General features: G+C 46.1%; 2 long non-coding RNA genes and 1 other non-coding gene across 4 annotated transcripts; 1 reads left to right on the forward strand and 2 right to left on the reverse strand.

The window, feature by feature from the left end:
• Positions 1-358: 358 nt before the first annotated feature.
• LOC144480291 (uncharacterized) lies at positions 359-61,184 on the reverse strand. Its single transcript, XR_013495639.1, has 3 exons — positions 60,839-61,184; positions 47,487-47,579; positions 359-440 (listed from the first exon to the last, which is right to left on the reverse strand). It is a non-coding gene; the product is annotated as an uncharacterized LOC144480291 (long non-coding RNA).
• Positions 61,185-71,935: 10,751 nt separating this feature from the next.
• Positions 71,936-72,152, forward strand: LOC144480377 (small nucleolar RNA U3). The gene has a single exon (XR_013495658.1). It is a non-coding gene; the product is annotated as a small nucleolar RNA U3 (small nucleolar RNA).
• Positions 72,153-96,828: 24,676 nt separating this feature from the next.
• Positions 96,829-114,697, reverse strand: LOC144480290 (uncharacterized). Of its 2 annotated transcripts, none has more exons than XR_013495638.1 (3): positions 114,580-114,697; positions 111,670-111,812; positions 96,829-96,896 (listed from the first exon to the last, which is right to left on the reverse strand). It is a non-coding gene; the product is annotated as an uncharacterized LOC144480290 (long non-coding RNA). The 2 variants fall into 2 exon arrangements; XR_013495637.1 differs by lacking the exon at positions 96,829-96,896 and adding an exon at positions 100,181-100,697.
• Positions 114,698-144,179: the final 29,482 nt, after the last annotated feature.

Raw genomic sequence — 144,179 nt, forward strand, 5'->3', positions numbered from 1 at the left:
CTAGAACTGTTGGAAGCTTAGGGCCACACATGCAACATCTTAAATGGGAACAGCCTAAAACATTGCTTTAGATGTGCTTTATAGAAAATAATTGAACTTCTATACATTTAGGCAGATGGACACTGTATTGCATTCTTAATGAAATAATACCAAAACATTATTTTAGTAATATTTTAATGAAATTCATCCCAATTAGCATTTACATTATTGTATTGTTATTGCACATGACTATCCTTTGGCTTTGAGTATACCACTAATCTTAAGAAAGAGAAAATGCTGGAAAATCTCAGCAGGTCTGGCAGCATCTGTAAGGAGAGAAAAGAGCTGACGTTTCGAGTCCAGATGACCCTTTGTCGAAGCCCTTTTGGTTTCAGATTCCAGCATCCGCAGTAATTTGCTTTTAATCTTAGGAAAGGTCTCTGTGGAGTGTTCATTTCTTTCTTGAAATTAAGAATAAATAAATTAGTAGATTCCTAAAGTTCTTTGGTGGTTTAGCAGATTGCTGATTAAGGTGGAGATCTTAACCAAACTAACGAAATATACATCTTGTGACCATAGTCCCAGATTACCATAGGCTTCCCTTTGAGGTGGAGAGTTGACTGGTGGTGATTTAACCTGAGGCTCATCACACAAGATTGAGAAGGCAGGGCCTTCATGAATAACTTTTGCCAGTTCAGGAATTGAATCCACGCTGTTGGCAATGCTCTGCATCACAAACCAACTGTCCAACCAACTGAGCTAAACCAACCCAAATCTGAATTGTGCAGACACTCTTGCATCGAAACACACTCTTGTGAAGCCAACCAGCAGATGGGATAAAGACAAAATACTGCAGATGCTGGAATCTGAAACAAAAACAGAAAATGCTGGAGAAACTCAGCAGGTCTGACAGCATCTGTGGAGAGAGAATAGAGCCAACGTTTCGAGTCTGGATGAAGTCACCCTGACTCGAAACTTTGGCCCTATTCTCTCTCCACAGATGCTGTCAGACCTACTTGCTGGAATTTTACCGCCACGACTGCCTGAGGCTTGTAAGATCCCGTCCGAGGTCAATGGAGAATGCCGTTCTGTGAGCCTCATTTGCCCTGATTCTGGGGCGGGCGTGCCGGTGAAGTTCCGGCCATGACTTGCTCCTGCACTTTCTATTTTTGTAGAACTGCTGGGGTTAGGTTGTGACGCCTAGTCTAAGCTTTGAAACATTGAAACTTTTGTCTAATTTTCTGCAGGGCGGGTTCTGAACATGAGTAAACCATAGAGAGTCATGGAGGTTTACAGCATGGAAACAAGCTCTTCGGCCCAACTTGTCCATGCTGCCTTTTTTTTTAACCACTAAGCTAGTCCCAATTGGCCGCGTTTGGCCCATATCCCTCTACAGCCATTTTACCCATGTAACTGTCTAAATGCTTTTTAAAAGACAAAATTGTATCCGCCTCCACAGTTCGTTCCAGACACTCACCACCCTCCATGTGAAAAAATTGCCCCTCTGGACACTTTTGTATCTTAAACCTATGGCCCTCTAGTTTTAGACTCCCCTACCTTTGGGAAAAGATATTGACTATCCAGCTGATCTATGCCCCTCATTATTTTATAGATCTCTATAAGATCAGCCCTCAACCTCCTACACTCCAGAGAAAAAAGTCTCAGTTAACCAGCCTCTCCTTATAACTCAAACTACCAAGTCCCGGTAGCATCCTAGTAAATCTCTTCTGCACTCTTTCTAGTTTAATAATATCGTTTCTATAATAGGGTGACTAAAACTGTACACAATATTCCAAGTTGTGGCCTTACCAATGTCTTGTACAACTCACCAGAAACTAGGGCTTGGAATGGTTAAATTATGAAGACAAGTTGCATAAACATGGCTTGTTTTCTTTGCAGAAGATTAATAGATGGTGGCATAACGGTAATGTTGCTAGACTAGTAATTCAGAGGCTGATATTAGTGCTCTGGAGACATAGGTTCAAATCCCACCATGGCAGCTGGTGGAATTTAAATTTAATAAAATCTGGAATCAGTAATGGTGACCTTCAATTATCATCGATTTTGTCAAAACCCATCTGGTTCACTAATGTCCTTTAGGGAAGGAAATCTGCTGTCCTTATCTGGTCTGGCCTACACGTGACTCCAGATGTCCCAACTGACTTTAAGATGGAGATTGCACAGATAAATTCTCTTCTAAATATTTTGACTTGGCAAAACTACTAAAAATGGCAGGACGGTCTATTGCTGCTATCTTTGTTTACTTATGTCTATATTATGTGGTAATCATAGAATAGAATCGTAGAACCTCTACAGTGCGGAAGGAGGCCATTTGGCCCATCGAGTCTGCACCGTCCACAATCCCACCCAGGCCCCATCCCCTTAACCCCATCTATTTACCCTGCTAGTCCTCTTAACACTAAGGGGCAATTTGGCTTGGCCAATCAACCTTACCTGCACTTCTTTGGATCCATCAGCCACAAAGGAAATTATAGCCCAATTATGAGGGAGGACAGAAGGCGATTGAATGCTGTGTGGGATCCTTATTCCAGAAACTGTTCTGAACAACTGGAAATTGAGAATCGATCGCTCAGTTTTCCTAGTGCCCCTGCTTTCACTCAATAGACACTCAACCCAGAGATTGTTAAAGATTTTGCTCTTGCTCCCTGGACGATTTTCGATGACATACTGCGACCATTCTTGTGTTGCAGAACACACAAAACATCCTCATAAGGCAGACTTAGATATTGTTACAAAACGTCAGGGCGGGTGGGTAATTAGCCATTGGATCACTACTGCAGTCTATTAATCAACGTCTCCCATTCCTTTTATCCAAATACTCGAACATATGATCTAATCCTTGATAAATATGTTCCCGATTCTTAACTCGACTAAATGGAAATTTTGCACAATTGTGCATTAATTGCAAATCCAGAACAGCTTTCAATGTCAGCTCATTATTTTACCCAGTAATCTAATATCAGATAATACACATCATTTTTTTCCCTCTATGAATTGCCAATAAAGGAATTTTAAGCTAATATTTTACAAGACCTCTCATCTTGATTGAATAAGTTTCCTATTTCCCATCCATTTTCCAATGTAGATCTTTCCTGTGTACATGAGGCCATTACTGGAGGCTGCTGGAGTGGTATAATGGCCCCTCATTCACACATCACCAATTCAGGGCTAAAGTTCCAGTGCGCACAGTACTTGAAACACAAGCCTTCATTCATTACAAGCACAAAGGGGTTGAGAATGCATTTGCTATTTGGTGGAGAGGCAACTCCCATGGAAGCTCATGTCAATTTTTTAATATTCATTCGTGGGACATGGGCATCACTGGCTGGCCAGCATTCATTGCCCATCCCTACTTGCCCTTGTTCAGAGGGCTGTTGAGAGTCAACCACATTGCTGTGGAGTCACATGTAGGCCAGACCAGGTAAGGACGGCAGATTTCCTTCCCTAAAGGGCATTAGTGAACCAGATGGGTTTTTCCAACAATCGACGACGGTTTCATGGTCATCAGTAGATTCTTAATTCCAGATTTTTAAAATATATTGAATTCAAATTGCACCATTTGCCGTGGTGGGATTCGAATCCCGGTCCCCAGAACATTAGCTGAGTTTCTGGATTAATTGTCCAGCAATAAGGAAACCCATTGCCTGCCCTTCATAGAAATCATAGAAACCCTACAGTGCAGAAACAGGCCATTTGGCCCATCGAGTCTGCACCGACCACAATCCCACCCAGGCCCTAACCCCATATCCCTACATATTTACCCGCTAATCCCTCTAACCTATGCATCTCAAGACACTGAGGGGCAATTTTAGCACGGCCAAATCAACCTAACCCACACATCTTTGGACTGTGGGAGGAAACCGGAGCACCCGGAGGAAACCCACGCAGACACGAGGAGAATGTGCAGACTCTGCACAGACAATGACCCAAGCCGGGAATTGAACCCAGGTCCCTGGAGCTGTGAAGCAGCAGTGCTAACCACTGTGCTACCGTGCCGCCCTTGATGCAGTTGATCTCCCTCATTGGTTCCAATAGATGTCTGGAGGTTCTCACTAAGAGAGCTTTGGCGTGGAGGAGAATATAGAGCTGGATCAATTCAACTTTCACAGATTCATAGAATCCTACAGTGCAGATGGAGGTCATTCGGCCCATTGGGTCTGCACCGACCACAATCCCATTCAGGACCTATCCCCATAACCCCTTGCATTTACCATAGCTGGTCCCCCTGACACTAAGGGGTGATTTAGCATGGCCAATCCACCTAACCCGCACATCTTTAGAATATGGGAGGAAACCAGAGCACCCGGAGGAAACCCACGCAGTCACGGGGAAAACATGTAAACTCCACATGGACAGTGACCCAAGCCGGGAATCGAACCCGAGTCCCTGGCGCTGTGAGGCAGCAGTGCTAACCACTGTGCCACTTGTAGCAACTTTGCAGGTCTCCAACATTAGCAGAGTTTCTGGATTAATAGGCCATCTTTTTGTAGAAGTTTCAGCTACAGAGGTCCATGAAACATGAGTTTGGGAAGTCTTTTTGACAATTCATTCCAGGGGTGTAAGGGTCAGCGATATTGGTTGATATAAGCAAGCCTCTTTGAAACATTGAAACATTCAACCTTGCTGCCTGATGACGCTTCTATGCAACAGCCTTGACGATGCAAGTACAAGTGGTGAAGATATTGGCCCCTTGCTAACATGTGACTATACGGCATGGTTAGTATCCCCCTGGATGGCTTGGTTGGATCCAGTAGACTGAATACATGAAAGCTATGTAAAACCACTCTTCTGAAGAATTGCCCTGCATCAGTTGGTGCAACACTTTGCCTTGGTGATACGGAAGTGGCGATAACAAGTCTCCTCTGAGATGTCTAGGGAAATGTGGAAGGGATCACTTGGTGTTATGACAAAATATCTTTAGTGTCTTTGTACTTGGAATTGTTGGCTCCACTAGGGTCCACTTATCTTCATTATGGAACACTTATTCCAATAAGGAATACCTCTCAATCCTAAATAATTGCCCCCTTATCCGGAGATATGTTTGAGTTTCCCCAGCCCTGGGAAACAATTTCTCAGTGTCCTTCCTGTCAAGTCCCTTCGGAATCTTGTATGTTTCAGTCACATTACCTGTGTGGCGGCTATGGCATTTTCACAGTAATTTCACTGCGGTTTTAATGTAAGCCTACTTGTGACACTGATAAATAAACTTCAAGCTATACACAGCATACTTTCAGTTGTACCAAAGGGTACTTCTGGTGTGGCATGGTGGCACAGTGGTTAGCACTGCTGCCTCACAGCGCCAGGACTCGGGTTCGATTCCCGGCTTGGGTGACTGTCTGTGTGGGGTTTGCACGTTCTCCCCATGTCTGCATGGGTTCCCTCCGGGTGCTCCGGTTTCCTCCCACAGTCCAAAGATGTGCGGGTTAGGTTGATTGGCCATGCTAAATTGCCCCTTAGTTTCAAGAGGAACTAGAGTAAATATGTGGGGTTATGGAGAGAGGGCCTGGGTGGGATTGTTGTATTTGATTTATTATTGTCACATCTATTAGTGTCCAGTGAAAAGTATTGTTTCATGTGCGCTATACTGACAAAGCATACTTTTTATAGAGAAGGAAAGGAGAGAGTGCAGAATGTAGTGTTCCAGGCATAGGTAGGGTGTAGAGAAAGATCAACTTAGTGCGAGGTAGGTCCATTCAAAAGTCTGATGGCAGCAGGGAAGAAGCTGTTCTTTAGTCGGTTGGTACATGACCTCAGACTTTTGTATCTTTTTTCCAATGGAAGAAGGTGGAAGAGAGAATGTCCAGGGTGTGCTGGGTCCTTAATCAAGCTGGCTGCTTTTCTGAGGCAGCGGGAAGTGTAGACAGATTCAATGGATGGGAGGTTGGTTTGCGTGATGGACTGGGCTACATTTACGACCTTTTGTAGTTCCTTGCGGTCTTGGGCAGAGCAGGAGCCCCATACCAAGCTGTGATACAACCAGAAAGAATGCTTCTATGGTGCATCTGTAGAAGTTGGTGAGAATCGTAGTTGACATGTCAAATTTTCTTAGTCTTCTGAAAAAGGAGAGGGGTTGGTGGGCTTTCCCTTGATGGGACGAATGGCCTCTTTCTGCACTGAAGAGATTCTATGATTCGATCTGTCATTCTTCTGAATTCCAGAGAATATAAACCTAATTTACTCAGCCTCTTATCATTGGACAACACCATCCTCGTCCCAGGGACCAATCATGGAATTGTTATGTGACAAAAGGAGGCCATTTTGCCCTTCATGTCTAATGAATTCGAAGGACAATGGCTCCAGTAAAGTGATTGCCACAGGGTGAAAGATGATGGATACTCTACACTGAAGCAGCAAACTGTGACGCAAATCTAAACGGAATGTAGCCGGTGCTTCAGGAAGTGCACTGCACATTACTCTCTGGGCTTACTAATCGGAGCGCCTGTTTCACATTATTGGTTAAAACCACGCACATAACACATTTGACAGTGTACACTGATGAGGTTTTTCCATTAATTGATGGAATATTTGATTTTCTTTTCACCGCATATCCTCCATCTCATTTTACTAACCGTTTGGCATGCGCTCAAACTGCACAGTAATTCTAAAGGGCACTTGGCTTAATTACTGAAAATCCTCATGTCAGTACCCGCCAGTGAAAGAATGCCAGTAACTGCTGCGGTTTCATTCTTGGCCTCCACTGAAAGTGATTAAATGTGAATTACTGTTGAAGATCGTAAGAGATTTGGAATATGTGAGCAAAAGAATAGTGTGGTTGCAATGGAAGATCAGCAGTTATCATCTAAAACCGTAGTCAACCAGTGTAAATAGACTCATGGGGCAGGATTTTATGTCCTTGCTCGTCCCAAAGCTGTAAAATCCCGCCCAAGGTCAATGGACCTTCCCATTGTCCGCCCCTCACCCGCTCCGATTCCTGTAGCGGGCGGGGCTGTAACATTCCGGCCATGGAGTTACTACTGGTTCAATCAATGCTGCATTTAAAAATAGCATATTGTCGCTAGCATGAGGCAGCATCTCATAATGGTTATTATAATGTCCCTCTCTTTATCTACAGCCTCCTCCTACCCTACAACTCTCCGAGGCCTCCGCACCCTTCCGATTTGGCCTCCCCTTTGCCCTGGATTCTCATTGTTGCGCCCACTGGTGGCCGTGCCGAGAACTGCCAAGGCTCTGGAATCCTGTTACATCTCAAGCTGGCCTAGCCAGCGACGCCCGCATCCCACGAAAGAATAAATAAAAAGGAAAAGATCCTCTCTGCCGCTCATCTTCACTCGCCGACGCTACATCTTTGATCAACCAAGCATTTGGTCCCAGTATCTTCATACATAGAATCATAGAATCCTGCAGTGCAGAAGGAAGTCATTCGTCCCATTGAGTCTGCACCAACCACAATCCCACCGAGGCCCTTTCCCCAGAACTCCATGCATTTACCCTAGCTAGTCCCCCTGACACTAGGGTTAATTTAGCATGGCCAATCCACCTCACCCGCACATCTTTAGATTGTGGGAGGAAACCGGAGCATCCGGAGGAAACCCACGCAGACATAGAATCATAGAAACCCTACAGTACAGAAGGAGGCCATTCGGCCCATCGAGTCTGCACCGACCACAATCCCACCCAGGCCCTACCCCCACATATTTACCCGCTAATCCCTCTAACCTACACATCCCAGGACTCTAAGGGGCAATTTTTAACCTGGCCAATCAACCTAACCCGCACATCTTTGGACTGTGGGAGGAAACCGGAGCACCCGGAGGAAACCCACGCAGACACAAGGAGAATGTGCAAACTCCACACAGACAGTGACCCGAGCCAGGAATCGAACCCGGGACCCTGGAGCTGTGAAGCAGCAGTGCTAACCACTGTGCTACCGTGCCGTGCTTATCAGTATTTTAATCCCACCTTCCCACCTTGGTTTTGTAACCATTAATACTCTTGTCAGACAAATATCTAGCTACATGGGGAGAATGTGCAAACTCCACACAGACAGTGACCCAAAGCTGGAATTGAACCCGGGTCCCTGGCACCGTGAGGCAGCAATGCCTGTGCCACCGTGCACCCCATAAGCTTAAGTTTAAAGTATTAGTGTCACAAGTAGGCTTGCATTAACACTGCAATGAAGTTACTGTGAAAATCCCCCAGTCGCCGCACTCTGTTTGGGTACACTGAGGGAGCACGGCCAATGCACCTAACCAGCACGTCTTTCGGACTGTGGGAGGAAACCGGAGCACGCGGAGGAAACCCACGTAGACACGGGGAGAATGTGCAAACTCTGCACAGTGACGCAAGCAGGAATTGAACCGGGGTCCCTGGCGCTGTGAGGTTGCAATGCTAACCGCTGTGCCACCGTGCCATCTGCTCGGTGTCAAACCTTGTTTGATAATGGTGATGTGGAAAACCTCAGGGTCTTTCACCATGTTGCCGGTTTGATGGAAATGAAAGTTGTCTGGATGGTGCCGTTGTGCTTATTCAGTTGTACAGGCCTGGTCATCCCCAGCATTTCTGTTAGTTCAGTGCTTTTCCACACTTAGTATAAATCACAGTGACACCACCACACTTGACTCCACACAACAGGCTCAAACCACGAGCACACAAAGGAGAACACTGAACATTCAAAGTTTCTTCTGTTTTATGAGCAACTTAATTTTTCTTTTGGTTTGGATTTCATTCAGAAAAGAGGGGATAAGTAGGTCGACGGACAAAAAACAGATGTGAATTGGACACCAACTGGCAGATCAATCAGCAGGCCTGGGACATAAGACCATAAGACATAGGAGCAGAATTAGGCCACTCGGCCCATCGAGTCTGCTCCGCCATTCAATCATGGCTGATATTTTTCTCATCCCCATTCTCCTGCCTTTTCCCCATAACCCCTGACCCCCTTATTGATCAAGAACCTATCTATCTCTGTCTTAAAGACACTCAATGACTTGGCCTCCACAGCCTTCTGTGGCAAAGAGTTCCACAGATTCACCACTCTCTGGCTGAAAAAATAGTCTGGCTCATATCATGGTGGAAAACCGGTAGGCCTCAGGCTCAGCACCGTCAAGAGGAGCCATTCCATCACCCCATTGTGAATCAATAGCTTGGCTCTATTCTTCCCCTCTTGTCGAACTGTAGGTGGATGATGTTTAGGAACAGGAAAGGGGCCTTTCGCCCCTTGAGCCAGCTCAATTAGATCAGAGATGGGCAACCGAGGCTAGGGTCCTCCTTCATCTCAGTGGGCCGCAAGGTTGAAATCGGGTTTGTTCACTAACCGTGACCCCCAGAATAAGATTTAATACATTCAATACATGCCAAATATTTCATAACAAGTTATAGGAAAGGCTTAACCATTTTTATATTAACGTAATGATCAACAACTTCAAATGGCAAAAGCGAAATAAATATTTACGCTTTGGACACAGAGGGAGCGCACGGATCAATGTTGTGAGCTATCAGCACGCACCTCACTTCACTTGCCCTTGCTTTATGTATGAATCACTTCAGTTGTAATGGTAGCGGAATGTGGCAACCCCGCGTGTTGGGCAGAAACCAGATGGACCCCCGGGCCGCAGGTTCCCCACCACTGACTTAGATCTTGGCTTATCAGTATTTTAATCCCACCTTCCCACCTTGGTTTTGTAACCATTAATACTCTTGTCAGACAAATATCTAGCAATTTCAGTTTTGCAATTTTCAAGTGACCCCCCCTTTTACCAGCATTTAGCATGGTCAATCCTCCTAACCTACACATCTTTGAACACTAAGGGACAACTTGGCAAGGCCAATCCACCTAACCTACACATCTTTGGGCACTAAGGGGCAATTTAGCATGGCCAATCCACCTAACCTGCACGTCTTTGGGCACTAAGGGACAATTTAGCATGGCCAATCCACCTAACTTACACATCTTTGGACACTAAGGGGCAATTTAGCATGACCAATCTACCTAACCTACACATCTTTGGGCACTAAGGGACAATTTAGCATGGCCAATCCACTTAACCTACACATCTTTGGATGCTAAGGGACAATTTAGCATGGCCAATCCACTTAACCTACACATCTTTGGATACTAAGGGACAATTTAACATGGCCAATCCATCTAACCCACACATCATTGGACACTAAGAAGCAATTTAGCATGGTCAATCCACCTAAAAGGGCCTGAAATTTACCTGGCCTGTCGGTGTGCCAGTTTCCTGACCCTGTTCCTGTTGTTGGCTATTTTGGCTGGCGCATGTTCGGGTTTCGGTAGGGCGGGATTTTCAGTCAGCCTCTATTTTTCTGGGGGTGGGGGGGGGGATTATTTAATTGCCTGGATGTGAGCAGCCAGTGGTCATCTGGTGGACTGGCACTCCAGGCAGGCTTCCATACCCTGTCTTCCTGTCTGGCCAGAGGCCACCCTGTAGCGGGGGGAGGCGGGGGGGTGGGGGTGGGGGGGTGCCTGCCTCCACAGTGGTGGCCTGGCTACTTTCTGTGTTTTTAATGTCATTTCTTTAACAATTGCCAGAGAAGGTGGTTTCATATTGAAGCAACTTCTCAGTTACTTACTGCCGGGGGCTCCCGAATAGGCCTTGCACTGCCACACCCCTTGGAGGGCAAGCTTGCCCACCCTTGCTTGGCACAGGAGCCTGACTCCATGCCAGTTGAGGGAGCATCGCAGTCAGAATTCCAGGTTGGTGACTGTAACCTTTCTGAGGGTGGGTTCGGGACTCTGAAATTGGACTGCCTGTCACATGACCTGAAGACTCTGCCTGCCCCACTCAGCCGAATAGTCAGCCTTTTGAGCACATCTTTGACCAGAATTGCTCAGAGACATTGAAAGACGAAAAGAGAAAGCACTTATATTTTATCTTTCTGGTTTGCTTGCAATCATGTCCAAAAGATGATCATTAATTACTGGAGCATTGGCAACCTCCGTGATATATCAGCCAATGCAGTTGTGTTCCAGAGTCTGGCTCTGTACTGTCCAGGTTGTCGTGCGTAGCATCGATGCCCCAATGTGCCAGGAGAACATGTGCATCACGTTAGTGAGCTGAGAATGCATGCATAATGAATGTGTCTCTCGGAACAACTGAAGCTTAGCTCAGCAGCGTGTTCTCTGAATTTGATGCAAAGAAAAGTTACGCAATTCCTGCATTGCATAAGGAGCTTCTCAATGATCTAAAACTGGTGCTCCTCATTACTGAAGATGTTTCTCAGAGCGGTGTGCATAAAAACAACTCAATTTCTTAAATGGTGGGAGAGAGCTGTTGAGGCGGGAGAGGATTAGAACATAAGAACTAGGAGCAGGAGTAGGCCATGCGGCCCCTCGAGCCTGCTCCGCCATTCAATAAGATCATGGCTGATCTTTTTGTGGACTCAGCTCCACTTACCCGCCCGCTCACCATAATTTCTTTACTGTTCAAAAATTTATCTATCCTTGCCTTAAAAATATTCAATGAGGTAGCCTCAATTGCTTCACTGGGCAGGGAATTCCACAGATTCACAACCCTTTGTGTGAAGAAGTTCCTCCTCACCTCAGTCCTAAATCTGCTTCCCCTTATTTTGAGGCAATGCCCCCCAGTTCTAGTTTCACCCGCCAGTGGCAACAACTTACCTGCTTCTATCTTATCTATTCCCTTCATAATCTTATATGTTTCTATAAGATCTCCCCTCATTCTTGTGAATTCCAATGAGTATAGCACCAGTCTACTCAGTATCTCCTCATAAGCCAACCCTCTCAACTCCGGAATCAACCTAGTGAAACTCCTCTGCATCCCCTCCAGTGCCATTATATCCTTTCTCAAGTAAGGAGACCAAAAGTGTACACAGTACTTGAGGTTGGGGGGACCATAAGACCATAAGATATAGGAGCAGAATTAGACCATTTGGCCCATTGAGTCTACTCTGCTATTCGATCATGGCTGATATGATTCTCATCCCCATTCTTCTGCTCTTTCCCCATTACCCTTGATCCCCTTATTAACCAAAAACCTATCTATCTCTGTCTTAAAGACACTCAATGACCTGGCCTCCACAGCCCTCTGTGGCAAAGAGTTCCACAGATTCACCACCCTCTGGCTGAAGAAATTCCTCCTCATCTCTGTTTTAAAGGATCGTCCCTTCACTCTGAGGTTGTGCCCTCGAGTTCTAGTCTCTCCCACTAGTGGAAACATCCTCTCCACGTCCACTCTACCTAAGCCTCTCAGTATTCTGTAAGTTTCAAAGCACCACCTTAAAGTTCCCCTTCAAGCCACTCACCATCCTGATTTGGAAATATATCGCCGTTCCTTCACTGTCACTGGGTCAAAATCCTGGAATTTCCTCCCTAACGGTATTATGAGTCAACCCACAGCACGTGGAGTGCAGCGATTCAAGATGGCAGCTCACCACCACCTTCTCAAGGGCAACTAGGGATGGGCAATAAATGCTGGCCAGCCAGCGACGCCCACGTCCCATGAATGAATACAAAAATTTGATACAATATTGGATTTGACTCGCGAGTTGTTTTGACACAATCAGACAGCACAATGCTTGTTTACACGGTATTACAGAAGAGAGAACACACAAGATCCCCACAGCCTGTTTCAATGGGTGCCTGATAAAGACCCCTGTCCTGCAGCCCAGGTACAGTGGCTGGTGCCTTTCGCAGGCTCCTACTGCTCAGCTAAGTTTTGAAAGCCTCTCTCTAAGCACTGATAGAGACCGCAAGAGGTTTTCAATACCAATGTATGAAGTGGTGTTCTGAATAACAAGACATGGCTAAGCAAGTTTTCTGCTATTTCAGTCTGTGAGGTCAACTTTACATTTCACACTGTAAATATCACTCCTCACTCAACAAGGGGCTGTTATGGATGTTAACCCTTTTTAGGCCTCATTTTCATCAAAGGAAAACTCACCTTAACACAGTCCACATCCAGGACCTTTCCCTGGACAGAATACTCCAAGTATTGTGGTGCAGAGCAAGATCACAGAATCACAGAATTGTTACGGTGCAGAGGGAGGCCATTTGGCCCATCGTGTCTGCACTGGCTTTCCAAATAAGCATCATGACTCAGTGCCGTTCCCCTGCCTTTTCCCTGTACCCCTGCACATTGTTTTTGTTCAAATAATCATCCAAATCCCTCTTGAATGTCTCGATTGAACCTGCCTCCACCACACTTCTAGGCAGAACATTCCAGACCCCAACCACTCGCTGTGAGAGGAAGATTTTTCTCACAATCACATTTGTTTCTTTTGCAAATCACTTTCAATCTGTGCCCTCTCGTTCTCGAACCTGTTATGAGGGGATAAACGTTTCTTATTTTTGGACCCAATTCTATCCCCGGTGACCTGGCCAATATTTATCCCTCACACAGCATTACTAAGACGGATTGGCTGACCAGGATCGCATTGCTGTTTGTGGGATCTTTCTGTGCACATACCGTCTGTTGTGTTTCCCACATGACGACGGGTAACCACATTTCAAAATTACCTCACTGGCTGGAAAATGCTCTGGGATGTCCCAGAAGCCTTCAGCTGGACTGAAGCCACGGATTTGCACAGCTCCACAGCTGAACAAAATGGTGGACTTTTATAAAGTTTATCCAGCTCAAAGTTTTCATCTGAGTTGGAGATCTTCACTTTACTGTTGACATTTGGATCCAAGTAAGTCCTGATACTTGTCTATTTTTAATATCTCCCAAATATGCCCTTTGCAAATTCTGCACGTTCTCCCTGTGTCTGCGTGTGTTTCCTCCGGGTGCTCCGGTTTCCTCCCACAGTCCAAAAGATGTACTGGTTAGGTGCATTGGCCATGCTAAATGCTCCCTCAGTGTACCTGAACAGGTGTTGGAGTGTGGTGACTAGGGGATTTTCACAGTGGCTTCATTGCAGTGTTAATGTAAGCCTACTTATGACACCTGTGACATTTCAGAGGGCATTTCAGAGACAACCACATTGCTGTGGGTCTGGAGTCACATGTAGGCCAGACCTGGTAAACATGATGTGGAGATGCCGGCGTTGGACTGGGGTAAGCACAGTGAGAAGTCTCACAACACCAGGTTAAAGTCCACCAGGTTTATTTGGTAGCACTATCTTTCGGAGCGGTGTTCCTTCATCACACTCACCTGATGAAGGAGCAGCGCTCCAAAAGCTCGTGCTACCAAATAAACCTGTTGGACTTTAACCTGGTGTTGTGAGACTTCTTACTGCACTAGACCGGGTAAAGATGGCAGATTTCCGAAAGGACATTAAAGTTAAGGTTTATTTATGAGTGTCACAAGCAGACTTACATTAACACTGCAATGAAGTTACTGTGAAAATCCCCTAGTCGCCACACTCTAGTGCCTGTTCAGGTACACTGAGGGAGAATTTAACACGGCCAGTGCACCGAACCAGCACGTCCTTCCTGTGGGAGGAAACCGGAGCACCTGGAGGAAACCCACGCAGACACGGGGAGAATGTGCAAACTCCACACAGACAGTGGCCCAAGCCGGGAATCGAACCCGGGTCCCTGGTGCTATGAGGCAGCAGTGCTAACCACTGTGCCATTGTGCCACTAATAGGTAAACTTAAACATAAGAACCAGTGGTGGTTACTCTTTTCTTTGTATGCAGACCTGGCTAGCTGCAATCTGTTGTCAAACCTGACCTATGTACATGTAAACAATATCATTTTCACTCTTGCTTGATAGAAGAAGGATGATTGACAGCCCTGAGGTCAGTATAAGGGGGCAGGAAAGTCACTTAGAATGTTCAATATTCTTTCTCTCCCTGTAGGTTTATCGGAGAGAAATTGATTGGAGCTTCGCTGACTCGTTACAATGTTCTGTCTCCCTCCCCTCACAGCACTGAGGCTGGTTTTATCCTGTTAATGATGGTCCGCTTGCCTTGTTCACTGTTGCGGCCTGTCCATAGTTGACTGCCAAGCTGGCCCCTGATCTTTGACAGCTCTGACACTGATGCGACAGTGGGGGAAAGTGCGGGCTGCAGGACTGAGAGTGATCTACAACAGCCACCCCTGAGTAAAGACGGCATAAGACACGCATTTCCCCATCAAACAATCGAGCAGTCGTTTGGATATTCTCGGGTCAGGATTTGGATGTCAAGGATGGTGGAAGAGTGGATTTTCCAACCGTCTGGCCAGTAACCTATCAAACATCCATTAGCAATATTAATATGCATGAAAAGCCTTGAAGATGGATAAAATCACTAATATTTCAGCAGATCCCATTCACAGAGATTACCCAACAGATAAGAGCTGAGCAATATCTTTCCTATATCAATTACCAAATGTATTCCACTCTTAACCCTTGAGGGCTCAGCATCTGATATATTATTGCAAGCACTGGATGACAAATCAAAACACTACAAGAGATGTGAGCCACTTGCCTTGTTATAAAGATTACTTTATCTGAAAGCTAATATAGTCAGGCTGACGCGAGCATGAATGGAGAACTGCTCTGCAATAACTCCTCAGAGGCTGGTGTCCCCTTCACCAGATTCACTTTATTGACAAACTTATCTCCACTCCTCAGAGTGCTTCAGGTATAGAGTCAGAATCTGGAGTGTCAATAGCCCTGACACTCCTCAATATATATATATATACACACACAGGTGAGACTCCCTGGTTGGGCAGGCAATCATTATCTCAATCAGGGAGCTCATACTCCAAAAGACCAACCTCATTGGCACAGCGGTTAGCACTGCTTCCTCACAGCACCAAGGACCCGGGTTCGATTCCCGGCTTGTGTCACTGTCTGTGCAGAGTCTGCATGTTCATAGAATCATAGAAACCCTACAGTACAGAAAGAGGCCATTCGGCCCATCGGGTCTGCACCAACCACAATCCTACCCAGGCCCTACCCCCATATCCCTACATATTTACCCACTAATCCCTCTAACCTGCGCATCTCAGGACACTAAGGACAATTTTTTTTTTAGCATGGCCAATCAACCTAACCCGCACATCTTTTGGACTGTGGGAGGAAACCGGAGCACCCGAAGGAAACCCACGCAGACACGAGGAGAATGTGCAAATTCCACACAGACAGTGACCCAAGCCGGGAATCGAACCCAGGTCCCCGGAGCTGTGAAGCAGAAGTGTTAACCACTGTGCTACCGTGCCGCCCAACATTCTCCCCGTGTCTGCATGGGTTTCCTCCGGGAGCTCCGGTTTCCTCCCACAGTATGAAAGATGTGCTGAATAGGTGCATTGGCCATGCTAAATTCTCCCTCAGTGTTTCCGAACAGGCGCCGGAGTGTGGCGACTAGGGGAGTTTCACAGTAACTTCATTGCAGTGTTAATGTAAGCTACCTTGTGACTAATGAATAAACTCATGGGCCTCGTTGAGGTCATTGCATGTTCCAAGTCACTTTGCGTCAACTTCATTAGTTGTAACTCTTGGTCCAGCATGTTGGCTCTTACAGACTCCATAAGAGGAGGCAATGATGTCTGTGCCTCACAGTTGACTCCTGTTAGTGTTGCTGCTTCCAACACCACCAACACAACTGATTTGGCTAGAAAAATACGTAGGTCCAAAGGCTTTCATGTAAAATGTATTTCTCTTCCAAACCCATGACCTTTACCATATAGAAGAACAGCAGATGCATCATCAATACCTTAGGGTGACACAGTGGTTAGCACTGCTGCCTCACAGCGCCAGGGACCCAGGTCTGATTCCCGGCCTGGGTCACTGTCTGTGTGGAGTTTGCACGTTCTCCCCATTTCCACCGGGTGCTCTGGTTTCCTCCCACAGCCCGAAAGATGTGCTGGTTAGGTGCATCGACCTAAACAGGCACTGGAGTGTGGCAACTAGGGGAATTTCACAGTAACTTCATTGCAATGTTAATGCAAGGCTTACTTGTGACTAATAAATAAACTTCTTTAACTTTAACTTTCAGTTCCCCTCCAAGCCACACACCATCCTGACTTGGAAATATATCAGCCTTTCCTTCAGTCTCTCTCGGTCAAAAGCCTGGAACTCCCTCCCTAACAGCACTGTGGGCGTACCTACACCACATGGACTGCAGCATGGGAACGTCACTGGGCTAGTAATCCAGACGCACAGGCTAATGTTCTGGGGGCCATTGTGGTAGCTGGTGGACTTTGAATTCAGCAAATAAACCTGGAATGTAAAGTCGGTCTCAGTAATAGTAACCATAAAACCATTGTTGACTGTTTTAATAATGTCCTAACCCCTCTGGCCTCAAATGACTCCAAATCCACAGCAATGTGGTTGACTCTTAATTGCTTTCAGTTCAAGGGCAACAAATGTTGGCCTTGCCAATGATGCCTAGATGCATGAAGGGATAAAGGAACTGAATACAATTCTGAACCAGTCTACCCTAGAGAATTGCTTGTGAAACTCCCCACCCACTCCTCGGCCGGAACTTTCCCGCCTCGCCCACTCCGATTCTGCGGCAGGCGAGGTTCTCAGAACGGCATTCTCCGTTGGCCTCGGGTGGGATCTTACGAGCCTCAGGCGGGCAAGGCGGTAAAATTCCGGCATTCATCCCTATTCGTGCTCAATTACTGGTTATTCCAGTGAAAGTACAGATCGAGTATAAAATGACAACGGGAATGGTGATTCCTGTACAAATAGCTGATTAGCAAACCCTCATTGTTTTTTAAAGAAACACTCCACACAGCCATGTAAATGGCTTCAAAATAATCTGTGCAGATTGAGGTTTCAACTGACAGCTCCCACCTTCCCTCTTTACAAGCCCCCCACAGATTCCTCCCGAAATCCCCATAATCTTGACATTACTCATTGTAGATTGCAGCAGTGATAGGTAATTTACACCGAGCTTCCAGCCAGATTCTGAAACTCGCAACCTGTGCTCAGCATCGACACCTCTTGCTTTTTCTATAAAAGGCTATTGAGTTGGATAATCAGCCATGATGGTGATGAATGGCGGAGCAGGCTCGAAGGGCCGAATGGCCTCCTCCTGCTCCCATCTTCTATGTTTCTATGGCTCGTGTGCATCTTCACAACATAGCCTGTATCACCTGTTTGTTCCCTTGCACCCGGTTACATGGCGGCGATGAGTAAAACATCCATTGGTGGGATGAAACATCTAGACTGACCATGAACGTGAGCATACATGTCATAGCTGAAAAGGGAGGGGAGGAGGATGGGGTTGACCGATATGCCAAAACATGGGGCTGGAGAAATGTGATTGTCTTATATGCTGGGGTTGACTTATACGCTGCAATTTAGGGTATCCAATATTTTACACCAGTAGTAGCAATCAGCTGCTGTTCTACACCTCCCTGGCGTGTCCCTCGGTCCCCTGAGGTCAGTGAGGAGCAAGGGGTTTCAGAGTTTATAGTCACTGAAGGCTTTGATTCCAGTGATGGGTGCTGGAGGAAAGGGCAGTGAGAATGACGTACAAATTACTGCTTTATTTTTCATCGTGGTAATTGCATTAACCTGGAAGATGTTTTCATTGCGATCTCTGGCTTCCTTCCTAGAAAACATTATAGAAACATAGAAACATAAAAGATAGGAGCAAGAGGAGGCCATTCAGCCCTTCAAGCCTGCTCTGCCATTCAGTATGATCAAGGCTGATTGTCCAACTCAAAAGCCTCATCCTGCTTTCTCCCCATAACTTCTGATCCCTTTCACCCCAAATGCTATATCAAGCCACCTCTTTTGGCATCAACTACTTCCTGTGGTAATGAATTCCACAGGCGCGCCACTCTTTGGATGAAGAAATATCTCCTCACTTCCGTCCTAAATGGTCTATCCCGAATCCTCAGACTGTGATCCCTGGTTCATCCTTCTGGGATCTACCCTGTCCAGTCCTGTTAGAATTTTATAAGTCTCTATGAGGTCCCCCCTCATTTGTCTGAACTCCAGCGAAAACAATCCTAACCTAGTCAATCTCTCCTCGTACATCAGTCCCACCATCCCCAGAATCAGCCTGGTAAACCTAAAAGAGATTACGGGGAAGAATGCCGCATTTCTCCATCTCCCTGTCACATCAATGTCACTGGCCACTTAACTTGCCTCAAAGTTGCCTCCTGTTAGTGTTGCTGCTTCCAACAGCACCAACACAACAGATATGGCTAAAAAAATACTTAGCTCCAAAGGCTTTAATGTAAAATGTATTCCTCTTCCAAACCCATGACCTCTGCCACCTAGAAGAACAGCAGATGCACCACCACTATCTATATGTTCCCCTCCTAGTCACATACCATCCTGACTTGGAAATATATCAGCTGTTCCGTCATTATCGCTGGGTCAAAATCCTGGAACTCCCTCCCTAACAGCACTGTGGGCGCACCGATGCCACGTGGACTGCAGCAGTTCAAGAAGGCGGCTCACCACCTCCTTCTCAAGGGCATTGAGGAATGGGTAATAGATGCTGGCCTAGCCAGCGATGCCATATCCTGTGAAAGGATAGATTTACAAAATATATAATGAAGTTTGGGCTTTCCATGCCAGATTATCATCAAAATCCAATTGGTTCATTAATGTCCTTCAAGGAAGGAAACGTTACCTGGATTGGTCTAGATGTGACTCCAGCCCCACACCAAAGTGTCTGGCTTTTAATTGCACCCTGAGATTGTCAAGCAAGCCACTACCACCTCCTCAGGCAACTGGGGATGGGCATTAAATACCAGCTTTACCAGTCGCGCCCACATTGAGAATTGATGATCAAAAATGGGGTATTTGTCCTTTACTAAAAAGAACAAAGAACAGCTCAGCACAGGAACAGGCCCTTCGGCCCACCAAGTCTGTGCCAACACAGATGCCTCTCTAATCTAATATTGACTTGCCTCTATGCAGTCCATATCCCTCTATTCGCTGCCTATTCATGTATCTGTCCAGATGCCTCTTGAACGTTGTTATTGAATCTGCTTCCACCACTTCCTTCGGCAGCGCGTTCCAGGCATTCACCATCCTCTGTGTGAAAAACTTGCCCCTTACATCTCTTTTAAACTCTTTTCAACCCATGCCCCCGAGTAATTGACTTTCGACCCTGGGAAAAAGACACTGACTATCCACTCTGTCCAAGCCTGTCATAATCTTGTAAACCTCTATCAGGTCCCCCTTCATCCTCCGACGCACCAATGAAAACAATCCAAGTTTGTTCAACCTTTCTTCATAGTCCATATCCTCCAAACCAGGCAACATCCTGGTAAATCTCTTCCGCACCCTTTCCAATGCATCCTTCCGGTAGTGTGCCGACCAGAACTGTACACAATACTCCAAATGCAGCCGAACCAAAGTCTTATACAGCTGCAACATGATTTTCCAATTCCTATACTCAATGCCCCGACTTATCAAGGCCAGCATGCCATACGCCTTCTTGACCACCTTGTCCATCCGAGTTGCTACCTTCAGGGAACTGTGGATCTGTACGCCTAGATATCTCTCTATGTTAATATTTCTAAGGGCTCTACCATTTACTGTATACTTTCCTTCTGCAATAGACCTTCCAAATCACATCACCTCACATTTGTCTGGGTTAAATTCCATCTGCCAATAGTTTGGCTCAGGTCTCCAGCCGATTTATATCCTGCTGTATCCTCTGACAATCCTCCTCACTATCCATTACTCCCCCAATTTTTGTATCATCTGCAATTTTACTAATCAGACCACCTACATTTTCCTTCAAATCATTTATATATATTACAAACAACAGAGGCCCCAGCACTGATCCTTGTGGAACACTGGTTGTCACAGACCTCCAGTTAGTCAAGTACCCTTCCACAGCTACTCTCTGCTTTCCATGCCCAAGTCAGTTTTGTATCCAAGTTACCAGCTCACTGTGGATCCCATATGACTTCACCTTCTGTATCAGCCTGCCATGAGGAACCTGATCGAAGACTTTATTAAAGTCCATGTATACAACATCTACTGCCCTGCCCTGGTCAATTTTTCTTGTCACTTCCTCAAAGAGGTCAATCAATTTTGTGAGACACGACCTCCCCTTCACAAAACCACACTGCCTATCGCTAATAAGCCTATTCTCTTCCAGATGTGAGTACATCCTGTCCCAGAGAATCTCCAATAATTTCTCCACCACTGATGTAAGGCTCACAGGCCTGTAATTTCCCGCATTGTCTCTTCTGCCCTTCTTCAACAGAGGAACAATGTTAGCTACTCTCCAATCCTCTGGTACCTCGCCCGTGGCTAAAGAGGATTCAAAGATTTTGGCCAAGGTCTCAGCAATTTCTTCCCTCGCTTCTCTCAGTATTCTGGGATCGACCCTATCTGGGTCTGGTGACTTAATGTCCACCTTCATGATTTCCAAAACCTCCAATCCCTTTTTATCTCAACATGTCCTAGAATGTGAACATGCTCCTTCCTACACTCACCACATCCTTCTCTTTTGTGAATACTGATGCAAAGTACTCATTAAGGACCTCACCCACCTCATCTGACCCCACACACAAATTCCCTCCACTGTCTTTGAGTGGACCAACCCTTTCCTCAGCTACCCTCTCCCTCCTTATATACACATAAAAAGCCTTAATGCAATGTTAATGTAAATTAATGATCTACGGATCTGCTTGCATTTGGTTTTGCATGTTTAGCAACAAGAAAAAGGGATGGAACAGTGGCACAGCGGTTAGCACTGGTGCCTCACAGCACCAAGAACGGGGTTTGATTCTGGCTTTGGGTGACTGTCTGTGTGGAGTCTGCACGTCTGCCCCGTGTCTACGTGGGTTTCCTCCAGATGCTCCAGCTTCCTCCCACAGTTCAAAAGATGTGCAGGTCAGGTGGATTGACCATGTTAGACTGTCCCTTAGTATCCCAAGATGTGCAGTTAGGGGGATTGGCCAGGCTAAATTGCCCCTTAGTGTCCCAAGATGTGTAGGTTAGATGGATTGGCCATGCTACATTGCCCTTTAGTGTTCATGAATGTATATTTTAAGTGAATTGGCCGTGGTAAATGTGCAGGGTTATGGGAATAGGGTGGGGAAGTGGGCTTGGGTAAGATGTCTTTCGGAGAGTCGGTGCAGACTCAATGGGCCGAATGGCTTCTTTCAGCACTGTCAGGATTCTATGGAAGAACATCGGCAACAAAGTAATTGTGTGTCACAATGAATTCCACAGTTTTAATATCAGCATCTTCACATGGGCGGCGCGGTGGCACAGTGGTTAGCACTGCTGCCTCACAGCGCCAGGGACTCAGGTTCAATTCCTGGCTTGGGTCACTGTCTGTGTGGAGTCTGCACGTTCTCCCCGTGTCTGTGTGGGTTTCCTTCGGGTGCTCCGGTTTCCTCCCACAATCCGAAAGACGTGCTGGTTAGAGGCATTGGCCGTGCTAAATTCTCCCTCAGTGTACCCGAACAGGCACCGGAGTGTGGCAACTGGGGGATTTTCACAGTAACTTCATTACAGTGTAAGCCTCTTTGTGACACTAATAAATAAACTTTAAACTGCATGGAATAATATTTAAAATGATTTTGAAATGTGTGAGCTGAAACCATGTTGAGTGCCCTTCACATGACACTCGCGTTCTATTGTACTCAGGCTGCCTGGCCTACCTGCTGTCTTGGTCATGAAAGTCATGAAAGGCACTATATAAATGCAAGTCTTTGCTTCCTTTCCTCAGTTGTGTTAACTTGCAGAGTAAGCATAATGTTTGTTGTAGTGTGAAAAGGGATATTTCTTCATCGTTTTAAATAGTGTTTAAATTTGAGTTTATTTATTAGTATCACAAGTAGGCTTACATTAACACTGCAATGAAGTTACTGTGAAAATCTCCTAGTTGCCCCGCTCTGGTGCCTGTTCGGGTACACTGAGGGAGAATTTAGCATGATGAATGCAGCTAATCAGCACATCATTTGGACTGTGGGAGGAAACCGGAGCACCCGGCGGAAACCCACGCAGACACGGGGAGAATGTGCAAACTCCACACAGACAATGACCCAAGCTGGGAATCGAACCCAGGTCCCTGGAGCTGTGAGGGAGCAGTGCTAACCACTGTGCCAAGTGTTTTAAGATATTGCAGTGATGGAGATTGGAGGGGACTATTAGGTGAGCTGTGGCTTAGTTGGTAACATTCTCACCTTTGAATCAATGGGCTGGAAGTTCAATGCCACGGCAGTAGCTTAAAGACACCAAAGTAGGTGAATATTTTAGTGCGGTAATGAGGGCGTGTTAGTGTGCTCTTTTTGGACATGTGTTAAACCGAGGTTCTGCCTCTTCTTTAAGATGGACATAAATAATCAATGGCACCACTCAAAAGAGGAACAAGGGAGATATCCACAATGCCCTGGCCAATATTTATCTCTTAATCAATGTTACAGAATCAAATTATCTGGCCATTATCACATTCCCGTCTGTGAGAGCTTGCCGTGTGCAAACTGGCTGCTGCGTTTCCTACATTACTGCATTATGAAGATATGTTACCTAAAATACTCATTTATAATGTCATTGGCCGGAATTACATATGTATTGAACTTTTTGAAAAAAATACTTTTCCTGCTGCTTTTATGGAGACACCGAGGGCCGGATTTTCCGGCCCCGCTCGAATATCAGCTGATATTCCGCTCAAAACCGGAAATTCTTGCACCAAGTCGACAGATCTTTGCAATGTCCGCCCCCACACCCGCTCCGATTTCTGTGGCGGGTGAGACTGGAAAATTCCCCTGAGTCTATGAAGTGCTCAGAGGAAGCTCACATGGTCCAGATCATTGTTGGAAAGATACTAGATTCTGGAGTTAGAGAGATATCGTCACAGGAACAAGTGTCCATCCCTCTTTCTTCTGAAACCTCTTCCAGCAAAACTGAGCTCTTTGTGATTTGAAAAATAAAACACACCAGAAGGCCTCATTGCTGCAGACCAAAAGTTCTTGTAGGAAAATTACGAATCAACACCACTGTCTTCAGTGAGAAGACCCCAAGAACGAGCTGCTACTGTTGAACAGGACAATTCAGCTGTTAAAAAAGCACCTGGACACTTCCTGAATAACTGTTTTTCTGACTTTACTTGGCCAAGTTTTTTAACATTTGATACTCTGCAGAGTTTTACTTTTTGTATGCTTGGGGGAGTGGGCAGAGTGGCGGGGGAGGGGGAGTGGTGATGTGTGTATCTAGTTGGACACACTTGCATCTTTGAAACCTTTAGCCAATAATTTCTGCATCTTTATCCAAATGAACTTTGGCAATAGAACTATCTCTTAATTTATTAAGTTAATGAACCTGGCTGGCTTATTTCTTGCACCAAGCTATGCACAGTTAAATAGACATTAAATTGGCAACATCATCTCCCCTCTTAAATTTAAACCCTTGCAAGCAGCTCAGGAGTGGGACAAAGTGAGGAGACAGTTCACCCCTGTTAACCTGGTTGTAACACTACACTTCAGAAGTATCTAGTTGTCTTTGAAGTGATTTGCGACATCTAAGGTTGTAAAGGGTAGTCTATAATTGAGTCTTTTTTATCTGTTATTCCATTGCCACCTCCCAGTTAGTAAAAAAAGATCACGGAGGCGTCTGATATTTACAATTTAGTAGCAGGTCAAACATTGCTTGTTATCTTAGTAATGAGGTCTATGAGGTATATTTTGAACTTCCCTTATGTTATGTGGCAAGAGATAAAATGCAAATACTTCCTCTTACTTGCTTTTTACTTACTTTACCCTGTGATCTATGTGACTTGGATGTTTTAGCTTGCTTTTGAGTTATTGTGAGTTCTGTTCCAAGTTGTGATCAATCACACGTTGCTCTGGAAAGAATATTAAATACACCGTGCAAAGTATTCAGCGATCCTTACAAAACCGGTTCATCTTCAATCATCCAATTCCAACCATCCTTTTACTGGCTGCGGGCAGTTGTGCCTATTCACAACCACGGGACGATTTGGTAGAATACCTGATTTTGCGCATATGGCTTTTACTCTACTCAATTTAAATAAATTGACAGTTTTACAGTCGCACCTCCAGCCAACCCGCCCTGCTTACTGTTGTTCTGTAAAGACGGAGAGCTGACAAGTTGTCCACAACAAAATCCCCCAAACAGCGAATGAGTGAACTGACTGGATAATCTGTCATTAGTGCTCTTGTAGGGAACAATATTGTACACGACACCAGCACGTTTTATGCAAGAAAACTGCATGGTGAACAGTGTGGTGTTCCACGCTGAACCGAATCTCCAATCTAGATTACATGCTGAGGTCCTCAACTTGTTCTTATGACCCACAGCTTTCTAGCTCACAGGCAAGAATGTACTAACTGACACTCTGTAGTCTATTGGACACGGGGAAACGTGAGTGGGTGGCTTTTCTTTCCTTTATTCTTTCATGGGATGCTGTCGCTGGCAAGGCCAGCATTTGTTGCACATCCCTAATTGCCCTTGAACTGAATGGCTTGCTAAGCCATTTCGGCCATCGCGCAAACCAGCCTCCCATCCATTGACTCTGTCTACACTTCCTGCTGCCTTGGAAAAGCAGCCAGCATAATTAAGGATCTCACACACGCCGGGCATTCTCTCTTCCACCTTCTTCCGTCAGGAGAAAGATGCAAAAGTCTGAGGTCATGTACCAACCGACTTAAGAACAGCTTCTTCCCTGCTGCCATCAGACTTTTGAATAGACCTATATATTGAGCTGATCTTTCTCTACACCCTAGTTGTGACTGTAACACTACAATCTGCATCCTCTCCTTTCCTTCTCCCCATATGCTCTATGAATGGCATGTTTTGTCTGCACAGCGCACAAAACTTTTCACTGTTTTCCAATACATGTGACAGTAATAAATCAAATCAAACCAAATCAAATCAATCAAACCGAATCATATCAAATCAAATCAAATAAAATCAAACAAAATCAAATCAAATCAACCAAAATCAAATCAAATCAAATCAAATCAAACAAAATCAAATCAAATCAAATCAACCAAAATCAAATCAAATCAAATCAAATCAAACAAAATCAAATCAAATCAAATCAAACAAAATCAAATCAAATCAAATCAAATCAAACAAAATCAAATCAAATCAAACCAAATCAAATCAAATCAAACCAAATCAAATCAAGAGTCAACCACATTGCTGTGGCTCTGGAGTCACGTGTAGGCCAGACTGGATAAGGACGGCAGATTTCCTTCCCTAAAAGGACATTAGTAAACCAGATGGCTGTTTTTTACACCAATCATTGACTGTTGTCCTAGCCACCGTTTCTGAGACTAGCTTTATATTCCAGATTTATTCAGTTTAGATTCCGCCAGCTGCTATTGTGGAATCTATGTTCTCAGAGCATTAATCTGGGTGCTTAATTCTTGGATTATTACATGACGGCTGTGTCACTTTCTGAGCACGACGTAGCTATTGTTCATGTAGAGCAGAGGTCATAGTGTCACCCACTGAGCAGCATGGAGTTGGCCAATTTCTCCCAGAGAGGAAATCGGATCTGTCACGACAACAGGCATTTTAGACTCTACATTCGCACAACGCTGTTTAGTGAGGCTCAGACAATGGGGATAAACTTGCTGGGATTTCCAAAGGATCCTCTTTGTGAGGAACAACCGTGGAAATTTTACCAAAATGTTCTGCTGTGGCATCTTACCCACCTTTGCAAGGTCAGTAACACGGAACTCTCTCTAACAACTCTGTGGGTTTACTGTCACCGCCCGGACTGCAGCGGTTCAAGGAAATTGACGTACGTACAAGCATATGCGAAAGCAGCAGGAGTAGGCCACTCGGCCCTTTGCACCTGCTCTGCTATTCAATAAGATCTTGCAGCATGGTGGCACGGGGCGGCACAGTGGCACAGTGGTTGGCACTGCTGCCTCACAGCACCAGGGACCCGGGTTCGATTCCCGGCTTGGGTCACTGTCTGTGTGGAGTTTGCACATTCTCCCCATGTCTGCGTGGGTTTCCTCCGGGTGTTCCGGGTTCCTCCCACAGTCCAAAGATGTGCGGGTTAGGTGGATTGGCCATGCTAAATTGCCCTTTAGTGTCAGGGGGACTAGCTAGGGTAAATGCATGGGGTTATGGTGATAGGGCCTGGGTGGGATTGTGGTCGGTGCAGACTTGATGGGCCAAATGGCCTCCTTCTGCACTGTATGATTCTATGATCTATGATAATCTGACTGTAACCTCCCACCTATCCCCCATGACCTTTCACCCTCTTGTTTATCAAGAATCTATCTACTTTTGCCTTGAAAACATTCCATGCCTCTGCTTCCACTGCTTTTTGAGAAAGGGAGTTCCAAAGATTCACTACTCTCTTCGAGAAACAAATTTGATTCATGCACTAGGACACCCAGATCCCTCTGCATCTCAGAGCTCTGCAGTCTCTCACTGTTTGGATAATGTGCTTCTTTTTTATTTTTCCTGCCAAAATGAACAAATTCACATTTTCCCTCATTATATTCCACCTGTCAGATATTTGCCCGCTCACAATTTATCTCAGTCCCCTTGTAGCCTCCTTACAATTTACGTTCTTACCGACCTTTGAATCATCAGCAAATTTGGCAACCATCTTTTCTGTCCCTTCGTCCAAGTCACTTATATAAATTGTAAAAGGATGAGGCCCCAGGACTGATCTCTGTGGCACATTAATTGTAACATCCCACTAACCAGAAAAAGACACATTTATGGCTATCCTCTGTTAGTTAGCTAATTTTCTATCCATGCCAATATGTTACCCCCGACACCATGAGTTTTTATTTTTTGCAATAACCTTTGATGTGGCACCTTAACAAATGCTTTCTGGAAATCTAAGTATCGTACATCCATCAGTTCCCCTTCATCCATGGCACATGTGACTCCTACAAAGAAGTCCAATCAGTTGGTTAAATATGATTTCCCTTTCACTAAACCAGGTTGACTCTGCCTGATTGCCTGGGATTTTTCAACGTGCTCTGCTAAAAAATCTTTAATAATAGTTTCCAACATTTTCCCCATGACAGATGTTAAGCTAACTGGCCTATAGCTTCCTACTTTCCGTCTTCTCCCCTTTTTGCTATTTTCCAAAACTTCCCTAACTCATGGAATTTCAGAAAATTAAAATCAGTGCGTCAACTATCTCACTGGCCAATTCTTTTAAGACCTTAGGGTAAAGTCCATCAGGATCCAAGTGTTTGTCAGCCCGAAGCTCCAAAACAATTTGAACAGTAGCGCTTCCCTGGTGATTTTCTTTCATTAATTCGTGGGACATGGGCGTCGCTGGCTGGCCAGCATTTATTGCCTATCCCTAGTTGCCCTTGTTCAGAGGGCAGTTGAGAGTCAACCACATTGCTGTGGATCTGGAGTCACATGTAGGCCGGCCCAGGTAAGTGCGACAGATTTCCTTCCCTAAAGGACATTAGTGAACCAGATGGCTTTTTCCGACAATGGTTTCATGATCATCAGTAGATTCTTAATCCCAAATATTTTTCATCTGCTGTGGTGGGATTTGAACCCAGGTCCCCAGAACATTAGCTGAGTTTCTGGATTGTAATTTTCCTGAGCTCCTCCCTCCCTTCCAATTCCTAATTTGCAGCTATTTCTGTGATGCATCCTCTATAATGAAGATTAAAGCAAAATACCAGTACAATTCGCCTCCCATCTCTTTATTTTCCATTATTTGTTCCCCAAGCTTCTATAGGACAAATGTTCACTTTGTTAACTCTTTTCATATTTAAGTATCTCTCGAAACTCTTAATGTCTGTCTTTATATTTCTAGCTAGCTTTATGTTTTACTCTAATTCTTCCCTCTTTCTGATGTTCTTTGCTGTTCTTTATATTCTGTCCAATCTTCTGATCTGCATTTTCTGATGAGCATTAAGTGCTGGTCTGTTCCACAATCCCCATCTCCTGCAAACAAAATAAGAATTGCTTTTCATCGGAATTCAATTGTTTGCTCCCGATGAGTGAGGTTAACCAACTCTATAGGGTGTGTTTTCCTGGATTCCCGGTATAAATTCCTGGCAAGAGAGGTTTTGCAATCGGAAGAATGAATTAACAAAACTTCCAATTTCATGTCTCCAAGAAAAGATATAAAGCAAAACTATTCTCATGAAATGGGCGGCACGGTGGTACAGTGGTTAGCACTGCTGCCCCACAGTGCCAGGGACCCGGGTTCAATTCCAGCCTTGGGTCACTGTCTGTGTGGAGTTTGCACGTTCTCCCCGTGTCTGCGCGGGTTTCCTCCGGGTGCTCCGGTTTCCTTCTAGAGTCCAAAGATGTGCAGGTTAGGTCGATTGGCCATGCTAAATTGCCCCTTAGTATCCCAAGATGTGTAGGTTAGGGGGATTAGCGGGATAAATGTGTAAGGTTATGGGAAAAGGGTGAGGTGAGGAGCACCTGTGTAGGATACTGTGTTAGAGAGTAGGTACAGATTCGATGGACCGAATGGCTACCTTCTGCACTGTAAGGCTTCAATGATGATTCTATGATACAGGCTCAGCCTGTCCAATCTCTCCTCATGGGCTAACCCCCTCATTCCAGCTATCAGCCCAGTGAACCTTCTCTGAACTGCTCCTACAGCATTTATATCCTTTCTTAATAAGAAGACAGAGATGTGCAGATTAGGTGGATGGCCATGCTAAATTGCCCCTTCGTGTCCCAAGATGTGCAGATTAGGTGGATTGGCCATGCTAAATTGCCCCTTCGTGTCCCAAGATGTGTAGGCTAGATGGATTAGCCATGGGAAACATGTGGGTTTACATGGATAGGGCAGGGGAGAGCGCCTAGGTAAGATACTTTGTCAGCGAATCGGTGCAGATTTGATGGGCTGAATGGCCTCCTCTGCACTGTAGGGAATGTATGATTCCATGCTTCTATTCTATGAATTCTAACTCTAAAACCCTACAACAAAGGATGTCAGATGTTTCCAAAAAGCTCACCGCTGTGCAACAGGCAGGGAAACGTTTAACATTTTATGTTTTAAATGCATCTTTAGACTGGTTACAGTAGGTCTTGGAATGTTTAATATATCTTATAAAGTTGGGTTAACTCAATAACACTGGCATATGGAGAGGATGGATCTGATGCCAGAGTTAGCTTGCCCTGTCTTGCTATATATCACAGGGGGCTGCTCCTTGATCCACGTATGGCTTGCAATTCACTCCTTGCTGAGTTTCCCCGAAAGGCCAGCTCATGTCCCATCTGGTGCCGAATCCCCCAGGTGGCTAGTGTTTGATTCTCTGTTCGGCTGGCTGAACTGCCCTTCCCTGACGCTGCAGATGTCTGTATAAACCCACCACAGCTAGCAACTGCCCCTGCAAAGGTGCGGTAACACATGTATCTGAGAAAAACTGAATCCACGCCACAGTTACTGATATTCTCTTCCTGAAACCTGGAAGAAAATGATCATTTTGAATCATCTCACAGCGCAGTCAGGATCTTTGACTCTTTGTGAACGGGAGGCAAGTATTACACTGGGAAGAGAGGCAGGTATAGGCAGGCACATTTTGGATGACTTTGGATCCTTCGCACAGTGAGATTTGTATGAGGATCTGAATATTGGGCGGCACGGTGGCACAGTGGTTAGCACTGCTGCCTCAGAGCGCCAGGGACCCGGGTTCAATTCCCGGCTTGGGTCACTGTCTGTGTGAAGTTTGCACATTCTCCCCGTGTCTGCGTGGGTTTCCCTTGGATGCTCCGGTTTCCTCCCACAGTCCGAAAGACGTGCTGGTTAGGTGCATTGACCCGAACAGGCGTCGGAGTGTGGCGACTAGGAGAATTTCACAGTAACTTCATTGCAGTGTTAATGTAAGCCTTACTTGTAAATAATAAATAAACTTTACCTCTGACAGGCTCTAACCAATGAGACAAACCACAAAGGGCACACTAAGTCGCCTCAACAGATTCAAGAATGTGTTGTAATTAATTAAAACACGTTTTTAATTGCTTATCACTTCAAGCATAGATGTATATGCATTGAAGTTCCCCAGGAGCTTTTGTAAGTTTGTTCCCATCAAGATTTCCTCTCTTCCCCCCCCCCCCCCGGACTCACGCTGGGGTACCACTCCTTGGGGCACCAGTTCCCCACTATTCCTTTCCTCTGTGGCCCAGGCAAGGCAAGTCAGTCAACCCCTGTAGGGCTTCACAGTTCCTTCCTTGCCTCACCCACACATGCAGAGGCTTTTGGACAGAACCACAAACAGTGATGGGCATGGGCTGGTACTCACCTTCCTGTGCCACTGCTTACGGTGGTTAATTGGAATGCTCTCAGATATGAGATCACTGGAACCAGGTTCTCATAGCTGCTGGGTGCAGCTGCATCCTGAACCCTACGCATAAAGCCAATGGCTATTCCTATAGAGAGGGAGAAGGGCGGCAGGATTATATTTTATTGATGAAAACCCCTGGTGATGATGTTAATGCTGATTCACTTGTAAAGAAAATGACATTGACTTCAGCACAGGAACCAGGTCAAACTGATCTATGTGATATTTATACTCCAAACAAACCTCACCCACCCTATTTCATCTCGCCCGATCATCATATCTACTTTTGATCTACAAGGGTTATGGGACGGGGTGGACGAGCTGGGGGGGGGCGCTGGTGGAGGGAGAGGGGGTGTGGGGCAGGCAGGAAAGTGGAATTAAGGCCACAATCAGATCAGCCATGATCGTATTGGATGGCGGGACAGGCTTGAGGGGTTGAATGGCCTACTCCTGCTCCTAGTTCTTATGTTCTGGTTGTGATGAACAAAGCATCGTAGCTGTGAGGGACAGCTCGGTGGATAGGATATTAGGATGTAGATAGGCTGGAAAATTGGGCGGGGATCCTGGATTCAGGATTCAATCCTGGACCAGGGAGCGGCGCGGGCTTGGAGGGCCGAAGGGCCTGTTCCTGTGCTGTATTGTTCTTTGTTCTTTGTTCTTATTGTATGTGTTCATGTCCTTCTATTCCTATCTGGACTGTGTGCATATTGAGTTTCCCTTTAAACGTGTCTCTGCTATTTCCATAAGTTTCAGATCATAAGATATAGGAGCAGAATTAGGCCATTCAGCCCATTGAGTCTGCTCCACCATTCTATCTACCTGGTACCTAAAACTACTTCATTGGCTGTGAAGCATTTTGAGGCCTCCTGAGGTTGCAAAATTAGCAATAAAATTGCAAAGTCTTTCTCTGTTTTGCTGTTCGAATATGTTACTCAGTTCATCTTATACCTGGGCCTTATTCCACCTTATCTATTGTGTGGTCATTTTCATGACTTCACCCATTTACCCTGATAGTTCTGGGCTGCACGGTGGCACAGTGGTTAGCGATGCTGCCTCACAGCTCCAGGGACCTGGGTTCCATTCCCGGCTTGGGTCACTGTCTGTGTGGAGTCTGCATGTTCTCCTCGTGTCTGCATGGGTTTCCTCCGGGTGCTCCGGTTTCCTCCCACAGTCCGAAAGACAGGCTGGTTAGGTGCATTGGCCGTGCTAAATTCTCCCTCAGTGTACCCGAACAGGCGCTGGAGTGTGGCGACTAGGGGATTTTCACAGTAACTTCATTGCAGTGTTAATGTAAGCCTACTTGTGACACTAATAAATAAACTTAAAGCTTCTAGTTTTTGAAATTATTCAGAGTTTACAGATACTCATCGAAAACATTTCTTGTGCGGTTTATGTGATTTCCAGGAACTTTTGACCTCTACGTTGGCCTTTTTAAGTCACAGACAGAGGGAGTGAGGCTGCTTTGTCCCACGTTGTTCCTGCTTTCCAACTCTTCAGTACATCATCACAAGGTACATCACAGAAGTGATTGTGCTTTAAATAAAATTTAAAACAAATTTGAGAAAGCGTATTCCAACCACCGTACATAACCAGCGGAGAATTGCTACACTCATTCCGGAAAGAAAGAGAGACCCGAGTCTCTCTCTTCCACCCGAGGTGGAATAAGGCCCCTGCTTTAAGATGAACTGAGTGACATATTCAAACAGCAAAATAGAGAAAGACTTTGCATTTTTATCGCTAATTTTACAACCTCAGGGGGCCTCAAAATGCTTCACAGCCAATGAAGTACTTTTTCAAATGCAGTCGCTGTTGCAACACGGCAGCCAATTTGTGCACAGCAGGATCCCACAAACAGTAGATGATAATGAGCAGGTAATCTGCTTTAGTGAAGTTGTTTGAGGGATAATTGTTGACTACATCAGCAAAGATATTTCCCCTTATTCCCCTGGCCAGGCCAACATTTCTTACCCATCCCTAATTGCCCTTGAGCTGATTGGAGGATAGTTAAGAGTCAACCACATTGCTGTGAGTCTGGAGTCACATCTTGGTCTGACCAGCTAAGGACAGCAGATTTCCTTCCCTAAAGAACATCAGTGAAGCAGATGGGTTTTTACAACAATTGATAATGGTTTCACGGTCATTATTGAAACTAGCTTTCAATTCCAGATTGTATTAATTAATTCCACCTTCTGCAGTGGGACCTGAACCCCTGTCCCCAGAACATTAATCTGGGCCTCTGGATTAATAGCCCAGTGACATTACCACTATGACACCAACTTCCTCTAATATATTAGAGCTAAACAGGGTTCATCATCAACTGCATATGCTGGGGAAGTTACATCCAGGTTTGTAGAGCATCCTTTTTGATATCTCTTGATATCACAGCTTTGGATATATGAGTTTGGATCCAGCTCCAACTAGTCAATTGAGTTTGTGCTCTCTGTCAGTTGTGAAGGTTCAAACTCAAGGGTTTATCTCTGTGGCACGAAATGGCCAGCAATCTGACAGAAACTAGCACAGTGGTCAGCACTGCTGCCTCAGGGACCCGGGTTCGATTCCTGGCCTCGGGTCACTGTCTGTGTGGAGTCGGCACATTCTCCCCGTGTCTACGTGGGTTTCCTCCGGGTGTTCCGGTTTCCTCCCACACTCCAAAGATGTGCGGGTTAGGTGGATTGGCCATTGCTAAATTGTCCCTTAGTGTCAGGGTGACTAGCTAGGGTAAATGCATGGGGTTATGGGGATAGGGCCTGGGTGGGATTGTGGTCGGTGCAGACTCGATGGGCCAAATGGCCTCCTTCTGCACTTTTATGATAAATTAACAAGTTGTCTTGAGAGGAGAGTGGCACGATTCACCATGTTGTCTTGGCGGGGGGGGGGGGGGGGGGGGGGCGGGGGGGGGGGTTCCAGATGTGTGAAATTAAGGTACAGTGTGTGAGCAAAGCCAAAGGAGCTGCCTGTACTTCTTCTGACTTTGATGCTGAAAAGAAGAATGGGGAAAGAAAGAAAACGTCCATTTAGAGAGGAATATTGATGTCCCTGGGCAACTTGTTTCACAACCAGTGACATGTAGCTGTTGTTTGTGCAGCCAAATGTAGCGCCCAATTTGCACAGAGCAACATAAGCATGGGTGACAGTGAGAGGAACTCTGCTAACTGTATTTTGGGATGGTATGTTATGGGATCAGTCAGGAGACCAGGGGCACCTCCTGCTCCTCCTCAAGATGAATGGCATGGAATCGTTAACAGTGTTGTGAGGAAGAAGTGTTTTTTTATTCATTCGTGGGAGATGGGCGTTGCCGGTTGGCCAGCATTTATTGCCCATCCCTAGTTGCCCTTGAGAAGGCATGGCTTGTTCGGCCATTTCAGAGGGCAGTTAAGAGTCAACCACATTGCTGTGGCTCTGGAGTCACATGTAGACCAGGCCAGGTAAGGACAGCAGATTTCCTTCACTAAAGGCATTAATGAACCAGACTTTTTCCGACTATGGTTTCATGGTCATCAGTAGATTCTTAATTCCAGATTTTATTTGAATGAATTCAAATTCTACCATCTGCCGTGGCGGGATTCGAACCCGGGTCCCCAGAACATTAGCTGAGTTTCTGGATTAATAGTCTAGCGATGATACCACTAGGCCATTGCCTTCCCATAGCTGGTTGCTATTGGTAGGTCAGTAAATAATGGAAGCATTATGGAAGGGGAGGCAGTAGCATTGTCACTACACTAGTAATCCAGAGACCCGGGGCAAGATCTTGGGACCCAGGTTCAAATCCGGCAGATGGTGAAATTTGAATTCGATAAAAATCTGATGACTATGAAACCATTGTCAATTGTTGTAAAACTCATCTGGCTCGCTAATGTCCTTTAGGGAAGGAAATCTGCCGTCCTTACCCGGTCTGGCTTACATGTGACTCTGGACCCACAGCAATGTGGATGACTCTCAACTGCCCTCTGAAATGGAGGGCAGTTAGGGATGGGCAATAATTGCTGGCCCAGCCAGCGATGCCCACATCCCATAAATTAATTAAACAAAACTCATTCTTCCCAAGCCTGATACTTGTCTTCCTCCTCAGACCATTTCTCTCATCGTGTTCCACAGCTATTTGGCACCAACTGTTCATAAATATGACCTACCTGGAACCCATTGAAAGACCTGAAATAGAAGGGAAAGCAGCCTGGGAAATGGAGATCGTTGAATCCCCACAGCGCAGAAGGAGGCCATTCGGCCCATCAAGTTCGCACTGACCACAATCCCACTCAGGCCCTATCTCCAAAAACCCCACATTTTTACCCCACTAATCCCTCTAACGTATGCATCCCAGGACACTAAGGGGCAATTTAGAATGGCCAATGCTCCTAACCCGCACCTCTTTGGATTGTGGGAGGAAACCAGAGGAACCCCACACAGACACAGGGAGAATGTTCAAACTCCACACAGACAGTGACCCAGGCCGGGAATCGAACCCAGGTCCCTGGCGCTGTGAGGCAGCAGTGCTAACCACTGTGCCACTGTGCCGCTCTTGGTGCAGTAATGAACATTGGATAAGCTCCTTATTACATTGAGACTCAGTCACTTGGGACGATATTGCTTTGAGACTCCATAATATGTCACTTCCAGTATTCCGAATATTGCACAAGATTGTGGTATTTAATTGCGGTGGATGTTATTTTCTAACATTCCTGCTTGCTCAATAATCTTTCACAATGCTGTCTCCCGGATATTTTGTAATGGGATAAAATACGTGATGGGAAAATGAGGGCAATCGAAGCTTATTTGTGATAAACCGCATGAAAACAAGGAAACGTACAGCTGCTTAGGAAATAAATACAAACATGTGTTGGGAAAAGACACAGAGATTGAGGTTGTACCTACAGATGTGTTTGGAATTAACCATTTGCTTTGGAGGATTGTAGGTGAATCAAGCTCATCTGGAGATATTTTTTGGTCTTAATTTGGGATTTAGGTGTAACTATAACGAGGTGATCTATGCCTGTACATGTGGGCTGATCCAGAGGCCTTGGGTGCTGCTGGCAACTCATATGGGGAATGAAATCAGGAGGACAGAACTTGCACCATGTTTCTCTCTCTGGAGCTGCCATTCTGCACTGTTCTGCATTTAGTCCGCCTTTTTGGTGAGCCTGTCTTCTGGGAGAAGCAAGTTCAATCCAACCTGAACAAACATCACTAGAAACAGATTACCTGATGATCATCATCACTTGCTGATAATGGGATCTTGCTGTGTGCCAGTTGGTTGTGGCACTGCCGACATTACAACAGTGCCAACACTTCACAGAGTACTCCACAGGCTGTGAAATGCTTTGACACATCCTGAAGCTGTAAAAGAGGCTAAATGATCTGATTTGATTTATTATTGTCACATGTATTGGGATACAGTGAAAAGTATTGTTTCTTGCGCGCCAGACAGACAAAACATACCGTTCATAGAGAAGGAAAGGAGAGGGTGCAGAATGTAGTGTTACAGTCATGTATTATGCAGAGAAAGATCAGCATAATACATAATAGGTCCGTTCAAAAGTCTGATGGCAGCAGGGAAGAAGCTGTTCTTGAGTTGGTTGGTATGTGACCTCAGACTTTTGTATCTTTCTCCCGATGGAAGAGAGAATGTCCGGGGTGCGTGGGGTCCTTGATTATGCTGGCTGCTTTGTCGAGGCAGCGGGAAGTGTAGACAGAGTCAATGGATGGGAGGTTGGTTTGGGTGATGGACTGGGCTACATTCACGACCCTTTGTAGTTTCTTGTGGTCTTGGGCAGAGCAGGAACCATACCAAGCTGTGATACAACCAGAAAGGATGCTTTCTCTGGTGCATCTGTAGAAGCTGGTCAGAGTTGTATTTTTTCTTTGGTACATTTCATAACGGAATATGAAATAGTGAGAGAGAGTTTTTCCGATTAGTGGCGGGACATTAGTCATAGCGAGTGACAGGATGCATCTTGTCACACTTCTTGTTGCCTTAGTGTTGCTGTGTTCTTCAAAAATGGAACCTTCCAAAGGTCTTGGCTGCATGGCCCTCACTTTTCTGGCTTTTTATTGCATTTGAATTTTCTCCACGTTTCCAAGACTTACCAGTATAAATATATTTTAAAATCTGCCCAGTCTGGCCTTGAACAAATTCAATGGCCTGGCCTCCACGGCATTCAGAGAAAGAAATTCTCATCATTTCTGTCCCAAACGGTAGACCTCCTGTTCTTGACCTGTGTTCCCCTGGTTCTAGTTTCCTCCGCAAAGGGAAACATCCTCCCAGTGTCCGCCCAATCAAATCCCCTCACGTTTCAATAAGATCGCTACTCATTCTTCTAAATTCCAACAGGTGCAGGCCTAACCTCCTCATCCTCATATTTTTCTTCATAAAATAAGCTAAAACTAATTCTTAATAAATCCCACAGGGATACAAGAGGAATTTCTATACCCAGATGGAATGTGGAACTCGCTACCACATGGAGTAGCTAAGGCCAATAGCAGAGCCGCCATTAAGGAGAATGAGATAGGAACCTGAGGGAGAGAGAGATAGTTTAAAGTTTATGTATTAGTGTCACAAGTAAGCTTACATTAACACTGCAATGAAGTTATTGTGAAAATCCCCGAGTTGCCACACTCCGGCACCTGTTCGGGTAACACTGAGGGAGAATTTTGCATGGCCAATGCACCCCAACCAGCACGTCTTTTGGACTGTGGGAGGAAACCGCAGCACCTGGAGAAAACCCACGCAGACACGGGGAGAACGTGCAGACTCCACACAGACAGTGACCCAAGCCGGGAATCGAACCCAGGTTCCTGGTGCTGAGAGGCAGCAGTGCTAACCACTGTACCACTGTGCCGGATAGACAAGAGAATCAAACGTTATGGGGGAGAGAGACTGTAAAATGGAGTTGAGACCACAATCAGGTCAGCTAGAATCTCACTGGATGGCAGAGCAGGCTTGAAGGGCCGAGTGGCCTACTCCTCAGTCCTATATTCCTGCAACTTCACCTGAGCTCACTGGAGTCACAGCACAATGGTGATTTGCTAGCTGCATCTTTGTGACATTATTCTAGCTCCGCACTGCCTTATTTAAGGAGCTGGTATAGGAGGAGAGTGGGAGTATTTTCATACAGTGTATGAACAGTCATAGAATCCTACAGTGCAGAAGGAGGCCATTTGAGTCTGCACTGATCACAATCCCACCCCAGCCCTGTTCCCACAACCCTATGCAGTTACCCTAACTAGTCCCCCTGACACCTAGAAACATAGAAACCCTACAGTGCAGAAGGAGGCCATTCGGCCCATCGAGTCCGCACCGACCACAATCCCACCCAGGCCCTACCCCCACATATTTACCCGCTAATCCCTCTAACCTACACATCTCAGGACTCTAAGGGGCAATTTTTAACCTGGCCAATCAACCTAACCTGCACATCTTTGGACTGTGGGAGGAAACCAGAGCTCCCGGAGGAAACCCACGCAGACACGAGGAGAATGTGCAAACTCCACACAGACAGTGACCCGAGCCGGGAATCGAACCCAGGACCCTGGAGCTGTGAAGCAGCAGTGCTAACCACTGTGCTACCGTGCCACCTAACCCACACATCTTCAGACTGTGGGAGGAAACCGGGGCACCCGGAGGAAACCCATGCAGACACGAGGAGAACGTGCAAACTCTGCACAGACAGTGACCCAAGCCGGGAATCGAACCCCGGGTCTCTAGAGCTGTGAGGCAGCAGTGCTAACCACCGTGCCACCGTGGCGAGATGGAAACAAAATGCTGCTGTTATAGCAATGCGAAGTGGTCTTGCTGGAAAGATGCAGCAAGACAGCAAGTATCTGTAGAAATCACACAGGCTCCAAGAAAAATCGACACCCCCAATGTCAAACCCGCCTGTCCGCTCGACAGATCCGCAGACTGACCTGCTGTAAGTGATTACAGCATTTCCCATCTCATTCCGCTGCCTTGCACAAGGACTACAATTTTTCTTTCCCAAAGAGCTGATAATACAGAACCATAGCAACACATAGCACATTCCATTGAACACAATGGGCTCCATGAAGGTTGGGATTTTCCAGTCTCCTGGCCGTGTATGTACAGTTCAGATCACATTACACACCAGAAGGAGGAATTCCACTCACACAGCCGAGTCTCATGTCACCAGGGCAATCCCACCATCATCTGGAATAATCACCACGCACAACTGGAATTTTCCCGTTACCTAGAAACGCCCGGAGCATTCTGTCGTTGCGATTGGAACCCCCTCGGGTTTTTTTTCAATATTTCAGCCGACTTACATTCAAATTTTCATCCTTCCACTTTTCCAGAATTCCAAGCTTCTGCACACTGACATTTTCTGATTTGTGAGTTCTTTGGCCGTAAATCCTATTTGTAACCAAGTAAAGGAAATTGGGTTAAAAATCAGAATCTAATTGCTGGAACTGCTGGTCTACTCTCTCCAATTGTCAGCGAGCTGTGCTTAATCTTCAACAATTTCCCCTCTTCAGCTTGTTTCTGTGACTTTCTTCAACTCTTTATTTGCTCATCTGACTCCAGATGCTTCCACTGTCCCTCCCCAGAAACACCCTTCCAGTTTCATATCCTTGCAATAACATTTGGATGATAGTTTCAATTGGTTTTTTTATGAAAAAAATAACTCAAGCGACAGCAGTTAGGATCATTGTAAAATAATCCTTTCATCTCAGTCCCACCATCCATCGGTGGCACCCTGACAGTCGGGAAAGCTGGCAGCAGAAATTAACCCAATCCTTGGGAACTGACGCCAGGAACAAGGCAGTTAAAGGATAGAATGGAGTAAGAGGGTACAGGATGGAGAGTGCAGAGTAACAGTGTGTCGGATAGGGGCATGGGGAGTAACAGTGTACAGGATGGGGAGTAACAGTGTACAGGATGGGGAGTAACAGTGTACAGGATGGTGAGTAACAGTGTACAGGGTGGAGAGTAACAGTGGACAGCATGGAGTGTAACAGTGTACAGGATGGTGAGTAACAGTGTACAGGATGGAGAGTAACAGTGTACAGGGTGGGGAGTAACAGTGTACAGGATGGGGAGTAACAGTGCACAGAGTGGAGAGTAACAGTGTACAGGATGGAGAGTGACAGTGTACAGGATGGGGAGAAACAGTGAACAGAATGGGGAGTAACAGTGTACAGCATGGAGTGTAACAGTGTACAGGATGGACAGTAACAGTGTACAGGATGGACAGTAACAGTGTACAGGATGGGGAGTAACAGTGTACAGGATGGGGAGTAACAGTGTACAGGATGGAAAGTAACAGTGTACTGGATGGAGAGTAACAGTGTACAGGATGGTGAGTAACAGTGTACAGGATGGAGAGTAACAGTGTACAGGGTGGGGAGTAACAGTCTTCAGGATGGGGAGTAACAGTGCACAGAGTGGAGAGTAACAGTGTACAGGATAGAGAGTGACAGTGTACAGGATGGGGAGAAACAGTGAACAGAATGGGGAGTAACAGTGTACAGCATGGAGTGTAACAGTGTACAGGATGGACAGTAACAGTGTACAGGATGGACAGTAACAGTGTACAGGATGGGGAGTAACAGTGTACAGGATGGGGAGTAACAGTGTACGGGATGGAGAGTAACAGTGTACTGGATGGAGAGTAACAGTGTACAGAATGGAGAGTAACACAGTGTACAGGATGGGGAGTAACAGTGTACAGGATGGGGAGTAACAGTGTACAGGATAGAGAGTAACAGTGTACAGGATGGAGAGTAACAGTGTACAGGATGGGGAGTAACAGTGTACAGGATGGGGAGTAACAGTGTACAGAATGCAGAGTAACAGCGTACAGGATAGAGAGTAACAGTGTACAGGATGGGGAGTAACAGTGTACAGCATGGAGTGTAACAGTGTGCAGGATGGGGAGTAACAGTGGACAGGATGGAGAGTAACAGTGTACAGGATGGAGAGTAACAGTGTACAGGATGGAGAGTAACAGTGTACAGGATGGAGAGTAACAGTGTACAGGATGGTGAGTAACAGTGTACAGAATGGGGAGTAACAGTGTACAGAATGGAGAGTAACAGTGTACAGGATGGGGAGTAACAGTGTACAGGACGAAGAGTAACAGTGTACAGGATGGTGAGTAACAGTGTACAGAATGGGGAGTAACAGTGTACAGAATGGAGAGTAACAGTGTACAGGATGGGGAGTAACAGTGTACAGGATGGGGAGTAACAGTGTACAGGATGGAGAGTAACAGAGTACAGCATGGAGAGTAACAGTGGACAGGATGGAGAGTAACAGTGTACAGAATGGAGAGTAACAGTGTACAGAATGGGGAGTAACAGTGGACAGGATGGAGAGTAACAGAGGACAGGATGGAGAGTAACAGTGTACAGCATGGAGAGTAACAGTGTACAGAATGGAGAGTAACAGTGTACAGAATGGGGAGTAACAGTGGACAGGATGGAGAGTAACAGTGTACAGCATGGAGAGTAACAGTGTACAGAATGGAGAGTAACAGTGTACAGAATGGAGAGTAACAGTGGACAGGATGGAGAGTAACAGAGGACAGGATGGAGAGTAACAGTGTACAGAATGGGGAGTAACAGTGTACAGCATGGAGTGTAACAGTGTACAGGATGGAGAGTAACAGTGTACAGGATAGAGAGTAACAGTGTACAGGATGGGGAGTAACAGTGTACAGGATGGGGAGTAACAGTGTACAGGATGGGGAGTAACAGTGTACAGGATGGGGAGTAACAGTGTATAGAATGGAGAGTAACAGTGGACAGCATGGAGAGTAACAGTGTACAGAATGGAGAGTAACAGTGTACAGCATGGAGAGTAACAGTGTACAGGATGGAGAGTAACAGTGGACAGGGGGATGGAGAGTAACAGTGTACAGGATAGAGAGTAACAGTGTACAGGATGGGGAGTAACAGTGTACAGCATGGAGTGTAACAGTGTGCAGGATGGGGAGTAACAGTGTACAGGATGGAGAGTAACAGTGTACAGAATGGAGAGTAACAGTGTACAGGATGGAGAGTAACAGTGTACAGGATGGAGAGTAACAGTGTACAGGATGGTGAGTAACAGTGTACAGAATGGGGAGTAACAGTGTACAGAATGGAGAGTAACAGTGTACAGGATGGGGAGTAACAGTGTACAGGACGAAGAGTAACAGTGTACAGGATGGTGAGTAACAGTGTACAGAATGGGGAGTAACAGTGTACAGAATGGAGAGTAACAGTGTACAGGATGGAGAGTAACAGTGTACAGGATGGTGAGTAACAGTGTACAGAATGGGGAGTAACAGTGTACAGAATGGAGAGTAACAGTGTACAGGATGGGGAGTAACGGTGTACAGGATGGGGAGTAACAGTGTACAGAATGGGGAGTAACAGTGTACAGAATGGAGAGTAACAGTGTACAGAATGGAGAGTAACAGTGGACAGCATGGAGAGTAACAGTGGACAGGATGGAGAGTAACAGAGGACAGGATGGAGAGTAACAGTGTACAGAATGGAGAGTAACAGTGTACAGCATGGAGAGTAACAGTGGACAGGATGGAGAGTAACAGTGTACAGAATGGAGAGTAACAGTGTACAGCATGGAGAGTAACAGTGTACAGAATGGAGAGTAACAGTGTACAGAATGGAGAGTAACAGTGTACAGGATGGGGAGTAACAGTGTACAGGATGGAGAGTAACAGTGTACAGCATGGAGAGTAACAGTGGACAGGATGGAGAGTAACAGTGTACAGAATGGAGAGTAACAGTGTACAGAATGGGGAGTAACAGTGGACAGGATGGAGAGTAACAGAGGACAGGATGGAGAGTAACAGTGTACAGAATGGGGAGTAACAGTGTACAGGATAGAGACTAACAGTGTACAGGATGGGGAGTAACAGTGTACAGGATGGGGAGTAACAGTGTACAGGATGGGGAGTAACAGTGTACAGGATGGGGAGTAACAGTGTATAGAATGGAGAGTAACAGTGGACAGCATGGAGAGTAACAGTGTACAGAATGGAGAGTAACAGTGTACAGCATGGAGAGTAACAGTGTACAGGATGGAGAGTAACAGTGGACAGGGGGATGGAGAGTAACAGTGTACAGGATGGAGAGTAACAGTGGACAGGGGCATGGAGAGTAACAGTGTACAGGATGGAGAGTAACAGTGGACAGGATGGAGAATAACAGTGTGCAGGATGGCGAGTAACAGTGTACAGGATGCAGAGTAACAGCGTACAGGGTGGAGAGTAACAGCGTACAGGATGGGGAGTAACAGTGTACAGGATGGGGAGTAACAGTGTACAGGGTGGAGAGTAACAGTGTACAGGATGGAGAGTAACAGTGTACAGGGTGGAGAGTAACAGTGTACAGGGTAGAGAATAACAGTGTACAGGGTGGAGAGTAACAGTGTACAGGGTAGAGAGTAACAGTGTACAGGGTGGAGAGTAACAGTGTACAGGGTAGAGAATAACAGTGTACAGGGTGGAGAGTAACAGTGTACAGGGTAGAGAGTAACAGTGTACAGGGTGGAGAGTAACAGTGTACAGGGTAGAGAGTAACAGTGTACAGGGTAGAGAGTAACAGTGTACAGGGTGGAGAGTAACAGTGTACAGGGTAGAGAGTAACAGTGTACAGGGTGGAGAGTAACAGTGTACAGGGTAGAGAGTAACAGTGTACAGGGTGGAGAGTAACAGTGTACAGGGTAGAGAGTAACAGTGTACAGGGTAGAGAGTAACAGTGTACAGGGTGGAGAGTAACAGTGTACAGGGTAGAGAGTAACAGTGTACAGGGTGGAGAGTAACAGTGTACAGGGTAGAGAGTAACAGTGTACAGGGTAGAGAGTAACAGTGTACAGGGTAGAGAATAACAGTGTACAGGGTGGAGAGTAACAGTGTACAGGGTAGAGAGTAACAGTGTACAGGGTGGAGAGTAACAGTGTACAGGGTGGAGAGTAACAGTGTACAGGGTAGAGAGTAACAGTGTACAGGGTGGAGAGTAACAGTGTACAGGATGGGGAATATTGTTATGATGTGCAGTTCTGTGAGTCTGCAATTTTAACTCATCTGATGGGTTTAGATGAAGCAGACAGAACATTGAAAAAGCTCTGAAATAATTGTACAAAGCTTACCGAAACAATAATTATTCCATCCCATAATTACACCACAGTACAGCCTGTTCTGACAACCTTTATCCCAAATATGTAGAAACATGACCAATTGTTGATGAGCTTTTGTCAAAGGCCTGATTGTTAAAGAGTACAATGGTTTAGCGCAGAAAATGTAATGTTTTCAATTGTTAGACTAAACAACAGAGAAGAGTGCCACAAACATACACAGGATGAGAGCTAATGTGTCTCACTGCTGTCCAGCCTGTAGCAATATCTTGGCACTGAGTTATATGTTGCTACGTGGGTGTTTCTGGAGTAAAACAGATCACTCTTCTATTCATTGGTGCTGATAATATTTTTTTTATTCATTCGTGGGGCATGGACATTGCTGGCTGGCTTGAGGGCAGATGAGAGTCATTGTTGTGGCCCTAGAGTCACATGTAGGCCAAGTAAGGATGACAGATTTCCTTCCCTGAAGGACATTGGTGAATCAGATGGGTTTTTCTGACAATTGACAATGGTTGCATGGGTCATCAGTAGATTCTCAATTTCAGACATTTTTTATCGAGTGCAAATTCCACCAGTTGCCGTGGCAGGATTTGAACGCGGGTCCCCAGAACATTAGCTGAGTTTCTGGATTAATAGTCTAGCAATAATACCACTCGGCCATCGCCTCCCCAATGCTATTCGAGGGATAAAATAAACGAGAGTTAAGAAAGCTCACCAATGCCTCTACTAAAAACAAAGAACAAAGAACAGTACAGCACAGGAAACAGGCCCTTCGGCCCTCCAAGCCTGTGCCGCTCCTTGGTCCAACTAGACCAATCGTTTGTATCCCTCCATTCCCAGGCTGCTCAGGTGACTATCCAGGTAAGTCTTAAACGATGTCAGCGTGCCTGCCTCCACCACCCTACTTGGCAGCGCATTCCAGGCCCCCACCACCCTCTGTGTAAAAAACGTCCCTCTGATGTCTGAGTTATACTTCGCCCCTCTCAGCTTGAGCCTGTGACCCCTCGTGATCGTCACCTCCGACCTGGGAAAAAGCTTCCCACTGTTCACCCTATCTATACCCTTCATAATCTTGTACACCTCTATTAGATCTCCCCTCATTCTCCGTCTTTCTCAGAAGACGAAGGAATTTTGGCATATCAGCTACGACTCTCACTAATTTTCACAGGTGCACCATAGAAAGCATTCTTTCTGGTTGTATCACAGCTTGGTATGGCTCCTGTTCTGCCCAAGACCACAAGGAACTACAAAAGGTCGTGAATGTAGCCCAATCCATCACGCGAACCAGCCTCCCATCCATTGACTCTGTCTACACTTCCCGTCACCTCGGAAAAGCAGCCAGCATAATCAAGGACCCCATGCACCCCGGACATTCTCTCTTCCACCTTCTTCCGTCGGGAAAAAGATACAAAAGTCCGAGGTCACGTACCAACCGACTCAAGAACAGCTTCTTCCCTGCTGCCATCAGACTTTTGAATGGGCCTACCTTGCATTAAGTTGATCTTTCTCTACACCCTAGCTATGACTGAAACACTACATTCTGCACTCTCTCGTTTCCTTCTCTGTGAACGGTATGCTTTGTATAGCGCGCAAGAAACAATACTTTTCACTGTATGTTAATACATGTGACAATAATAAATCAAAAATCAAATCAAAATCAAAATGGAGTGTCTTCGTTCTCCTCCTGCCTACACAGTTCCTATTTTGTAACACCCTCATATCTCAATCACAAGGTTGTGTGTTCAGGTCTCAGTCCAAAAGTTTACCTCTGGTACTCAGGGAGTGCTGCACTGTTGTAGATGCTGTCCTTCACACAGCACCTTGAGCTGAGGTTTTGTTTGCCGCCTACATTGCTGTTCATGGTACATTGATGTGTGCAAACGACTGCTGTGTCCACTGGAGATTTCAAGAACACTTTATTGTCTTTAAAGTGCTTTGCGACACCCCGAGATTGTGACAGATGCTAAAAATGTACAAGCTTTTGTTTTCATTTTGGATCAGGTGGTCACATATTTTTGGAAGCAAATGCAGATGAGACAAGGGGATTATTTTACTAATGGTTTTTTTAATTTCACAGGATGTGGGCGTCGCTGGCAAGGCCAATATTTGTTGCCCTTCAACTGAGTGGAAAGAAAGCACCGAGAACAATGCAACACTCCCTGAGTACTAGTGTGAGCCATTTCAGAAGGCAATCAACATTGTCTGGAATCACCATTCAGCCAGACCAGGTAAGGATGGCAGATTTATTATTCTAAAGGGCATTTGTGAACCAGAAAGGTTTTTTTTGCAACAATGGTCGCTTTCAATCCCAGATTTTATTCACTGAATTTAAGTTCCGCTAGGTGACATTGTGGGATTTGAACCAATGTCCCCTTAGCATTAGCCTGGGCCTCTGGATTACTATTTCACTATGCCACCATCTTTCTCACATAGAGCTGACCGTACAATTCCAAGCAGCACAAATTTCTCAGTGGGAGTGAAGGACTCGGGGTTAATAGAAATTGGGCTGCTAGACCATCTCGCTGACAACATGTGGTGTTCATGATGTGGAGATGCCGGCGTTGGACTGGGGTGAACACAGTAAGAGTTTTAACAACACCAGGTTAAAGTCCAACAGGTTTATTTGGTAGCAAACAAGACAAGCGCTCCGAAAGCTAATGGTATTTGCTACCAAATAAACCTGTTGGACTTTAACCTGGTGTTGTTAAAACTCTTAACATGTGGTGGCACAGTGGTTAGCACTGCTGCCTCACAGCGCCAAGGACCTGGGTTCGATTCCGGCCTCGGGTGCCTTTCCGTGTGGAGTTTGCACGTTCTCCCTGTGGGTTTCCTCCGGGTGCTCCTCCCAAACTCCAAAGATATGCGGGTTAGGTTGATTGGCCATGGTAAATTGCCCCTTAGTATCAGGGGGGGGCTAGCGAGGGTAAATATGGGGATAGGGGCTAGGTGAGATTGTTATCACTGCAGACTCGATGGACCGAATGGCCTCTTTCTGCACTCTATGTAGGGAAGCAGCTTCTGATGTAGCATAATCCTATCCTGCTTCAAGGGGGACCTGAAACCTCCCCTAAACTCGAGTGAAGTTAATTGAGTGATTCTTGCTTGGAAAATACTAAGCAGGATGGAATAAGCAGTGGGGAATGGGGGAAGAAAACGCGCATAATTTCCTCGCAATTGGAAATAATTATTGCAGGGACCATTTTATTTTTCTGTTCGCAAATCAGCGTTATCGCTAAGTGTTTAATTGATTACGTCCTGCAAAAGAAACAGTCGATGCCAGGGTACATTCCCAGCTGGGAGCACTTACCCGGGCTCTCATGAATAGCTTTTCTTTAAGAACTGATGCATTTACATCCTATCCCCAGGAGTGCGACAGTGCTTAGTGAGACAAACCAGGAAGCTGTTAAGGAAAGCAGAATGCCAGACAACTAATGAGATCAAAGACAGCTCAGAGACAGTCTCTCCGCTACTGCTCATGTACCCATTCACTGTTCAAGGCTGCCATCCTTCAAACACCCTCCTAATGTTTTTAATTAAGCATACTGATTAGTTTTGAATTACAGAATTATAAAGTGAGAGACATTTATTTTTGCTCGGTTGTTAACCAAGAATAAATGCTTCTGCCAATTAGGTTTCAAAGTGCATCCCCCATAATGAGGTGTTTTTTGACTATAATGTCAGCAACCCGTTCCCAAGAAAATCAAGGCAGCTGCTGAGAAATGATGCTTAAAACTTTATCCGCTTGGAAAATGCTCTTGGCCAGAGTCTCCTAAGTTAACCCTTTAAAAACGGGGTCTCTTCCAACTTCTTCATTGGGGAAAAAGATACAAAAGTCTGAGATCACGTACCAACCGACTCAAGAACAGTTTCTTCCCTGCTGCTGTCAGACTTTTGAATGGACCTACATCTTGGGGCGGCGTGGTTAGCACTGCTGCTTCACAGCACCAGGGACCCGGGTTCGATTCCCGGCTTAGGTCACTGTCTGCGTGGAGTCTGCAAGTTCACCCAGGTTTCCTCCGGGTGCTCTGGTTTCCTCCCACATTCTGAAAGACGTGCTGGTTAGGCGCATTGACCCGAATAGGCGCCGGGGTGTGGCAACTAGGGGATTTTCACAATAACTTCATTGCTGTGTTAATGTAAGCCTTACTTGTGACTAATAAATAAACTTTAAAAAAAATATTTAACTTTATCTTTCTCTGCACCCTAACTATGACTGCAACACTACATTTTGCACCCTCTCCTTTCCTTCTCTATGAATGGTATGCTTTGTTTGTATAGTGTGCAAGAAACATAGAAACGTAGAAACTAGAATCAGGAGTAGGCCATTTGCCCCTTCGAGCCTGCTCCGCCATTCATTCTGATCATGGCTGATCATCAAATTCAATATCCTGATCCTCCTTTCCCCCATATCCCTTGATCCCTTTAGCCCCAAGAGCTATATTTAATTTCTTCTTGAAATCAGACAGCGTTTTGGCCTCAGCTACTTTCTGTGGGAGTGAATTCCACACATTCACCACTCTCTGGGTGAAGAAATTTCTCCTCACCTCAGTTCTAAAAGGTTTACCTTACCCCTTATCCTCAAACTATGACCCCTAGTCCTGGACTCCCCCACCATCGGGAACATTCTTTCTGAATCTACCCTGTCTAACCCTGTTAGAATTTTATAAGTTTCTATGAGATCCCCTCTCACTCTTCTAAACTCCAGTGAATATAATCCTAACCGACTTAATCTCTCCTCATGACAGACCTGCCTTCACAGCCTGATAAACCTTCGCTGTACTCCCTCTATAGCAAGGACATCCTTCCTCAGACAAGGGCACCAAAACTGCACACAATACTCCAGGTGTGGCCTCACCAACGTCCTATACAATTGCAATACTTTTTACCGTATTTCAATACATGTGACAATAATAAATCAAATCAAATCAAATTCTTAAAACAGGTGGTCAATTCTCTTCACTATCCTGGGATAACGCAGAGAGGAATTTGAATGGGAATGCCAAAAGTCTGCTGGAATTCCTTTGGATTTTACGGAACTTTTTACATTTGACACACCAAGTACTTATGCTCCAATCGGGTCCTCTTCTCACTTACCTTAATCTTCCCCTTTTATTGTACCAAGACCTACGCCACAAGACAGAGCAGGGCTTACAGGAACTTGTCAGGAAAATATGCAGATAGAACAACTGCTTGGATTTATATAACGCGTCTAATGGAATAAGATGTCCCCAGGCATCTAGCAGGAACATAATCGGCCATTCAGGCATTCAGGTTAATTAAAAGCTTAGTCAAGTTTTAAAAAGCATTTGATTAATATTCTTTCAAACAATGTGGGCATCGCTGGCAAGCATTTGTTACCCATCCCTAATGCCCTTGAACTCAATGGCTTGCTAGGCCACATCCGAGGCCAGTTAAGAGTCAACCATATTGCTGTGGATCTGGAGTCACATGTAGGTCAGACCGGGTAAGGACGGCAGATTTCCTTCTCTGAAGGATGAGTGAACCAGATGGACTTTCAGGACAATTGATAGCCTCATGGTCACCATCACTGAGACTATCTTTATATTCCAGATTTATTAACCGAATTTAAGTTCCATCAGTTACCCTGGTGGGATTTGAACCTATGTCCTTAAACCTTCAACCTGGGCCTCTGGATTATCTAACAACTGCCCCACCATTACCCTGAGAAGAAGGTGAGCAGGGCTTTCCCTTATCAGATTTTCTTTTGGGTTCACATGAGGTGCAATATTGTCGACCTAGATTTTCATAGAATCAAAGAATCCCTACAGTGCAGAAGGAGGCCATTTGGCCCATCGAGTCTGCGCAAACCACATTCCCATAACCCCACATGTTAACCCTGCTAATTCCCTGACACTAAGGTCAATTTAGCATGGCCAATCAACCTAACCTGCACACCTTTGGACTGTGAGAGGAAACCGGAGCACCCGGAGAAAACCCAAGCAGACACAGTGAGAATTTGCAAACTCCACACCAGACAGTGACCTGAGGCCAGAATTGAACCCAGGCCCCTGGCGCTGTGAGGTAGCAGTGCTAACCATTGTGCCATTGTGCCGGTAGAAATAACAGTGGGACAATGACAGGGCAACCTCGGGCAACACTGTTCAGTGTTTCCAATGGCACCTTTAATGACGGAAATCAGGAAATTCCTCAGCAAACTGCTCTGTTCTTCCACAAGCTTTGCTATATCAATATCTCACTTGGAAACCTGCCATGCACAAAGATGCGACGGTATGGGGTTGTGATTCTTATCCAATAGATGCTCATTAAACATTCCAGAAAAAAGTTAGTCCTTGTCTATTCAGGCGTAAGCAAATATTCTTTGATCAGCATCAATTATACGTTTTAAATGTTTTCTTTCTGAGGAGGAATTTAGCACGGTCAATCCACCTAACCAGCACGTCTTTCGGACTGCGGGAGGAAACCGGAGCACCCGGAGGAAACCCATGCAGACTCCGCACAGGCAGTGACCCAAGCCGGGAATCGAACCCAGGTCCTGGTGCTGTGAGGCAGCAGTGCTAACCACTGTGCCACCGTGCCACCCTTAATGATCCTGTTCTATGAAAATTGTTCGGTTTCTATCAGTAGTGCTACAGAAATGCATCTCTGCAGAGCTGGAGACAGAGGTGCCCTGTAATGGAGTGGATAAGGCCTGGACTTGTCATTGGGTGTCCTATGCCAAGCCTCCCTGTAAGGATCAATAATGAGAGTGATCATGTCTGTCAAGGTTCCTTAAGTACCAAATGTTGAAAGCAAGCAACGCACGTGGCAGCAGGAAGCTCCTTGAATTAGAGGCCATTCATCCCTTCAGTTGGCTTCCCTTTCTGATGCAGGGAATTTAAAGAATCATTTTGACCCCAGGTTAAGAAGGTGACTGCGACAGTGAAATTCCCACCCATTCCCACTCAGGCGTGACAGGGGAGACACAGAGATGGGTAAGAGAGTGAAAACTCAAAGTTGGGAAATTGCACCATGTTACCTGATGGCGCACGTGGTTGGCGTTGACTGTCAGGTGTCTTGGTCAATCAACCACAACCAAAATCTTGAAACTTGTCCCTCTGCACTCCATTACAGGGCATCTCTGTCTCCAGCTCTGCATAGGTGCACTTCTGCACCACTGCTGATAGAAACTGAACAATTTTCATAGAACAAGGTCATTAAGAGCGGCACGGTAGCACAGTGGTTAGCACTGCTGCCTCACAGCGCCAGGGACCCGGGTTCGATTCTGGCCTGGGGTCACTGCCTGTGCAGAGTCTGCATATTCTCCCCGTGTATGCGTGAGTTTCCTCCGGGTGCTCCAGTTAGGTTGCGGGTGCGGGTTAGTTTGATTGGCCATGCTAAATTGCTCCTTAGTGTCGGGGGATTAGTAGGGTAAATATGTGGTTACGGGGATAGGGCCTGGGAGGGATTGTTGTCTTTGCAGGCTCAATGGGCCAAATGGCCTCCTTCTGCATTATAAGGATTTTAAAATTCAATTCTTGGGATGTGGGCGTCGCTGGCTGGGCCAACACTTATTGCCCATTCCTGAGGACATTTTTGAGTCAAACACATTGCTGTGGCTCTGGAGTCACATGTAGGCCAGACCGGGTAAGGACGGCAGATTTCCTTCCCTAAAGGACATCAGTGAGCCAGATGGCTTTTTCTGACAATCGACAATGGTTTCATGGTCATCAGTAGACTTTTAATTCCAGATTTTTATTGAATTCAAATTTTATCATCTGCCATGGTGGGATTTGAACCCGGGTCCCCAGAACATTACCCTGGGTCTCTGGATTACTAGTCTAGCGACAATGCCACTACGCCACCTTAATTGTATGATTAAATGAAATTGGTCCATCCCAACCCACCATTTTGTGTCTTCTGGTGGCACAGTGGCATTGTCACTGGGCTAGTAATCCAGAGACCCAGAGCAAGATCTGGGGACCTCTGTTCAAATCCCACCACGGCAGATAGTAAAATCTGAACTCAGTAAAAATCTGGAATTAAAAGTCTAATGGTGACCATAAAAACGATTATCATAAAAACCCATCTGGTTCATAAATGCCCTTTAGGAAATCTGCCATCTTTACCCGGTCTGGCCTACATGTGACTCCAGAGCCACAGCAATGTGGTGACACTCAATGCCCTCTGAAATGGAGGGCAGTTGGGGGTGGGCAATAAATGCCAGCCCAGCAACATCCGTGAATGAATAAAAAAAATCCCCTTTCCCAGAAATGTATCTGGTTGTATTTTAAAACTATTTATAAGCAAGTCAAAAATAAATTGTGAGTAATCTAATTGCTCCAACTTTTAAATCTGTAGTGTGAACAACTTCATTTGATCAACTTTACCAGGGTCCCTGGCGCTGTGAGGCAGCAGTGTTAACCACTGTGCCACCCTTAATGATCTTGTTCTATGAAAATTGTTCGGTTTCTATCAGTAGTGCTTCAGAAATGCACCTATACAGAGCTGGAGACAGAGGTGCGATAGAGTGGGTGAGGCCTGGACTTGTCATTGCCCGTCCTATGCGAAGCCTCCCTCAAAGGATCACCAATCAGAGTGATCATGATAGTCAAGGTTCCCCAAGTACCAAATTTCGAAAGCAAGCAACGCACGTGGCAGCAGGAAGCTCGTTGGATTAGAGGCCATTCGTTTGGCTGTCTCACTTACCCCTGTTCAAAGGACAAGCCAAACAACTGATTGCTTTGGTTGTGTTGGCATCACAGATATATATCTGTATTCCACCAACATTTCTATGGGCAGTGCCAACGAAACCTGGCCTGATCTGTGTGGGTGCTTTCTGCGTCCCCTCACCTTCCTGAGACCTGGTATCATTTTTATTTCCCTCTGCTGAATCTCGTCAGCACAGGAACCCACCAATATTTCACACACCACCATGCATGGGACGTAAACAGTAAGATCACGACCTCTTTGGATTTGCATTCTGTCTCTCTGATAACACGAGCCACTGCTGTCCCTATTCTTTCTCTGCAGCAGTGAATTGGGCCGATCATTTCAATGGCTTTTTGCTATTGTTATGTAAAGCCAGACGAACCTTGGAGTTGAGAGCCAGTCTTGGGAGTTCCCTGTCCCTGGCAGGCACGGTGGCACAGTGGTTAGCACTGCTGCCTCACAGTGCCAGGAACCCGGGTTCAAATCCCGGCTTGGGTCACTGTGTGGTGTTTGCACATTCTCCCCGTGCCTGCGTGGGTTACCTCCGGGTGATCCGGTTTCCTCCCACACTCCAAAGATGTGCTGGTTAGGTGCATTGGCCATGCTAAATTCTCCCTCAGTGTACCCGAACAGGTGCCGGAGTGTGGCGACTAGGGGATTTTCACAGTAACTTCATTACAGTTCATGTAAGCCTACTTGTGAATAATAAATAAACTTTAAAGGCCTCAAAGTTTCCATGCACACTGGGAGTGGGCTTTCAGCAGTGTAAGCTCTTTGGGGCCCAGTGTGCCCGTGAGATCCTGTGGCTTTAAACAATGGATAAATGTCTTGAAACTTAAACGGAAACAAAATGTTATTGGTCCCTAATTGGATCTTACCAAAAACCTGGGGGTCTGGTCAAGGATTAACAACGCTATAATTTCCAAGTCATTTTTCTATACACTGTCTCCATTCAACACATGCTCCCAATTTTGACTCTCATCTCATCTACTAATTATTTCACTTCTGCACAGTTGAAATGCCATCAGGCATTGAGCGCTGTTGTTGCCACTTTACAGTTAAAAATAGGGCACAAACTTTAATCTGTGCTCCACCATTGTCTGTAGCATAGTGGTCAGCACTGCTGCCTCACAGCGCCAGGGTCCCGGGTTCAATTCCCGGCTCGGGTCACTGTCTGTGCAGAGTCTGCACGTTCTCCCCGTGTCTGCGTGGGTTTCCTCCGGGTGCTCCGGTTTCCTCCCACAGTCTGAAAGACGTGCTGGTTAGGTGGATTGGCCGTGCTAACTTCTCCTTCAGTGTACCCGAACAGGCGCTAGAGTGTGGCAACTAGGGGATTTTCACTTCATTGCAGTGTTAACGGAAGCCTGCTCGTGACACTAATAAATAAGCTTTAAACTTTGCACTGTATATTGCAACGGTCAAGCCATGAAGAACTTCAAGACTAACTTTGGAAAATCACTTACCTTGGGAAATGGCAATATTTTCCTGTCTTCTAACTTTTGACGCAACGTTTGATAATGTATGTTACAGCAAAAACATACTTCAGGAAAGCTACAATAAGAGCTCAGCTGTCAAATATTGATCAGAGGATATGAAATCCATGTGCAACTGATGCATAAATATTTCTGCTGATGCCAAGGTAACAATCACCTTAAGTTAGGCTAATAGGAGAATATTTAGTTCAGGAAAATAAATATTTGAGTAATGTTAATATTTCTGATGTTAATTAATGAAGGAGTGGTAATTTTAACGGTATGCTCATAGAATCATAGAATCCCTATAGTGCAGAAGGAGGCCTATTGAGTCTGCATCAACTACCCGACACAGCATCTTACCCAGGACTTCTCCCCACCTAATCCCTATAACCCCATGTATTTACCCCACTAATCCACCTAACCTGCACATGTTTGGACTCTAAGGGGCAATTTAGCATGGCCAATCCACCTAACCTGCACATCTTGGGATACTAAGGGGCAATTTAGCATGGCCAATCCACCTAACCTACACATCTTGGGATACTAAGGGGCAATTTAGCATGGCCAATCCACCTAACCTACACATCTTGGGATACTAAGGGGCAATTTAGCATGGCCAATCCACCTAACCTGCACATCTTGGGATACTAAGGGGCAATTTAGCATGGCCAATCCACCTAACATACATATCTTTGCACAGTAAGGGGAAATTTAGCATGGCCAATCCACCTAACCCGTACATCTTTGGACTGTGGGAGGAAACGGGAGCACCCGGAGGAAACCCACGCAGACACGGGAGCAAACTCCACAGAGACAGTCACCCGAGGCCAAAATCGAACCTGGGATTCTGTGGCGCTGTGAGGCAGCAGTGCGAACCACTGTGCCACCATGCTTCTGTATTGGCTGTAGAGATTAAAGGGAAAATCTGATGCCATCAAAGATACGGTACAAATGCAAGGTTTGTTTTTGTTCATTCATGGGATGTGAGCATTTCTGGCTCAGCTAGAATTTATTGCTTAGCCCTAATTGCCCTCAAGAAGGTGGTTGCGAGCTGTTTTCTTGAGTCACTGCAGTCCATGTGCTGTAGGTACACACACAGTGCTGTTAGGGAGGGAGTTCCAGCTTCATGACCCAGCCTTTCTTTCTGGGAGTGACAAGGAAACAGGTCATTTCATTTGAGCAGCCTGTGTTGGCATTTACCGTACACATACTAATGAGTAACATGCCCTGGGCACTCTGCGAGTTAATGAAGCTGTGATTGAGTGGGGCTTGATGATTGAAATATATGTTGAACTACATTGGCTGCAGAGAATAATGGGGCATCCTTTCGCAATCCGATAATCAGAACAGGGCTTCAAACCAATGGGAGGAAAGCATGGACACATTTGCAAAAGCAAAGCACTGCCTGTGCTTGTGGCAAACGGTCTGTGACTGTTTTAGGGCAGGCCTTTAGAATGGTGGCTTAAACAAACACCAGCCACAGTGCGTTAATGGGTGCAAATTATCAGCTGAGATAAGTTAAATTTAGAAAGAGCTGCAAATAAGCAAAGTGTTTAATAACATTTGGCAATCCCCATCATAGAACCATAGAATCCCTACAGTGCAGGAGGAGGCCATTCTGCCCATCAAGTCCGCAGAGTATCTTACCCAGGCCCCACCTCAGCCTATCCCGCTTAATCCCCTGCACATCTTGGGACATGAAGGGGCAATTTACCATGTCCAATCCTCCTAATCTTTGGACATCAGTGTTGGATAACCTACTCAGCTGCCAATGTATCTAATTGATATTTGCGCGCGTGCGTACAGATGCCCACACACATTTAAAGGACACATATATAATATATATATATATATATTGTGTACACATACAGGCAAGAGGGCAATTTTCGTCTTGTCTCTGACCTGCTCAGTGCATCTTTCAGTCAATGCACAGTAAGTTCGGTGTTTGAATAGACTAATTCTTTTATCCCAAGTTGTTTGCCCCCCAGTATGTATAACTGCAGAAATGTGAACTAATTTATTTCTCTTTTGAGCCTTTTGCAAATCTGTCTACAAAAACAAACGACGATATCTGAGCCTAATGTAAGTTCAGGGTGATAATAGATTTTTGGAGCCGCTCTCTCAGGACATTTTGAATCCACATGTGCTTTTAATTCATCTTAAATTCACAGAACCTTTTGTATCCAAAAGCCTGAGCCAACCTATCAGACAGTTTCTGCATTCTAAGTACCTTCCACCCCCTCCCTCCCAGTGTAATTGTGCACTTCTAAATCCCATCCTCGAATCTTTATTTGGAAGAATGCTTTATATTGTTTTAATTACATTTTTAGCTGGGTTATTAAAACGTCGTTTGATCAGGAGAAATTTTACAGCTTACTGCCCCTGGCTGTGAGTAGTGATCTGATGTGTGTTCTTGTGCCAGTTTCCCCTCGAGAGCCCTTGGGTAAAACACACTTTGTAAATAATACCATATAAATTTAAATGATTGGGTGCGTTCTCAATTCTCCACCTTCATTCTTTTCCCAAGCTGACAGAGGGAAAGCTTCGTGTTTATATTCCCGTGCGGCTCCCATCCATTTTCTCCACGACCATCACGAGATTTCGACTTCACTGTACGATAGGCCTGGGCAGGGTTCATGTGAAGCCGCTCGGAGACTTTACTCTGTAATAAGTCTGGGCCCATTTGATTCAAATCAGCCACTCTCCTTGTAAGAATGGTGAGAAGATTTTTGGCAAAACAATTCTTCCCTCTCACTAGAAACAGATCTCTGACTGTTGAAGCGAAGATTGAGAATCATAGAATAGAATCATAGAATCCCTACAGTGCAGAAGGAGGCCATTCGGCCCATCAAGCCAGCAGAGTATTTTACCCAGGCCCACACCTCACCCTATCCCCTTAACCTGCACATCTTGAGACACTAAGGGGCAATTTACCATGACCAATCCTCTTAATCTTTGGACATCAGAGTTGGATAACCTACTCAGCTGCCAATATATCTTACTGATATTTGCGTGCGTACATACAGATGCACACACATATTTAAAGGATGCTTATATATATATGTATTACATACACATACAGACAAGAAGGCGAGTTTTGTCTCTGACAACAATCCCACCTAAGCCCTGTCCCCGTAACCCCATGTATTTACCCGTTAATCCTCCTGACACTCAGGGGCAATTCAGCTGGGCCAATCCACCTAACTTGCCCATCTTTGGAGTGTGGGAGGAAACTGGAGCACCTGGAACAAACCCATGCAGACATGGGGAGAACGTGCAAACTCCATGCAGACATGGGGAGAACGTGCAAACTCCATGCAGACACAGAGAGAGCATGCAAATTCCAGGCAGACACAGGGAAAACGTGCAAACTCCATGCAGACATGGGGAGAACATGCAAACTCCACGCAGACAAGGGGAGAGCGTGCAAACTCCATGCAGACACAGGGAGAACATGCAAACTCCATGCAGACATGGGGAGAACATGCAAACTTCACGCAGACAAGGGGAGTACATGCAAACTCCACGCAGACAAGTGGAGAACATGCAAACTCCTCTCAGACAAGGAGAGAACATGCAAACTCCACACAGACACAGGGAAAACATGCAAACTCCATGCAGACATGGGGAGAACATGCAAACTCCACACAGGCACGGGGAGAACATACAAACTCCACACAGACACGTAGCGAACATGCAAACTTCACACAGTTAGTCAAGGTCGGAAAATAGCATTTTTTTCCCTTTTTAAAATGGATTGTTTTTTAACACTTAATGATGCGGCCTGTAACAATGTGCCTTTAGCCAAGTGTACAGCTTGGCTATTCTGTCCAGCGTCCGTCCCGAGGAAGCCTGGAGCCATTCTGAAGGGGATTACCATGTCGCTGGAGAGAACTGCCTTGACTTGACGCATTTATCCTACGCAAATCGGGCACGCAGTGAGCTCAGTGTACCGATTTCAGAGCCGTTTGCCAAGTAAACCTCCGCCATGTTTCAACCTGCCTCAAATAATCGCATTCCAAAGCCTGCCAAGAAAAGCCTTCTCAGCTGTGCTTATGTTGAACCAATCCCAAAAAAATTCTGTGCTGGAAACATTTTGCATTTTCGATCCTGATTTATAAAGCAAGTTACCATGGGCATAATACCAGCTTATTATCCAAACCGTTTTGTTAATTCTTGAAAGAATAGGTAGCCTAGTGCAGCTATTAAGTGGAATTTTACATCCCCTGATACTCCAGGTTCCCAGGGGATTAATATATTTGAGCTGATTAAAATAAAGGGCTTTTTGAAAGGAAATCTGGTGACTACGGCAATATTACAAAATAAGGGATTAGAATTCTTCCTTGATTATTTTTTGTGCCCCAGCCCCACTCCCACTTTTCCCTTCCATTGTTCCGCTGGGAATACTTGTTGAGGCAGCTTTAGCTGGAACTGTGTCTGATCTTTCACAAGATTTACGCCAAGCGTTTCTTTGTGGTTGACTGATCGTTGACGGGTTCATGAGTTGGATCTACCCCTATACTCACAGCAAGTCCCGGCCCCCTGTTACCCCATGTGGTTGGCCTATGGTTAAAGCAACACCTTGTCTATAAAATTCTCATCCTTGTTTTCCTGGAATCATAGATCATAGAATCCCTACAGTGCAGAAGGAGGCCACTCTGCCCATCGAGTCTGCATCGATCACAGTCCCACCCAGGCCCTATCCCCATAACCCCATGCATTTACTGTAGCTCATCCACCTGACACTAAGGGACAATTTAGCATGGCCAATCCACCTAACTTGCACATCTTTGGGCTGTGAGAGGAAACCAGAGCATCCAGAAGAAACCCACGCAGACACAGGGAGAATGTGCAAACTCCACACAGACAGTGACCTGAGGCCAGAATTAAACCTGGGTCCCTGGTGCTGTGAGGCAGCAGTGCTAACCATTGAGCCGCCTGTATTCCAGTTGTTCTGGAACATCCCCCTACACCCATCAGCCTCTCTGCCACACTTTTTTCCTTTAAGACATTCTTTAAGATCTCCCTCTGACCCAGATTTTGGTCGCATGATCCAATATCTCGTTTTATGGCTCAGGGTCATGCTTTGTTTTATAACGTGTCTATGACGCACCTTGGGACATTTAATTATGTTAAAGGCACTATATAAATGTAAGTTGCTCCCTCCTTCCCAGTATGTACTCCATTTATTGGCACTGCCAAGAACATGATTGGAATTCAGTCGGAAGCATTTGTTTTCAAAGAACAAAGAACAGTACAGCACAGAAAACAGGCCCTTCGGCCCTCCAAGCCTGTGCCGCTCCTTGGTCCAACTAGACCAATCGTTTGTATCCCTCCATTCCCAGGCTGCTCATGTGACTATCCAGGTAAGTCTTAAACGATGTCAGCGTGCCTGCCTCCACCACCCTACTTGGCAGCGCATTCCAGGCCCCCACCACCCTCTGTGTAAAAAACATCCTTCTAATATCTGAGTTATACTTCGCCCCTCTCACCTTGAGCCCGTGACCCCTCGTGAACGTCACTTCTGATCTGGGAAAAAGCTTCCCACTGTTCACCCTATCTATCCCCTTCATAATCTTGTACACCTCTATTAGATCTCCCCTCATTCTCCGTCTTTCCAGGGAGAACAACCCCAGTTTACCCAATCTCTCCTCATAGCTAAGACCCTCCATACCAGGCAACATCCTGGTAAACCTTCTCTGCACTCTCTCTAAAGCCTCCACGTCCTTCTGGTAGTGCGGCGACCAGAACTGGACATTTTCCATACTTATCTCTGCAGACAAATCCAACGTTACATTGGAGTACTTGATGGAGGATGTGGAAAGCAGGGAAGTTGCTGGGTGGGTGGAGCAGGAGGTTCTCCAGACGCATGTTTCAGAAGCAATGGGAGCAAATAGCTGTGTTGGTGATTTTTACATTTGGAAAATTAAAAAAGTTTGTTTATTAGTGTCGCAACTTACATTAACACTGCAATGAAGTGACTGTGCAAATCCCCTAGCCGCCATACTCCAGCGCCTGTTCGGGCACACTGAGGGAGAATTTAGCACGGCCAATGCACCCTAACCAGCACGTCTTTCGGACTGTGGGAGGAAACCGGAGCACCCGGGGGAAACCCACGCAGACACGGGGAGAATGTGCAGACTCCACACAGACAGTGACCCAAACTGGGAATTGAACCTGGGTCCCTGGCGCTGTGAGCCAGCAGTGTTAACCACTGTGCCACCGTGCCGCCCAGTTGTGATCAAGCAGACACTGTAATAATCAGCGAGAGAGAGTGAGGTCAGGATTGGGACTCTTGGTAAGTGGGGAACTGGGCTGATTACTGGTATCACACTTCAAGGAGTTCAAGCTTGATACCGTAAGGGAGGAGGAAAAAACTTGCCCACTTTTTAAAAATCTTGCTTTCCATCTTATTTCCCCCCCATCCCCCACTGAAACAGGCTACCCCCTCCCCCCCACCCCCACTAGGGCTATCAGGTATATGTCTCAGGTTGTCCTTTAACACTCTGCTTACCTTTGTTCTGCCATTTACACATTCTGATCTCTTAACGGCCTCTATTCGCACCCTTCCTAACCATGATCACAGCCATTTACATTCTCTTTGTCTTTTGTCTATGGCACCTTTGTCATTCCCCAGCCCCTCCAACTCAAACACTATAAATCTCGTCCTATTTCCTTTGTCTTCACGAAGGGTCAGCCAGACTCGAAACGTTGGCTCTATTCTCTCTCCACAGCTGCTGTCAGATCTGCTGGGATTTTCCAGTATCTTCTGTTTCTATTTCAGATTCCAGCATCCGCAATAATTTGCCATTGTCCAAAATGTTACGGCTGTTACCAAATCAGCATGGCACACTGATTGATGTCTGCTCTGCGAAGCTTGTGTGGCTTTTGCTACCAAATAAACCTGTTGGACTTTAACCTGGTGTTGTTAAACTTGTTACTGCGAATCCTTGACAGCTATGTGCATACGATAATGCTCTCATCGATATCATGTCTGGCATTACTCAATAATTAATATGCACACCCGCTGCAGACAGCACTTTGAACACCAAGGCCGGAACTCTACCACCTCGCCTGCCACGGAATTGGAGCGGGCGACGGTCCGACAACGGAAATCTCCGTTGGCTCGGGCGGGAATTTCCGGTCTCGCCCGAGCGAAGCTGTAAAATTCCATCCCATATCCCACCCGTAGAGCCCCAGGGAATGAGTGCTACTGATTCAGAATTCACGCTGATTATCTGTTTGGCGATTTGCCTTATTTTGGTCAATAATTAATTCATGCCTTGCAATACACAAAATAAACTCTACACAATATCTTCCCCAGCTGTAGAAATGCAACACGGTATTACACAAGATCTTATTCCACTCGCACTATGAAAATATCATGTGCTCGCACAAGGATCTCAATGTAGGGCAAGCCTACCTAAAGGTTTATATTTAAATACCAACAAGTCTTGATTATCTACAGTCGTAACAAAAGGGGAGGTCTGGTGACACAATGGTGGCATTCTTACTGTTGTGTTGTTATGATGATATAATGGCACCAGTCATTCACAAGGGATTGGGGAAACGCTTCATTTATTAAGACTGAGCACATGAGAACAGAATGGGTAGCCTGGTGGCACAATGGTTACCACTGATGTTTCACAGTGCCTGGGACCCGGGTTCGATTCCCGGCTTGGGTCACTGTCTGTGTGAAGTTTGCACATTCTCCCTGTGTCTGCGTGGGTTTTCTCCGAGTGCTCCGGCTTCCTCCCACAGTCTGAAAGATGTGCTGGTGAGATGGATTGATCCGAACAGGCGCCGGAGTGTGGCGACTAGGGGAATTACACAGTAACTTCATTGCAGTGTTAATGTAAGCCTTACTTGTGACTAATAAATAAACTTCAGATATGTGGATAGAAAGCTTGAAGGCATCTGTGGCAGAGTTGTGCGTGTGCCCTGCTCAAAAGCAAAAGTGAGACCAAGGCTGGAATCTTATCACCATTCACTCCGACGGGATTTTCCCATCTCCCTGCAGTGAACAGAAATTTGGCTGGCTGCCAAATTCTCCCACCCCTCTGCAGCGGGAATGTGGACTGGCAGGTAACATCACACCCACAGACCGTATCGCATGACTCATTTCCCTTCGAGTGACGTTATGCTGCTATCCCTTCAACACGTATTACAACATCCCCCTTTATTTTAAAGGTATTTCCCCCTTCCAAAAAGGTTTCATTATTTGCAATGCATGTTCACACTTAGTTACCATTACATAAGTACATAGGCACAGTAAGAAGCCTCACAACACCAGGTTAAAGTCCAACAGGACTTTAGAATGACGAGCTTTTGGAGCGTTGCTTCTGATGAGTGAGTCACCTGATGAAGGAGCAGCGCTCCGAAAGCTCATGATTCCAAATAAACATGTTGTACTTTAACCTGGTGTTGTGAGACTTCTAACTGTGCCCAGCCCAGTCCAACGCCAGCATCTCCACATCATAAGTACATAGGAACATAGGAACTTAGGCATATAGGTATACATAGGTGTACTTAAGTATAGAGAACTGCATGGTGACACAGTGGTTAGTTCTGCTGCCTCACAGCGCCAGGGACCCAGGTTCGATTCCCGGCTTGGGTCACTGTCTGTGTGGAGTTTGCTCATTCTCCCCATGTCTGTGTGGATTTCCTCCGGGTGCTCTGGTTTCCTCCCACAGTCCAAAGATGTGCGGGTTAAACATAGAAACATAGAAGATAAGAGCAGGAGGAGGCCATTTAGTCCTTCGAGCCTGCTCCGCCATTCGTTACGATCATGGAATAGAACATAGAACATTACAGCGCAGTACAGGCCCTTCGGCCCTCGATGTTGCGCCGACCAGTGGAACCAATCTAAAGCCCCTCTAATCTACACTATTCCAATATCATCCATATGTTTATCCAATAACCATTTGAATGCTCTTAATGTTGACGAGTCCACTACTGCTGCAGGCAGGGCATTCCATGCCCTTACTACTCTCTGAGTAAAGAACCTACCTCTAACATCTGTCCTATATCTCTCATCCCTCAATTTAAAGCTATGTCCCCTCGTGCCATCCGAGGAAAAAGGCTCTCACTATCCACCCTATCTAATCCTCTGATCATCTTGTATGCCTCTATTAAGTCACCTCTTAACCTTCTTCTCTCTAACGAAAACAACCTCAAGCCCCTCAGCCTTTCCTCATACGATTTTCCCACCTTACCAGGCAACATTCTGGTAAATCTCCTCTGCACCCTTTCCAACACTTCCACATCTTTCCTATAATACGGCGATCAGAACTGTATGCAATACTCCAAATGCGGCCGCACCAGAGTTTTGTACAGTTACAGCATGACCTCCTGGCTCCGAAACTCAATCCCTCTACCAATAAAAGCTAACACACCGTACGCCTTCTTAACAACCCTATCAACCTGGGTGCCAACTTTCAGGGATCTATGCACATGGACACCCAGATCCCTCTGTTCATCCACACTACCAAGTATCTTACCATTAGCCCAGTACTCTGTATTCCTGTTACTCCTTCCAAAGTGAATCACTTCGCACTTTTCCGCATTAAACTCCATTTGCCACCTCTCAGCCCAGCTCTGCAGCTTATCTATGTCCCTCTGTAACCTGCCACTTCCCTCCGCACTGTCTACAACTCCACCGACTTTAGTGTCATCCGCAAATTTACTAATCCATCCTCCCACGCCCTCATCCAGGTCATTAATAAAAATGACAAACAACAGTGGCCCCAAAACAGATCCTTGCGGTACACCACTAGTAACTGAACTCCAGGATGAATATTTCCCATCAACCACCACCCTTTGTTTTCTTACAGCTAGCCAATTCCTGATCCAAACCACTAAATCATCCTCAATCCCATGTGTCCGTATTTTCTGCAAAGGCTTACCATGGGGAACCTTATCAAACGCTTTGCTGAAATCCATATACATCACATCAACCGCTTTACCCTCATCCACCTCTTTGGTCACCTTCTCAAAGAGCTCAATAAGGTTTGTGAGGCACGACCTATCCTTCACAAAACCGTGCTGACTATCGCTAATCAAATTATTCCTTTCTAGGTGATTATAAATCCTATCTCTTATAATCCTTTCCAATACTTTGCCCACAACAGAAATAAGGCTCACCGGTCTATAATTACCAGGGTTGTCCCTACTCCCCTTCTTGAACAAGGGGACAACATTTGCTATCCTCCAGTCTTCTGGCACTGTTCCTGTAGACAATGATGACACAAAGATCAAAGCCAAAGGCTCTGCAATCTCCTCCCTAGCCTCCCAGAGAATCCTAGGATAAATCCCATCCGGCCCAGGGGACTTATCTATTTTTACCCTTTCCAGAATTGCTAACACCTCCTCCTTATGAACCTCAATCCCATCCAGTCCAACAGCCTGCATCTCAGTACTCCCCTCGACAACACTGTCCCTCTCCAGTGTGAATACCGACGAAAAATATTCATTTAGTGCCTCTCCTATCTCTTCAGACTCCACGCACAACTTCCCACTCCTGTCCTTGACTGGCCCTAATCTTACCCTAGTCATTCTTTTACTCCTGACATACCAATAGAAAGCTTTAGGGTTTTCCCTGATCCTACCCGCCAAAGACTTCTCATGTCCCCTCCTGACTCTTCTTAACTCTTTCTTTAGGTCCTTCCTGGCTAACTTGTAACTCTCAAGCGCCCTAACTGAGCCTTCACGTCTCATCTTAACATAAGTCTCCTTCTTCCTCTTCACAAGAGATTCAACCTCCTTAGTAAACCACGGTTCCCTCACACGTCTGCTTCCTCCCTGCCTGACAGGTACATATTTATCAAGGACGCGTAGTAGCTGTTCCTTGAACAAGTTCCACATTACAATTGTGCCCATCCCCTGCAGTTTCCTTCCCCAACCTATGCCAGCTAAATCTCGCCTAATCGCATCATAATTTCCTTTCCCCCAGCTATAACTCTTGCCCTTTGGTATATACCTATCCTTTTCCATTGTTAAAGTAAACGTAATCGAATTGTGGTCACTGTCACCAAAGTGCTCACCTACCTCCAAATCCAGCACCTGGCCTGGTTCATTACCCAGTACCAAATCCAATGTGGCCTCGCCTCTTGTTGGTCTATCTACATACTGCGTCAGGAAGCCTTCCTGCACACACTGGACAAAAACCGACCCCTCTAAAGTACTCGAACTATAGCTTTTCCAGTCAATATTTGTAAAGTTAAAGTCCCCCAGTACAACTACCCTGTTACTTTCGCTCCTATCCAGAATCATCTTTGCAATCTTTTCCTCTACATCTCTGGAACTTTTCGGAGGTCTATAAAAAACTCCCAACAGGGTGACCTCTCCTTTCCTGTTTCTAACCTCAGCCCAAACTACCTCAGTAGACGAGTCCTCATCAAATGTCCTTTCTGCCACCGTAATACTGTCCTTGACTAACAATGCCACACCTTCCTCTCTTTTACCACCTTCCCTGCACTTACTGAAACATCTAAACCCTGGAACCTGCAACAACCATCCCTGTCCCTGCTCTATCCATGTCTCCGAGATGGCCACAACATCGAAATCCCAGGTACCAACCCATGCTGCAAGTTCACCCACCTTATTCTGGATGCTCCTGGCGTTGAAGTATACACACTTCAAACCGCCTTCCTGCCTGCCAGTACACTCCTGCGACCCTGAAACCTCACCCATGACCTCACTACTCTCAACCTCCTGTACACTGGATCTACAATTCAGGTTCCCATCCTCCTGCTGAATTAGTTTAAACCCTCCCGAAGAGCATTAGCAAATTTCCCCCCCAGGATATTGGTACCCCTCTGGTTCAGATGTGGACCATTCCATTTGTAGAGGTCCCACCTACCCCAGAATGAGCCCCAATTGTCCAGGTATCTGAATCCCTCCCTCCTGCACCATCCCTGTAGCCATGTGTTCAATTGCTCTCTCTCCCTATTCCTCTCCTCACTATCACGTGGCACGGGTAACAAACCAGAGATAACAAGTCTGTTTGTTCTAGCCCTAAGCTTCCACCCTAACTCCCTGAATTTCTGCCTTACATCCCCATCCCTTTTCCTACCTATGTCTTGAGTGCCTATGTGAACCACAACTTGGGGCTGGTCCCCCTCCCCCTTAAGGATATCGAAAACACGATCCGAGACATCGCGGACTCTGGCTCCTGGAAGGCAACACACCAACCGCGAGTCTCTCTCGTTCCCGCAGAATCTCCTATCCGTCCCTTTAACTATGGAGTCCCCAATGACTAATCCTCTACTCCTCTCCCCCCTTCCCTTCTGAGCCACAAGGACAGACTCTGAGCCAGTGACCTGTACACCATGGTTTACCCCTGCTAAGTCGTCCCGCCCAACAGCATCCAAAAGTGTACTATCCCCAATTTCTACTACATTTTTTGTTTCTCCCCCCACTTGGATGGCTCCCTGTACCTTGGTGCTGTGGTCAGTTTGCTCATCCTCCCCTTCCCTACCCCTCTGAGCTGCCGGGCCGGACTCTGCGCCGGAGACACGGCCACTGTTGCTTCCCCCAGGTAGGCTGCTCCCCCCAACAGTACTTAAACAGGAGTACTTATTTTTAAGGGGCACAGCCACTGGGGTACTCTCTAGTACCTGACATTTCCCCTTCCCCTTCCTAACCGTGACCCACTTGTCTGTCTCCTGTGGCCCCGGAGTGACCACCTGCCTGTAACTCCTATCTATCACCTCCTCATTCTCCCTAACCAGACGAAGGTCATTGAGCTGCAGTTCCAGTACCCCAACGCGGTCCCTTAAGAGCTGCAGCTCGACGCACCCAGGAGGCTAGCTGACTCCAGGACCTCCCACATCAGACACTGAGAACAACAAACTGGCCTCACAATCATAATTCCCCCTTTCTTCCAATGACACAGGAAAAACTGTCTAAACCTACCCCACCTCTGCCTGTTTTACGCCGAAGCCCGATGAGCCAAAGCCTGTCAGCTCTCACTCTACTTCCCACTCACTCCACTGCCCGCTCCCGACGCTGCCCGCTCAAAAGTGCGGCCTGCTTTTAAACCCTCCAAAAACCTTCCCAGGCTTTTCCTGGGCCTACTTCCTGTTTTGGAAAAAAAACCTCCGATTTTTAACACAAATTTAACTGAAAAATAAATAAATAAATCACATGCAGGAACACACTCCCTTACTCTCAGCCTGCTCCTGTGGAACAATGGATTTAGATCCTGCAAGGCCATCCCCACACTCCATTTCTTGCCTTCAAACAACCGCACAACCTCAAACAGACCATTGTCCGCAGCAAACTACCCAGCCTTCAGGAGAACAGTGACCATGACACTACACAACCCTGCCACAGCAACCTCTGCAAGACGTGCTGGATCATCGACACGGATGCCATCATCTCACGTGAGAACATCATCCACCAGGTACACGGTACATACTCTTGCAACTCGGCCAACGTTGTCTACCTGATACGCTGCAGGAAAGGATGTCCCGAGGCATGGTACATCGGGGAGACCATGCAGACGCTATGACAATGGATGAATGAACACTGCTCGACAATCACCAGGCAAGACTGTTCTCTTCCTGTTGGGGAACACTTCAGCGGTCACGGGCATTCGGCCTCTGATATTCGGGTAAGCATTCTCCAAGGCGGCCTTCACGACACACGACAGCGCAGAGTCGCTGAGCAGAGACTGATAGCCAAGTTCCGCACACATGAGGACAGCCTCAACCGGGATCTTGGGTTCATGTCACACTATCTGTAACCCCCATGACTTGCCTGGACTTGCAAAATCTCACGAACTGTCCTGTCTGGGGACAATACACATCTCTTTAACCTGTGCTTAATGCTCTCTCCATTCACATTGTCTGTACCTTTAAGACTTGATTATCTGTAAAGACTCGCATTCCAATCATTATTCTGTAAATTGAGTTTGTGTCTTTATATGCCCTGTTTGCTGTTTGTGAACAGAACTCCCACTCACCCGACAAAGGAGCAGCGCTCCGAAAGCTAGTGGCGTTTGCTACCAAATAAACCTGTTGGACTTTAACCTGGTGTTGTGAGACTTCTTACTGTGCCTACGCCAGTCCAATGCCAGCATCTCCATATCATGTGCTAAGATGGGCAGTCATGTCTGGTGGTGTTGTCTACGGCTCAGTTGGAGTCAGAAGGATGTGGTTTCAAAGCCCTTATCAGGACTTGAACACACAGATCGAGGCTGACCCTCCAGACTTTCAGAGGAGATGTTAATCTGAGGCTCCATTTACCCTCTCAGGTAGACATAGAAGACCCCTTGGCACTGTTTGGAGAAGAGCAGGTGAGTTATCCCTGGTGTCCTGGCCAGTACTTATTCCTCAACCAACATTTGAAAGACAGATTATTTGGTCACAATCACATTCCTGTTTGTGAGAGTTTCTGTAAGTTAGCTGTCCCGTCCCTTATCTCTCAACACTGAGTGTATTTAAGAATATACGTTATTGGCTGTAAAGCGATTTGGGAAGTCCAGTATGTGTTTCTTTGTCGTGGTGAAGAGGGGGAGTCTAGCTCTGTTACCTGCCAGCCAACCTCGCTGAGTTTGCTCACTGGAAAATCGCTCCCCTCATTTCTAAACTCAGAGTTTAAAAGGCTCTAAAGTTCACAACTGATAAACTGCAAGTGCAGTGAATCAGATTTATTGACAAATGGATCCGATTTTCTGATCTTCCAATGAGACCCACTGGGATGTTTCACTTAGAACATTAAAGATATTCTGTACACAACAAGTTGTTGTTACTGAGGTGCCAAACCAGCAGAGCTAATTTATCCAACACCCCTACTTTCTCAGGAGAAATTCAGCATGTCCACTACAACTCTCACCAACTTTTACAGATGCACCATAGAAAGCATCCTTTCCGGTTGTATCACAGCTTGGTATGGCTCCTGCTCTGCCCAAGACCGCAAGAAACTAAAGTTAACGATTATTTATTAGTCACAAGTAAGGCTTTACATTAACACTGCAACAAAGTTACTGTGAAATTCCCCTAGTCGCCACAGTCTAATGCGTGTTCAGGTCAATGTACCTAACCAGTACGTCTTTCAGAATGTGGGAGGAAACCGGAGCACCTGGAGGAAACCCACGCAGATACGGGGAGAACGTGCAAACTCCACACAGACAGTAATCCAACCCGGGAATCGAACCCAGGTCCCTGGCGCTGTAAAGCAGCAGTGCTAACCGCTGTGCTACCATGCCGCCCAAAGGGTCATGAACGAAACCCAGTCCATCACGCAAACAAGTCTCCCATCCATTGACCCTGTCTATTCTTCCCGCTGCCTCAGAAAAGCAGCCAGCATAATTGAGGATTGCACGCACCCCGGACATTCTCTCTTCCACCTTCTTCCGTCGGGAAAAAGCTACAAAAGACTCAAGAACAGCTTCTTCCCTGCTGCCATCAGACCTTTGAATGGACCTACCTTATATTAAGTTGATCTTTCTTTACACCCTAGCTATGACTGAAACACTACATTCTGCAGCCTCTTGTTTCCTTCTCTATGAATGGCATGTCTTGTCTGCAAAGCGTGCAAGAAACACTGCACCTCAATATGTGACAATAATAAATCAAATCAAATGATCAAGATTGCCCCAAAAGTATTGAAATTGGAATCAGTGGGGAAAAGTTTAAACATTTTTCTTGGAATGCACTTTTTCCACAGTCCATTAACAATGTAATTTTTGGATGGAGTAGCCTTGGTGGACTACGCTGCTACAGCATTGCAAATGGACAATGTGAAGCTCAATTCAAGCAGGTGGTTCATATTTGCTGCCAGAACTAAAGTCCATGGAGGATTCTCCAACATTCACTCAAAGCCAACCCCTCTGAAGTCAGTCAGTTAATGACGCAACGGTGAAAAGTGCTATGGAATTCTGATCCGAATGTGTCATATGGTTCCTCGGTCTTGTTACATCCTTGTTGTTAATTGTATATCGATTGGGTTTCATTTATATTCAGCTGGGGGCATTCACTGAAGATTAAGGGCAGATTGAAAGAGGATTTTGTTTCTGTTAGAATCATAGCATCCCGACAGTGCAGAAGGAGGCCATTCAGCCCATCGAGTCTGTACTGACTCTCTGCAGGTCATTTTACCCAGGCCCTATCCCTGTAACTCCACATATTTACTCCACTAATCCCACTAGCCTACACATCTTTGGATACTAAGGGGAAATTTAGAATGGCCAATCCACCTAACCTGCACATCTTTGGACACTAAGGGGCAATTTAGAATGGCAATCCACCTAACCTGCACATCTTTGGACACTAAGGGGCAGTTTAGCATGGCCAATCCACCGAACCTGCACATCTTTGGACACTAAGGGGCAATTTAGCATGGCCAATCCACCCAACCTGTTCATCTTTGGACACTAAGGGGCAATTTAGCATGGCTAATCCACCTAACCTACACATCTTTGGGGTGTGGGAGGAAACTGGATCACCCGGAGGAAACCCATGGAGACACAGGGAGAACGTGCAAACTCCACACAGTCACCCAAGGCTGGAATTAAACTCGGGTCTCTGGCATTGTGAGGCAGCAGCGCTAACCACTGTGCTGCCCATTGAGTGGTGTACAGAATGAAATGTGTATCTCTGTCAGTAAAAATGTTCCAATATTCTCTGACTCACCATCTAGCTATCTGAATTTTGACACTTACGACCCTCTACAATTCAATTAGTGCCTAGAATAATGCTCACTGTGTTCTAATTAACTTCCTGATTCTTCAAACTGGCCTGTGTCCATTGACAATCTGCCACTGGGTTCTGTTTTGAAATTTCCATTTGAACTCCGGTTATTTTTGAACAGAGTGTGTTGGAATACACAAATTCCCTTATTTTGTTGCACTGTGGAATCACACAGAAACAAAACAACTCATTATAATGACAATTGTTCCCACATCGCAATAGCAAAGGCACTTCCAAAAGACTTCTTTGGCTATAAAAGGCAATTTTGTATTCTTGAGGCCAGGAAAGGTGCTACATAATTATTTCTTTAGTCTCCCACTAATACTTCTTTTGTTGCGGGAAAAATATGTTTTGTTGAAGCTTTTTGTCCTGCACTCATCAGGACACTCTTCAAGAATACCCACATAAAGGAAAAATAATTTTTACTACACGAGAAGAAAGTGCTGATTGCTTGGCTAGTAGACTCTAATTGGTCGAGGTATTGCCATGAAGAATGTACCAGGTGACTGATAGTTAACTGCCAAGCATTACCTTGACGAATGAGTCAGCAAATGGCTACTACTTATTTTGTTTAGCTGAAACAGGTACAATGTGTGTACATGTTCTTTTTGACTACATCTTGTGCATTAATATATATAGCTTCCAGTACATGCAAATGTGCCAAACTATGAACCCGACTGACAATCTTAAATTGGTAGTTGGCAGTTAACCTGGCAGTATTCTTGCAAAATGTCCTGATGGATGCAAGACAAAACGTTTTGACATGTCTCCTTTTATCAGCAATACTGAAGTTCTGTATTTCCAAACAACTAGTTCTGTTATTACTGAAATCAGTAAAAATTTCCTCATGATGGGGCTAAGCACAGGTCCAGGTAGCTAAGTTGATGCAGTGGTTCTTAAACGTGGCACTGACTCAAAAGATTATACTCGTAGGGATCACTTCTATTGTGTTTTCCTAGAGAAATGTGTTTCTAAATTGTTTGGTCTCACAAAGTAAGAGAAGGATTTATAGTGTTCACTTTTGAGCAGGAAGCAGGCATTGAGTGTTGCTTTTAGCAGCTGCTCTGCATCATAGATGAGTGTTCCTTCTCTCTCTTGTAGAGAGATGGAGGAAGAGAACACAGCTGGAGTGGTTTGTCTTTGAAACTTTATGGGGCGGCACAGCAGCACAGTGGTTAGCACTGCTGCCTCACAGCGCCAGGGACACGGGTTCGATTCCTGGCTTGGGCCACTGTCTGTGCAGAGTCTGCACATTCTCCCCGTGTCTGCGTGGGTTTCCTCCGGGTGTTCCGGTTTCCTCCCACAGTCTGAAAGACGTGCTGGTTTGGTGCATTGGCCATGCTAAGTTCTCCCTCAGTGTCCCCGAACAGGCGCCGGAGTGTGGCGACTAGGGGATTTTCACAGTAACTTCATTGCGGTGTTAATGTAAGCCTGCTTGTGATACTAATAAATAAACTAATATATCTCTCCTTAAAAGTGCTTATGCTTTTTATGTCAGTGATTCAATAAAGAGCAACCCCAATACAATTGTGGCTATTTATCTGAAAATGTACTAGGTCATAACACTGGTATGTCAAAATTTAATCAAACTTAGTGCAAGGCATGGGCACAATAAAAAAGCTTGTTAAAGTAATGAGATAGATTATGGTAAACCCTTCTCCTAGTATGGAACTTTATGTCTCAGGAGTGAAGCTCCATGTTGGGAATTAAAGTACATTTGGCGTGGGACTTTCTGGCCGCGCTCACCCCAAGACCGGAAACTTTCACCCGAGGCCAATGGACCTTTGCATGGTCCTGTCCCACCTGCTATGATCCCCGTGGCAGGCGGGATGGGAAAGTTCCACCCAAGGTCTACGCTAACTCATTAAAAAACAAAGAAAATATAGGGTTGCTAATGGGCCTTTTGTTGAAGCCAACTTTGGTTGCCCCAGCAGATGCCTGTGGAATTTTCCGGAAGGTTTCTCAAAGGGCTACGTGGAATTCCATGACAGGTATTATTTCTAATCAGATATTCAAGGAAACATTGGATAAACAGGAATCATCATTCAAAGAATTAGAATACCATGTTAAAATCGGCATTGGACATGGGGACAGAAAACTCTACCCGATCAGGAATTAGAGTCATAGAGTCATAGAGGTTTACAGCATGGAAACAGGCCCTTTTGGCCCAACTTGTCCATGCCGCCCTTTTTTTAAAACCCCAAAGCTAATCCCAATTGCTTGCATTTGGCCCATATCCCTCTGTACCCATCTTACCCATGTAACTATCTAAATGCTTTTTAAAAGACAAAATTGTACCCGCCTCGACTACTACCTCTGGCAGCTTGTTCCAGACACTCACCACCCTCTGTGTGAAAAAATTGCCTCTCTGGACCTTTTTGTATCTCTACCCTCTCACTTTAAACCTATGCCCTCTAGTTTTAGACTCCTCTACCTTTGGGAAAAGATATTGACTTTCTAGCTAATCTATGCCCCTCATTATTTTATAGACCTCTATAAAATCACCCCTCAGCCTTCTACGCTCCAGAGAAAAAAGCCCCAGTCAATCCAGCATCTCCTTATAACTCAGATCATCAAGTCCTGGTAGCATCCTAGTAAGTCTTTTCTGCACTCTTTTTAGTTGAATAATATCCTTTCTATAAGAGGGTGACCAGAACTGTACACAGTATTCCAAGTGTGGCCAGGGAAGAATTAAAAAGTCAGAGAGATGCAAGGTGATTGCTGGGACTCATATCACGTATACTATCACACACAAACTGAATAGACATAGCATGGGATCTTTTTATTTCGGAGTTAATACAGATTGTGTCAGCATTTTAATTTGCAGATTGAAGCATATTTGACATTGATTGGAAATAGCCCCTTTGGGAAACAAAGGAGTTCATGTTTAATCTTCTATGATGTTAGTATGCTGACCCACGTAACCAGATATCAGGATATGTTCCATTGACGAGCCTACATGTCACCTGAGACACGCAATATGACTTGGCACCTCTCCCCGATCTCTACAATAAATGTCAGGTTGACTCTGATGCGATCTTTACATGGGGGATTCAGTGTGTCACTTCCAGCAGTGTTGGATAACCTTCCTTGATGATTTGTCCACCAGTCAGACATTGGACAGTTAACCAGTGGCAGAACATTCTCTTATATCTGATGTGATGATCTGAGGGGCGGCACGGTAGCACAGTGGTTATCACTGCTGCTTCACAGCACCAGGGTCCTGGGTCCGATCGCCAGCTTGGGTCACTGTCTGTGCGGAGTTTGCACGTTCTCCCCGTGTCTGCGTGGGTTTCCTCCGGGTGCTCCCGTTTCCTGCCTCATTCTGAAAGACGTGCTGGTTAGGCGCATTGACCCGAACAGGCGTCAGAGTGTGGCGACTAGGGGAATTTCACAGTAACTTCTTTGCAGTGTTAGTGTTAGCCTTACTTGTGACTAATAAATAAACGTTACTTTGATGTGTGGTGAGTATTGTAGGAACGGGGAGTAAACTTCGACACTTTCTTTATCGTGAAATCCATCCACAGCAAATTGTCAGCCGGCTCTACGCCACACGCATTTTAAAATCTTCAGTGGAGTGTAAGTGTCACTGGCAAAGGGGCTGCATTTCTTACCCACCCCCCCCCCCCAATTATCTTTGAGATCTGTGTTAATGTGGCTGCCAATTAGTGATAAGTCTATTTTGCAATCCTGCAGTCAATTACAAATTTATATTTATATTGCCTCTTTAGTGTAGACATTTGACAGGAATGTTAGCAGGCAAAATGGAACACCGAGTGGAGAAAGGAAATATTAGGAAAAGCTTGGTCAAAGATATCTTATTCTACTGAGCGTTCAAGGAGCAGGGAGGGATGGTGACTTTTATCCTCCAATTGCGACTGTATTTGTTGATTTGTGTTGTCCCTTATTCCGGAAAGACTTTGATTTTAAAGTTCACAGAGTCTATACAATCCCGACAGGAGGCCATTCAGCCCATCGAGTCTGCATCGGCCCTCTGACAAAGCATCTTACCCAGGCCCAGGCCCACACCCTAACCCGCACATCTTCGGACACTAAGGGGCAATTTAGATGGCCAATCTACCTCAGCTACACATCTTTGGACACTAAGGGGCAATTTAGCCTGGCCAATCCGCCTAACCTGCACATCCGTGGACACTGAGAGTCAACACCATTGCTGTGGCTCTGGAATCACATGTAGGTCAGACCGGGTAAGGATGGCAGATTTCCTTCCCTAAAGGACATTAGTGAACCAGGTGGGTTTTTCCAACAATTGACAATGGTTATCGGTAGATACTTAATTCCTGATATTTTTATTGAATTCAATTTCCATCATCGGCTGTGGCGGGATTCGAACCCGGGTCCCCAGAGTATTAGCTGAGTTTCTGGAATGATAGCCTGGTGATAATACCAGTGGGCCATCGCCATCCTGGGAAGAATGCTCCAGTGATGCGCCTTGGGGCATTTTACCACCTTAACGGTGCACTATAAGTGGAAGATGTTTTTGTGTAAAAGGACATGTTTAAATTTCACTACGTTTGTTTTTCTCTCTTCCCCCCACCCCCGCCCCCCAATCCAGACTCCAGTCTTGCTTGGATCAGATGGCATTGCGTTGTATGTTGAATGATAATAACATTGATGCTGGGGGGTGGGGTGGTTCATTACCCTTTGATTTACCAATGCAGACTGAAGGATTTGATCAGTGTTCTTCTAGCCAACCTGGGCCCCGCAGGCACCTTGAGAAATATGAAAGAACCCCACCAAGAAACTCAATCTGTGCTTTTCTCCTGCACAGTCAGAATGTGTGTGTTAACTTTCTTTTGATATCCTGATGTGTAATACATTTGAAACTTCCGATTGCTGTATCTCTTTAAAAGCCGGAAGCTCGGACGCATGTTTCCCATTAAAGGGGGCTTTGTTGTTTGGAGGATTCCGTACTAACTCAGCTGACATCGCCCACTTGCTCTGCGTCACAGGGACCGGCTCAGTAACAAGCCTTGCTTTCAATGGAGAGTCATAGAATCCCTACAGTGCAGAAGGAGGCCATTCGGCCCATTGAGTCTGCACTGACAACAATCCCACCCAGGGCCTATCCCATAACTCACATCCATCCTGTTAATCCCCCTGACATTAGGGTCAATTTATCATGGCCAATCAATCTAACCCGCACATCTTTGGAAACCAGAGCACTGTGTACAGTTCTGGTCACCCTATTATAGAAAGGATATTATTAAACTAGAAAGAGTGCAGAAAAGATTTACTAGGATGCTACTGGGATTTGATGGTTTGAGTTATAAGGAGAGGCTGGATAGACTGGGACTATTTTCTCTGGAGCATAGGAGGCTGAGGGGTGATCTTATAGAGGTCTATAAAATAATGAGGGGCATAGATCAGCTAGATAGTCAATATCTTTTCCCAAAGGTAGGGGAGTCTAAAACTAGAGGGCATAGGTTTAAGGTGAGAGGAGAGAGATACAAAAGGGTCCAGAGGGGCAATTTCTTCACACAGAGGGTGGTGAGTGTCTGGAACGAGCTGCCAGAGGTAGTAGTAGAGGCGGGTACAATTTTGTCTTTTAAAAAGCGTTTAGATAGTTACATGGGTACGATGGGTATAGAGGGATATGGGCCAAACGCGGGCAATTGGGACTCGCTTAGGAGTATTAAAAAAAAGGGCGGCATGGACAAGTTGGACCGAAAGGCCTGTTTCCATGCTGTAAACCTCAATGACACTGTGACTTTAAGAGCAGGCACCTTTACCCGCCTAATCTCGAATGCCAGGCCAATTGAGTCCCTCCTGATGTCTGTTCCAAACAGATCTGGGACTATTTCTGATCTGTAGGCTCAGTTCCATTTTGACCTCAAAACCTCCTTTCTGTGGACATTTTCTGCACTTCCTGTTGAGTCAATCTCGCCATGTCACATACCTGGCGAATCAATATGCTTGACCATGCATCATGTAGCTTCCAAACTGACTGCTGGGGGATTGGAAGAAGGTGTTTGGGTGACTCTTCCTCGGATTTTCCCTCTGACTCTGCCTTGCATTCTGAGTCAACATTGCAGTGGGTCTGGAGTCACATGTAGGCCAGACCGGGTAAGGATGGCAGATTTCCTTCTTTTAAGGGACGTTATAGGGAGGGTCACCCTAACACCCTGGGTGGAATTTTCCCGCCCTGCCCGACACGGGAATCGTAGCTGGCGGGACACAAACCATGCAAAGGTCCGTTGACCTCGGGTGGGATTTTCCAGTCTTGTGGCGAGCGCGGCCGGAAAATCCCGGCTGTTCATTCATTCCCCCAGCAACACGGTCCATGGTCAAGTGCATTAATTTGCTGGATATCTTGACCTTGATGTGGAGATGCCGGCGTTGGACTGGGGTAAGCACAGTAAGAAGTCTCACAACACCAGGTTAAAGTCCAACAGGTTTATTTGGTAGCAAATACCATAAGCTTTCGGAGCTCCGGGCTGTGGTTCCACCTTTTCCCAGTTCTGATGGGAGGTATTTGCTACCAAGTAAACCTGTTGGACTTTAACCTGGTGTTGTGAGACTTCTTCCTATCTTGACCTTGCCGGGTATGTGGTGTTGGGGGATCCACTCAACAGGATATGGAGAAAATATTCATGAAAAGGAGGGGCTGAGATCCTCATGGCAGAAGCTGAACTGAGCCTACCCAGGAGGAATAAGCGATAGACAACAAATATTGGCCTTGCCGTCAACAACCACATCCCCTGAAAGAGGAAAATGAACATTTGGCCACAATCGCCATTTCTACCTCCTCTTTCACCTCTCTTCTTGTCTCGTTACTATTCAATCTTGCTTTGCACCCTCATCCCTATTGTTATTTAATTTCTCCTGCCTTGCGATCCATCACAGACTTTCCCTTTCACTCTTTCCTTCCCCCCCTTTTTCCCTTCCCCTCCTCTGAAGGGGACCAACGTACCAACTGACTCAAGAACAGCTTCTTCCCTGCTGCTGTCAGACTTTTGAATGGACCTACCTCACATTAAGCTGATCTTTCTCTACACCCGAGCTATGACTGTAACGCTACATTCTGCGCCCTCTCCTTTCTTTCTCTATGAACGGTATGCTTTGTCTGTATAGCGCGCAAGAAACAATACTTTTCACTCTATGTTAATACATGTGACAATAATAAATCAAATCAAAAATCAAATCAGATGAACTTGCTCCAAAAACCGGGCTGTGGTTCCACCTTTTCCCAGTTCTGATGGGAGGCCACCGACTGGAGATATTAACCCAGCTTCTCCCTCCACAGAGGCTGCCCGACCAGCTGAGCATTTCCAACGCTTTCTGTTTTCAATTCATACTCAGGTCCAAATAGGCCTGTGGATTCTTTATTGCTTTCTGTACAGAATGGAAACATAACGTTATATAACTTTACAGGCTGCCAAGATTAACACCCACACACAGTTGATGGAAAGGGATGATTCATCTGATGCGTCAGAGAACAAGCCACTAGGGACATGAAAGACGCACAATCAGTTATTGTTCAGGCTCATTGGCTGCAACTAGAATTCAATCAAAGAACAAAGAAAATTACAGCACAGGAACAGGCCCTTCGGCCCTCCAAGCCTGCACCGACCATACTGCCCGACTTAACTGAAACCCCCTACCCTTCCGGGGGCCATATCCCTCTATTCCCATCCTATTCATGTACTTGCCCCTTAAAAGTCACTGCCGTATCCGCTTCCACTACCTCCCCCGGCAACGAGTTCCAGGCACCCACTCTCTGTGTAAAAAATCACATGAGTAACAGCTGGACAACGGCCTGGTTACGTCATACTGCTGTAATTCCAATTGAAGATCAGGGTTGCATTTAGTGACTAAGAACATAAGGAATAGGTGTAGGAGTAGGCCATTCGGCCCCTTGAGCTGAGTCTGCCATTTAAGAGGATTATGGCTGGTCTGGTCGTGGCCTCAGCTCCACTTTCCTGTCTCCCCCACCATCCCCATTACCCTCCAACCATGATTTTTAGATCAAAAATCTGTCATCTCTGCCTTGAGTATATTCAATGATCCGGCCACCACTGCACCATGGGCTAGAGATTCCAAAGACAGGAAATTCCTCCTCATCTCTGTGTTAAACGAGAGGTGCCTGTTCTGAAATGGTGCCCCCTGGTTCTATATTCTCCCACGATGGGGAAACTTCCTGTCAACATGTACGTCGACAAGACCCCTCTGTTTGAGCCTCTCGGTTGTGTAATGACTTCAATCAGGCCACTGAGATTGGCCAATTGGAGTATGAACGCCTTGATTAAGGATCCAATTGATGGACCAATCAGGGAGTCTTTTCCTTGTAATTAACCGGGAGTGTCAGTTCCTCTGGCGCCCCCGGGGGTAGACCGCTGACTGATAGCACTCTGTGTACTGCTGTTAGAGATTGTAAATAAAGGGATCTTGGTGAGGGAACTTCTGCCTCTCAAGACTTATTGCAGGTTGCAGTTCAGTAAAGGAGACATGAATTCTGCTTCTTCATAAACTACCTTCATTTCTTTGATTCAACTCCACATACAATTCTCCCCAGCACCCAATGCCACCTGTAGCCCCTTTATATATCAATGACGTCCAATGAATAATTGGCATCAAATTAGGACTTAATTGCAAGGTCTGTTAACTCATTCCTAACACCCTCATATGTTTTAATAAGACCATACAAGTCACCTTATAAAGAAACTCAGACACGTGTGTTAAAGACCACCATGGATATAACACAGTGGCCAGGATCGTTCTAAAGCATTCTGAAATGAAAATCTTTATTTAAATTACATGTAAGTATAGTTCACATTTATATGGCAGCTTCTTCTGTCAGATTGCCTCAAAGTGCTTTAAATGATGAGTGGGCTTGTGGTACATTGACGGATATAATGGAGGCAAATGCCACAAGTGGATGAGTTCCTGGGGTCCTTGAGGATAGTAGGCCAAGCCACTGCCTGCTCTTCGTTGAGTATGAAGTGAGATATTTAACATCCTTTGGAAACATCGGAATAGATAGACAGCAGCTTGATGTCACCTCGCAATAGACAACTGGCGCTTCTGACAATACTGCACTCCTTCAGCACTGTGCTGGAGGCAGAGCCTCAACACTCTTCAATTACTTAAAAATTAATTAGCTGGTCAACTTCAATAATAATAAAAGGATGTTGAGGGGTGACCTGATAGCGGTTTTCAAGATTATGTGTGGCATGGACAGAGTGGATAGTCAGAAGTTCTTTCCTAGGGTAGAAAAGTCAAGTACTCGGAGACATAGGTTTAAGGTGCGAGGGGAAAGGTTTAGAGGAGATGTGTGACACAGGGGGTGGCGAATGTCTGGAACGCGCTGTTCGGGGAGGTGGTGGGCGCAGGTATGATAGCGGCATTTAAGGGACATCTAGACGAACACATGAATAGGATGGGAATGGAAGGATACGAACTCCGTAAATGCATACGGTTTTAGTTTAGGTAGCCATCGTGATCAGCGCAGGCTTGGAGGGCCGAAGGGCCTGTTCCTGTGCTGCACTGCTCTTTGACGTTTGCTTGGATCAGTAGATGCAGATGAAATCAGCAACACTTTTAAAGTAATGGTAACATCCCACTCCTGATTTGGGGCAGCACGATGGCCCAGTGGTTAGCACTGTTGCCGCACAGCACCAGGGTCCCAGGTTCAATTCCAGCCTCGGGTCACTGTCTGTGTGGAATTTGCACTTTGTCCCTGTGTCTGCGTGGGTTTCCTCCGGGTGCTCCGGTTTCCTCCCACAGTACCAAAGATGCGCGGGTTAGGTTGATTGGCTATGCTAAATTGACCCTAGCGTCAGGGCGATTAGCAGGGTGAGTGCTTTGGGGTTGCGGGAATAGGGCCTGGGTGGGATTGTGGTGGGTGCGGACTCGATGGGCCAAATGGCTTCCTTCTGTACTGAAGGGATTCTATGATCGTTAATGTGAGTCTACACTCTCATTCTGTCGCTTCTGGGTACCAATTACACCATCAGTTAGCTCACTAGGAATACAGCACACCCCCATTTGTGGCCTGGGCTCACTGATGTCTGGACTGATATACAAAAGCAGAGGTGGCACAGAGCAGCTGGCAGGTGCAAGCAAGTCTGGGCACTGTCTAGTTGTGTGGGTTAACTCCCTGGCGCTGCTTTGTGCCTGGATCCAGTTCCTTCTTTCATCTTGCTCTCTGACATTCCCTATGATGTATCCCAGCCTCGCTGCAGCCTCTCTCGATCTCTCCCCAACTGTCTGATCTCAGTCCAAACTTTTTCCTACCCGGTTATTAGCGAAGCATCCCAAATGTGCCCGTTTCTTCCATTGGAATCTTTAATTTGCCAATCACGCAATAGTTGGTTTGATGATTAAAAGATTTCCCAAGGTACAAATAATTCTGATTTGAGGGATTTACCTCTGGAGAAAACAGGTGATCCGTAATGTAGAGATTTCTTTTTTAAAGGTAATTAATTCTAGCAAGATGATACTTCTGTATCACCTGGCGCAATGATAATGGGAGGTTAAGAGGCTGGGGGTAGATTGGGCTATAAATTCAAATCAATTCTGTTTGTGGTGCCTAATGGATTACACTGACATGACTATTAACTATCCTCAGGGACAGGCTGCACAAAACATATGCAGCATAGAGGGTGGGTGGAAGGAAGAGATAGAATATGATACATCAATTTGTGTCAACAGTTACGCCACAGAATGTGGTTCGAAGTAAATTATGCGTCAATGTTCTGGGATTAGCATTTTACCCAAATTTTCCTGGCTCGGGAGTCAATTAGACGAAGCCATGAAAATACAACCATGTGAGTCAAGGTTCTTTCAAATTCGCCGTTTAACTTCTTGAGAAAAATCCAACCTTTTATTTAGCTTCCAGGAAGCAAGACTCTTATTTTTAAGCAGTGACAAGTGTTCCAATGTAAAGACAGGGGTTAAGGAGATCATGGTGCTGAGCAATTTTCCTTCCTAATACCGTGAAAATGTTGAACATCTCACAGGCAACTTAGGGACAAGAGTTGGAGCCCCTTCAAACCCATTCTACTATTCAGTTAGCTCTTGGCTGACCCGTACCTCAGTTTCGGTGATTCACCTTTGAGCTGCGTCCCTTCTTCTTCTTACCAACACAAATCCATTGTATTCAGTGTTGAAGGTTTCACATGATTCAGTGTCACAGTTCTTTGGGTGGGAGTCTAACCCGCGCTATTCTGCCGCATTGCATTGCTAGAAACCTGGGATTTCAGTGAAGTGGGTAAAGTTGGGAGTTTCTTGCATTTGTTGACTTGTACTGTTGTTGGGGATGAATCCAAATAATGCACAGTGTGTGTTCTCAAATCTTTTTTTTAAGCTTTTATTGCCGGCTAGCAAGGAGAACGGACACACAACGGCGGGAATTTTACCGCCTCGCCCATCCCGGAATCAGGGCGGACAAGGCTCGTGGAACAGAATTCTCCGTTGGCCTCAGGCGGGATTTTACGAGCCTCGCCTGAGTGCGGTCATAAAATTCCAGCCAGTGACTTTCACTATGGTGTTCTGTCGATTCATACAGATACTTAGTAGTTATAGTTAATTCCAGCAAATGAGAAACGAGCAACGTTCTAATCCTTCATTTGCATACATAGTCCACCAATCATAGCATAGCTTTTTGCCCTTTCTTATCCAATAGAAAACTGTCTCCTTCATTAGTGCAATATGTCAACATATCTTGTTTTTTTGATATTTGTCATAGTAACTTGTCTTTGTTTCATTCTGTGTCCTAGCCTGGAATGCAGTGTTTATGAAACTGGCACAAGGTTAGATTAATCTCGTATCCTGAGTACTCAAGCACTGGCCTCACTGAAGGCCTTGTTTGCTAATAAACATTTTCCATTACTTGACAGGGTTGTCATAACTTAATTTCCACAATTGTCGTAAATTAATTTTTCCCTACCAGCACCTGCAGTTTATAAACTGCTTTTAACTATCGTTTCACAAGTCCCAGCAACCCCATTGTGTTTTATTTGAAGTGAGCATCTTTAATCTTGCAGAACAAAGTGAACTAAATATTTGGCCACAGCTGGAATTGCAACTTAATTTCCACACGGTGAAAACTTCAGTGTGAATGCTTACCGTGTTGTAGAATACCTTTATGAATGTGGGTATGTCCCTGTATGCACCAGTGAGGGGAAATGACGGGCTGGATTCTCCAACCTCACCGGTGGCTGGGAGTTTCCAGTCCCGCTGCAATGAATGAAGATTTGGCTGAATGTTAAATTCTCCGTTCTCGCCGACAGCAGTAGCGGGATGTGAAGGGCTGATCTATTGCGTGTTCAAGCTTTAATTTCACTTTTGTTTTAAACAGCAGAACGGTTCCGAACTTCATGACAACTTATAACTGAAGTCATGCGCTTCCTCTTAATAAGTGAATAGGTTCTACCCAATCTCTGATGACTGATTACTAAAAGAGCTGTAAGGCAGGACGTTATGACGTCATGGAATTCTCTGACGAATTGTGAGTAGCGTTCCACTCGGAGTCAGTTGCCTTCTCCAAAGTAGAGGAGGTGATTGAAAGCAGCCGCGTGTTACACTGTCGTCTATTCAATGCTCCAATACTTAGTCATCAATGATGCTTCTTGGCTGTACTGGGGTGACTGAATGGAGATGAGCGTCTGCCAAGCCTGTTAGTTGTAAGCTGCATCTGGAATGTGTGCCCTGTTGGAGTTTGGGCGTGCGTGGAAGACTGTACATTGATCTGAGAGCTCACTCAGCTTTGTATCTGATTGCTACTGGTGTTGGGTGTCCTGGAGTAACAGACAGAGCCACAAGAGAGAAAATGCTGGAAAATCTCAGCAGGCCTGGCAGCATTTAAGGAGAGAAAAGAGCTGACGTTTCGAGTCCAGATGACCCTTTGTCATAGCTTTTAGACAGAGCCCCAATCCTTGCATCCATGCCTACAGCTGAAAGTTCACTTTGCCAGCCTTTGAACAGTATAGGTTTGGATGCTGTCATCTCACATGGTCGCTTGGTCAAAGATACTATATGGTGCCTCCATACATTTCTCCTTGTCTTGGCTTTAGCAGGTTTTGTTTGTACCCCATTCAGCCTTTACCAAAGCATTTGTTAATAAAAATCTACCCATCTGGCCATTTATCCTTACAGGCTACGTGCCGTTCCATTCTGATTGTGAGAATTTCCCCACCAGAATCAATATGGGCTCTGAGTAAGTAATAAGGGCTAATGTTTGGTTCAAGAAGGCAGCACTTTCTCAAGGGCAATTAGGGATTGGAAAAAGATGCTGAACTTTCCTGTGGCGTCCACATCCCAAGAAAGATGTGCGGGTTAGGTCGATCGGTCATGGAAAATTGCCCCTTAGTGTCAGGGAGACTAGCAGGGCAGATATGGTGGGTTGAGGGGATAGGGTCTGGGTGAGATTGTGGCCGGTGCAGACACAATGGGCCAAATGGCCTCCTTCTGCATTGTCGGGATTCTGTGATTGGATGCTAAGAATGTTTAAAAACCCTCAGCAGCCTTGAGTTTACATCCAAAGTGAATCCAAACTAATTTCTACCTCGATCTTTGTCCACCATCTTGAACTGTTGCAGTCCATGTGGTGTAGGTACACCCACAGTGCTGTTAGAGAAGGAGTTCCAGGGTTTTGACCCAGCGACAGTGAAGGAACGATGATATAAATTTCCAAGTCAGGATGATGAGTGGCTTGGAGGTGGTGGTGTTCTCCTTCAGTCTATAATGGTCGACAGTGATTAGACCGAAGCTTGGCTTTCAGAAATCAATTTATCCTTTAAAGGGAGACCCTGAAATAAGTGGCATGAGGAGATGTGACCTGAGGCTTGCTTCTCCTGTGCAGGCCCTGTATCCAATTTAACAGCTCATGAGATACACCACAACAGCCCAACTTCTTATTCATCTTGTCTTCCATTACCGATATCCAGGAACATTTATAATTTTCTAATTGCATTTACTTGGAGTCTAACTCCACTCTGGGCCAATGTAATCTATGTCAGGTAGAATTAACGTAACTTATGGTGTTAATATCACTTGCTGTACAAAACAGGAGCTGGTTCAAACAATAATCAGTACGTGCCCAGTGGCAAGCACTGCTGCCTCACAGCGCCAGGGAGCTGGGTTCGATTCCTGGCTTGGGTCACTGTCTGTGCGGAGTCTGCACATTCTCCCTGTATCTGCGTGGGTTTCCTCCGGGTGCTCCAGTTTCCTCCCACAGTCCGAAAGACGTGCTGGTTACGTGCATTGGCCATGCTAAATTCTCCCTCAGTGTATCCGAACAGGCGCCGGAGTGTGGCGACTAGGGGATTTTCGCAGTTACTTCACTGCAGTGTGTTAATGTAAGCCTACTTGTGACACTAATTAAAAAACTTAAACATAACCACTTGCTGCGCAAAACAGGAGCTGGGTTCAAACAATAATGAGTACTTGTGGCACTACTTTGTGAAGTAGTAAAAGTGAGGGGCTCTAGAGTAGTTACATAACGGCTTCTGAAGTCAAGCCCATATGCTGCGAGACTTTAAACATGATCAGAATTTCGTGCAGGGAATATTTTTGGGAGATTTGGCAAGGAGGGGATATAATTGGAAGCTTCACAAATTCACCTGCTTGGTATATGTAATGACTTCAATCAGGACATTGAGGTTGGCCTATTGGAGTATGAACTCCCTGATTAAGGATCCAATTGATGGGCCAATCAGGGAGTCTTTGCCTTGTAATTAACCAGGAGTGTCAGTTCCTCTGGCGCCCCCGGGGGTAGACCGCTGACTGATAGCATTCTGTGTACTGCAGTTAGAGTTTGTAGATAAAGGGATTTTGGTGAGGGAACTTCTGCCTCCACAGATCTATTAAAGTACAGTTGAAAACCAGCTTGAGTTACAGCACCCAAAAGAGAAAATGCTGGAAAATCTCAGCAGGTCTGGCAGATGACCCTTTGTCCTTTGACAAAGGGTCATCAGGACTCGAAACATCCTTTTCTCTCCTTACAGATGCTGCCAGACCTGCTGAGATTTTCCAGCATTTTCCCTTTTGGTTTCAGATTCCAGCATCCGCAGTGATTTGCTTTTATTTATTGAGTTACAGCACACGCTGCTTTCCTCCATAGGAACATAAACACGCTCTTGCTGTTCACTCGAGTGTTGGGGAATACGAATTCTTATTCCCCCAGCAACATAAATAACACTGCTATCACTCAAATACAGACTGACAATGGACAAATCTGCAGCAAAATCATTTAAAAACCGGACGAATAAAGTGCACCAGTAGCGTGAGACACTGAGAATAAGGCACATACTGACTGCTTGAAGCTCAAACTATGTGGATTTAGGATTTGATGTTAAATTCATCAACTCTGCGTTCAGTTGGAAAGTTGAATCTGAGAGAGCTTTGTACTTTCCACTAAAGTAATTTTAAAAAATTTGATTTGATTTATTATTGTCACGTGTATTGGGATGCAGTGAAAAGTATTGGTCGAGATTCTCCCGGCCTCCCAGCCATGTGTTCCCCACCGGCAAGAGGTGGCACGTTGTTTGCAAGCGGCGGGATTCTCTGGTTCCGCCGCTGTCAATGGGAATTCCCATTGATGTCGCCCCATTCCGGCGGGAAACCTACGGGCGGGGGCGCACTCCTGGCACGTCTGGAGAATCCCACCATTGTTACTTGGGCGCTATACAGACAAAGCATACTGTTCATAGAGAAGGAAACGAGAGAATGTAGTGTTATAGTCACAGCTAGGGTGAACTTAATATAAGGTAGGTCCATTCAAAAGTGTAGGTAAATTCAAAAATATATTTAAGTCAGCTGATTGTCATAATTTAGCCTGAGAGACACTCACTTTCGTCATAATTTTTCTTTGTTTCTCTTCTCTTAATATATACAGTCGTGAGGGGCGACCTGATCGAGGTTTGCAAGATGATGAGTGGCATGGACAGAGTGGATAGTCAGTTGTACTTTCCTAAGGTAGAAAAGTCCGGTACTAGGGGAAAAAGTTTAGAGGAGATGTGTGAGGCAAGTTTTTTTTACACAGAGCGTGGTGAGTGTCTGCAACGCGCTGCCCGGGGAAGTGGTGGGAGCAGGTACGATAGTGGCATTTAAGGGGCAACTTGAAGAATACATGAATAGGACGGGAATGGAAGGATACGGACTCCGTAAGTACATACGGTTTGAGTTTAGGCAGGCATCATGATCGGCGCAGGATTGGAGGGCCGAAGGGCCTGTGCCTGTGCTGTACTGTTCTTTGTTCTTTGAGATATTGATGTATAGGCAGAGGACCCTTCCAACCAGGTACAACATGGAACAGAGCGGAGAGGAACAATAAAGTTAGCATGATCCAGTGCTGCCCAAACGTCAATAGAATTATCGAAATCGGGTAAACTCACATTTGTATTTTTGCATATATATTTTAGACAATATAAAGGATACTTTTATGAAACTACAGCATCGCCACTGGTTACGGGTTGATATATATATTCAATTAGACCTGAAAAATGTCAAATATTTCACGAAGCAATTACATTGCTGACCTCCACACCTCTGAAACAAAATTACATTTTATTGCTTGTCTCTGCTTAGGGCAAAAAGATTAAAGACGGTCAGAGCTGTTTTATTAAAGCGATGTCTGCCCAGGCATTGTAACGAGCTGCTACGGTCCATAATTACACCCAAGAGAATAAATTCTGTCAACGTCGCAGAGTGAGACACAGTGAGCAAAGCTGGGTTCCAGATGGACGGTTGAAGTCAGATAAAAGATTGTCTAACCCACAGATACCAACTGGGAGGGACATCCACAGCTGGGATCAAATATCCCGGTCTTCCAGCGGGCAACCCCTGGAAGTTGACACCTGTCTGGGACCCAGGCTGAGTGGCAATTATGGGATTACCCCGCAGGAGGTTACACCGCAGGCGCAGTTAGAGGCCGCAACTTCAGTGGAAACCAATTACTTCGAATAAGAGGATGAAGAATTACAAAAGCATGCTGCAAATCATGGAATCTCTCAAAGGTGCATCTCCTGTTCCATTCCAATTAAAGGCTGCCTTCCCACTTCATGTTGCAAAGCTGGTTGGGGCAGCACGGTGGCACAGTGGTTAGCATTGTTGTCTCACAGCGCCAGGGACCCGGGTTCAATTCCCGGCTTGGATCACCATCTGTGTGGAGTCTGCACGTTCTCCCCGTGTCTGCGTGGGTGGTGCTCTGGTTTCCTCCCACATTCTGAAAGACGTGCTGGATAGGTGCATCGACCCGAACCGGTGCGAGATCGTGGCGACTAGGGGAATTTCACAGTAACTTCATCGCAGTGTTAATGTAAGCCTTATTTGTGACTAATAAATAAACTACTTTACTTAATTGAGTGACTGAAATGCCAGCGAAAGGCAGGCCTTTGCCTCATTTCCGAGGGCAGGAATTTAGAAGGGGGAAGTCCCTCGATGCGCTGTGTGCTCCCTTTGATATGTCGCTGAGTCAAACAACAGAACGGGCCCCAAGTTCAATTGGAAAGGCTTCAGCTGGTTTTTATCTGAGGGGTTGTGAAAATTACTATCAGTGCCCTGGGCCAGAGGGAGAGTCCAGGAATCCTGCCCCTGATACTATCCTGCCAGAAAGCCCATCATGCAGGGGTGGCAGGTTAGAGCTGGAATCATAGAATCATACAATCATACAGTGCAGAAGAGGTCCTTTGGCCCATTGAGTCTGCATCGACTCGTGTGAAACACCTGACCTCCCACTTAATCCCTTTGTGATGTTCTCGTGTTCGAACAACTCAGTGCGATCCACAGAGGTAGAAATCGGGACTATTCTCGAGTGGAAAGCAGGTGCAGAGTATGCCAATTTAGCCGTGGAAGGCCTGGCTTCCAATCCGGCAGGTTTTGACCCCACTGCCAATTTTGTGGGGCCACTTCAGGCAGCATCGATGGCCACCTAAAACAGGCTTTAGGCCCCTTGATAATGGCGGCTAGGATCCTGCCATCTCTTAAGGCATCCCTGTGCAAAATTAGATACTGATGAGGATTGTGCATGTTAGATGGATTAGCCATACTAAATTGCCCCTTAGTGTCCAAAGATGTGTAGGTTAGGTGGATTAGCCATGTTAAATTGCCCCTTAGTGTCCAAAGATGTGCAGGTTAGGTGGATTGACCATGCTAAATTGCCCCTTAGTTTCCAAAGATAAGCACTTAGGGGGATTAATGGGGTAAATGTGTGGGGTTAAGGGAAGGGGTGGGGTGTGGGCCTGGGTAAGATGCTCCATTGAACAGTTAGTACAGATTTGATGGGCTGAATGGCCTCCTTCTGCACTGTAGTGATTCTGTGATTGTTCAGTGACTGGTGAATGAAGGTGTGTTTTATTTTAATTTACCTTGCTAACGAAACCTTGCTGCAGAGCTGTGAGATCAATCAACAGGCCAGGCAATTGGCTCTTCTTTCTGGAACTTACCTGAGGACAACTGCTGGTGAGGCCCAAAGTTGATTTTTCCCAGGGGGCGAGTTGCATATGAAACCACAGCCAGCACTGACAGCTCATTCCGACTATCGTCCTATAGTGCAGATATCTTGCTGAGGACAAATCCCTACCAATCCTCAGGCCTTTTACTTCAAGTGAACAAGTTCTGTTTTCACACGGCTACATTGGGGCCTCAGTCAGGCCTACTTCACGTTAACCTCCCTGCTGACCCACACTGGCTTCCTAACTAACAAAGCCTCAATTTTATAATTCTGTGCCTTATTTTCGCAGCTCTCCTTATCTCTCTCCTCCCTAACACTGTCACCTCCTCCAGCCCTACAATCCTTTGTGATCTCTGCACTCCTCCGATTCTGGCATCTTGTTCATCTCCTATCATTCCACCAATTAGCAGCTGTACCCTCCGCTGCCTGAGTCCTTCCGGAACTCTCTATCTAAATCTCTCCGCCTCTCCTCTCCTTTTAGATGCTTCTTAACCCATTTGACCAAGCTTTTGGGTGCATGTCCTAACACCTCCTTATGTCAGTGTTTGATTTGACAATGTTTCTTCGAAGCATCTTTGGATATATTACGAACAGCACTGAATGAGGGTGGCACGGTGGCACAGTGGTTAGCACTGCTACCTCACAGCGTCAGGGACCTGGGTTTGATTCCCGGCTTTAGCCACTGTCTGTGTGGAGTTTGCACATTCTCCCTGTGTCTGCGTGGGTTTCCTCCGGGTGCTCTGGTTTCCTCCCACAGTCCGAATGACGTGCTGGTTAGGTGGATTGGCCGTGCTGAATTGCCCCTTAGTGTCAGGGGGACTAGCAGGGTAAATGCATGGGATTATGGGGATAGGGTCTGGGTGGGATTGTGGTTGGTGCAGACTCGATGGGCTGAATGGCCTCTTTCTGCACTGTAGGGATTCTATGATTCTAATTATGTACATTTAATATATAATTAGTTCATTTCCCACAGTAATTATCCTTCAAAAAGTACTCCATAAATTGTAAAACATTTTGGGATGCTTGTAAAAAGGAGTTATATAAATGCAAGGCTTTCTTTTTTTATAGAAGTGGAAGGTGTTGTTTGAACACCAGCCTGGTGCAAAGTGGGAGGGATTTGTATGGCGTGTTTAAGGTTCTTGTTGCATCCCCAGGTGAAAACACTCTCACCTTTGACAGAGCTCGAATCAAAGGACAGGACCATTGCTGGCCACAACAATGGTGGCTGAGCATCAACAGCACATTGGGCAACAGGTGAGGGGTTTTCCCTCAGTCTCGTTGTTCTCCGTTATAATCCAACTGTACTTCAGGCCTACATTTCTATGGAGCTGTTGGGAGGCCTCGAGATCCAGGTGAAAGCAAGGATCGGAAATCTGTCCCTTTTATCATTAGGAATTGTTGGTCACTGGACATGTGGGGCAAGGCAGGAGGAACAGGAATTAAAGGAAAGAACTTCACAGAATTCCCAAGTCTTCATTTAAGCTGCATTTTCCCCCATTGTCCTAAAGAAAGGAGCAGGAGACTCCACCCCCTCTTAAAGGGACAGCAGGCTGTGGGAACTCATACCTGTCATGGTGTGCTTAATTCCATGGATGGCACGGTGACACAGTGGTTAGCACCGCTGCCTCACAGCGCCAGGGACCCGGGCTCGATTCCCGGCTTGGGTCACTGTCTGTGCGAAGACTGCATGTTCTCTTCGTATCTGCGTGGGTTTCCTCCGGGTGCTCCGGTTTCCTCCCACAGTCTGAAAGACGTGCTGGTTAGGTGCATTGGCCGTGCTAAATTCTCCCTCAGTGTACCCGAACAGGCGCCGGAGTGTGGCGACTAGGGGATTTTCACAGTAACCTCATTGCAGTGTTAATGTAAGCCTACTTGTGACTCTAACAGATAAATAAACTCAGATGGACACACAGTAATGACTCCTGCTGCCTCAAACATGCAGGCTGCCGCCATTCTCCCGTGTTCAGGCTGGTGTGAAAACAGGAGAGTTTTGCCTTGCTGCTGTGGAGTGTCTGTCAGTGGGATTCACCCACCATCGGATGCAAATTCATGCATCTCGCGATTCACTCCCCGCCAGCTGGCTTTTCACAGATGGGGGTGCCAGGGTGCCCCGATCTCTGCACTTTTGGAATGGATCCCCCTCTCTACGAAAAACCAAAATGGTTTTTGAACCCGGGTCCCTGGCGCTGTGAGGCAGCAGTGCTAACCACTGTGCCACTGTGTCGTGAAGCTTTTTCTACCTAAACTGAAACAGCATCAAATGGAAACATTGATGTTGAGTTTATTTATTAGTCACAAGTAGGCTTACATTAACACCGCAATGAAGTTAGTATGAAAATCCCCTAGTCGCCACACTCCGGCGCCTGTTCGGGTACACTGAGGGAGAATTTAGCATGGCCAATGCATCTAAGCAGCATGTCTTTCAGACTGTGGGAGGAAACTGGAGCACCCGGAGGAAACCCACGCAGACACGGGGACAACGTGCAAATTCCACACAGACGGTGACCTAAGCCGGGAATTGAACCCGGGTCCCTGGTGCTGTGAGGCAGCAGCGCTAACCATTGTGCCACCATGTCCTTTGCTGGACTGAAAAATGGCAAATGGAGTTTAAACCTGATAAATGTGAGGTGATTCATTTTGGTAGGACTAATTTAAATGTGGATTACAGGGTCAAAGGTAGGGTTCTGAAGACTGTGGAGGAACAGAGAGATCTTGGGGTCCATATCCACAGATCTCTAAAGGTTGCCACTCAAGTGGATAGAGCTGTGAAGAAGGCCTATAGTGTGTTAGCTTTTATTAACAGGGGGTTGGAGTTTAAGAGCCGTGGGGTTATGCTGCAACTGTACAGGACCTTGGTGAAACCACATTTGGAATATTGTGTGCAGTTCTGGTCACCTCACTATAAGAAGGATGTGGATGCGCTGGAAAGAGTGCAGAGGAGATTTACCAGGATGCTGCCTGGTTTGGAGGGTAGGTCTTATGAGGAAACGTTGAGGGAGCTAGGGCTGTTCTCTCTGGAGTGGAGGAGGCTGAGGGGAGACTTAATAGAGGTTTATAAAATGATGAAGGGGATAGATAGAGTGAACGTTCAAAGACTATTTCCTCGGGTGGATGGAGCTATTACAAGGGGGCATAACTATAGGGTTCGTGGTGGGAGATATAGGAAGGATATCAGAGGTAGGTTCTTTACGCAGAGAGTGGTTGGGGTGTGGAATGGACTGCCTGCAGTGATAGTGGAGTCAGACACTTTAGGAACATTTAAGCGGTTATTGGATAGGCACATGGAGCACACCAGGATGATAGGGAGTGGGATAGCTTGATCTTGGTTTCAGATAAAGCTCGGCACAACATCGTGGGCCGAAGGGCCTGTTCTGTGCTGTACTGTTCTATGTTCTATGTTCTATGTTCTATGTCGTGAAGCTCTTTTTTCCTAAACTGAAGCAGCGTCAAATGGAAAAGCTGTCATTGAGTTGATTTATTAGTGTCACAAGTAGGCCAATCCGGAAATCGAACCCGGGTCCCTGGCGCTGTGGGGCAGTAGTGCTAACCACTGTGCCACCGTGCCGCCCCATCCACTGCGGCATTTAGCATTTTAATCCTTCCAGAAATGAATCGGTTGTGACATCTGCAATGGAGTGGAGTTTTTTTTTCACTGATTTGAAAATTATACTGTGCACAATTTAGCAACATGCACAATTCATTTACTTAATTGGATGCAAAAGATAACTTCAGAAAGTCTCTCCCTAACCCAGCATTAAGAAAAGTCAGCGGGGGGTGCGGAGGGGGGGGACAGAAAATATCATTGCTGGAGCGTCTCATCTGGTGTAGAAGTTGAAGGGGAGTTTGGGTGGATCAGGAACCTTCTCCATATGTTTATCCACTGAATCGTGACAGTGCACACCATTCAGCTGGCAGCAAAAGCACCACAAATAAAGTTGTCCTTTACATGGGAAAAATTTCTGCCTTATTTGTCCGGGAGTGCTGCGTTGATTTGTTAACCTCAGACAATTTTAAATATAGGGTGCACTTGCTTGCCTTATCTTGGAAGAATGTGCTTTGGGTTTTTGGCAATTTAAAAATGTGGTGTGCGCAGAGTCTGTGCACTTTCTTCATAACATTGCTTGAAATGGAATTTAGAATGAACTGGGTGCCACAGTTTAGCTCCATCCATTCCCTGAGCCTTGCACATGATGTGGAGATGCCGGCGTTGGACTGGGGTGGGCACAGTAAGAAGTCTCACAACACCAGGTTAAAGTGCAGCAGGCTTATTTGGAATCACACTCATCGGATGAAGGGGCAGCGCTCCGAAAGTTCGTATTGCAAATAAACTTGTTGCACTTTAACCTGGTGTTATGAGACTTCTTACTTAGCCTTGCATGCACAACACATCACTGAACTAGCAAAGAGGGGTGGATGAACCCCAGATAATTCAAGGGGCAATTTGTTTTTTCATGGAGTCCCTACAGTGCAGAGGAGGCCATTCGGTCCTTTGAGTCTGCACTGACACTTCGAAAGAGCACCCCATCCAGGCTGAATCCCCTGCCCTCACCCTGTGACCCTCTGCATTGATCATGGCCAATCCACCTAACCAGCACATCTTTGGATGCTAAAGGGCAATTTAGCACGGCCAATCCACCTAACCTGCACACCTTTCTGGACTGTGGGAGGAAACCGGAGCACCCGGAGGAAACCCACGCTGACATGGGGGGAACTTTCACACTCCATAGACGGGATTCTCTGGCCTCGATCGTCCCGAAATCGTAAAATCCCGCCCGAGGTCAACAGACCTTCCCATGGTCCGCCCCTCGCCCGCTCCGATTCCCATGGCAGGCGGGGCGGAAGCATTTACTGCCCACCTTTACAGTACTCAGCGATGGCATTTCTGCACCAACCACCTGGATTACAAGTCATGAGACAGACGGTGACTTAAAGAGCCCCATCTGCCTGCGGTGGTAGCACGCCAACAACAACTTATATTTATGTAGCACCTTTAACCTATTGAAATCTCTCAAAACATTTCACAGGGGCATGGGATGTAGCCGAATGGCATTATGATGAGCAGGTTGGAAAGTCATAACTTTATCACAGTGGCTTCCCTTTATTCCGAGTTCAGATATTCTATCAAAAGGTGGAATGCTGACACAGTGGTTAGCACCACTGCCTTACAGCGCAACGGACCCGGGTTCAACCCCGGCTTGGGTCACTGTCTGTGTGGAGTATGCACGTTCTCCCCGTGTCTGTGTGGGTTTCCTCAGGGTGCTCCGGTTTCCTCTCACAGTCTGAAAGGTGTGCAGGTTAGGTGGATTGGCCATGCTAAATTGCCCCTTAGTGTCCCAAGATGTGCTGGTTAGGTGGATTGGCCATGTTAAATTGCCCCTTAGTGTCCAAAGATGTGTAGGTTGGGTGGATTGGCCATGCTTAATTGTCCCGTAGTATCCAAAGATGTGCATGTTAGGTGGATTGGCCATGCTAAATTGCCCCTTAGTGTCCAAAGATGTGTAGGTTAGGTGGATTGGCCATGCTAAATTGTCCCTGAGTGTCCAAAGATGTGCTGGTTAGGTGGATTGGCCATGCTAAATTGTCCCTTAGTATCCAAAGATGTGATGGTTAGGTGGATTGGCTATGCTAAATTGCCCCTTGGTGTCCAAAGATGTGTGGCTTGGGTGGATTGGCCATGTTAAATTGTCCCTTAGTATTCAAAATGTGTAGGATAGGTGGATTGGCCATGCTAAACTGCCCCTTAGTATCCAAAGATGTGTAGGTTGGGTGGTTTGGCCATGCTAAATTGTCCCTTAGTATCCAAAGATGTGATGGTTAGGTGGATTGGCCATGCTAAATTGTCCTTTAGTGTCCCAAGATGTGTACGTTAGGGGGATTAGTGGGGTAAATGCGTGGGGTTACGGGAATCGGGTCTCGGTGGGATGCTCTGTCAGAGAGTTGGTGCAGACTCAATGGGCCGAATGGCCTCCTTCTGCTCTGTAGGGATTCTATGATCCTTCCTCTGTTTTAATTCCCTTTTGCAGAGGACAGTTCGAGTTGGAGAATGGTGTCCATTCCGATGAACAAGTCCCATTAGCAAGATCTGGTAAGTATGCTGAGGAGTTTGATCTTAAACATCAGCGACCTTTCATGGAAAGGTCAAATCCACTGACTTTAAACATGGAAGTGGATAATGATTGGGGTGCGGTTAACATTATTAACGGAATGTCCCGTTGGAACCAGGCAGCCCCTTGAACACACGATGGGCGAGTTTAATGCACGGTTTTAAGATTGAAACCTCGTTAACATTATAGGTTTTATAATTTATATGAATTGTAAAAAACTTGTTATCTTGCGTAGGTTGCTTTAAGAAGTTAGCCTACTGTCAAAGTTGTCCACATGCCTGTATAAAAGGGGAACATTTAGGAGGATTGGATTCTGTGGCAGTAATTACAGAGACAAATAATGCAAAATCCTACTGACTGCAAATTACAAGCAGCAGCTGAAAGTCAAAAAGTAGAACTCTTCCTTTGTGAGATTATGTAACACAATAGCAAAAACATCCGCTCGGAGAGTGTCTGAATGGAACCATTCAGTCAGGGCTGGCAATGAGTACTGTACGCTCAAGGGCTATTGCATTAACAACTCACTGAGGTGTATAACTCAATGCCTCCTCATTGTCTGACACATTTCTGAAATGGATCCTGACTTGTAGCCATTGTAGAAATGGTCGAGAGCTTCAGGTTTTTAGGTGTCCAGATGACCAACAACCTGTTCTGGTCAACCCCATGCCAACGCTATAGTTAAGAAAGCCCACCAACGCCTCTACTTTCGCAGCAGACGAAGGAAACTTGGCATGTCCGCTATGACTCTCACCAACCTTTACAGATGTACCATAGAAAGCATTCTCTCTGGCTGTATCACAGCTTGGTATGGCTCCTATTCTGCCCAAGACCGCAAGAAACTACAAAGGGTCGTGAACAAAGCCCAATCCATCACGCAAACCAGCCTCCCATCCATTGACTCTGTCTACACTTCCCGCTGCCTCGGAAAAGCAGCCAGCATAATTAAGGACCCCATGCACCCCGGACATTCTCTCTTCCATCTTCTTCCGTCGGGAAAAAGATACAAAAGTCTGAGGTCACGTACCAATCGACTCAAGAACAGCTTCTTCCCTGCTGCTGTCAGGCTTTTGAATGGACCTACCTCGCACTAAGTTGATCTTTCTCTACACCCTAGCTATGACTGTAACACCACATTCTGCACTCTCTCCTTTCCTTCTCTATGAACGGTATGCTTTGTCTGTATAGCGCACAAGAAACAATACTTTTCACTGTATCCTAATACATGTGACAATAATAAATCAAATCAAAATTTCCTCAGCCAATGACTGCGCTCTACATGGCTGGTGACTCACCTCCTCTGTGACCTGTTTGCTATTTTTCTTGATGGTGGCTGGGGTGAACGTTCTAGCTGGTCCCGAACTGTGGTACAATAACAACACACAAATAAATTGAGGTATTGCAGTTGGTTGCAACTGTTTACTAGCTATTAGCAGCCTAAATATCGCAGTCATAAGATCAGGTCAGTGGCTGGGAATTCTGCAACAAATAACTCACCTTCTGACTGCCCCAAGCCTGTCCACAATCTACCAGATACAAGTCAGGAGTGTGGGGGACCAGTGTGCCTGGGTGGGTGCAGCTCTAGCAAGGCTCAGGAAGCTCGGCACATTCAGGTGCCAAGCAGTTTGCCTGATTGGCTCTCATCCATCAACTTAGACACTCGCTCCCTCCACCCAGCATACAATCATAGAATCATAGAAACCCTACAGTGCAGAAAGAGGCCATTCGGCCCATCGAGTCTGCACCGACCACAATCCCACCCAGGCCCTACCCCATATCCCTCCATATTTACCCACTAATCCCTCTAACCTATGCATCTCAGGACACTAAGGGGTAATTTTTTTAGCATGGCCAATCAACCTAACTTGCACATCTTTGGACTGTGGGAGGAAACCGGAGCACCCGGAGGAAACCCACGCAGACACAAGGGGAATGTGCAAACTCCACCCAGACAGTGACCCAAGCCGGGACTCGAACCCAGGTCCCTGGAGCTGTGAAGCAGCAGTGCTAACCACTGTGCTACCGTGCCGCCCTCAATCAATATGCAATTCGCTACAAAGCAACTATATCATTGGATGTACTGTACCAATTACAATACTTGCTGTACTGCCATACACCAACCAGGGCGGCACGGTGGCACAATGGTTAGCAGTACTGCCTCACAGTGTCAGGGACCCGGGTTCAATCCCGGCTTGGGTCACTGTCTGTGTGGAGTTCGCACATTCTCCCGGTGTCTGCGTGGGTTTCCTCCGGGTGCTCCGGTTCCCTCCCACAGTCCAAAGATGTGCGGGTTAGGTGGATTGGCCATGCTAAATTGCCCCTTAGTGTCAGGGGGACTAGCAGGGTAAATGCATGGGGTTACGGGGATAGGGCTTGAGTGGGATTGTGGCCGGGATTGAGGCCGAATGGCCTCCTTCTGCACTGTAGCATTCTATGTTCCTGGAATTACATCTCCCTTCAGCCTCATAAGTTCAAAACAAAAAAAAACAAGCTCAAATGGCTACTTTGGAATTGTCCAATTTGATGCGGGGAGCTTGCCAGGGGCAACACCAGAGGAAATTAAACTCTGATGAGTTAAAAAGACCTTCATTCAGAGTTACTCAGCGGGAGTATGCCTGCTATGGAGGGCATTAGCTACTAGGAGAGGTTGGAGAAACTTGGTTTGTTCTCACTGGAGCGGCGGAGGTTGAGGGGAGACCTGATAGAAGTCTACAAGATTATGAGAGGCATGGACAGAGTGGATAGTCAGAAGCTTTTTCCCAGGATGGAAGAGTCAATTACTAGGGGGCATAAGTTTAAAGTGCGAGGGGCAAGGTTTAAAGGAGATGTACGAGGCAGATGTTTTACACAGAGAGTGGTGGATGCCTGGAACTCGTTGCCGGGGGAGGTAGTGGAAGCGGATACGGTAGTGACTTTTAAGGGGCGTCTTGACAAGTACATGAATAGGATGGGAATAGAGGGATATGGTCCCTGGAAGGGTAGGGGGTTTTAGTTCAGTCGGGCAGCATGGTTGGTGCAGGCTTGGAGGGCCGAAGGGCCTGTTCCTGTGCTATAATTTTCTTTGTTCTTTGTTCTTTAAGTGAAAAGATTTGGTAAAGAGCAAAATGGGAGAATTATGCGGCATTTCCCAAGAGCTACATAAGATTGGACAGAAAGCTGGCAATTTTGAATTAAGACCTGTCTCTGCTAATGTAGGCTGTTTTGTCTTCATGAAAATATTTTTATTTAGAACCATAGAATCCCTACAGTGAATTCGGCCCATGTTGCTGGGCATCGTGTAAAGATGATGGCAGCACATCTTGTCATGTGAGATACTCCATTGATGAAGCGTATCCATTAAATATTGGACCAGACAACGGGGACATATTTCTATCACACCTTTAACATAATGAATCGGCCCAAGGGTGCTTCCGGCTTTGGAATGACCCTGAGCTACAGACGGACTGTGTGATGTACAGCGGGACTATCATTTTAAATGACGCTCATGCGTGCCATAAAGACAATGTTAGACCTTTGACTGTTCAACAAATCCAATTATATCCAGCTCCTCTGCAATGTGTTATTCAAAGCTTCTGTACTTAAATCAGCAACAGAGAAGGGGCAGCTTCACTTTTCAATTGCTGGTTTGTTTGGTTTAATAGGAAGGGTGACACTCTGTCAAATAGGTATGCAGATTTTATTCAACAACTGAACATAGGAACATAGAATCGAGAAGCAGGAGGAGGCCATTTGGCCCTTCGATCCTGCTCTGCCATTCATTTGATCATGGCTGATCATCAATTTCAATATCCTGATACCCCCTTTCCTCCCATATCCCTTGATCCCTTTGGCCCCAAGAGCTATATCTAACTTCTTCTTGAAATCAGACAACGTTTTGGCCTCAACTACTTTCTGTGGTAGTGAATTCCACACATTCACCACCCTCTGGGTGAAGAAATTTCTCCTCACCTCAGTTCTAAAAGGTTTACCCTTTAACCTCAAACTATGACCCTTAGTTCTGGACTCCCCCCACTATCGGTAACATTCTTTCTGAATCTACCCTGTCTAATCCTGTTAGAATTTTATAAGTTTCTATGAGAATCCCTCTCACTCATCTAAATTCTAGTGAATATAATCCAGTATAACCAATCATGCTGCGTGATATCTCACAGTAATCTCTGACCCAAAGACTAGGATGTTGAAGGTATGTGGAGAAGATGGTCCATTATTTGTTAAAAGTTCAAGGCCAGTCACAGAATGTGAGCTTGGTTTGAATATGGGGAATGAGACCCTATCCTCCCCGACTTCACACACTGGCTGGAAATCTACCACCTTGCCTGCCATGGAATTGGAGCGAGCGAGGGTCCGACATGGCGGCACAGTGGTTAGCACGGCTGCCGCCAGGGACCCGGGTTCAATTCCCGTCTGGGGGCACTGTCTGTGTGGAGTTTGCACGTTCTCCCCGTGTCTGCGTGGGTTTCGTCTGGGTGGTTTCCTCCCACAGTCTGAAAGACGTGCTGGTTAGGTGTATTGGCCATGCTAAATTCTCCCTCAGTGTACCTGAACAGGCGCCAGAGTGTGGCAACTAGGGAATTTTCACAGTAACTTCATTGCAGTGTTAATGGAAGCCTACTTGTGACTAATAAATGAATAAACTTATAAACAACAAAAATCTCCGTTGACCTCGGGTGGGAATTTCCGGTTTCACTCGAGAGAGAGGCCATAAAATCTCGCCCACTGTGCAAATTCGGCCTAAAGCTGGGATTGTGAAGGCAGGATTGTGATTCTTTGGCACTCGTTCTGAGGTTGTCGGCTGGCTGTTAACTTGCGGACCGACCTGCCTCTCTTACGCGCCCAGGGTGCGGAGCTCATATTTCCAGCACTTTGGATATATTAGGTGATAGCTCATTAGCAATAGCAATGTCTCATAAAGTTCCTTTGGCGCTGGCTCATTTCACTGCAGCTCATAAACCATTTTCTTTGCATCTGAAAAGTCACATTCCTCCGTGAGGCTGCTTAGACGATGAAGATCGGGGATATGGGTTTGCAGAATTAGAAGGATTCTGAAAGGTCTCGATAGAATTCGGGTAATATTGAAGAAGTGTTGTTCACTATTAAATGCAAGTGGAGTATCACATGGTATTGTTTCACTGATAGGCCTCACTTCCTTCTCTCGTTGTATCTCTGGGGACACAGAAAAGTGTTGGATGATAACATGAGCCAGTGATGGTTTATAAATGTTTTTTTCCCCGCATGTTAGTGGAGAGAAAAGTAGCAAATGTTAGCTGTGGCCTTCAGTGATACTCCAATCATACTGAGTTGTCATAAGCTTTGATCCATTCCTATTCATTGGATGGATGTCGCTTTTATATTCCTACCATAGAACATAGAACATTACAGCGCAGTACAGGCCCTTCGGCCCTCGATGTTGCACCGACTTGTGAAACCAATCTAAAGCCCATCTAACCTACACTGTTCCAATATCATCCATATATTTATCCAATGACCATTTAAATGCCCTTAATGTTGGCAAGTCCACTACTGTTGCAGGCAGGGCGTTCCACGCCCTTACTACTCTCTGAGTAAAGAACCTACCTCTGACATCTGTCCTATATCTCTCACCCCTCAATTTAAAGCTATGTCCCCTCGTGCTAGCCAACACCATCCGAAGAAAAAGGCTCTCACTGTCCACCCTATCTAATCCTCTGATCATCTTATATGCCTCTATTAAGTCACCTCTTAACCTTCTTCTCTCTAACGAAAACAGCCTCAAATCCCTCAGCCTTTCCTCATACGACCTTCCCACCATACCAGGCAACATCCTGGTAAATCCCCTCTGCACCCTTTCCAATGCTTCCACATCCTTCCTATAATGCGGCGACCAGAACTGTACGCAATACTCCAAGTGCGCCGCACCAGAGTTTTGTACAGCTGCAACATGACCTCATGGCTCTGAAACTCAATCCCTCTACCAATAAAAGCTAACACACCAAGCGCGAGTTTACTTGGATGGCAACTCCACCATCAAGAAAAGCAAAGGTATCCAAATTCATAGGAACGTCTTCATCTCCAAGTTCCCTTTTAAGTCACATGCCATCCTGACTTGGCATATGTTGTGGCGCAGTGGGTTAGCGTCCCTGCCTCTGAGCCAGAAGCTCCGGGTTCGAGTCCCACCCCAGGACTTGATGGCCAAGGGAGGTGCGTTCATAACGCGGGCAAACAGGTTGAGTGTCAACTTGCAAAACCCTTCCAAACACGCCAATGGCTGGCGGTAAGAGCGGGTCAGACTCCTGGTCATCTTGATGTGGAGTGACGGCCCTCAAGTTATAAAACCCCTGGCGACAGACTAGCGACCTGTTCTGGGAATTACTAGCCATGGAGGCAAGTCTACCTTAGTGCACCTCTTGGTGTGGGAATAGAATTGGATTGGATCCTGACTTGGACAGTGACTGCTGTTCCTTAATTATCACTGGGTCAGTAATCCAGAATTCCCGACTGAACACCATCTTGATAAGGGCAGCAGCACTCCAAGATATCCCACCACCAGCCTTTATGGTCATCATTACTGAGACTAGCTCTTTTTAAAAAAAATTCACAAGCTTCTGTGGCAGGATTTGACCCGCTATCCCCACTCGTTTGGGAATTAATAGCCCAGTGACATTGCCACTACATCACCATCTCCCCATAACTGGGTAGCTTATCTGGTAGAACATAATGGCCGGAATTTCACCAGCACGTCCGTCCCAGAATCGGGGCGGGCGAGGTTTCTAGAACGGCATTCTCCATCGGCCTCGGGTGGGATCTTACGAGCCTCGAGGCCGATGGAGAATGCCGTTCTAGAAACCTCGCCCGCCCCGATTCTGGGACGGATGTGCTGGTGAAATTCCGGCCATTATGTTCTACCAGATAAGCTACCCAGTTATGGGGAGATGGTGATGTAGTGGCAATGTCACTGGGCTATTAATTCCCAAACGAGTGGGGATAGCGGGTCAAATCCTGCCACAGAAGCTTGTGAATTTTTTTTAAAAAGAGCTAGTCTCAGTAATGATGACCATAAAGGCTGGTGGTGGGATATCTTGGAGTGCTGCTGCCCTTATCAAGATGGTGTTCAGTCGGGAATTCTAGATTACTGACCCAGTGATAATTAAGGGGGGGGGGGGCGAGGTGGTAAAATTCCAGCCAATGAAAAAGAAAATTGAAATAACAGTGGAAGGTAAGAGAAAATTTAAATAATTTGAAAAGTAATCAAAATAATGCGTGAGGAAAAAGTGAAGGAAAAATCTGCGGAAATGTGAAGAAACGTAATATGCACTCGCAGCTCAATTATCACAATGCAGATGACGGGACCAAACTTGGGACACCTGGCATTTTCACCAGATTCTTTTATTTAATTTAAGGGATTCCCTTGGGGAATATTTATTTAATCCAGGATTCTGAAAGCTACGTTACAATGATGCAAGCTTGAAAATATCGCGGTAATAGCTTTAGTTTCAGAAAATTAGAAAATATCCTTTACTTGAGGGAGAACCTGCCCCTGTCTACATCAACAGGGACGAGTGGCCAAAAGCTTCAAGTTTTTAGGTGTCCAGGTCACCAACAACCTGTCCTGGTCCCCCCCCATGCCGACACTATAGTTAAGAAAGCCCACCAACGCCTCTACTTTCTCAGAAGACTGAGGAAATTTGGCATGTCAGCTACGACTCTCACCAACTTTTACAGATGCACCATAGACAGCATTCTTTCTGTCCACAGCTTGGTATGGCTCCTGCTCTGCCCAAGACCGCAATAAAGTACATCGTCGTGAATGAAGCTCAATCCATCACGCAAACCAGCCTTCCATCCATTGACTCTGTCGACACTTCCCGCTGCCTCGGCAAAGCAGCCTGCATAATTAAGGACTCCATGCACCCCGGACATTCTCTCTTCCACCTTCTTCCGTCAAGAAAAAGATACAAAAATCTGAGGTCACGCACCAACCGACTCAAGAACAGCTTCTTCCCTGCTGCCATCAGACTTTTGAATGGACCCACCATATATTAAGTTGATCTTTCTCTACACCCTAGCCATGACTGTAACACTACATTCTGAACTCCTTTCCTTCTCTATGTACGGTATGCTTTGTCTATATAGCGTGCAAGAAACAATATTTTTGGCTGTATCCCAATACGTGACAATAATAAACCAAATCAAATCAGAGATTACAAACAGGAAAGTTCTGATTTTGACCACAGTATCTAACGTTGATGTCTTATTAAATTACGTTGTTCCGGTTTGTTAAATATATTGTTCATATTGGGAGAAACAAGTGATGGATATTAATTGTCTTTGATTGAAATCTTTAAGATCCTGATGAGTATTGACAGGGTGGATGCGGAGAGGGTGTTTCCTCTTCTGGGAGAAAGTTTAAAGCTTATTTATGAGTGTCACAAGTCAGCTTACATTAACACTGCAATGAAGTTACTGTGAAAATCCCCGATTTGCCACACTCCGGTGCCTGTTTGGGTACACTGAGGGAGAATTTAGCACGGCCAATGCGCCTAACCAGCACGTCTTTCGGACGGTGGGAGGGAACCAGAGCACCCGGAGGAAACCCACACAGACACGGGGAGAACGTGCAAACTCCACACAGTGACCCAAGGCTGGAATTGAACCCGGGTCCCTGGCGCTGTGAGGCAGCAGTGCTAACTAGCACTGTGCTTCTGTGCCGCACATGAATCTAGAACTAGGGGTCGCTGTTTCAAAATAATGGCCTGCCCATTTTAGACAGAGCTGAGGAGGAACTCTTTCTGTCAGAGCATCGTAAGCAGGGGAATTAGCAGGTAAATATGAGGGGTTATGGGGATAGGGCCTGAGTGGGATTGTGGTCAGTGCAGACTCAATGGGCCGAATGGCCTCCTTCTGTACTGTAGGGATTCTATGGTTCATATGGGTCTTCTAATCTTGTAATTCAATGAAAATACTAATACAAGCCTTCTTGAAATCAGGGGTTATGGGGAAAAGGCAGGAAAATGGGGATGAGACAAATATCTGCCATGATTGAATGCCTGATCCGCCATTCATTTTAATCATGGTTGATCATCAGATTCAATATCCTGATTCCCCCTTCCCCACATATCCCTTAATCCCTTTAGCCCCAAGAGCTATATCTAATTTCTTGTTGAAATCAGACAATATTTTGGCCTCAACTATTTCCTGTGGTAGTAAATTCCACACATTCACCACTCACCGGGTAAAGAAATTTCTCCTCACCTCAGTTCTAAAAGGTTTACCCCTTATCCTCACACTATGGCCCCCTAGTTCTGGACTCCCCCACCATTGGGAATATTCTTTCTGAATCTACCCTGTCTAATCCTGTTAGAATTTTATAAATTTCTATGAGATCCCCTCTCACTCTTCTAAACTCCAGTGAATATAATCCTAACGCTGGGTGAAAATCCTGGAACTCCCTCCCTAACAGCACAGTGTCGAGGGGTATGGGGAGACAATGGGAGTATGGCGCTGAAATAGAGGATTAGCTGTTATCATATTGACTGCACAGGTTCGAACAAGACTTCTTCACCGCACGGGACCTTCAACCGATGCTATACACTAGATACATCGATGACATTTTCTTCCTTTGGATTCATGGTGAGCAATCACTGAAACAACTATATGATGACATCAATAAGTTCCATCCCACCATCAGGCTCACCATAGACTCCTCTCCGGAATCGGTTGCATTCTTGGACACACGCATCTCCATTAAGGACGGTCACCTCAGCACCTCACTGTACCGCAAGCCCACGGATAACCTCACGATGCTCCACTTCTCCAGCTTCCACCCTAAACACGTTAAAGAAGCCATCCCCTACGGACAAGCCCTCCGTATACACAGGATCTGCTCGGATGAGGAGGATCGCAACAGACACCTCCAGACGCTGAAAGATGCCCTCATAAGAACAGGATATGGCGCTAGACTCATTGATCAACAGTTCCAACGCGCCACAGCGAAAAACCCCACCGACCTCCTCAGAAGACAAACACGGGACACAGTGGACAGAGTACCCTTCGTTGTCCAGTACTTCCCCGGAGCGGAGAAGCTACGGCATCTCCTCCAGAGCCTTCAACATGTCATTGATGAAGACGAACATCTCGCCAAGGCCATCCCCACACCCCCACTTCTTGCCTTCAAACAACTGCACAACCTCAAACAGACCATTGTCCGCAGCAAACTACCCAGCCTTCAGGAGAACAGTGACCATGACACCACACAACCCTGCCACAGCAACCTCTGCAAGACGTGCCGGATCATCGACACAGATGCCATCATCTCACGTGAGAACACCATCCACCAGGTACACGGTACATACTCTTGCAATTCGGCCAACGTTGTCTACCTGATACGCTGCAAGAAAGGATGTCCCGAGGCATGGTACATTGGGGAAACTATGCAGACGCTGCGACAACGGATGAATGAACACCGCTCGACAATCACCAGGCAAGACTGTTCTCTTCCTGTTGGGGAGCACTTCAGCGGTCACGGGCATTCGGCCTCTGATATTCGGGTAAGCGTTCTCCAAGGCGGCCTTCGTGACACACGACAGCGCAGAGTCGCTGAGCAGAAACTGATAGCCAAGTTCCGCACACACGAGGACGGCCTCAACCGGGATATTGGGTTCATGTCACACTATTTGTAACTCCCACAGTTGCATGGACCTGCAGAGTTTCACTGGCTGTCTTGTCTGGAGACAATACACATCTTTTTAGCCTGTCTTGATGCTCTCTCCACTCACATTGTTTTGTTTCTTAAAGACTTGATTAGTTGTAAATATTCGCATTCCAACCATTATTCATGTAAATTGAGTCTGTGTCTTTATAAGCTGTTTGTGAACAGAATTCCCACTCACCTGAAGAAGGGGCTTAGAGCTCCGAAAGCTTGTGTGGCTTTTGCTACCAAATAAACCTGTTGGACTTTAACCTGGTGTTGTTAAACTTATCATATTGATTGGCAGGGCAGGCACAAGGGGTCGAATTGTTCAAGATTCTTTTAAGGTTAACGTGCAGTGCAGGTTCAGTCGGCAGTTAGGAAGGCAAATGCAATGTTCACATTCATGTCTAGAGGGCTAGAATACAAGGGCAGGGATGTAATTCTGAAGCTGTATAAGGCTCTGGTCATACCCCATTTGGAGTATTGTGAGCAGTTTTGGGCTCCGTATCTAAAGAAGGGTGTGCTGGCCTTGGAAAGGGTCTTATGATCTGATGGAATGGCTTACACCTGCTCCTATTTTCTATGTTTCTTCCTGGAAGCACTCAGCCCTCGGAAGGCCACTCTTGGTTCAGGCACAGAACTAATCAAAATATTCGGATTACACAGTGACGCGAGCAAAACGGAACGGAATATCAGCTGTTGCGTTTCCTCAGCAAAGTCTAGCTGAAGTTGGAATTGCTTCATCCGTGGGGAACCTGATGTCTGACCATGCCATCCGCTTTCCAGACACACTTTCCTCTTCAGAGCCCCGAGCACTGAGCCTCCCGGATTGCAAACTTGGCAAGGAGCAAAGGTACTCAAATAAAGGAAGGGATTAGGAGGGCGATCCAAGCCTTCTCCTCACTTTTCGCTTTCCATTCTCCACTGAATTGGATAAGTGATTATATAATCATAAAAATAGTCGGGAAATTAGAATCACTTTGCTATTCCTTTCTCCTGCGGAGTTGAAGGGACGCCAATATACATTTCTTTTCTCGAATATAAAAGCTGAATTGCTTTTATTGCGACACAGACTACCTAAAATATGTTAGGGAGCAGTGTAATGGGAACCAGAGACGGAGACAGAATGGAACAAGGAGTGCTGTTTGAAGCAATGTGCTGCCTGAAAGAACACTTTCAATGGGAATTTTCAAAAAAGAATTGGATAGAATAATTGAGGAGGAAAAACTTTCCCATGGCAATGGCAAGTGGACTGGGTCTAAGCTGGCAGCTCATTCAAAGTGCTAGCATGGAAATGATGGACCAAACAGCCATCTTCTGCATGATTCTGGAATTCTATGATCCTCATGGATAACAGGAAGAGGAACTTTACTTTTCCCACATTTTGGGAGTCTGGGCAAAGTATCATATTCTAATCTCCAAATATTCATCCCTCTTTCATGCAATGTTCTGAGGCTTTATTTTCCCACTTAACAAGGGTGGAAGATCCATGCAGGCTTCTCCCGATCTCGGAATATTTTCAAGACGGAGGTCGATGGATTCTTGTTGGACAAGGTAATCAAACGTTATCTGGAGTGGCTGGGGAATGTGGGACGCAACGCAAATAGATCAGCCATGATCGCGTTGAATGTCGGAACAGGCTCAATGGGCGAAATGGCCTACTTCTGTTCTGATTTTGTACGTTTGTATTGTTATAAGACGGAGATTGATCCCCCTCTGGGAACTAACCCCCAAACACCCAAAGAGGAGTATTCGAAGGGCTAGATTGCTTACTCCAGCTCCTAATTCCTAGGTTCCTATGTTCCTCTGTCTCTTTAAGTGCAGTGTTTTCAGGACAAAATCAACATACTGCAGATGCTGAAAAGATGAGATAAAAAGCAGAACATTCTGGAAGTATTCAACAGGTCAGGCTGCATTTGCCAAGAGAGAGAGAAACAGAGTTAATGTTTCAGGTCAACGATCCTTCATCAGAGCTGGGAAAAGTTAGAGACCTGGCAGATTTCTAACTGTTTCTAGTCCTGGTGAGTGGTTACACGCCTGAATTAATAATTCTCTTTCTCTCTCTCAAAATATGCTGCCTGTCTTGATGAGTATTTCCGGCAGAATCACGGATTTGTTACAGCACAGCCATTCGGCCCATGGTTTCTGTGCTAGCTCTCAGCCACTCCCCTTCTCCCCATAACCTTGCACATTCTCCCTCTTTGGATAATAATCCAATTCCCTCCTGAATGCCTTGAACTTGCCTCCCATGGCACCTTCAGTGCTCATTTCCTGGCCGAATGAATAAAGATGCCAAAGTTAGTGCCAAATTATGGGTGCGTTTACACCTTGGCCGGTACTGGATTGGAACTCGACTTCAGTTCAGACTCTCTGAGGGGGAGTTTGGTCTTGGCATCCAGTGGAAAAAATGCAATCAGATTTCATTTCAATCCAACAGTTATCCCCTGATGAAAGGAATGGAAGAGATGTCAGGCGATGAGTAAAATTGACTCTTCATAGAATCATAGAATCCCTACAGTGCAGAAGGAGGCCATTTGGCCCATCGAGCCTGCACCGACCACAATCCCACCTAGGCCCCATAACCCCATGTACTTACCCTAGCTAGTCCCCCTGACGCTAATGCATAATTTAGCAGGGTGCAGAATGTAGTATTACAGTCATAGCTAGGGTGTAGAGAAAGATCAACTGAATATATGATAGGTCCATTCAAAAGTCTGATGGCAGCAGGGAAGAAGCTGTTCTTGAGTCGGTTGGTACTTTCGTATCTTTCACCCGATAGAAGAAGGTGGAAGAGAGAATATCTGGCAGTGCGTGGGGCCCTTAATTATGCTGGCTGCTTTTCCGAGTCAGCGGGAAGTGTAGACAGAGTCAACGGATGGGAGGCTGGTTTGCGTGATGGATTGGGCTTCGTTCAAACTTATGTTCTAGAAGGGAAAGGACAATGTGCTTATTCAGTCCACCAAGCAGTTCCCATTGACAAGTTGTCCTTGAAGTTGAAACCTCATTGAGGATCAGAGTGAGTTAGCATTCCAACTACCAATTATAATCCTGGTCATCTTTCTAACAACATCGCTGGCCACTGTAAGCTGCTACCTAAATAGGGATTGCACGTACCAAGCTGACTGACTGAAAACATGCCTTAACACAAGAAGGCAGAGCCCCTTACACCGACACAAGGATCGAGTCCTTGTCAGCATTCTAAAGATTTATTTCTTGCACTGACTAAATCCACTCACCGATTTTAACATAAGCCTTTAAATATACGTGCACTAATGCACAGCTGGAACTGGTCCTTGACAGAGCCACTAATTCCACACAAATGAGTCTGTGTTTTGGAATGCAGTTTTTACCCATATCTCTTCTCCGGAAGCCAATTCTTACCAGTTGAAGGTTGCAGTTCAGAAACCAGATCAGGCTAGCGTGAGAGGCCGACACGGAGACGATTCCATCATAGCCATTATAATCCCGCGTAGCGCTACCCATAGCCAGACTCAGAGCTCAGAATGGGTCTGTTCCAGGAATGGGAAGGTCAGGTTTGAGAAACCTTTGCCAGCCTGGCCAAGGGATTGGTGTCTAGTTAACCCAGCATTACTGGGTGAATGCGCTGACTCTGGCATGAAATTCAATCATGCAAATCTCTGAAATTCATCGAATCAAAGAATCACTACAGTGCAGAGGGAGGCCATTCGGCCCATCGAGTCTGCATTGACTCTCCGACGGAGTATCTTACCCAGGCCTTCTCCCCATGGCGGCACGTGGTGGCACAGTGGGTAGCACTGCAGCCTCACCGCACCAAGAACCTGGGTCCGATTCCTGGCTTGGGTCACTGTCTGTGTAGAGTTTGCATTTTCTCCCTGTGTCTGCATGGGTTTCCTCCGGGTGCTCTAGTTTCTTCCCACAGTCCAAAGATGTGCAGGTTAGGTGCATTAGCTATGCTAAATTTCCCCTCAGTGTACCCGAACAGGCGCCGGAATGTGGCGACTAGGGGATTTTCACAGTAACTTTACTGCAGTGTGAATGTAAGCCTACTTGTGACTAATAAATAAACTTCAATCTTTTATCCTATCTCCATAAACCCATGCATTTACCAAGGCTAATCCATCTAATTTAGACATCTTGGGACACTAAGGGGCAATTTAGCTTGGCCAATCCACCTAACCTGCACATCTTGGGACACTAAGGGGCAACTTAGCATGGCCATTCCACCTAACCCGCACATTTTTGGAGTGTGGGAGGAAACGGGAGCACCCGAAGGAAACCCACGCAGACATAGGGAGAATGTACAAACTCCACACAGACAGTGACCCGAGGCTGATTTCTGTCCCAAGAAGTTGCATATTTAAGCATAGCTTTTGTCAAACCAGTCCTGGTAACGACAGTGTTTAAATCCAATGGTCAGGACATAGGGGTCTACATTCCCTAAGTAAATTCTTGCTTTGATCTGTGGCTGGTGAAGGGAAATGTTTTTACCGTTAGCCCCAGTGCCTCACCTATTGTCAAATAAATTGAACCAGCGTGTTGCCATCACTGGTCAATGCTGGAAACCTCTTTATATGAATAATGTAAGATCTAAAAATGTGCAGGTTAGGTGGATTGGCCATGCTAAATTGCCCTTAGTGTCCCAAGACTTGTAGGTTAGATGGTTTAGCCATGGTAAATTGCCCCTTAGTGTTCAAAGATGGTAAATGTGCAGGGTTATGGGGATAGGGCAGGGAAGATGGTCTGAGGAAGATACACTGTCAAAGACATGGTGCAAACTCGATGGGCCGAATGACCTCTTCTGCAATGGAGGAATTCTATGATTCAGTATTTGGCGATGTTCCCTAGCTCTCTCCTCCACAAAGTGGAAATGTTTTGTCTGAACTCATTGGTGTCTGGGAACGATACCAGAGCTACGTTAACTTCCAGGGAACTCTGTCATCGAGTGTATGCTAATGAATAGGAGGAAAAAGGATTAAGAAAGTGAAGTTAATTCTAGAAATTGTGAGCCAGTAACATCGAAGAACAATCATGTTAAAGCTCTTTGATACATTGATATTCATAGAATCAGACAGGCACAGTACAGAATGAGGCCATTCAGCCCACTGTGCCTGTGGTGGTTCTTTGGTAGGCTATCTAATTAGTCCCACTCTCCCCAGCTCTTTACCGTAACCCGGCAACTGTTTTTCTGACACTGTTTTTCAAAGATGTTGGGCCAGATTCGAGTCCTGCAGGATGCCTGACCTGAGTTTTGACAAGCTAACCAATCATGGCTCAGGAGCACGCTCCTCCTCCAATGGGGGTGTGGCAAGTGGGTTCCTGAGACATGAGGGTCAATATGAAGCCCTCCAGTCCTGAGGGAGACCAGCTGCCCCATGTCAGACATGGGGGTTGCCGATTCGATAAGAGGGAGGAAGGGTGGGGAGGTTGCCTCAAGACGGAGGCACCCTCTGAAGACTTTTGGTTTTGAAAGATGAGATTCAAACTGACCACAGCTACCAGACCCTTGCCAGGGTGGCCCATGGCGACAGCTGCGGCCATCTTGGAATCGTATCAATGTCGGGGGATGGGTGGGAGCACAGAAATGGTAGATTTCCACTCCTCTCTCTTTTCTCTTCTCTCTTCCTTCGCTCCTGTTAAATTAAAAAGATGAACAATAATGCAAACTGATGACAAGTGAACATGCATGCAAGCAAAGCTCCATTCTACTGTTCTCGATGATTCTCAGCATACTCGGTTTTCCGCATTTCGCTTGCAGCCTGATTTTTTGATTTGATTTAGTATTGTCATATGTATTCGCATCCAGTGAAAAGTATTGTTTCTTGCGCGCTACACAAAGCATACCATTCATAGAGTACATAGGGGAAAGGGAAAGGAGTGCGTATAGAAGGTAATGTTACAGTTATAGCTAACGTGCAGAGAAAGGTCAACTTAATATATGTTAGGTCCATTCAAAAGTCAGCAGGGAAGAAACTGTTCTTGAGTCAGTTGGTACGTGACCTCAGACTTTTCCCCATGGAAGAAGGTGGAAGAGAGAATGTCCGGGGTGTGTGGGGTCTTTGATTATGTTGGCTGTTTCCCCAAGGCAGCAGGAAGTATAGACAGAGTCAATGGATGGGAGGCTGGTTTGCGTGATGGATTGGGCTACGTTCGCAACCTTTTGTAGTTTCTTGCGGTCTTGGACAGAGCAGGAGCCAGACCAAGCTGTGATACAACCAGAAAGAATACTTTACAAATGTCACACAAGTTGGGAATGCCCCACAATTTGTCTTTAGAGATTAAAGCATTTACCAATCTCACTGGCCTGGTGGCACAGTGGTTAGCACTGCTGCCTCACAGCACCAGGGACCTGGGTTCAATTCCTGGCTTGGGTCACTGTCTGTTAGAGTCTGCATGTTCTCCCCATATCTGTGTGAGTTTCCTCCGCGTGCTCTGGTTTCCTCCCACAGTCCAAAGATGTGCTGGTTAGGTGGATTGGCCATGCTAAATTGACCCTAGTGTCAGGGGGACTAGCTAGGGTAAATTTGTGGGGTTAAGGGGATAGGATCTGGGTGGGTTTGTTGTTGGTGTGGGCTGAATGGCCTCCTTCTGTTTTTTTTTTAGATATATTTATTAGTGTCACAAGTAGGCTTACATTAACACTGCAATGAAGTTACTGTGAAAATTCTGCTCTGTTGGGATTCCATGAGTCTCACTCAGGAGGAACCAAACACTTCCTCTGTCATATCATAGAATCATAGAAACCCTACAGTACAGAAAGAGGCCATTCGGCCCATCGAGTCTGCACCGATCACAATCCCACCCAGGCCCTACTCCCATATCCCTACATATTTTACCCACTAATCCCTCTAACCTACGCATCTCAGGACACTAAGGGGCAATGTTTTAGCATGGCCAATCAACCTAACCCGCACATCTTTGTTCACATCCCGCACATACGTGGGATAAAATGTTAGCTCTCCTCTCGGAGGAATAAGTTGGATAATCAGCTTCCTCACATCAAAGTCGGGATTCAGAATCTTTCGCTGTATCGCTGGGAGAACGGAATGGACACTCATCACGAGCCCGTGAGGTTAAGGCATTGACATTAGCAAACCCTCCTGCCCGCCATCCAGCCCCACACCAAGCCAAGGAACATGGACTCATACTCAGCACTGAGTGACTGAGTAACTTGGAGCATCACAGATACCCCAATAGAAACAGCATCATTAACAGTGTACAGAGACAATGGGACACAGACAATGACACTCCAGACTGCAGAGAAAAAGAGGCAATCTCGCCGAATCCCAATAATCCAGATTGAGCAATCTTGAACTAATGGCGTCATTTACAGGACTGCTCTCAGCTACAGTAAATGTCCCTGCCTCCCCCAGCACTGCGGCCTGCCTTCACAAGCATTCTTTCCCTCGCTGTTGGCACGTTAGGGGTGTGTCTCTCAAAGTGCTGCTTCTCACGCCTTCTTACTAAAAACAACTCCAAGAAACAGTGGATGACTTTGCAGGGCCCTTAAAAGCACGGCTAGCTTTCGATGTTTCTGTCCTATTGTCACACTGGCTGCACTTTTTAAAGTTTGGAGTAACTAACTGTGGTGTAACTAACACGAGTTAGTTACACCACAGTTACAGAATTGTCGGTGTGCACGTAATGTTCTTTCAGCTTATCGTTGTGAAAAGGCCCAACACACACACAGACCAAAAGCACAGACACACAAACGGATAAAAGCGCACACACACAGACACAGAGATACACAGACACAACATACACACACAATTACATACAAACACACACACACACACACTCACACACGCAGCATAGACATGCACACACAGAGACACACAGACACAACATACACACACAATTACATACAAACACACAGACACACACACTCACACACGCAGCATAGACATGCACACACAGAGACACAACATACACACACACAGAACACAGACACAGATACACACACACTCGCACACATACACACACAGACACAAAACACAGACTCACACACACACACAGACAACAGAAAGAGCAGCTCACATAAATCACAGACAGAGGGAGCAAAAATATGTTGGAAATCCATTCTGTTTGAATCGAAGCACTTCATCTGAATTGCCTGTAGTCCCAAGTGTTGTCAGGAGAGTTCTTGTAATACAACATCCCTCTTTGTTTGGCCACTTTCCCTTCAGTAATCACCCAGGATTTAATGCCTCCTTGTTGAGACTCTCCTACTTTACCAATGGCTCTTTTTGTGGTTTATTTGAAACGCTCTAATTCAAAGCAGCCCGTTCTAATTGGCAATCCCCAACGCCCCCCCCCCACCCCCCCGATTCCACCCCCCCGATTCCACCCCCCCCCCCATTCCAGAAGGGCGGAGTATAACAAGCCCCATACAGTAGTTACCTGATGGCTGTCAACGCTTGTCAGCTATATCACTGCAGACTCTGTCTCAGTTACCCACCTCGGCTGTACAGAGTGGTCCACACAAATTAGACATAATTGCCATCAGCTGATGAGGGACTGTCATCAAACAGTGTGCGTTTCAGCACCATTATTTACAATGATAAATAGCAGCAAGCTGGAAGAAAGGTGCTCATTACCCTTGGTGCCAGGTGACTCTGTGACCCAGACAGTATCTGCCGTGTAGGCAATTCAGAATGACAGCTGGCTACTCTAGTGGTTTAAGGTAAACAATGAGGGAGAGATATATACTTTAGATAGCAGGCAGGTACAATCAAGACTCATGATACAGGTTCTAGTCCCAGTGGCGCTTCTACTGAGAGACAATAATTGTAGTTATCTTTGTACATGTCTGCCACCAGGAATAACTATCTTGTCCTGTATAAAAAAGAGAGAAGCCAACCCTACTCTTAACTGCTAATGGAAACAATCCATTGCAAAGCCGGTTAATGAACAGATGTAGTTTGTTATGTTGACTTTCAGTTGACGTAATTGTTTTCGAGACAAGAGGGAGCGAGAGAAAAAAAGATGATTAGATTTCATCTTGCTCATCAATCTGTAAAGTCAGGCGGATAGTGCCGCATTATAAGTAGCCACAATGCCGGACTGTTATCCAGAAGTTCAAATTCCAGCCTCTCGGCTAATATTCGGATCAAACCCTTCCCTCGGGGGAGAATTCCGCCCACCCTGCCCCATCTCGGCTGGGTTGTTGGAGGCAGGAGGGACGGGCAATTGTTCTGAGGGAGGGGGCAGTCTCTCCCCAAACGACAATCCGACATATTTTTGTTGTAAAGAAACGTCAAAAAAACTAAAGGGACGGGCTCCTGGAGAAGCTGATGTCAAAAATGTTGAAGCGGAGGAGGGAAAAGATGAGATGGGTGGGGAAGTTAGGATAGGACGGCACGGTGGCACAGTGGTTAGCACTGCTGCCTCACAGTGCCAGGGACCCGGGTTCGATTCCCGGCTTGGGTCACTGTCTGTGCGGAGTTTGCACATTCTCCCCGTGTCTGCGTGGGTTTCCTCCGGGTGCTCCGGTTTCCTCCCACAGGCCAAAGATGTGCGGGTTAGGTTGATTGGCCATGCTAAATTGCCCCTTAGTGTCACGGGATGTGTAGGTTAGAGGGATTAGAGGGGTAAATATGAGGGGTTATGGGGATAGGGCCTGGATGGGATTGTTGTCAGTGCAGACGCGATGGGCCGAATGGCCCCCTTCTGCACTGTAGGATTCCATAATTCTAAGTGAAAATGAAGGGGGGTTTTAAGAGTTTTGCAGAAGTGCGATGAAATAAAAGTTTGTTTATTAGTCACAAGTAGGCTTCCATTAACACTGCAATGTACCCCCATTGCCGACACTAGAGATAAGAAAGCTCACCAACGCCTCTACTTTCTCAGAAGACTAAGGAAATTTGGCATGTCAGCTACGACTCTCACCAACTTTTACAGATGCACCATAGAAAGCATTCTTTCTGGTTGTATCACAACTTGGTATGGCTCCTGCTCTGACCAAGACTGCAAGGAACTACAAAAGGTCGTGAATGTAGCCCAGTCCATCACTCAAACCAGCCTCCCATCCATTGACACTGTCTACACTTCCCGCTGCCTCGGCAAAGCAGCCAGCATAATCAAGGACCCCACACACCCCTGACATTCTCTCTTCCACCTTCTTCCTTCGGGAAAAGGATACAAAAATCTGTGGTCACGTACGAACCGACTCAAGAACAGCTTCTTCCCTGCTGCCAGCAGACTTTTGAATGGACTTACCTTGCATTAAATTGATCTTTCTCCACACCCTAGCTATGACTGTAACACTGCGTTCTGCACCCTCTCCTTTCCTTCTCTATGAATGGTATGTTTTGTCTGTATAGCGTGCAAGAAACAATACTTTTGACTGTATGTTAATATATGTGACAATAATAACAAATCAAATCAAATTAAGTTACTGTGAAAATCCCTTAGTGGCCACACTCCAGCATCTGTTCGGGTACACTGAGGGAGAATTTAGCACGTCCAATGCACCCAACCAGCACGTCTTTCAGAATGTGGGAGGAAACCGGAGCACCCGGAGGAAACCCACCCAGACACGGGGAGACTGTGCAGACTCCGCACAGACAGTGACCCGAGCCGGGAATTGAACCCAGGTCCCTGGCGCTGTGAGGCAGCAGTGCTAACCACTGTGCCAGGGAGAGGAGCTGGAAAGGGAGGCAGATTCCCACAGGACCCGATATACAAATAGAGTATGACGATAAGGGTTAAACCAATTATTGATCAATTTTTCACATATATTTACCCTCTGAAATCAAATCAAATCAGAAAATGCTGGAGGCACTCAGGCTCCATCAATTTCTGCTTTTATTTCAGATTTATACTTGATACGCGATTGATTCACACGGGAGGCTAGGACGTACCTGGGAATAAAGGCTTTTATTCACAACAGGATTGGAGCACACTACTTAACAATATTATCCCAGACTAAGGGCTACTAGGAAGTAGCAGTGACCTTTATACCCCTGTAAGAAGGCAGAGCCGAACGGAGTGTACCACATAAACAATGATAACAGGTGGAACACCCCAACCCGAACCCCAACAGTAACAAGAGTAACATATGTACAAGTACCCATAGTGGTAACCATCTATGGTTCACCACAATACTTGTGTAGTATTTTAGTTTGGTCCAGGTATACCCCCCTCCCCCATCCCCCCTGCCATTTTTACATGTCAGCTAGGTCAAACTCCTGGTCATTTTGGCTTCGGGCAGGAGTGTCACGTGGGTGCTAGTTAGCCTGGCCACACGCTATATACCTCATTCACAGGTCAGGGGAGATATTTGATAGGTGACTGAAACACTACTGGCTGTAAAGTCAAAATAGTGGGTGCGATTCTCCCATCCTGCGCTGATTTTAAGTGGGGCCGGATTTGCGTGATTCACGCCAGGCATCTGGCCCTCAGTGTCTCTCCCAGCGCCGGATTTCCAGAAATAGGCGCGGAGCTGCGTTACATATTCAAGAGGACATTTCAATGCCATTTAAATACAATTAATAGGCCCGGGACTGAAGTTTCCGGGCCCGCTAGCCTCTCCCACCCCGCCAGGAGTATTTCACTTCAGCTCCCCACTAACGGGGTCTGTTCGGAGTCTGCATGTTCTCCCCGTAGGTTTCCTCCGGGTGCTCCGGTTTCCTCCCACAATCCAAAGACGTGCGGGATAGGTGGGCTGGCTACGCTAAGTTGCCCCTTAACGTCAGGGGGATTAGCTCGGGTAAATATGTGGGGTTACGGGGATAGGGCCTGGGTGGGATTGCTGTCGGTACAGACTCAATGGGCTGAAAGGCCTCCTTCTGCACTGTAGGGATTCTGTGATTCTATGATGCTATGATTTGTTAACCCACATTCACTCGGAACTGGTTGGAAAATGCCCAGGTCATTTTTTGTAATGCTATTCTGGTTATCAAATAAGGAGACCAATCTAGATTGAATATTACTCAGATGCCAATGCAGAAAGGGATAGCAATTACCTAGTAGATTTTGGAAAATACCATGGTGAGATGTGCACTAAAGCTGTAAAACTGTTTGGTGATCTCATTGTAAAGTGCTTATTGAGACCTGTTTGCTGTTTCAAACAAACATTCCAGATCTATCTTTCTCTCAATCTCAGAAAACGTGCATCTGTATAATTAAATTGCAATTACATAGCGTACACTTTGATGATTCTTGCAATGTTAATAATCTAAGGAGGTTGACAAATAAGCAGATGACAGCATGGAATGAAATGTGCTTTTTGCGCCTCCGACATTGCAGGCAACAGGCTTGTTATATTAGGAGCTTTGAAACACTTGCAAAAGGACCACATGATCTGGGCAAATTACTGGCTCAGGCCCCAGCGCCAGCGTAACAGGTCTCAGGTGTCATGCCCTGTCAGCCAATCACAGCATAGGGAGCTTTTGGCAGGCTGTGATTGGCTTGAGTAGCATCTCAGGTCCATCCAGCCATAATTAGCCATAGTCTCTGGGTACCTCTGTCCAAGATCGGAAAGATCGAACCAGGGGAAGACTTGCTCAGTTATTGGCAGGGTGTTGGGGAGAGTTATAGAACAAAGAGATCTCGGGGTACAGGTTCATAGCTCCTTGAAAGTGGAGTCACAGGTGGATAGAGTGGTGAAGAAGGCATTCGGCATGCTTGGTTTCATTGGTCAGAACATTGAATACAGAAGTTGGAATGTCTTGTTGAAGTTGTACAAGACATTGGTAAGGCCACACTTGGAATACTGTGTACAGTTCTGGTCATCCTATTATAGAAAGGATATTATTAAACTAGAAAGAGTGCAGAAAAAATTGACTAGGATGCTACCGGGACTTGATGGTTTGAGTTGTAAGGAGAGGCTGGATAGACTGGGACTTTTTTCCCTGGAGCGTAGGAGGCTTAGGGGTGATCTTATAGAGGTCTATAAAATAATGAGGGGCACAGATCAGCTAGATAGTCAACATCTTTTCCCAAAGGTAGGGGAATCTAAAACTAGAGGGCATAGGTTTAAGGTGACTGGGGAGAGATACAAAAGTATCCAGAAGGGCAATTTTTTCACACAGAGGATGGTGAGTGTCTGGAACAAGCTGCCAGAGATAGTAGTAGAGGCGGGTACAATTTTGTCCTTTAAAAAGCATTCAGACAGTTACATGGGTAAGATGGGTATAGCGGGGGATGGGCCAATTGCAGGCAGTTGGGACTAGCATGGTGGTTTAAAAAAAAGGTGGCATGGACAAGTTGTGCTGAAGGGCCTGTTTCCATGCTGTAAACCTCTATGACTTTATGACTCTAAGAGAGAAGTGGTTATAGCTTGAGATGCAGCATTGCTTATCAAGCGTTGCTGAGCAAGAACCTCTCCCGCTCTTAACCACTTGCTATGGGAGTTATTGGACGCATTAGCCGGCTGATTATCAACCTGTCCACATCTTGAATATTCCATCCATGGCAAGCAAGACCTGGTGTGGGACTTGAACCTGCAGCAGTTGGGGCAGGGACAGGCTCTACCAATGGAGTCACAAGAACTCTACATCCACGGTAGAGGAAAGGAAACCCAGGGGGGCAGCACGGTGGCACAGTGGTTAGCACTGCTGCCTCATAGCAACAGGGACCCAGGTTCTACTCTCACAGATGGACTGGGCACAGTACTTCATCTACCAATCTGAATCCTTCCCATTTTGTAAACATTGCATATGAGATCAAATGATGATCCACAAGAACTGTTGCAGTCGGTGGCACAGTGGTTAGCGCTGCTGCCTCACAGCGCCAGGGACTTGGATTCGATTCCTGGCTTGGGTCACTGTCTGTGCGGAGTTTGCACGTTCTCCTTGTGTCTGCATGGGTTTCCTCTGGGTGCTCCAGTTTCCTCCCACAGTCTGAAAGACACGCTGGTTAGATGCATTGGTCGTGCTAAATTCTCCCTCAGTGTAACAGAACGGGCGCCGGAGTGTCCTGAGGTGTCCAGAGGGCGACTAGGGGATTTTCACAGTAACTTCACTGCAGTGTTAATGTAAGCCTACTTGTGACACTTATAAATAAACTTTGAAACCATGTTCCTCCTCCTTTCATCTTCTTCAATTCTTCACTCTGGAACCTCTCCAGCTTCTTAATCGCTCTCTTCCGCTTTAAGTCGCTCCTCAGAAACTTTTGACCACATTTTCACTCACCTGTCTTAACGATGTGTCTTTGGTTATCTGATATCCCTGCTTTCTCCTTGGGACATTTTACTTTGCTAAGTCTGGGTGGAACAGGATTGAGTTTGACTTGAGTATTCACCATGTTCTACTGAACCTCTCTATACTTCCACATGCGGGAACAATAACTGGAATGAGATACCCGAGGGGTGCTAATACTTCACAAGAACTCGGCCAACGAGAAGCAGCATTTTTAGGAGCGGATAAGGGACAACTGGGGTGGAAAAGTTCTTTTTCCCTCTCACTACAGCCACGTGACAAAATAATAAAGTACTGTCATTTCTTCTGTAAGAATTCATTTCTATTCCATTACAGTTTTCAACATTATGACACTTCAAAAGTATTGCATTTCTTGAGTATTTTTTGGAGCAATACATAAATGTAAGTCTTTCTTTACCATGTTGGTCTGCTTCTATGTTCTATGTTTCTATGGCAGGATCAGAGTATTGAATTTGGTGATCAACCATGATCAAAATGAATGGTGGAGCAGGCTTGAAGGGCTGAATGGCCTCCTTCTGCTTCTAGTTTCTATGTTGGCAGAAGAGGCAAATTGCTCATTGCCTAAAACCTCCAGAAAGAATTCGCATTTCTGCATTTCTGATCATCAGAATATCTTAAAATACCTCATAGCCAATGAAATACTTTGAATGGTAGTTTCATAGAATCCCTACAATGCAGGAAGAGGCCATTCAGCCCATCGGGTCTGCACTGACTCTCTAACAGAATGTCTTACCTGGCTCCTCCCCCGTTATAACCACGTACATTTGCCATGGCTAATCCATCTAATTCACACATCTTGGGCACAATGTGCCATGGCCAATTCACCTAACCTGAACATCTTTAGACTGTGGGAGCACCCGGAGGAAACCCACGCAGACACGGGGAGAATGTGCAAAACTCCACACAGACAGTGACCCGAGACCAGAATGGAACCCGGGTCCCTGTGAGGCAGCAGTGCTAACCGTCGTGCCACCGTGTTGCTGTGAAGTACAAAGTTGTATTACAACAGTCACAGTAACCAGTTTGTATATATTGAGTCTTGCACGCAATGTGATGAACAAAGAACAAAGAACAGTACAGCACAGGAAACAGGCCCTTCGGCCCTCCAAGCCTGTGCCACTCATTGGTCCAACTAGACCATTCGTTTGTATCCCTCCATCCCCAGACTGCTCATGTGACTATCCAGGTAAGTCTTAAACGATGTCAGCGTGCCTGCCTCCACCACCCTACTTGGCAGCGCATTCCAGGCCCCCACCACCCTCTGTGTAAAAAACGTCCCTCTGATATCTGAGTTATACTTCGCCCCTCTCAGCTTGAGCCCGTGACCCCTCGTGATCGTCACCTCCGACCTGGGAAAAAGCTTCCCACTGTTCACCCTATCTATACCCTTCATAATCTTGTACACCTCTATTAGATCTCCCCTCATTCTCCGTCTTTCCAAGGAGAACAACCCCAGTCTACCCAATCTCTCCTCATAGCTAAGACCCTCCATACCAGGCAACATCCTGGTAAACCTTCTCTGCACTCTCTCTAACGCCTCCACGTCCTTCTGGTAGTGCGGCGACCAGAACTGGACGCAGTACTCCAAATGTGGCCTAACCAGCGTTCTATACAGCTGCATCATCAGACTCCAGCTTTTATACTCTATACCCCGTCCTATAAAGGCAAGCATACCATATGCCTTCTTCACCACCTTCTCCACCTGTGTTGCCACCTTCAAGGATTTGTGGACTTGCACACCTAGGTCCCTCTGTGTTTCTATACTCCTGATGACTCTGCCATTTATTGTATAACTCCTCCCTACATTATTTCTTCCAAAATGCATCACTTCGCATTTATCCGGATTAAACTCCATCTGCCACCTCTCCGCCCAATTTTCCAGCCTATTTATATCCTGCTGTATTGCCCGACAATGCTCTTCGCTATCCGCAAGTCCAGCCATCTTCGTGTCATCCGCAAACTTGCTGATTACACCAGTTACACCTTCTTCCAAATCATTTATATATATGAAGGTCCAATTAACCTGCTTTTTTGGTCATCTTCATCGAGAGGTGCGTATTAGCCAGGGAAATGGAAGAAATCCCTTGTTTTTTTTTCAATAGCACCATGAGATTTGTTGCATTCCTCTGAAAGAACAGAAGAAAGTTACTAAGGTACCTCAGACAATGCAGCACTCTGTTAGTTCTGCACTGCTGTGCCATCCCATGTTTTGTGTTCATATCCAAGGTTGGGAGATGAACCTGTAACCTTCATTACATTAACTGCTTGAAGATAAAATGTAGCAATTCATTTATGGACATATATGAATAAAACGTATGATTCAATAAACATTTGCACATTGTACCCTGATCAATGGCATCATCCTGGGTGGTTACCATAGACCAGAAACTGAACTGGACTAGCCAAATAAACACAGTGGCTACAGGAACAGGTCAGAGGTTAGGAATCTTGCGGCGAGTGAGTCACCTCCTGACTCCCAGAGCCTATCCGCCATCTACAAGGCACAAGTGTGATGGAATACTCTCCCCTTGCTTGGATGGGTGCAGCTCCAACAACACTCAAGAAGCTTGATACCATCCAGGGACAAAGCTGCCCGCTTGATTGGCAACGCATCCACTAACATTCAATTCCTCCACCACCGATGCACAGCAGTCTGTATCATTTACAAGATGCACTGCAGCAACTCACCAAGGCTCCTTAGACATCACCTTCCAAACCCACAGCCTCTACCATGTAAGGATACCAGGGCAGCAGACACATGAGAATGCCACCACTTGCAAGTTTCCCTCCATACCACCTATCATCCTGACTTGGAAATATATCGCCATTCCTTCACTGTTGCTGGGTCAAAATCATTGAATCCCGACAGTTCAGAAGAGGCCATTTGGCCCATCGAGTCTGCACCGACCACAATTCCACCCAGGCTTTATCCCCATATCCCTATATATTTACCCTGCTAATCCCCCTGACCCTAAGGGGCAATTTAGCACGGCCAATCCACCTAACCCGCACATCTTTGGACTGTGGGAGGAAACTGGAGCACCCGGAGGAAACCCACGCAGACACGGGGAGAAGGTGCAAACTCCACACAGACAGTGACCCAAGGTCGGAATTGAACCCAGGGTCCGTGGCGCTGTGAGACAGCAGTGCTAACCACTGTGCCACCGTGATGCCCATCCTGGAGCTCCCTCCCTAACAGTACTGTGGGAGTGTCCACACTTTAGGGACTGCAGCAGTTCAAGAAGGCAGTTCACCGCCAGTTTCTCAAGGGCTATTGAGGATGGGCTCGGTGGTCTCGCTTGTGTTGTCCACAGCTCCTGAATGAATGAACAAAAAGGATTGTCTTGGGAGTCTGTACACGGAACGATTATGACCATAAGATGGCCATGTTGCTTCTGCTGGCCTTGTCTGTTGGGGTTTTCATTCCAGGACGAGCATGAAGTCATTAATAAAATAAAACACTTTTAATATAGAATGCAGAAACCTTCGGAAACATGTTAAAAGGGTCAGAATGGCAGAGAAACCGGGAAATGAGCCAAAAAAAGCAAGAGATGCTTTTAGTGCCCATAATAAATTGGTTGCAGCTTTGCAATGCAATTAATTGGCAAACATAAATGTTTATTTTACATAAAAGGTTAATGCAGTTAGGAGAGAAAGTTCACACTGGTAGTGCGGCTATTATGTAACTGGATTTAAAATTCAGAGGTCTGGAGTATTAATCCAGCGAATGTGAGTTCCAGTCCCACCATAGCAGATTTGGTTTCGGTTTATTGTTAATAAGTCACCATGAAATGATCAGATTGTCACAGAAACCTAACTGACTATCTGATGACCTTCAGGGAATGAAATCCGCTGGTGTGTATGATTAGATGCGGATGTACTCCATTTCTGACGGTATGTGAGGGCATCAACGGGTGTGGAGAAAAATACAGGTAAACAAAGGCTGGGTTTTTCCATCATGAGCAGGAACAAAAAATTTGGAGAGGCAGCCAAAAATGGGACTGGAGAATCCCAGCCATGGTTAGGACTGGAAAATCCTGGCTGTGGGTGGGACTGGAAAATCCTGGCCGTGGGTGAGACTGGAAAATCTTAGCCATGGGCAGGACTGGAAAATGTTGGCCGTGGATGGGGCCAGAAAATCCTGGCCGAAGGTGGGACTGGAAAATCCTGACTCTGGCCAGGACTGGAAGATACTGGCCACGGGCAGGTCTGGAAAATCCAGCCATGGGTGGGCCTGGAAAATCCTGGCCATGGGTGGGACTGGAAAATCCTGGCCATGGGCAGGACTGTAAAATCTTGGCCATGGATGGGCCTGGAAAATCTTGGCCATGGGTGGGACTGGAAAATCCTGGCCATGGGTGGGTCTGGAAAATCCTGGCCATGGGTGGGACTGTGGCACAGTGGTTAGCACTGCTGCCTCACAGCACCCAGGGACCTGGGTTCGATTCCTGGCTTGGGCCACAGTCTGTGTGGAGTTTGCACATTCTTCCTGTGTCTGCGTGGGTTTCTTCCGGCTGCTCCAGTTTCTTCCACAGCCCAAAAAATGTGTTGGTTAGATGCATTGGCCATGCCAAATTCTCCCTCAGTGTACCCGAACAGGCGCCAGAGTGTGGCGGCATGGGGTTTTTCACAGTAACTTCATTGCGGCATTAATGTAAGCCTACTTGTGACACTAATAAATAAACTTTAAACTTGAGTAAAGTTCTGCAGTATCTCAAGGTGGTGTCCCACATAAGCCCAGTCAATGTTCACCCGGTTTGCCCTCTGGGTGTTTCTCTGTGACAATTGGGTAGTTGGGGTAACCTAGTGATGTTACGTATCAGTGATATAGAGCGATGAACCCTTCTGTTGTCCTTCGGCTGAGAATCAGCGCAACTTGTACATTTGGAATAGCCAAATGTGACTCTCAAGTGAAGCTACAATTCAAACCTGGGACAGCAGCAGAGTGCGCCTTTATTACCTCTCAATGCTCCGAGGATGGGATGGCAATGTTACAAACGCTCTTTAAGAATAACCAAGGCCTTTCCTCAGAGTGAGAGCAGATGACATTCATTGAAGCCTGGGGTCAGGAGCTGGGATTTTCCCCAGTACAGGACGGAGAGGGAGAGGGAGAGGATCCAGAAGGGAAAAGTAGAAAGGGAAGAGTATTTGTACTAAACTATAGCATCACAATAAAACAGTAATAAATCACCAGATATCTCAACTATATAAACTATATATAAACTTTAGCATCACAATGAACAAGTTATGAATCATCAGATATCTTCTGCTGCCTAACTTGATAATTGGATACTCATCAGTAAAACCTAGGAGTCACCTGAAGTGCAGAATTTCCGCCCCTGGGCTTTGTTTTAAAGTTTATTTATTAGTGTCAGTAGTAGGCTTACATTAACACTGCAATGAAGTTACTGTGAAAATCCCCCAGTTGCCACACAGGTACACTGAGGGGGGAATTCAGCATGGCCAATGCACCTAACCATCACGTCTTTCGGAATGAGAGAGGAAACCAGACCAACCAGAGGAAACCCACTCAGACACGGGGAGAACATGCAGACCCCGCACAGACAGTCACCCAAGCTGGGAATCGAACTTGTATCCCTGGTGATGTGAGGCAGCAGTGCTACCCACCGTGCCACCACAATAGACAAGGGTCATTGAAGAATTCTAAAGACAAAGCAGTGGACTCCCATTCCGAGGATCCCTTATCTTCCAATGGGGAGGCGATGGCCTAGTGGTATTATCTTTAGACTATTAATCCAGAAACTCAGCTAATGTTCTGGGGACCCGGGTTCGAATCCCGTCACGGCAGATGGTGGGATTTGAATTCAATAAAAAATATCTGGAATTAAGAATTTACTGATGACCATGAAACCATTGTCGATTGTCGGAAAAACCCATCTGGTTCAGCAATGTCCTTTGGGGAAGGAAATCTGCCGTCCTTACCCAGTCTGGCCTACATGTGACTCCAGAGCCACAGCAATGTGGTTGACTCTCAACTGCCCTCTGAAGTGGCCGAGCGAGCCAATCAGCTGTTCAAGAAGGCAGCTCACCACCACCTTCCCAAGGGCAACTAGGGATGGGCAATAAACGTTGGCCAGCCGGCGATGTCATATTCCACAAATGAATACAAACAAAAAGCTGGGAATTCCATACTGAGATGGAATGGGAAAATCTAAGACCACTCTAAGACCGGAGGGGGACTAGCTAGAGTAAATGCATGGGGTTATGGGGATAGGGCTTGGGTGGGATTGTGATTGGTGCAGACTGGATGGGCTGAATGGCCTCCTTCTGCACTGTAGGGATTCTATGATTTTGTGACTTCAAAACCAACAAGATTTCAGTCTGTCAGACACTCACAATGGTTATGGGCAAGACCTTGGACAACTCTGGCTAACGAAAGCAAGACAGCGCAAAGCGCAGGAAGGAGGTTGTAGACTAACGGGGGGGTGGTGGGAGGTTGGGGGTGATGGGGTGGGGGTTTGGGTGGTGGGAGGTTGGGGGTGACGGGGTGGGGGTTTGGGTGGTGGGAGGTTGGGGGTGACGGGGTGGGGGTTTAGGTGGTGGGAGGTTGGGGGTGATGGGGTGGGGGTTTGGGTGGTGGGAGGTTGGGGGTGACGGGGTGGGGGTTTGGGTGGTGGGAGGTTGGGGGTGACGGGGTGGGGGTTTGGGTGGTGGGAGGTGACGGGGTGGGGGTTTGGGTGGTGGGAGGTTGGGGGTGATGGGATGGGGGTTTGGGTGGTGGGAGGTTGGGGGTGACGGGGTGGGGGTTTGGGTGGTGGGAGGTTGGGGGTGACGGGATGGGGGTTTGGGTGGTGGGAGGTTGGGGGTGATGGGATGGGGGTTTGGGTGGTGGGAGGTTGGGGGTGACAGGGTGGGGGTTTGGGTGGTGGGAGGTTGGGGGTGACGGGATGGGGGTTTGGGTGGTGGGAGGTTGGGGGTGACGGGGTAGGGAAGTTGTTTCCATTAGCAGGGGAGACTAGGACGCGGGGGCACAGCCTTAGAATAAAAGGGAGTCACTTTAGAACAGAGATGAGGAGAAATTTCTTCAGCCAGAGAGTGGTAGGTCTGTGGAATTCATTGCCACAGAGGGCTGTGGAGGCCGAGACGTTAAGCGTCTTCAAGACAGAAATTGATAAATTCTTGATTTCTCGAGGAATTAAGGGCTATGGGGAGAGAGCGGGTAAATGGAGTTGAAATCAACCATGATTGAATGGTGGAGTGGACTCGATGGGCCGAATGGCCTTACTTCCGCTCCTATGTCTTATGGTCTTATGGGTGGTGGGAGGTTGGGGGTGATGGGATGGGGGTTTGGGTGGTGGGAGGTTGGGGGTGACAGGGTGGGGGTTTGGGTGGTGGGAGGTTGGGGGTGACAGGGTGGGGGTTTGGGTGGTGGGAGGTTGGGGGTGATGGGATGGGGGTTTGGGTGGTGGGAGGTTGGGGGTGATGGGATGCGGGTTTGGGTGGTGGGAGGTTGACTCTGAAGGAATAACAATTTCTTGGAGTGTGTTCTGATTGGCTGTGGCTCATTGAAATTTGCAATACCTTTTAACATTCAGACATCGTTAGGCTTTTGATTTATTATTGTCACATGTATTAGCATACAATAAAAAGTATTGTTTCTTGCACGCTATACAGACAAAGCATACCGTTCATAGAGAAAGAAAGGCGAGGGCGCAGAATGTAGTGTTACAGTCATAACTAGGGTGTAGACAAAGTTCAGCTTAATGCAAGGTAAAACCATTCAAAAATCTGATGGCAGCAGGGAAGAGGCTGTTCTTGAGTCAGTTGGTACCTGTTTTCAGACTCTTGTATCTTTTTCCTAACGGAAGAAGGTGGAAGAGAGAATGTCCGGGGTGCGTGGGGTCCTTGATTATGTTGGCTGCTTTGCCAAGGCAGTGGGAAGTGTAGACAGAGTCAATGGATGGGAGGCTGGTTTGAGTGATGGACTGGGCTACATTCACGAGATTTTGTAGTTTCTTGCGGTCTTGGGCAGAGCAGGAGCCATACCAAGCTGTGGTACAACCAGAAAGAATGCTTTCTATGGTGCATCTGTGCAAATTGGTGAGCGTCATAGCGGACATGCCAAATTTCCTTCTCCTTCTTTGGATGTGGAGGCATTGGTGAGCTTTCTTAACTATAGTGTGGGTGTGGAGGGACCAGGATCGGTTGTAGGTGATCTGGACACAGTGAAACTTGTATTCTGTCTTCATATGTTTAACACGCTTATATCAAATTTCTTCCTCTGCTGCAGGCAGTAACGGATTAACATGGGTGAACACCTCTGTACGATGACAGCCATTGCACAGAGGAGAGTCCTGATTCACAATCTTGCCTTCTATTGGATTCTCAGGGAGAAGCTAGCCGTACAACAGAAGCAATGTTGGATGCAAGTTGTTCCAGCCGAGGTCAAAAAAATTACACGACTTGGCTGAAGTTCAGCAACTATTTTTTGCACTCAAAGAAAAACTGGAATGGTTCCTGTTGACTTTATTTGAATTTGTACCTTCAAAAAGCAATTAAGCGGCAGACAGACCAACAGCTTATAATTATCTCTCGAGATTAAAGCTGCCATATTTATTTCACCAGCCTCTCATAGATCTTTTCTGAAGCCATTAACTTTGTGGCCAAGTTAATGTATGCTGAAAGGAAGACTGAGAGGCTTTAAGCTCCACTATATTACATGTGGCACAGCAGCTTACAAACATTAATTAAGTGGCGTCATGGCATTAAGGTAAATAATCATAAAGCACTTAAAACAATATGATATATTGGCCCTTAAAGTGTTTTTAAGATGAGTTTTGATGCTATGAACATAACACAGCCAGATTTTATTAACACATATTACAACCAACTGAAAAACAGATGCTTCCATTTATGTGAATGCCTGATAAGCAAAGATTTTAAGTAGACAGCAAATTCTCTCTTTCTACTCTATTTCTCTCCATGTTAACTGAATAGATTGAAGAGTAAATTCCTGACAAGTAAGTCATTTTTGGCTGAATGCTCTGCTATGTTACAAGCCAAAACTTACATCCAGTCATATTCTTTACTCGATCCACACATTAAAGCGACACTAGGATTTGACAACTTTATTCCTTTCAGTTGAACAAACAGTGAAGTTTTTTTTTAAAAAAAAGCGATTTAAAAAGTAGTTCCGATCGGGACTAAGCTTACAAGAGGTGATTATGCAGGTCAGGCAGAGAATTCTCTTCGTAATAAAGCAGGCTCTTTCATAATGGCAGCTGCAACCTTGAAGAGTCGTAGCCTCTTGCTATCTCCCACTGTCAGCCTGAGAGGCTACAGGCCCGATCCAAGCCGGGAGTGCGTTCTGTATGTGTAAGAAAGTCAACCTTAGGAAATCCTGGCCAGTGCGCTGGCCAGTGGCGTTGCTTCTGAATCTTGGGACTGGGAAAGAGATAGGAGCAGAATTAGACCATTCAGCCCATCGATCATGGCTGATATGCTCCTCATCCCCATTTTCCTGCCTTCTCCCCATAACCCTTCAACCCATTAAAAATCTGTCTAACTCCTCCTTAAATTTACTCACTGTCCCAGCATCCACCGCACTTTTGGGCAGCGAATTCCACAGATTCACAACCCTTTGGGAGAAGTAGTTTCTCCTCAACTCTGTTTTAAATTTGCTACCCCTTATCCTAAGACTATGACCTCTCGTCCTAGAATGCCCCACAAGAGGAAGCGTCCGCTCCACGTCTACTTTATCCATACCTTTTATCATCTTGTATACCTCAATTTGATCTCCCCTCATTCTTCTAAATTCCAGAGAGTATCGGCCTAAACTGTTCAATCTCTCTTCATACGACAAACCCCCTTATCTCTGGAATCAATCTAGTGAACCTCCTCTGAACTGCCTCCAATGCCACTACACCTTTCCTCAAATAAGGGGACCAAAACTGTGCACAATAAATTGGTCCTCATTGGGATTATGGACGCAGTTGTATTCTTTGGGCCTATGAAGAATAAAGTGCAATAGGAAACATCCAGCCTTTACTTCAGACTCAATCTGAATCATAGAATCCCTACATTACAGAAGGAGGCCTTTCGGCCCATCAAGTCTGCACCGACCACAATCCCACTAGGCCCTATCCCCATAACTTACATTTACCATTTACCCAAGCGAGTCCCCCTGACACTAAGGGGCAATTTAGCATGGCCAATCCACCTAACCCACTCATCTTTGGTACTAAGGGGCAATTTAGCATGGCCAATCCACCTAACATCCTTGGACTGTGGGAGGAAACTGGAGCACCCGAAGGAAACCCACACAGACACGGGGAGAACGTGGAAACTCCACACAGACAGTGACCCAAGCCAGGAATTGAACCTGGGTCCCTGACGCTGTGAAGCAGCAATGCTAACCACTGTGCCACCGAGCTGCCCCATTGAAAACATGAAGTTTAAAGTTTTAAAATTTATTTATTAGTGTCACACGTAGGCTTACATTAACACTGCAATGAAGTTACTGTGAAAATCCCCGAGTTGCCACACTCCGCCGCCTGTTTGGGCACACTGAGGAAGAATTTAGCATGGCCAATGCACCCTAACCAAGAGCAAGTAAAAGCCCTCTCTTCCAATTCAGACCAAAAATGCGAACACAAAATTGACAAGAATTGCTGCGTGCTGTAGCAGTTGATTTGCAGAGCAGTCCATCTGTGCAGAAGATTTTTAAAAATTTGATTTGATTTATTATTGTCACATGTATTGGTACACAGTGAAAAGTATTGTTTCTTGCGTGCTATACAGACAAAGCATACCATTCATAGAGTACATAGAGGAGAAGGAAAGGAGAGGGTGCAGCACATAGTGTTGCAGTAACGGCTGGGGTGTAGAGAAAGATCAGCTTAATATATGGTAGGTCCATTCAAAAGTCTGATGGCAGCAGTGAGTTTGTGAAGTGAACACAAATTGTGGTAATGTAGCCATTAATCCTTAACTAATCCCAGAGATTTCAAACATTTCCTCTGACAGTCCCCTCGCCCTCTACATTGGAGGCAATGATTCCTTGGTGAACTTAGAACGTTCAAATTGATGCAAATAAGCCCAGCAGACCTGGACAGCTTTGGAAAGATGAATTGTTGCGAATCGATCCTAGTGTTAATATAGAATAGACAATGTTGATAATGGTCATTACTACTCTTATCAATGAGCCCTGTAAACATCCCATTAATCATCATATCCAGCTCCCATATGGAATAAGTTCTATATTGAAGAGCTGATGTTCGGCACTGTGGCACAGTGGTTAGCACTGCTGCCTGACAGCACCAGGCTACCGGGTTCGATTCCTGGCTTGGGTCACTGTCTGTGTGGAGTTTGCACATTCTCCTCGTGTCTGCGTGGGTTTCCTCCGGGTGCTCCGGTTTCCTCCCACAGTCCAAAGATGTGCGGGTTAGGTGGATTGGCCATGCTAAATTGCCCCTTAGTGTCATGGGACTAGCGAGGGTGAATGAATGGGGTTATGGGGAAAGGGCCTGGGTGGGATTGTGGTCGGTGCAGACACGATGGGCCAAATGGATTCTATGTTTAGATCAACTTTGTCTTGAATTTACTGTAAGTAATTATCAGCCCAAGAATATGTATGATTGAAGCCCCTCCAAAGTGCAATACTATAACAAACAATGATAATCTCAGAGATGTGTCCCATCAGAGTTTAGGTACTCCGGAAAAATAATAGCAGAGGTACACAATAGTTAAATATTGGGAAGTCTGAAACCATTGCTTTAAGTCTCTGCAGCAAAGTCTGCTCCCTGGCCATCCCTCTCCCGATAGTAACTGTCTGACATTGTATCAGACTCTTTACAACCTTTGTGGTATATTTGGAACTGACATAGGAAACAGTTCCCTCTGGTCAGCTGTTTGTCCCTCTCTACTTTAAACCCGCAGTCATCATCCCTCTCTTCAAATAAACAATCCTTAACCTCTCAGTCAGTGCAAGCTGCCACCCTCTATCCAATCTCCCTTTCTGCTCCAAGGTCCAGAAAAACCAGAGCTCGGTGTTTGAATCTCTCCAATCAGATTCCTGTCTCTGCCGCAAAGTCACAAATGACATCCTCTGCGATTGTAACAGGTAAATCCCTCCTCGTCCGTCTCAGCCTGTCTGCAGCCCTTCACACTGTGGGCCACGCTTCTTCTTTCAATATTCCTCGACTATTCAGTAAACAAGGGGGTAAAGAATTCAAGATTAATTAGCTCACACACACATGCTCACAAACATACATACACACACGCCATATACACATACACCACACATATACACACACACTCACCCACGCTCACTCTCACACACACTCACTCACACACACACACACACACACTCACTCACACACGCACACACTCACTACAGATACGCCACACCCATACATGGACCGTACACATGCACACCACTCACAAACACAAACAACACACCACATGTACACACACGCGCACATATATGCCACACACAATACACATCATACACATACAGGACACACAGCACACCACACACAGACACATACACACATACAAGCCACACACATGTACATGTACAAACCACATAAACACACAACATATCTCACCAAACACATGCACACACATATTCATACCACATGCAAACACACACAAGACATCACACATATACATATACACCACCCACAAACACACGCAACATACCACACGCAAACACACACACACACCAGACATAAATATGTACATCACACACAAACATATTAGCAGGACACCACGCATTTACATGACATAAAACACACCATGCCCGTACACACACCACGCCATTCACAGGCAGGTTCAAGTTCACATGCATGTGATGTATGGATGGCAGTTCGAGATCGTGTGTTCAACAATCGTACCTTTTTATTCACTAATCAAAAATGCAACGGATTACATCTAGATTTCCAAATTGCCACATGAAGCCAGTGACCAATGTATTGGACAGAACTGTGATGTGTTAAATGCTGGTATTGTATATCTCTCATCACTGTTTCCCTATGATGCCCTTTGCAAAGCGTACTTACCCCATCTGCGAGTTTGGTTCAGTGCATTTACTTTATTCGATTCAATATGTTGTGTGTGTTGCATGCCTCAACTTTTCTGTCGCATCTCATCCTTCTAACGAGACATTTAACCATCTATTGAATGGGGAGAAACTATTGCAACGGTATCACGACACGATAACAACGGGGTTTAACAAGGACCTGATCCTGAGTTGTTAAAACAGGATGGTAATGAATCTACATTATATAATGCGCATGTTATAATTTCTTCAGCTTGTACGGGGTCTGACTATGTTCAACAGCGTATGATGCAAAAAGTAGAAAGTCTCCAGCTGTACTGTAAATAGGGCTTTGATTCGCTTTGATTTTGTCTACCGTTCAATAACATGAATTACAATCCAAGGAAGCAGCTTTGAACTTAATTTCTCCCTTCATCTTTCGGAGGCGAATGATGTGTTCGGGAGCTCTGAACTTGGAATCTCTCCCCGGCATTTGGAGGCAGACTGCGAGTTATCAAATTCTTGCTGTAATCCATTCCACTGAGTCTAATTGGTCTTCTCATTTCAGCTTCCTTTATTAAAGAAAACAAGTTGATCATTTGCAATTTGGGGCTAAGGAATTGAGCATGATATCCTGCCAGTTTATTACGCTGAACTCAGGCTCCGACAATGAGGTTTTAAACATGAGTTGTTTTTATGAAATTAAAGGGTTCGACATCCATTAACACCCGCGCAGGAATGGAAGGTTATTCCGATGGTAGTCTGCCCAAACCCCCATGATCATATGTGCCCCATGAGTTTAAAGCTTATTGATTAGTGTCACAAAATAGGCTTGCATTAACACTGCAATGAAATAACTGTGAAAATCCCCTAGTCGCCACACTCCGGCGTCTGTTTGGGTACACTGAGGGAGAATTTAGCAAGGTCTAAGCAGCGCTCGGGCCGTGGGAGGAAACCGGAGGAAACCCACGCGGACAACGTGCAGACTGCGCAAAGACAGCGATCCAAGCTCGGAATCGAACCCAGGTCCCTGGCGCTGTGAGGCAGCAGTGCTAACCGCTGTGCCACCATGCCGCCCAATGACTGATTGAGGGTATTGAAGAGGTTTACCAGGATGTTGCCTAGTCTGGAGGGTATTAGCTATGAGAAGAGTTTGGATAAACACGGTTTGTTCTCAGTGGAACGATGGAGGTTGAGGGATGACCTGATAGAGGTTTACAAGATTAGGAGTGGCATTAGAAAGTACTAGGGGGCATAGGTGCTTGGGGAAGTGTTTAGAGGAGATGTGCGAGGCAAGTCTTTTACACAGAGGGTGGTGAATGTCCTGAGGAGATGGTGAGAGGAGGTACGATAGCAGCATTTAAGGGGCAACTAGAATAATACATGAATAGGTTGGGAATGGAAGGACGTGGACTCTGTAAGTACATCCGTTTTAGTTTAGGCAGGCATCATGATTGACGCAGGCTTGGAGGGCCATAGAACCATAGAAAATTACAGCTCAGAAACAGGCCTTTTGGCCCTTCTTGTCTGTGCCGAACCATTTTATGCCTAGTCCCACTGACCTGCACTTGGACCATATCCCTCCACACCCCTCTCATCCATGAACCCGTCCAAGTTTTTCTTAAATGTCAAAAGTGACCCCGCATTTACCACTTTATCCGGCAGCTCATTCCACACTCCCACCACTCTCTGCGTGAAGAAGCCCCCCCTAATATTCCCTTTAAACTTTTCTCCTTTCACCCTTAACCCATGCCCTCTGGTTTTTTTCTCCCCTAGCCTCAGCGGAAAAAGCCTGCTTGCATTCACTCTATCTATACCCATCAAAATCTTATACACCTCTATCAAATCTCCCCTCAATCTTCTACGCTCCAGGGAATAAAGTCCCAACCTATTCAATCTCTCTCTGTAACTCAGCTTCTCAAGTCCCGGCAACATCCTTGCGAACCTTCTCTGCACTCTTTCAATCTTATTTACATCCTTCCTGTAACTAGGTGACCAAAACTGTACACAATACTCCAAATTCGGCCTCACCAATGCCTTATATAACCTTGTAAGAAGTTTAACAACACCAGGTTAAAGTCCAACAGGTTTATTTGGTAGCAAAAGCCACACAAGCTTTCGGAGCTGCAAGCCCCTTGCAGCTCCGAAAGCTTGTGTGGCTTTTGCTACCAAATAAACCTGTTGGACTTTAACCTGGTGTTGTTAAACTTCTTACTGTGTTTACCCCAGTCCAACGCCGGCATCTCCACATCATTATATAACCTTACCATAACACTCCAACTTTTATACTCGATACTCCGATTTATAAAGGCCAATGTACCAAAGGCACTCTTTACGACCCTATCCACCTGTGACGTCACTTTTAGGGAATTCTGTACCTGTATTCCCAGATCCCTCTGTTCAACTGCACTCTTCAGAGTCCTACCATTTACCCTGTACATTCTTCTTTGGTTTGCCGAAGGGCCTGTTCCTGTACTGTTCTTTGTTCTTTGTACTTTTTCTTCCAATACTGCACGTTCCCCTGTTATGGGAGCCCTTAATCTTTTCATTTTGATTGGTTGGAAAAGACAAATAAAGAAGTCTCACTCATGACCTCTCTTTTTCTCAAAGCTTCGTATCAAGCTGAACGAGACAAGCAAAGCTCGATTAAGATCTGTGGGTGAGTTGAACTTATCTTAATTACCAGGACATTTCTGAGGTTTTGTTAAATGGTAGATGAAAACTTAAATCTTCTGTAAATATACCAACATTGGCTTTATGAGGCTCCTCTCAGCGTTAACCCCCCATTCTGCTTGAAGATTTATATTCCAAGAGTCTGGAAGTGATTCTGTTTCTGGCTTGCTTTGTGTCTGCTAATTGGAAACAGGTCAAGTGGTGGATTCTTGTGCATTGCCATGAATTAATGAACAGGTAAATGACAACTTTGAGTATAAAAGAAGCCTACAATGCTTGCTTGCTCTTCCTGAATCCATACTGACTTCAACTTTATTACCAGTGTTAAATCTCCGGGTGGCTCTGTTGCGTTGTTGCTCTCCGTCTATTTAGTGCAGAGTTCTGAGATAAAAACCCCAGGATTCACACTGGAATGTCGATGCTGCCATTACTATGGCACCCTCCAATCTGATAGTTTTGTTTTTCTTCTCAGTACGACACTTCATTAGAAAGCGGCCAAGATAAGAGATTCACCCCAAGGGACTCACTATTACCCAGCATTCCTTCCCCTTTCAAATAAATATTGCACTGAGGGTGAAAAGGAAGACTAACTGGCATTTATATTATTTGATTATTTTTTATTATTAGTGCCACAAGTAGGCTGACATTAACACTGCAATGAAGTTACTGTGAAAATCCCCGAGTCGCCACACTCAGGTGCCTGTTCGGATACACTGAGGGAGAATTTAGCACGGCCAATGCACCTAACCAGCACGTCTTTCGGGCTGTGGGAGGAAACTGGAGCACCCGGAGGAAACCCAACACAGGTTAGAGGGATTAGCGGGTAAATATGTAGGGATATGGGGATAGGGCCTGGGTAGGATTGTGGTTGGTGCAGCCTCGATGGGCCGAATGGCCTCTTTCTGCACTGTAGGGTCTCTATGGTTCTATGAAACACTTGAAGAAGAAAGTGAAGACCGAGAGAAACAGGAGTTACACAGAATGGCGTCCAACAGGCATGGATGGATGTCAAAATCAGAGAGGGTGCAATGTGAGGAAATAGTGCAGAATTTGAGGGTCTGGCAAGAACAGGAGGGGAAAAATCAGCAAAGCACGGGAATGTTGATAAAATATACAGAGACAAAATTCATTGTGTGGAGATACCGGCGTTGGACTGGGGTGGGCACAGTAAGAAGTCTCACAACACCAGGTTAAAGTCCAACAGGTTTATTTGGAATCACGAGCTTTCGGAGCGCTGCTCCTTCATCAGGTGAGTGGAGAGTTGCGTTCACAAACACGGCATATATAGACAAAGAGACAATTGCAAGATAATGATTGTAATGCAAGACTTTACAGGTACCTTTGTAGCAATACCTATAAAAAGACTCACATTCCAATCATGATCTTACAATTGTCTCTTTGTCTATACATGCCGTGTTTGTGAAACCCACCTCTCCACTCACCTGATGAAGGAGCAGCGCTCCGAAAGCTCGTGATTCCAAATAAACCTGTTGGACTTTAACCTGGTGTTGTGAGACTTCTGACTGTGCAAAATTAATTGTGAGAGAGAGGGAGAGTGGAACTCCAGGACTGAGACAAAGGTCTCCTGTCAGCAGATCAGACTGACTGTTCAGTTATAAATTTTGGTCTTTTACCTGAAAACTATTAAATTATTTTTTGTTACCCATGCAGCTAGAAATGAGGAGCGATTCTCCCAAAAGTGTTGAATTGGTGGGAAAAATGTTCTCGATCCCAACTATTTTCTTGGTTCAGCTTCTCACTCGAATCTCCGCACTTTGCGCAATACAGAGGTCACAATCGTGAATCTCATTAAAAACCCAGGGGGGCGGGGCCTATTCACGCTGGAGGCTGACAGTTCCGGAACTCTGCGCAGTGGTCCCGATCTGTCAGACTCCCCGTTTGGTGGCCAGCTCGATCGCTGGCCAGCCCGGGACCCCCGCAGTGCTGCCCCTCCAGCCCCCCACCCACGGCCCGATCGCGTCCCCCACAACAATTCCCGGGCCAGCCCTGACACCCTCCCCTGTCCCGGAGCACCCCGATGTGCAGCCCACCCCCCCAGCAGTGGCGATCCCCCAACACCCCCACCACAGCAGACACCCCCCCCCTCCACTGACATCCCCAGCAGACCAACTCCCCTCAGCCTCCCCCGGAGGCAGACCACCCCCCCGCAATCGGCAGACCACCCCCTCACCCCAGCCCGCCCCAATCGCTGGCCTCCTCTCCATCCCAGACCTATCCAGTCTGCAGAGTGGTAACGGGACCCCCCCACCCACACCAATCACCTCCTAGGCCCCTCCCACGATAGGCCCCACCCCCTTGGCACTGCTAATGCCCACTGAGCAGCGCCAAGGTGCCCCCTGGGTATGGACACTTTGTCCCTCGGGCAGTGCTGGGGGGCACAGGCTGGCACTGCCAGGCTGCCCATGCCCAGGGGGCACCACTCCCCCGCTGCCCGACTCCCTGGGGGGGCCCTGATTGCCCCCCTTTCACTCCAGTGGGGTTTCCCGCTAGTTCCCCGAACGTGGGGAGTGAGTCTGAACCCCGCCGGAATGAAGTACTCCTGGCGGGATGGGAAATGCTATCGGGCCTGGCAAGTTCTGTGCCGGGCCCAATAATCACATTTAAATTACATGTAAAATATATTTAAAACAGATTAAAATCACTTACCGCTCTTCTCGCCGGTTTCCAGTGCGCCTATTCCCTGGCTCTGGGAGACACGCATGCGTTGCGAATGTGTGCGTGAATCCCGCAAAATGGCCGACACGCGATTCTCCGGACTGAACCCACCAGAACGTTTGCAGGTCGCAATGGGAGAATCGCCCCTGAGATTTCCTCTTCCCAGCAAGTAGCCTCATGACTGACGAATGAAGCACACTCAGTGTAAATCCTGAAACAAAGTATATAATAATGAGATTGAAAAGGGAACTAGATTACTGTGTGGTAAAAGAGGAATGCTAAAGGATATGGGGAGAGTGATGTTAAACTAGATGGTTCGAATGGAGTAAATCACCAGTACAGACTTGATGGGCTAAAGGATTTGTTTTTATGCCCTGTCAGTTTATGGTTCATTGAATTGCATCGACTGTGAAGTGGCAATATTTCCATACTCTTTAATTTCTTGTATTTAGGCATCTCACATCAACTGTGTAAATATCATTTTTTTATTTGATTGGATTTTGATTTGATTTGATTTATTATTGTCACATCTATTAGAATACAGTGATAAGTATTGTTTCTTGCGCGCTATACAGACAAAGCATACCGTTCACAGAGAAGGAAAGGAGAGAGTGCAGAATGTAGTGTTACAGTCATAGCTAGGGTGTAGAGAAAGATCAACTTAATGCAAGGTAGGTCCATTCAAAAGTCTGACAGCAGCAGGGAAGAAGCTGTTCTTGAGTCGGTTGGGACGTGACCTCAGACTTTTGTATCTTTTTCCCGATGGAAGAAGGTGGAAGAGAGAATGTCCGGGATGCGTGGGGTCCTTAATTATTCTGGCTGCTTTTCCGAGGCAGCGGGAAATGTAAACAGAGTCAATGGTTGGGAGGCTGGTTTGCGTGATGGACTGGGCTTCATTCACAACTCTTTGTAGTTTCTTGTGGTCTTGGGCAGAGTAGCTAGAGGTCCATTTGCGACCTGCAAATGTTCTGGTGGGTTCAGTCCGGAGAATCGCGTGTCGGTTTTGAAGTTCTTTGCACAGGATTGGTGGAGGTGTTACTATGGAGAATGCACCAGTTGATGGTGATTGACAATTAACTGCCAAGCATTGTTTGAAATTTAAACTAGGCTGTTTGAGACTGATTGATCAAGGCATTGACCTGCGGAATGAATGAATGCATGGTTGTCACTTATTTTGTTTCCCCGTGACATTATTGCACTTATCCTGATGAGTGAAATATGAAAAGCTTTGTCCAAATGCCTTTTTTCAGCAATACTCAAAAGTTCTGCACGACTCAATAACTAATTCCCTGAAACCGTCCCAAGTCGCGAGACTCGATGAATGGGATTCGACATGATATGGCAGCAGAATGTCCTCTCATTGGAGGGAGCGTCACAGTCAAGCTAGAGCCTGTTCTTAAGGTTTGATGTGTATCAGGAATGGAAAGGGCGGCACGGTGGCACAGTGGTTGGCACTGCTGCCTCACAGTGTCAGGGACCCGGGTTCGATTCCCGTCTTGGGTCAATGTCTGTGTAGAGTTTGCACATTCTCCCCGTGTCTGCATGGGTTTCTTCCGGGTGCTCCGGTTTCCTCCCACAGCCCAAAGAGCTGCGGGTTAGGTGGATTGGCCATGCTAAATTGCCCCTTAGTGTCAGGGGGACTAGCTAGGGTAAATGCTTGGGGATAGGGACTGGGTGCGACTGTGGTTGGTGCAGACTTGATGGGCCGAATGGCCTCCTTCTACACTGTAGGATTCTATGAAAGTCTTTTCCCTCTCGACCCTCCCTCTCCCACCAGGAATGGGGGATCCTGGCCAGTTCTAGGGATTCTACGTCTCCTCTGGCTGGGATCAGCTGAGTCACCGCAGAGCAGAATCAGACCTGCTTATCCGAGGATAGTTACACCCCTACCTCGACATCTGGACCTGACTTCATTGATATTTTCACCAGTGGCTGTTACTCTACCCACACGTCATGAAGCCACTTGGTCAGACGGAGGACAGTCACAGCACCTCAATTAAAATCAAAGCTGTATAATGAGGGGTGAACAGGAACATAGAACATAGAACAGTACAGCACAGAACAGGCCCTTCGGCCCACGATGTTGTGCCGAGCTTTATCTGAAACCAAGATCAAGCTATCCCACTCCCTATCATCCTGGTGTGCTCCATGTGCCTATCCAATAACCGCTTAAATGTTCCTAAAGTGTCTGACTCCACTATCACTGCAGGCAGTCCATTCCACACCCCAACCACTCTCTGCGTAAAGAACCTACCTCTGATATCCTTCCTATATCTCCCACCATGAACCCTGTAGTTATGCCCCCTTGTAATAGCTCCATCCACCCGAGGAAATAGTCTTTGAACGTTCACTCTATCTATCCCCTCCATCATTTTATAAACCTCTATTAAGTCTCCCCTCAGCCTCCTCTGCTCCAGAGAGAACAGCCCTAGCTCCCTCAGGAAAACAGGATTATCCTTGGAAAATAATACTGGACTCAATCGGAGACTCACTCATCCCTTTTTGAAATTGTGGATAAGTGACATTTCAGACGCATTCCTGCAAAGGCTGTGGGTGCAACTTTACATTTCACAATCCCACTGATTTTAGTGATGGTCAGTACACACTCAGGATCCTTTCTTTATCATTAGCATTTCACATGTTGATAAGGTGGATGACTCAGTGGCTATCAAACCTGGACCCATTTCTGTCGTGTACAGCCCCCGCAGATTTATGCGCATAATCTGCCGATTGCAAAGATCTGGCAAGTAGTATTAAGCCTCCAGTGTGGTATGATTTTTCCTTCCATCATTCCAAGCTTCAAAAGAATTAGTAGCATGTAAGTTAATTCATAGAATCATACAGTGCAGAAGAGGCCATTTGGCCCATCGAGTCTGCACCAACACATTAAAAACATCTGAACTCCCACCTAATTCCATCTGCCAGCACTTGGTCCATACCCTAAATGTTGTGACATGCCAATCGCTCTTCCAGATACTTTCTAATGGATATGAGGCATCCCGCCTCCACCAGCCTCCCAGGTAGCGCATTCCAGATCGTCACCACCCTCTGGGTAAAAAAGCTTTTCCTCACATCCCACCTAAAACCCCTGCCCCTCACCTTGAACTTGTCATAGAATCCCTGCTGTGCAGAAGGAGGCCATTCGGCCCATCGCGTCTGCACCAACGACAGTCCCACCCAGGCCCTATTTCTGTAACCCCACATATTTACCCTGCCAATCCCCCTGACACTAATGGACAATTTAGCATGGTCAATCAACCTAACCCGCACATCTTTGGACTGTGGGGTGAAACCGGAGCACCCGAAGGAAACCCATGCAGACACGGGGAGAATGTGCAAACTCCACACAGACAGTGACCCAAGCCGGGAATCGAACCTGAGTCCGTGGCGCTGTGAGGCAGCAGTGCTAACCACTGTGCTACCGCGCCATGGTCTCCTTGTCACTGACCCTTCAACTAAGGGGAACATCTGCTCCTTACCCACTCTGTCCGTGCCCCTCATAATCTTGAACACCTCGATCAGGTCGCCCCTCAGTCTTTTCTGCTCTAGCGAAAACAACCCAAGCCTATCCAACCTCTCTTCATAACTTAAATGTTCCATCCCAGGCAGCATCCTGGTGAATCTCCACTGCACCCTCTCCAGTGCAACCACATCCTTCCGATAATGTGGCGACCAGAACTGCACACAGTACTCCAGCTGTGGCCTCACCAAAGTTCTATACAACTCCAACTTGACTTCCCTGCTTTTGTAATCTATACCCCAGTTGATAAAGATAAGTGTCCCATATGTCTTTTTCACCATTCTACTAACATGCCCTTCCGCGTTTAGAGATCTGTGGACAAACACGCCAAGGTCCCTTTATGCTTTGAATAAAATGATTAATTGGACAAATATTATGCAGTGCAAAAGCAATTTTCCTTCATTACTGAGACACCCACAACATTTCTGTAGGGTGATTCTTGCCTTTGGATGGTAAATAAGGAAACGGAAACTCAACGAATTAGCCGCACTTTTGAATCTAGATTTCTCCGCCTACAGAACGGTTCACGATATTTAATCTTGTTGGAGGGCCTTACGTTTTTAAAAAAGTGCAAGAGATGTGGGATCTGCTTTATGAATTGGGATGTTTTTGGGTTAAATGGAAGAATATCTCAAGCCAAATGTTCAGTTTTATCAAAAACCTTTTCTTTATAACTTCTTGACTGTAAAATGTGCAAAATTTTAGTGAGAAGCTTAATTACAGAAAACTTTTAAATGGCTCATTAAACCATAATTTGAGGCTACGGATTCAAAAGATCGGCCAAAAATTCCACCAAGTGGACAAGAAGGATCAATAAAATGGCATCATTTTCATCACAGTGATTACGACTGGAATTCTCCAGCCGTTCCCGCCGGCAGGGTTCTCCAGTCCCGCCGGCAGCGCACCCCCCTCTCCCCCGCCCGCGGGATAACCGCCGGCATGGAAAGACGTCAATGGGAATTCCCGTTGACAGCGGCGAGGTCAGAGAATCCCACCGCTGGCAAACACCGCGGCCACCTCCCGCTGGCAGGATACACGTGACTGGGAGGCTGGAGAATCTCACCCCTCTGTTTTTACAATGATAATCTCATCCTCTTTTCAGCCGTTAGTTTTCATATTCTTTCCTTCCTTGGGGAAGAGCGATGGTTTGACGGAGCTTTTCGAGATCATGAGGGGATGTGGGACGAACGAGGTAGGTAGGGAAGAAGTGTTCCCATTGGCAGAAGGGTCACGAGCAAGAGGGCGTCGATTTCAGGGGTATGACGGGAGAACCAAAGGTGACGTGGGGAGAATCTCTTTCACACAGCGAGTGGGTAGGATCTAAAATGCACTGCCTGAGTGTGCGGGGTGGAGGTAGAATTGATCAAGGCTTTCAAAACAGAATTGAATAAGCAACCAAAAAGGAAACAGTAAAAGGCAAGGCTATGGGGAAATGGTGGGGGATTGTGACTGGCTGAGTTGCTCAGGTAGAGGGCTGGCACAGATACGATGACCCGAATGGCCTTGCTCCATGCTGTAATCATTCTATCATTCCACAATGGTCTTCATTGAGATGAAAATAAATCATCCAAAGCACTCAACAATTTCTATCGCTGTAGCTTTTCTCCAACTTTATACTCTCTGGGCAGAATTTTCCCGTCCCGCCCATGGAATCGTAGCAGGCAGGACAGGAATATGCAAAGTCCCATTGGCACCGGGTGGGATTTTTCGATCTATGGGCAAGCGTGGCTGGAAAATCCCGCCACGAAATCTATCTTTCCAAGATACAACAGTGGCAGGATGTTTTGGTTCCCACCAGCCCAGGATCAGAAATTCCCACCCAAGGTCAACGGGCCTTTTGCTTGTCAGTCGAATTCTCTGTCCTGCCTGTAACGATTCCCACGGAGGGCGGGACAGTAAGAATTAGGCCTCAGCTTCAACAGTACTTCATTGGGCTGTAAACTGCTGTGGGTTGCCCTGAGATCACGAA

This window comes from Mustelus asterias, chromosome 28 (assembly GCF_964213995.1).
Source record: "Mustelus asterias chromosome 28, sMusAst1.hap1.1, whole genome shotgun sequence".
NCBI lineage: Eukaryota > Metazoa > Chordata > Chondrichthyes > Carcharhiniformes > Triakidae > Mustelus > Mustelus asterias.